The sequence below is a fragment of the Balaenoptera physalus genome, assembly GCF_965194825.1.
Source record: "Balaenoptera physalus genome assembly, chromosome: X".
Lineage (NCBI taxonomy): Eukaryota > Metazoa > Chordata > Mammalia > Artiodactyla > Balaenopteridae > Balaenoptera > Balaenoptera physalus.
The window spans coordinates 71,904,384-72,048,562 of record NC_138903.1 but is presented as its reverse complement, the minus strand read 5'-3'; the positions used below and the strand labels follow the sequence as shown (position 1 = coordinate 72,048,562).

The window sequence follows — 144,179 nt, the reverse complement described above, 5'->3', positions numbered from 1 at the left end:
CCCTTGAGTAAATAAAAGGGACATCCTCACCAGCACGTGGTGTTGGATTTGGCCTTTCTAATATGTGTGCAGGGGTATCTTGTTGTTTTGATTTGCATTTCTCTGATAACATATGATGTGGAACATTTTTTCATATGCTTACTTGGCATCTGTGTACCTTTTTTGGTGAGGTCTTTGGTCCACTTTTTAATCAAGTTGTTTGTTTTCTTATTGTTGAGTGTTAAGAGCTCTTTGTATATTTTTGATAACAATCCTTTTTCCAGATATATATATTTTGCAAATACTTTCTCCTTGTCTGTGCTTTGTCTTGTCATTTTCTTCACAATGTCTTTCACAGAACAAATATTCTTAATTTTTTAAAATTAATTAATTTATTTGTTTATTTTTGGCTGTGTTGGGTCTTCATTTCTGTGCAAGAGCTTTCTCTAGTTGCGGCGAGCGGGGGCCACTCTTCATCACGGTGCGCGAGCCTCTCATTGTCACGGCCTCTCTTGTTGCGGAGCACAGGCTCCAGACGCGCAGGCTCAGTAGTTATGGCTCACGGGCCCAGTTGCTCCATGGCATCTGGGATCTTCCCAGACCAGGGCTCGAACCCGTGTCCCCTGCATTGGCAGGCAGATTCTCAACCACTGCACCACCAGGGAAGCCCCAAATGTTCTTAATTTAATGAAGTCCAGCTTATCACTTCTTTCTTTTATGGATCATATCTTTGGTCTTTGTATGATATTGCAAATCCAAGGTCATCTAGATTTTCTCTTATGTTATCTTCTAGGAGCTTTATTAGTTTTGAGTTTTACATTTAGGTCTATAATCCATTTTGAGTTAATTTTCATGAAGAGTGTAAAGTCTGTGTCTAGATTAATTCTTTTTTGCAAGTGGATGTCCAGCTGTTCTAGTACCATTGGTTGAAAAGTCTATTTTTGCTCCACTGTATGGCTTTTGCTACTTTGTCAAAGATAAGTTGACTATATCCGTGTGTATCTATAGGCTTTCTATTCTGTTCCATTGATCTATTTGTCTATTTTTTCACCAAGTATTGTTGAATTATAATAAGTGTTTAAGTCCAGAAGTATCAGTCTCCAGATTTTTGTTGTTTTTCTTCAATATTATGTTGACTATTTTGAGCCTTTTGTCTCTCCATATAAACTTTAGAATTAGTTTGTCAGTATTCACAAAATAACTTGCTGGGATTTTGATTGGGGTTGTATTAATCTATAGATCAAGTTTTGAAGAAAAGGCATCTTGACAATATTAAGTCTTCCTCATGGCTCATGAACATAGAATATCTCTCCATTTATTTAGCTCTTCTTTGATTTTTTTCGTCAGTTGTTTAGCTTTCTTTATGTAGATCTTCTTACATATTTTGTTTGATTTGTAACTAAGTATTTGATTTTGGGGGGTGCTAATGTGGGTGGCATCATGTTTTTAATTTCAAATTCCTCTTGTTCATTGCTAATATATAGGAGAATGATTGACTTCTGTATATTAACATTACATCTTGTAATGTTACTATTCAATATAATCACTTATTAGTTCCAAGACTTATTTTGTTGATTAAGATTTTCTACATAGGTGATTATGTCATCTGAGAACAAAGGCAGTTTTAGTTCTTCCTTCCCAGTCTGTTTATCTTTTCCCCCTTGTCTTATTGCATTAGCTAGTATTTCCAGTATGATGTTGAAAAGAAGTGGTGGCATCCTTGCCTTATTACTGATTTCAGTGGGAAAGCTTCAAGTTTCTCACCATTTAATATGATTATAACTGTAGTTTTTCTTGTAGATATTCCTTATCAAGTTACAGAAGTTACCCTTTATTTCTAGTTAGTGACAGTTTTATCATGGATGGTTGTTGGATTTGTCAAATGTTTTTTCTGCATCTATAGATATGATCAGGTGAGTTTTCTTTTTTAGCTTGCTAATGTGATGAATTACATTATTTGCTTTCAAATTTTCAAAATTTTAAATTAGCTTTTCATACCTTTGGTAAATCTCATATGGTTGTGGTATATAATTCTTTTTTTTAAATTATTGGATTTGATTTGCTAATATATTGTTGAGGATTTTGCATCTATGTTCATAGAAATATTGGTCTGTAGTTTTATCCTTGTAATGTCTTTGTCTGATTTTACTATTAAGGTAATTCTGGCTTCATAGAATGTGTTAGGAAGTTTTCCCTCTGCTTCTATCTTCTGAAAAAGATTATAGAGAATTGGTATAATTTATTCATTAAATATTTCATAGAATTCACCTGTAAACCCAACTGGGCCTGGTACTTTCTGTTTTGGAATTTTCTTAATTATTGACTCATTTTCTTTAATAGATATAGATCTATTCCAAATGTCTATTTCTTCTTTGGTGAGTTTTGGCAAATTGTGTCTTTCAGAAAATTGATTCATTTCATCTAAGGTATCAGATTTGTAGCATAGAGTTGCTCATAACATTTCTCTATTATTATTTTAATATCCATGGCATATGTCATAATGTTGCTCATCTACTTTTGATACTAATAATTTGTGTCCTCACTCTTCTTTTTCTTGGTTAGCCTGGCTAGAAATTTATTGATTTTATTAATCTTTTCAAAGAAAGAACTTTGGTTTTAATTTTCTCTATTGATTTCTTATTTTTAATTTCATTGATATTGCTTTAATTTTATTATTTATTTTCTTCTGCTTGTGTTGGATTTAACTTGCTCTTCTTTTGCTAGTTTCCTAATGTGTAAGTTTAGATTATTTGATTTCAGATCTTTCTTCTTTTTTAATACATGCATTCAATGTTATAAAATTCCCTCTAAGCTTTTACTACATTCCATAAATTTTGATATGTTGTGTTTTTGTTTTCACTTAGTTCAAAATATTTCAAAATTTCTCTTGAGAATTCTTCACTGACCCATGTGTTATTTGTAAATGTGTTTTTTAATCTCCAAGTATTTAGGAATTTTCCAGCTATCTTTCTGTTATTGATTTCTAGTTTAATTTCACTGTGGTCTGAGAGCAGGTATTGTATGATTTATATTATTTTAAATTTGTTAAGGTGTGTTTTATGGATCAGAATGTGGTCTATATTGGTGAATATTCCACGTGAGCCTGAGAAGACTGTGCATTCTGTTTTTGAATGAAGTAGTCTTTAGATGTGCAATATACCATGTTGATCAAAGCTGTTGTTGAGTTCAACTATGTCCTTACTGATTTTCTGACTTTTGCATCTGTCCATTTCTGATAGAGGAATACTGAAGTCTCCAACTATAACAGTAGATTAATCTATTTATCCTTTCAGTTCTATCAATTTTTACCTCGCGTATTTTGATGCTTGTTTCTTAGGCACATACACATTAAGAAGTGTATTTTTTTCTTGGAGAATTGAGCCCTTTATCATTATGTAGTGAGCCTCTTTTTTCCTGACAACTTTCCTTATTCTCAAGTCTGCTCTGTCTGAAATTAATATAGCTACTCCTGCTTTATTTTTTTAGTGTTATCATGATAACACTCCATCCATTTACTTTTAATGTTCATCTGTTTTTACATTTAAAGCGTGTTATATGTTGACACCATGTAGTTGGGTCTTGGTTTTCAATCCACTCTGACAGTCTCCATCTTTAAATTGGTGCATTTAGATCATTGGTGTAAAAAGTGATTATTGATAGAGTTGAATTAATGTCTACCATATTTGTTACTGTTTTCTTTTTGTTACTTCTGTTCTTTGTTCTTATTTTGGTCTTCCCCTTCTTTTATACCTTTTTGTGATTTTTAATTGAGTGTTTTACATGATTAATTTTTCTCTTCTTTCTTAGCATATCAGTTAAGCTTCTTTTTTAAAACTCTTATTTATTGAGTGCCCTAGTGTGCAATATACATTTACAACTAATCCAAGTTCACTTTAAAATATACTATACCATTTCATGAATAGCCTTAGTACCTTAAAGTAACAAAATAGTCATAATTACTCTCTTGTCCCTTGTATAATTGCTGTCATTCAGTTTACATGTTCATAAGCATACAAAATATAATATATTGTTGCTATCATTATTTTGAACAAATTTCTATCTGTTAGATCAATTAAAAATTTAAAAAAATAAAAGATTTTATTTCACCTTCTTATTCCTTATCTGGTGGTTTTCCTTTCTTTATGTAGTTCTGTATTTCTGACCAATATGAATTTCCTTCTCTCTAAAGAACTTTCTAAACATTTTTTGAAAGGAAGTTCTACTGGTAACAAATTCTCTCACACAAATTTTTTTTGTCTGAGAAAATCTTTATTTCTCCTTCAGTTCTGAAGAGTAATTTCACAGGGTACACAATTCTAGATCAGTGTGTTTTTTTTTCTCTCAACACTTTAATATTAAATATTAAATATTCCACTATTTAATATTTAAATATTCCAATATTTAAAATATTTAAATATTTTATTCCACTCTCTTACTACTTGCATGATTTCTGAAAAATCAGATGTAATTCTTTTTTTTTTTTAATTTTTATTTATCATTTATTTATTATGTTTATTTTTGGCTGTGTCGGGTCTTCGTTTCTGTGTGAGGGCTTTCTCCAGTTGCGGCGAGTGGGGGCCATTCTTCATCGCGGTGCGTGGGCCTCTCACTATCGCGGTCTCTCTTGTTGTGGAGCAGAGGCTCCAGACTCTCAGGCTCAGTAGTTGTGGCTCACGGGCCCAGTTGCTCCGCGGCATGTGGGATCTTCCCAGACCAGGGCTCGAACCCGTGTCCCCTGCATTGGCAGGCAGATTCTCAACCACTGCACCACCAGGGAAGCCCCAGATGTAATTATTATCCTTGCCCTTCTATAGGTATTTTTTCATCTGGCTTCCCTCAGGATTTTCTCTTTATCTTTGATTTTCTGTAGTTTGAAAATTATTTGCCTAGGTGTTTTGTTTTATTTTGTGTTTGGCATTTATCCTACTTTATATTCTTTGACCTTCTGGATCTGTGGTTTAATGTCTGACATTAAGTTGGGGAAGTTCTTAGTCCTTATTGACTCAAATATTTCTTCTAGTTCCTCCTTTTTTTCTTCATTGGTTTTTCCTTATGCATATGTTGCTCATTTTTTTGTTGTTCCACAGTTCTTGAATATAGTTTTTTTTCCAGCCTTTTTTCTGTGGGCTTTTCAGTTTTAAAGATTTTAATTTAGATACACTCAAGTTCAAGGGTTTTTTTTCCCCTTAGCTCTATCCAGTCTACTAATGAGACCATCAAAGGCATTCTTCATATTTCTGTTACAGTATTTTTGATCTCTCACATTTCTTTTTGGTTCTTTCTGGAATCCTTTCCCCTAGGCTTACATTGCCTATCTGTTTTTTCATGCTGCCTACTTTATCCATTAGATTCCTTAGCATATTAATCATATGCTAAATTCCCTGTCTGATATATCCAGCATCACAGACATATCTGAGTTTGGTTCTGATGCTTGGTCTGTCTCTTCAAACTGTGTCTTTTTACCTTTCAGTATGTCTTGGAATTTTTTTCTTGATAGCCAGTCATGATGTTCTAGGTAAAAGGATCTACTGTAAATATGTCTTTAGTAATGTGGTGGTAAGATGTTGGGGAAGGAAGCATTCTATTGTCCTATGATTATGTCTTAGCCATTCAGTGAGCCTATGCTCTGAACTGTGAGTTTCAGATATGCCTTTTAGGGTTTTCCCCTGTTAAAATGCGACAGGATGGATAGAGTGGGCATGCATTGGGTGTTTTCCTCTCCCATATGGAAGCTTAAGGGAGGTGGACATATGTATGTCCCTCCTCCCCAGATCAGTTAGGTTCTTCTAAAACCACTGAACATTAGGCTCTGGTTAAATTCAGCATGATGACTATAGTTAATAATACTATATTGTATATTTGAAATCTGCTAAAAGAGTAGATCTTAAGTTTTTTCACACACACAAAAAGATAACGCAATCAGAAATTGCTTTTGTTCTTATGTTGTTCTTCAAGAAACAGAACAATTCATCCCTTTTCTACATGGAACTCAAATAATAGGAATACAAAAAAAAAAAAAAAGCTGGAAAGGAATTGTTGTCTAACCTCCCCTATCCCCACAATATTTAAGACAAGATTTAACCTTAACTCTGGGAGGGTAATTTCTGACAGGGTAATTTGAGTAGTTTTAGTCAATTGATCAAAAGCTGATGTTTTGGATTTTCCCTAAATGAGCAACATTACTTTCTCTTCTACTTTTCTGTGTTTCTCTAACTCGTACTCTGAAGCCATTTTTTTTTGTTTATTTATTTATTTATTTTTTTTAGTTGTGTTTGGTCTTCGTTTCTGTGCGAGGGCTTTCTCTAGTTGTGGCGAGCGGGGGCCACTCTTCATTGCAGCGCACGGGCCTCTCACCATCAGGGCCTCTCTTGCTGCGGAGCACAGGCTCCAAACGCGCAGGCTCAGTAGTTGTGGCTCACGGGCCCAGCTGCTCCACGGCATGTGGGATCTTCCCAGACCAGGGCTCGAACCCGTGTCCTCTGCATTGGCAGGCAGACTCTCAACCACTGCACCACCAGGGAAGCCCCCTGAAGCCATTTTTGATACTGAAAAAAATACTGTGTTCTAAATAAAAGTAATAAAATATTTTAGTCTTTATTAATTGAGCACTTGTAATACTTTGTCCAGACACTGTCCTAAATGTTTTATGTGCATTATCTCATATAACTCCTGCTATACTCTATACTAGATAACATTACTATTTAAATATTAAAGAAGAGAAAGCTGAGAATTCAAGATTAAGTAATTTGCGTTAAGTCAGAGAGCACAAAAATGGAAATGTGCGACTTGAACATAGGTCTTTGTAACTCCATATTCCAAGCTATTGAATATGATGCAATTCTGCATCTCGCCACTGTGGATCCATCACTTGGGTAAATGATATCAATCTCTGGACAATCTTAGTTTTTGCCCAATCAATTGTATAATGCTTGAGCTTTGTCTTAATCTCTGCTGGTATGTTGTCTTTATAACAATGTGCTCTGGATTGAAGGTCTCTGACATGACTAGTTGTTTACTTCCTTTTCTGGGCTATGTGTTCCCTGTTGTTATAACCCTTTGTTTTCTGAGAGGTTTTGCTTTTATTTGTCTACATACCTGTTGCTTGTTTTGTCATAAATATTCCCGCCAATATTTGCTACTTATTTTTCTCAGATATAGTTGGACTCTGTCTTCCCAATCTAGACCTCAGCAAGAAAATCTTGCTCTAGTGCATTCAGTAGAATCTGATATCTATCTTTAAACACTTCCCATGGGGAAAGATGAGGCCAGTAAGAAGATGTTCAGGTTTTAGCTTTTGTCCTTCTGCACAGATGAGGATTTAGTCTTGCTAATGTCCAACCATATGCTACAAGGTCAGCATAACTTTCCTAGATGAAGACAAGATAGAGACATTTGCTCTTCCTGAGTTTTAATTTACTTGATGTGAGAAATTAGTTGATATTAGGAAGACTTAGAACATGTTAGGCTAGAGTATTTTTAATACCTCTTTTTCACCTCTATAAATAAATACTACAACAGGCAAGAAACTTCCTTTTCCTGTCTCTAGAAATCAGCCTTCTTCTGTGGTCCCAGACTCCTGAGGTACTATGCTAATTAGCTCATTCTCTGAGAGTTACCTTCCAAGCAGTCCAAATGGCGTTCTGCAAAAGAGTTTTTTTCACCTAAAGTGTAGTGTGCTTGACACTAGTGACTTGCTTGCTAGATGATATTTTTTTGTAGTACAAAGAAAATTTTCAAAAATATTATTGATGCATTTTAATGTTATTAGAAAAATATAATTCGTATATTAAACCCATGATTGAATGGAATTTATTGCTTAGAGCATTGATAAAGTGAATAGTAATTTAAAAATATATTTGAGAAAATACAGAATATTAGGTGAAAATACTAGAAAGTAGTCTATACGAATGTAGGAAAAAGTGTGAAGTTTACATATGAATGATTGGAGTTTGGATATTAATGCCTTAAGTCTTGAGTCTTGAAAGTTCCAAGTTTAAAAAATGTTTAATATTTTAGAAGAAAATATATTTATGCGGTTCAAACATTCAACAAGATAATAGAACATCTTACTTTTTAAAGTATTTTAAAATTTCCCACAAATATAACAGATTGCCACTATTACTAATTTCCTGTGTAATATATCCTTCCAGAGATTTTTATATTCATGCAAAAGCTCATAAAATATTTATTACTTAATTATCTACTTTTTACACAAATGGAAGATTACTATACAAATTCTTTTGCCTCTTGCTTCTTCAAGTTAACAAACGTGTGGTGATTTTTCATATCAATATACAGAAAGCTTTATAATTTTTGTTTGTTTGTTTTGTTTATAAATTAATAGACTTTATTTCTTAAAACAGTTTTAGTTTTACACAGAAATTGAGCAGCAAGTAAAGCGAGTTTCCTTTTACCTCTCACCCTCCCCAGTTTCCTTATTATAAACATCTTACATTTGTGTAGTACATTTGTTACAATTGGTGAGCCAAGTTGATATATTTATTATTATTATTATTATTAATATTATTATTACTAAAGTCTATAATTTATATTAGGGTTTATTTTTGTGTTGTGCAGTTCTATAGGTTTTGATAAATGCATACTGTCATGTATACATCATTTCAGTGTTGTTCAGGATAATTTCACTGCCCTAAAAATGCCCTGTGTTCCATCTATTCATCTCTCCTTCCCTCCACTCCCTAATAGCTCCACTGATCATTTTGTTATCTATATAGTTTTACCTTTTACAGACTGTCATGTGGTTGGAATCATACAGTATGTTGCTTTTTAAGTTTGGCTTCTTTCACTCGGCCATATGGTTTCAAGGTTCCTTCATGTCTTTTAGTGGCTTGATAGCTCGTTTCTTTTTATTGCTAAATAATATTTTTTTGTATTGATGTTGTATAGTTTGTTCATCCACTCACCTATTGAGAGACATTTTGATTGCTTCCAAGTTTGGGTAATTGTGAATAAAGCTGCTATAAACTTTCATGTTTAGATTTTTGTATGGATATACATTCCCAGCTCATTTGGCTAAATAACTAAGAGCTCAATTGCTGGATGATATGGTAGGACTATGTTTAGTTTTGAAAGAAACTGCCAGAGTTTCTTCCAAAGTGGCTGTACCATTTTGCATTCTCATTAGCAATGAAAGTTTCTATCAGTCCATATCCTCAGTATATTTGGGCTTGTTTTGGATTTTAACCATTGTAATAGATGTGTAGTGGGATTTCATTGCTGTTATGAGTTGAAATTTCCTAATGATATAAGATACAAGCATGTTTTCCTATGCTTCTTTGTCATCTGTATGTCTGGTGAATTGGCAGTTAAGATCTGTTGCTCACTTTTAAAAATATTACTAATGTTGCAGTATTATTTAAGAATAAATTATCCTTTATCCATTGGTTTATAATATTTTCTTTATATTTATGTGCTAAAATATTAAATAGATACAGAGGTAGAAATCTTCTACTCTCTTAATTTTTATATATACACCTCTGAACCAGTGTAGTCATATTTTCAATATTATGATCTCTGTGACAATTTTTTTTACCTTCTTAACTATTTTAAGTGAATAGTTTAGTAGTTTAAAGTTACATCCATATTGTTTTGAAACTTTTCTCCAGAATGTTTTCTTCTTCCGAAACTGAAAGTCCATGTCTGTTGAGGAAAAACTCCCATTTCTCCCTCCCGCCAGGCCCTGAAGCCACAATTTTACTATTTGTTTTTATGAGTTTGACTCCTTAAGATATCTCATACAAGTGGAATCATAGAGTATTTGTCTTTTGTGACTAGGTTATTCTATTTACTATAACGTCCTCAAGGCTTTTCATATTGTAGCATGTGACAGGACCTTTTTTTCTGAATAAAATATCTTTTTATTTAATTAATTAATTTTCTACAAACATTTATTTATTTATATTGGCATATAGTTGCTTTACAATGTTGTGTTAGTTTCTTGCTGTACAGGAAAGTGACAGGACTTCTTTTTTTTTCCTTTAATGAGCAATATTTTATTTTTCAACCAGATGAATTCAAACATTCCAGAAGAATCCAGCATCAAAAAAACAATATGCAGATTTAAGATTGGATATAGAACGCTGATGTTAGTAGGAAAAAAGCCTCAGAATACTGTTGAATGTCCATGGTTATGTGACTGGCTCCTTTTTTTGTGTTTTTTTTTTTTTGTTTTTCAGCTGTAAAATGCTTTCTGATTTTATTTGATTTTATTTATTAATTTTTCTTTTTTTATTGGGGTATATTTGCTTTATAATGTTGTGTTAGTTTCTGCTGTACAGCGAAGTTAGTCAACCATATGTACACATATATCCCCTTTTTCTTTGTATTTCCTTCTCATTTAGGTCACCAAAGAGCATTAAGTAAAGTTCCCTGTGCTATACAGCAGGTTCCCATTAGTTATCTATTTTATACATATTAGTGTATATATGTAAATTCTAATCTCCCAATTCTTCTCACCCCCCTTTCCCTCCTTGGTGACCATACATTTGTTCTCTACATCTCTGTCTCTATTTCTGCCTTGCAAACAGGTTCTTCTGTACCATTTTTCTAGATTCCACATATACGTGTTAATATACAATGTTTGTTTTTCTCTTTCTGATTTACTTCACTCTGTATGACAGTCTCTAGGTCTGTCAACATCTTTACAAAGGACCCAATTTCATTCCTTTTTATGGCTGAGTAAAATTCCATTGTATATATGTGCCACATCGTCTTTATCCATCCATTTGTTGATGGACATTTAGGTTGCTTCAATAACCTGGCCATTGTAAATAGTGCTGCAATGAATATTGTGGTACATGTCTCTTTTTGAATTATGGTTTTCTCAGGGTATATGCCCAGTAGTGGGATTGCTGGGTCATATGGTAGTTCTATTTTTAGTTTTTTAAGGAACCTCCATACTGTTCTCCATAGTGGCTGTATCAATTTACATTCCCACCAACAGTGCAAGAGGGTTCCTTTTTCTCCACACCCTCTCCAGCATTTATTGTTTGTAGATTTTTTGATGATGGCCATCCTGACCGGTATGAGATGATACCTCATTGTGGTTTTGATTTGCATTTATTTAATAATTAGTGATGTTGAGCATCTTTCCATGTTCCTCTTGGCCATCTGTATGTCTTCTTTGGAGAAATATCTATTTAGGTTTTCCACCCATTTTTTTTAACATCTTTATTGGACTATAATTTCTTTACAATGTTGTGTTAGTTTCTGATGTATAATAAAGTGAATCAGCTACACGTATACATATATCCCCATATTCACTCCCTCTTGTGTCTCCCTCCCACCCTCCCTATCACACCCCTCTATGTGGTCACAAAGCACTGAACTAATTTCCCTGTGCTATGCGACTGTTTCCCACTAGTTATCTATTTTACGTTTGGTAGTGTATATATGTCAATGCCACTCTCTCACTTCGTCCCAGCTTACCCTTCCCCCTCCCCGTGTCCTCAAGTCCATTCTGTATTTATTGAGCTGCATGAACTGTTTGTATATTTTGGAGATTAATCACTTGTCCATTGCTTCATTTGCAAATATTCTCTCCCATTCTGTCTGTTGTCTTTTCGTCTTGTTTATGGTTTCCTTTGCTGCTCAAAACTTTTAAGTTTCATTATATCCCATTTGTTTATTTTTGTTTTTATTTTCACTACTCTATGAAGTGAGTCAAAAAAGATCTTGCTGTGATTTATGTCAAAGGGTGTTCTTCCTATGTTTTCCTCTCAGAGTTTTATAGTGTCTCTCCTTACATTTAGGCCTTTAATCGATTTTGAATTTGTTTTTGTGTATGGTATAGAGAACCATACGGTATGGAGAACTTCTTACTTCCTAAATTTTTAAAGCTGAACTATACTAGGTTTTTAAAAATATTATTATATATTGAGTGGTCCAAAAAGTGCCTTCAGTTTCTTAAGTACAAATAAAAGACACATTTTTCATTTTCACCAAGAACTTTATTGAACAACGTATTCACCCTTTTGTTCCACTGCCTTCTGCCATTTTCCAGGCAACTTGGTAATTCCATCTTCCCAAAACTTTTTATCTTTTTGAGCAAAGAACGGTTTCAGGTGCCTTTTACAGTCTTCCAGGGAGTTGTAATATTTTCCATTAAGAGAATTTTGTAAAGACCAAAATGTATGTAAATCTGAAGGTGCAACGTCTGGTGAATACAGTGGATGAATCAGAACTTCCCAGCCATGCTGTAACAGTTTTTGCCTGGTCGTGAAATAAACATGCAGTCTTGCATTATCCTGATGGAGGTTTATGCATTTTCTGTTGACTAATTCTGGACGCTTTTGGTTGAGTGCTGCTTTCAGTTGGTTTAATTGGGACCAGTACTTGTTGGAATTAATTGTTTTGTTTTCTAGAAGGATCTCATAATAGAGGACTCCCTTCCAATCCCACCATATACACAACACCTTCTTTGGATGAAGACCGGCCTTTGGTATAATTGGTGGTGGTTCATTTTACCTCTTCATTCCCCATTGTTGTACAGTACCCACTTTTCTTTGCCTGTCACAATTTGTTTTAAAAACGGAATGTTTTCATTATGTTTCAGTAAAGAAACCCATGCGGAAATACGGTCGAGGTTTTTTTCACTTAACTTATGTGGAACCCAAACATCAAAGCGATTCACATAACCAACCTGGTGCAAATGATTTTCAATGCTTGATTTGGGTATTTTGAGTATGTCGGCTATCTCCCATGTGGTATAAGGTTGATTGTTCTCAATTATTATTTCAATTTGATCACTATCAATTTCAACTGGTCTACCCGATTATGGAGCATCATACAGCAAGAAATCTCCAGCAAGAAACTTCGCAAACCACTTTTGACTCGTTCAATCACTCACAGCACTTTCTCCATACACTGCACAAATATTTTTGTGTGTTTCAGTTGTGTTTTTACCTTTCTTGAAATAATAAAGCATAATATGACAAAAATGTTGCTTTTTTCTCCATCTTCAATATTAAAATGGCTACACAAAAAGTCACCAATTTTGATGTCTTTTTTAAATGCATGCTGATATGATGATAGCTGTCACATACAATCTGACAAAATTGTTTCGAATGAAGTTAAAGACAAATAGGTGCTGCAAGACCCATCTTACAGAAAAAAAAAAAATAATGAAACTTTTGGCCCTCCAATATATGTGCATATATATATATATATATTATTTTTCTTTATCCGTTTATCCAGCAATGTGCATTTGGGTTATTTCCATATCTTGGATATTGTGGCTAATGCTGCAATAAACATGGTTATGCAATATTTTCTTGATATTGCTTTCAATTATATTAGATATATATTCACAAATGTGATTGATGGGTCATATGGTAATTCTATTTTTATTTTCTGAGTAGCCTCCAAACTGTTTCCCATAGTGGCTGCACCACTTAAGATTACCACCAACAGTGTACAAGAGTTCCAATTTCTTTACAGCCATGCCATGACTTTTTCTTTTTCTTTCTTTCTTTCTTTCTTTCTTTCTTTCTTTCTTTCTTTCTTTCTTTCTTTCTTTCTTTCTTTCTTTTTCTATCTTTCTTTCTTTCTTTCTTTCTTTCTTTCTTTCTTTCTTTCTTTCTTTTTATAGTGGAAATGCTAATGGGTATGAAGTGATATCTCATTATGGTCTTGATTTGCTTTTCTCTAATGATTAATGATGTAGAGCATCTTTTCATGTGCTTATTGACTATTTATTTATCTTCTTTGAGAAATGTCTATTCAAGTCCTTTGCCCAATTTTGTTTCTTTTTGTTGTTGTTGACTTGAAGTTCTTTATGTATCTTGGATATTAACTCATTAACAGATATATGATTTACAAACATTTTTTTCCCATTCTGTGGGTTGTCTTTTCACTCTTTGGATTATTTCCTTTAATGTACACAGGTTTTTACTTTTGATGTATTTCAATTTATCTACTTATAATTTTGTTCCCTGTGCTTTGGTGTCATATCCATGAATCACTGTCATAATCCAGTGTCATGGAGATTTTTCCCTAAAAGCTTTCTAATTTTAACTCTTACATATGGGGTCTTTAATCCATTCTGAGTTAATGTTTGTATGTGGTTTAACTTAAGGGTTTAACTTAAGGGTCCAAATTCTTTCTTTTGCATGGAAATATCTTTTTTTCCCAACATCCTTTACTGTAAAGACTGTCTTTCCCCAGTGAATGGTCTTGGGACCCTTGTCAAAAATTATTTGTCCATATATATGAGGGTTTCTTTCTTGTCTCTTTATTCTATTACTTTGATCTACATGTCTGTCTTTATGTCAGTAATAAACTGTTTTGTTCTTACTGTAGTTTATAGTAAGTTTTAAAATCAGAAGTGCAAGATCTCTAACTTTGTTCTTCTTTTAAAAGAATGTTCTGGTTATTTGGAATCACTTGAGATTACATGTGAAATTTAGTACACATTTTTCTATTTCTACAAAAAGCACCATCAGGATTTTGATAAGACTTTCAGTGAATCTGTAGACTACTTTGATTAGTATTGACATCATAACAGTATTAAGTGTTCCAGTCCATGAACACTGAATATCATTCCATTTATTTGTGTCTTCTTTAATTTCTTTCAGCGATGTTTTGTAGTTTTCATTATACAAGGATTTCTCCTCCTTAGTTAAGTTTATTTCTAAGTATTTTATTCTTTTTGATGCTATTGCTATTGGATTTTTTTCTTAATTCCTTTTCTGGATTTTTTATTGTTAGTATATAGAAAAGCAACTGATTTGTCTATTGATTTTGTATCTTGCAATTTTTTTGAATTTGATTATTAGTGATAACAGGTTTTTATGATTTTTAAAGTGTTTTCTAGATATAAGATCATGTCCTCTGTGAACAGAGGTAATTTTACTCCTTCCTTTCCAATTTGGATGCCTTTCATATATTTTTCTTGTGTAATGGATCTGGCTAGAACTTCCAGAAAATGTTGAATAGAGATAGCCAAAGAGGCATCCTTGTCTTTTCCCTGATCTTAGAGGAAAATATTTCAGTTCTTCACTATTGAGTATGATGTTAGCTGTTAAGCCTTTTATTTATACATTTTATTATGTTGAATAATTTTTCCAGTTCTTAAGTTGTTGAGTAATTTTACAATTAAATTTTGTCTCATGATTTTTCTCAATCAAGTAAGACGATCATGTGTTTCTTTTCTTTTCATTCTGTTAACGTGATATATTACATTGATTTATTTTCATATTTTGGACAATTCTTTCATTCCAAAAATAACCTCCATTTCATCATGGTATAAAACCTTTTTTATATGTTGTTGAGTTCTGTTTGCTAGTATTTTGTTGAAAATTTTTTCATCAATATCCATTACACATATTAGTTTATAGTTTTATTTTCTATAGCGTTTTTGTCTGCCTTTGGTGTAATGCTTGCCTTAGAGAATGAGTTTCTAAGTGTTTGTTCCTCTTCACATTTTTTCAAGAATTTGAGGAGGATTGGTCTAAATATTTCTTTAAATGTTTGGTAAAATTCTCTAACAAAGCCATTTGATCCTGGGTTTTGCTTTGTTGTGCTAATTCTACACGATATTCCCATGTACATATTATTCCCTATTAAAAATTTTTAAAAGGAATGCTTCCAAGACTCATGGAAAGAATCTTTGTGTATGATACAGAGATCTTGCTTCTAGTCTAGTTCTCTCTCACAGACTGTGTGATGTCAGTAAACTATATCACTTTTGAGGTCTGGGTTTTCTAATCTGTGAAATGAAAAGTTAGACTATGTTATCTCAAAGTTTTTTTCAGTTCTAATGGTTTATGACTCTATGTAGAAATATTAATATATAATGATCTGACTTCAATTATTTATCTAATCTATCATTTGTAAAATATTTGAAATATTTGAAATGGTTGATGCACATTGTAAAGGATCATATATCTCATGTAACATTCATGTCATTACTCAGTCTTAAATTGTTTATGTTAAATGGATATATTTTAACATTAGGTCTACATTGTGTTATAATAGAAATGAATAAGTTAGTCAACCAATTGCTTCCTTACTTTTGACTAATTCCTAATTTTCCAAATATTTAGTGAATTGACTTGTTTTGGTCTGGTGATACTGTCTTACCTTGAGGTGCTATAACAAGTTATTGTAGACTGGATGGCTTAAACAACAAACATTATTTCTCACAGTTCTGGAGGCTGAGAAGTCAAAGATCAAGGTGCTGGCAGATTTGGTGTCTGGTGAGGACCCCTTCCTGATTTGCAGATGGATGCCTTCTTGCTGTATTTTCACATGCTAGAAAGACAGAGCTCTGGTCTCTTCATCTTCTTATAAGGTCACCAGTCCCATAGTGGGGGCTTCACCTCCATGACCTCATCCAAATCTAATTACCTCCCAAAGCCCCATCACACTGGGGATCACGATTTCAGCGTATGAATTCTGTGGATACACATTCAGCCTATAGCAGGTAAATACTATCTTAACCTGTCATAAAATGTAATATATTAATTATATTCAATAAACACTTATTGAACACTCATTTATCAGACACTGTTTTAGTCACTATAGGAAATATATATATGTGTGTGTCTTGAGAGTCTGTCTCTGCCCTCAAGCAACTTATAGTCTGTTAGTGGAGAAAAGGCAAGTATACTTTTAAGTAAACTTATGAAATTGTGTCAATTTTCAGACCTGTGTTCTCACAAATTTAACTTTGGGCACACCAAAACTTTTCTTTTTGAAAATAATCTACCTATTTTAATAATATACCAAACTAATTTAATTAAAATAGAGACTAGTTTTAGTATTTATTTTAGGTTTCATGTTTGTGGAAAAGTTGTGAGTCAAGAGATAGAGGTTGTAATCTCAGCATGCCAGTATGATAATGAGTGAGTCTTATAACTATGTTTATCCTTAATTTTTTAAATTGCTTGTGGAAGCACTTTTATGATGGTTGGTTTATAATTTTTATAAGTAATTCCAACATTTCTGTCATTTTATAGTTGGCATCTATTGATTGCTTTTTCTCATTCAAGTTGAGATTTTTCTTTTTCTTAATATAATTAAAGATTTTAAATTATAATATGTACATTTTGGTTATTCTGAAATTACATATCCTATTTAAATTATATAATTCAGCAGAAATCCACTCATACTGCATACATGGGAGAAGTGGAGAGTGTTGTCTCATTATTGCCAGGGATGGGTAGAAGTCAAGGTTTTCCACTCAGCCTCCACTTACACTTGACAAGTTATGGGAGAGAAGAACTTTGATGATGGCTGGGCAGGGGTAGAAGGCCATACTCCCCACTCTTCTTCAACTTACAGAGGAGCAAGAATGCTTCCTCACCACCAAGTGGGAGTGGAAGTTCAGTTTCCTCATTTGGCCTCTGCTGTCCCACAGAGAAGGGGAAGGGTGTCTTCTTACTGCTAAGTAGGGATGGAGGTCCAGACTCAAACTTGGCTTCCATTGACTGTGGGGAGGGGGGAGATGTCATTGTTTTAGTTAGGTGGGGATAGAAGTTCAGGTTCCCTCTTCTGACTTTGTTGGTTGTAGGGGATGTGGAGAGCAATTGTTTTCTATGGTGTTGGCTGGAGTAGGATTGATATTGTCAAAATATTACTTGTCTTGGTATGTTATCCTTTCCTGGTCTTTTGGCTAGAGAGAGCAGGTTTATCATGGGACAATTTTTATCTGCCCTTGTTGGTGTTTCTTGGTTGTTACTACTCCAGCACCAAGTATGGAATACGGGAGAAAGAAAAGACAACACAGGGAACTTACCACTGTGTTGTTCCTCATATCTCAAAGTCCTTGGCCTGTGTGTCTTCTCTCTGCTTTTTAGAGTTTTCAGATGTTTATTTTATATATTGATATTATACTCAGGGGTTTTAGCTGTTTTTAATTGGAAGAATTTGCTCCATTTTTTTCCTCAAACTGGAAGTCCTTATACTTATTTCCTAAATCTGTAAAGTGAGGATAAAGTAACTGTTGTGCAGGGCTATTTAATATGCTTTAAAAATCAGTTCTATTTGACAGACTCTAACTCAAATAGAACTGAGTCTGTCATACAGAGTGAAGTAAGTCAGAAAGAGAAAAACAAATACAGTAAGCTAACACATATATATGGAATCTAAGGAAAAAAAAAAAAGGTCATGAAGAACCTAGTGGCAAGATAGGAATAAAAACACAGACCTACTAAAGAATGGACTTGAGGATATGGGGAGGGGGAGGGGTGAGATGTGACAGGGTGAGAGAGTGTCATGGACATATATACACTACCAAATGTAAAATAGATAGCTAGTGGGAAGCAGCCGCATAGCACAGGGAGATCAGCTCGGTGCTTTGTGACCACCTAGAGGGGTGGGAGGAAGGGAGATGCAAGAGGGAAGAGATATGGGAACATATGTATATGTATAACTGATTCACTTTGTTATAAAGCAGAAACTAACACACCATTGTAAAGCAATTATACTTCAATAAAGATGTTAAAAAAATCAGTTCTATTGAGATAAAAATTTACATAGAATAAAATTCAACTTTTTTACTGTGTAATTTGATGAGTTTTAAAAATATATACTCAGTTATGTAACCATCACCACAATCATGATATGCAACATTATCCAAAATATCCCCTGTCTGCTTTGCAGTAAACACTCCACCCCTATCTTTAGCTTCATGCAAACCTTGATATGCTTTTTACCATGGAAGATTATTTTTTTCTGTCCTAAATTTTTTAAAAAATGGAATCATGCAGTAGGTAGTCTTTTGTGTCTGGTTTATTTAGCTTAACATAAAATTTTGAAATTTATCCACATTGTATGTCAGGAGATAATTCCTTTTATTGCCAAGTAGTATTCCTCTGTATGGATATACCACAGTTGTTTTATCTATTCACTGGTTGATGGACGTTTGAACATTTTTGACAATTATAAACAAAGCTGCTAAGAACATTTCCATACTAGTCTTAGTATGAACTTAAGTTGCTGTATCCTTTGGATAAACACCTAGCAGTGGGATTGCTGTGTCATATGGTTATTATACATTTAACTTTATAAGACACTGTTCAACCATTTCCCTAATATGGATTTGAAAGTTAACACTTACTATAAGAACATACTTTATAAACTCTAGTGTTATACTACTGTAATGTATTAATAAACATTGCATTTTAAAATCTTTCAAACTACAATTTCTCAATAAACTTTTATCTACTAACAAGAATATCTCATTTTTCTAAGCCTCTGCCAAGGCTTCTGGGCTACAGTGTACCAATTGAACTAAAACTTAAATTTGACTGGTTCTGCTACCTTGTTCATTGACACATTCTATGCCTACCTTGAAAAACTGGTAGGACAAAATTTCCTTTGTACTGCTTATTTTAAAATATATTATTTAGGAAATATTCACTATAAAATTGCCTACTGGGGGAATCAATATTGACAAATATAAAAGCTTTCTTACAGTTATTTCAGTTCTGGCTTGTTTGTATTATGCTTTAAATAGCTTTTTCTTTCTTTTCTATATCTTACCTACTTTCAAAAGGATTTGAAGTGCTTACAGAGTTAACTAGTGTAATACAGAAAAAATATTATAAAAATAGAACAATATGATTTGAGAGGAATTAGGAAATACTATTCTTTAAGAAGTTGCAAAGTATATCTTATCAGCTCTTTCATTTCAACAATAGCTGTGAATTTAAGTAACTTCTGTGTGTTAATTTGCTAGGGCTGCATAACAAAGTACCACAGACTGTCTAACTTAAACAATAGAAATATGTTTTGAGAAATTCTCACTTGATTGTGGGGACTGGTAATCTGAGATCTAGGGATCAGCAGTGTTGTTTTCTTCTGAGATCTCTCTCCTTGGCTTATGGATGGTCATTTTCTCCCTGTGTGTTCACATGGTCTTCCCTCTCTACCTGTCTGTATCCTAATTTCGTCTACGATAAGACATGAGTCATATGAGATTACGGTCCACCCTAATGACCTCATTTTGACATAATTACCCATTTAAAGACTCTATCTTCAAATACAGTCACTTTCTGAGGTTTTCGGGGTTAGAACTTGAACATATGGATTTTAGTAAGGCATAATTCAGCCCATTAACATCCTAATTTAAATTTTGGATAAATCATAATGCATTTTTCAGTCTTCTGAGATGTTGTTGGCTACCCCCTCAACTACTCTTTCTAACTGTATCATTCCCATCTGGAGGGAGTAGAGAGGTAGCTTAGCAAAAAAGCATGAACATTGATTTTGGAATTAGGTGAAACATGTTTTTCATGACAATGTTCGTCTTGAAGAATACCTGTGAGGATTAAATGAAATAATGCATGCAAATCATCCAATACAGTGTATGGCTCTTGGAAGGTGTCATACAAATATTTTGTCTCTTCTTATTGTGGACATAGTTTCTTTTTCTTAGTTAGGTGTCACCAGTAGACCCTGGGTCTGGTGGTACTGTTGACTCAATTCCTAAGAGTAATTTTCAAGATCTGGTCTTTACTAGCCAGTCTCTGTCTCACTGCTTATCCTTACCAAGGGCTAGTTCTTGACTTGCCTATTCTTAGAATTTTAGATCTTTGCTCTCTAGCTTGTTTGATTCTCTCTCAACCTCCTGCAACCATTATAGACTCCATTCAAAACCAAGCCTGCTTTCCTGTCTTAATTTTTGCCATGCCCTTCTTCTTACCTCTGTTATTCAGAGAGTTACTTCAGCATATTTTGTGGCCATGCATCCGATGCTCCCAAGTGAATTAAGTGTGCAATATTATTTTCAGCTGCTTCTCTAAAGTTGTCTAATCTCCAACCCATAATGTTACTTTCTTCTCTATGAACCTTCAGTTGGTATACTTATCATTCTTATATAACGTTATATTTCTGCAGCATTTCCCCAGCCTCCTTAATCTTGGAAATATGTGTGAGTACACACACACACACACATACAAAGCAACAACAATATAAACATAGAATCAAAAGACAGACGTTTATAGATAAATGGCAGATAATTTTTTTCTGGCTTTTTCTGGGACTCACTTGATGACAACTGGTGATGTGACTGAGATATACTGCTTGAGATTTGAACAGACTGTAAGGTGCACTATCAATAATAATTGGTGAAAACTCGTATGACTACAGTTTGTCTTGCAGACCAGTTGGTGCCTAAAACACACAGGTATTGATATTTTTGGTCATCTCTATTTTTATTGCTAAATTAGTTTCTTTATGCCTCCTAGTAGAGTAAGCTGCTCCAAAGTATATGATTTCTCATATTCTGGTGTCCTCTGACTACATCACTATTTCTAAGACCTCTAATTACGGCAGGGGTCCCCAACTGCCGGGCCGTGGACGGGTACTGGTCCGTGGCCTGTTAGGAACCGGGCTGCACAGCAGGAGGTAAGCAGCGGGCGAGCGAGTGAAGCTTCATCTGACGATCCCCATCGCTCACATTACCATCAGAACCATCGCTCACATTAATGCCTGAACCATCTCTCCTCTCCCCCGCCCTCCGTGGAAAAATTGTCTTTCACGAAACCAGTCCCTGGTGCCAAAAATGTTGGGGACCATTGAATTATGGAATCTTCTCTCACCATTTTATTTTTAATATTGATAAAGGGTTGCATGTCCATATAACAATGCAAAAAACAGTGGCTTTTTATATTTTTGGAAAATTCTGTAATCCGTGTGACCAACATAAGGCCCATGTTCTTGAATGATAATTTGTAATGATCCAGTAGATATCTAATATAGTTTCTTAAGTAGCAGATAATTTAAATTATAGGTATCGTTTTTTGTTGAAAGGTTTTTGGTTAATAGTAGTAAAAGGCTTTCCTGTCCCCATGCCCTGAGTAAATAAGAGGAATTACTTTTATTGAAATGTACTTTTGGTTAGGACAAGAATTATTAAAATAACGACAACAAAGAAAGGGCTTCTGATTATGAGAATGCAATGATTTCTACTTCTCTCTGATTTATCTGTGTATGTATGTATGTATCTATCATCTATCTAACTTAGTTTTATTGAGATATAATTGGCATACGACACTGTATAAGTTTAAGGTGTGCAGTATAATGACTTGACTTACATGTATTGCAAAATCATTATTATGACTTTTTTTTCCTTGTGAAGAGAACTTTCAGGTTTACTCTTTTAGTAACTTTCAAATATACCATACAGCATTGTAAACTTTAGTCATCATGTTGTATATTACATCTCCCAACACCCCACACCCACCTCTCATAACTGAAAATCTAATCCTGTTTTCTATTATTGTTTTTTTTTCTTATATTTCACATGTAAGATCACCTGACATTTGTCTTTCTCTCTATGACTTATTTCACTTAACATAATGCCTTCAAGGTCCATTCACGTTGTTGCAGATATTTTTTTCATGGCTGAAGAGTATTCCATTATATATATAAATATATATGTATTTATTTGTTTATTTATATTTCATTTTCTTTATTCATTTCTCTATCAATGGACATGTATGTTGTTTCCACATCTTGGTTAATGGAAATAATGATGCAATGCACATGGGGGTGAACAAATCTCTTCAGCATAGTGATTTGGTTTTCTTTTTGATATATACCTGTAAGTGGAATTACTGAATTATACGTTAGTTTTATTTTTAGTTTTTGAGATACCACCATTCTTTTTTTCTCTAGTGGCTGTACCAATTTATACTCACATTCATAGTCACAAGGGTTCCCTTTTCTCTGCATCCTTGCCAGTATTTGTTATCTCATCTTCTTGATGATAGTCATTATAATAGGCATGAGGTGATATGTCATTATGGTTTTGATTTGCATTTCCCCAATTATTAGTGACGTCAAACACCTTTCCGTGTGCCTGTTGGAAATTGGAGTATCTTCTTTATAAAAATATCTGTTCAGGCTCTTTGCCCAATTTTTAATTAGAAGATAATGATGATGATGATTGCTACTGAGTTATATGTGTCCTTTATATATTTTCGATTTTAATCTCTTATCAAATATATGATTTGCAATTATTTTATCCCATTTGTAGGTTGGCTTTCATTTTGTTGATTGTTTATTTTGCTGAACAGAAGCTTTTTAGTTTTATCTAGTTCCCCTTGTTGAATTTTTTACTTTGTTGCTTGTGCTTTATGTGTCATATCCAAAAAATCATTGCCAAAACCCATGACAAGAAGTTTTTTCATATGTTTTCTTCTAAGAGTTTTATGGTTTTCAGTCTTACATTTAAGTCCTTAATCCATTTTGAGTTAATTTTTGTGAGTGGTGTAAGGTAGGGTCTAGTTTCATTCTTTTATATTTGAATATCCAATTATCTTAACACTATTTATTAAATAAACCATTTTTTCTCCATTGAGTATTCTTGGCACCCTTGTCAAGTCTTAGGTGACTGTATATGCATGGGTTTATTACTGCGCTCCTGATTCTGTTCCATTGGTCTATTTGTCTGTTTTTATGCCAGCGCAACACTGTTTTGATAACAATAGCTTCATAATATGGCTTGAAATCAGAAAGTGTGGTGCCTCCTGCTTTGTTCTTTCTTAAAATTGCTTCATATATTTGGTATCCAAATACTCTGTGGTTTCATTCAAGTTTTAAGATTGTTTTATCTACTTCTGTAAAAAATGCCATTTGAATCATGGTAGGGGTGACATTAAATCTACAGATAGCTTGGGGTAATATGGATATTTTTGCGATATTAATTTTCTCCAATCCATGAACATGTTTTATTTTTCCATTTATTTGTGTCTTTTTCAATTTCTTTAATCAATGTCTTTAGTTTTCAGTGTAGAGACCCTTCACCTCCTTGGTTAAATATATTCCTAAGTATTTAATTGTTTTTGATGCTATTGAAATGGGAATGATTTTTAATTTCTTCTTAAAAAAATTCATTGTTTTTGTATTGAAATGCTACTGATTTTTGTATGTTAATTTTGTACCCTGTAACTTTGCTGAATTTGTTGATCACATCTAACAGTTTTCTGGTGGAGTCTTTAGAATTTTCTGCATAAAAATTAATGTCATTGCAGATAGAGACAATTTCACTTCTCCCTTTCTAATTCTGATATATTTTATTTCTTTTTCTTGCCCAGTTGGTCTGTCTAGGATTTCCACTACTATGTTGTGTAGGAGTGGAGAGAGTGGGCATCCTTGGCTTTTTCCTGATCTAAAGGAAAAGATTTTATTTTCACCATTGAGTATGATGTTAGCTGAGGGCTGGTCATATATGGTCTTTTCTTCTTCATTGGGAGATTTTTTAAATTGAAGTACAGTTGATTTACAATATTGTATTAGTTTCATGTGTACAGCAAAATAATTAGGTTTTTCTTTTCCATTATAGTTTATTACAAGATACTGAATATATTTCCCTGTGCTATAGAGTAAATCTTTGTTGTTTACCTATTATATATATAGTAGTGTGCATCAGTTAATCCCACATGCCCAAGTTATCCCTCCCCCTATTTTCTCTGGTAACCATAAGTTTGTTTTCTATGTCTGTAAGTCTGTTTTGTAAATAAGTTCATTTGTATTAATTTTTAGGTTCCATATATGAGTGATATCATATAACACTTGTCTTCCTCTGTCAGACTTACCTCACTTAGTATGATAAACTCTAGCTCCAAACATATTGCTGTGAATAGCATTATTTCATATTTCAGTCTTTTTTATGGCTGGGTAATATTCCATTGTGTGTGTGTGTGTGTGTGTGTGTGTGTGTGTGTGTGTGTGTATATATATATATATATATATATATATATATATATACACACACACCGCCATCTTCCTTATCCACTCATCTGTTGATAGACACTTAGGTTGCTTCCGTGTCTTGCCTATTGTAAATAGTGCTGCTATGAACATTGGGGTGCATGTATTTTTTGGGATTAGAGCTTTTATCTTTTACAGACATATGCCCAGGAGTGGGATTGCTGGATCATATGGTAACTCTATTTTTAGTATTTTGAGGCACTTCTTTACTGTTTTCCATGTTGGATGCACCAATTTACATTCCCACCAACAGTGTAGGAGGGTTCCCTTTTCTCCACACCCTATCCAGCATTCATTATTTGTAGACTTTTTGAAGATGGCCATTCTGACTGGTGTGATGTGATACCACAGTATAGTTTTGATTTGCATTTCTCTAATAATTAGGAATCATGGGCATCTTTTCATATGCCTGCTGGCCATCTGTATGTCTTCTTTGGAGACATGTCTATTTAGATCTTCTGCCCATTTTTTTTTTATTGGTTTGCTTGTTTTTTTGTTATTGAGCTGTGTGAGCTGTTTGGGTATTTTGGAAATTAAGCCCTTCTTTGTTGGGTTCATTGTTTGCAAGTATTTAATCCCAGTCTGTAGGTTGTCTTTTCATTTTGTTTATTGTTTCATTTGTTGTGCAAAAACATAAGTTTGATTAGGTCCCATTTGTTTATTTTTGCTTTTATTTCTATTGCCTTGGAAGACTGACCTAAGAAAACATTGGTATGATTTCTGTTTTGCCTATATTCTCTTCTAGGAATTATATGGTGTCATGTCTTATATTTAAGTCTCTAAGCCATTTTAAGCTTATTATGTGTATGGTGTGCAGGAGTGTTCTTACTTCATTGATTTATATGTGGCTGTCCAGCTTTCCCACCACCACTTGCTAAAGAGACTGTCTTTTCCCCATTGTATATTCTTGCCTCCTTTGTTGAAGATCATTTGACTATAGGTGTGTGGGCTTATTTCTGGGCTCTCTATTCTGTTCCATTGATTTATCTGTCTGTTTTTGTTCCAATACCATGCTGTTTTTATTTTTTAATTTTTAAATTTATTTTATTTATTTATTTTTGGCTGCATTGGGTCTTTGTTGCAGCAAGCAGGGGCTACTCTTCATTGTGTTGGCTTCTCTTGTTGCAGAGCATGGGCTCTAAGCACACAGGCATCAGTAGTTGTGGCTCGAGAGCTCTAGAGCACAGGCTCAGTAGTTGTGGCTTGCGGGCTTAGTTGCTCTGTGGCATGTGGGATCTTCCTGGACCAGGTATTGAACTCATGTCCCCTGCATTGGCAGGTGGATTCTTAACCACTGCACCACCAGGGAAGCCCACCATGCTGTTTTGACTACTGTAGTTTTGTAGTGTTTTCTGATGTCTGGAAGGGTTATGTCTCCAGCTTTGTTCTTTTTCCTCAGGATTGCTTTGGTAATTCTGGGTCTTTTCTGGTTTCATATACATTTTAGGATTATTTGCTCTAGTTCTGTGAAAAATGTTATGGGTAATTTGACAGGGATCACATTAAATCTGTAGATTGCTTTGGGTAGTATGGCCATTTTAACAATATTAATTCTTCCAATCCAAGAGCATGGAATATCTTTACATTTCTTTGAATAACCTTCTATTTCCTTTATAAAAGTTTTATAGTACTCAGCCTATGTCTTTCACCTCATTGGTTAGGTTCACTCCTAGGCATTTTATTTAATTTATGTATTTTTTTTTACTTTCTCTTTCTGATATTTCACTGTTAGTGTAAAGAAATGTTATATATTTCTGTGTATTAATCTTGTTTCCTGCTACTTTGCTAATTCATTTATCAGTTTTTATAGATTTTGTGTGGAGTCTTTAGACTTTTCTATATATAATATCATGTCATCTGAATATAAGGACAATTTTACTTCTTCCTTTCCAATATGGATACTTTTTATTTATTTTACTTGTCTGATTGCTATGTCTAGGACTTCCAATATTATGTTGAATAGAAGTGGTGAGAGTGGGCATTCTTGTCCTGTTCCTGATTTTAGAGTAAAATCTTTCAGCTTTTCACCATTGAGTATTATGTTGGCTGTGGGTTTGTCATAAATGACTTTTGTTATGTTGAGATGTGTTCCCTCTATACCCAATTTGGCAAGAGTTTTTATTATGAATGGATATTGAATTTTGTCAAATGCTTTTTCTGCATCTATTGAGATGATCATGTGGTTTTTGTCTTTTCTTTTGTTGATGTGGTGTATCACATGGTTTGATTTGCATATGTTGAACCATCTTTGTGACCCTGGAATGAATCCAAATTGATCATGGTGTATGATCCTTTTTATGTATTGTTGGATTCAGTATGATAATATTTTGTTGAGAATTTGTACATCTGTCTTCATCAAAGATATTGGCCTGTAATTTTCTTTTTTGGTAGTGTCTTTGGTTTTCATGTCAGAGTGATGGTTGCTTCACAGAATGACTTTGGGAGTGTTCAGTACTCTTCAATCTTTTTGAAGAGTTTGAGAAGGATAGGTATAAATTCTTCTTTGTATGTTTGATAGACTTGCTGGAATATTTTTGATTACTGATTCAATCCAAGCTAGTATTTGGTTTCTTCAGTTTTTCTATTTCTTTCTGACTTAGTCTTGGTGGGTTGAATGATTCTACGATTTTATCCATTTCTCACAGGTTGTCCAGTTTGGTGGTGTATAACTGTTCATAGTAGTCTTTTATGATCCTTCAATTTTCTGTGATATGTTATGTTATTTCCTCTTTCTAATTTTCTTGATTTGAATCCTGTTTTTTCTGGTTAGTCTAGCTAAAATAATTTCAATTTTATTTATCATTTCAAATAACCAACTCTGTTTTGTTAATTTTTTTCTATTGTTTTCCTCTTCTCTATTTCATTTATTACTGCTGCTATCTTTATTATTTCATTCTTTCTGCTGCTTTGGGTTTGGTTCATTTTTCTCTTTCTGTTTCCTTGAAGTGTAAAGTTATGTTGTGCATTTTAAATCTCCCTGTTTTCTTGATATGTAGCTAAAAACTTCCTTCTTAGAACTGTTTTTGCTGCATCACATACCTTTTGATGTGTTGTGCTTCCCTTATTATTTGTATCAAGATACTTTTTTCTTTTCCCTTTAGTTCTTCTTTGACTCCATGGTTTTTCATGTATTCATTTTCTCCTTTAATTGATTTCTGGTTTCATACCATTGTGGTTGGAAAAGGTACTTGTTATTACTTAAATGTTAAATTTGCTAAGACTTATTTTGTGGTCTAACATATGCTCTATCCTAGAAAACGTTTGATATGTGTTCACGAACAATGTGTATTCTGCTGTTGTCAGATCAAATGTTCTGTGTATGTCTGTTGGAGCCATTTGGCCTATAGTGTTGTTCAAAACCACCCCTTTCTTATTAATTCTCTGTCTGGATGATCTATCCATTGTTAAGAGTGGGGTATTAACATCACCAACAGTTTTTTGTTGATGTTTATTTCTCCTCTTAGTTCTGTTACTGTATGTTTTATGTATTTAGGTGCTCTGATATTGAGTGTTTTAATATTTACAATTGTTATATCTTCTTGATGGATTGACCTCTTTATCATTATATAATAACCTTTTTCCTTTATACCATTTTTAGTTTAATGTCGTTTGGTCTGATACAAATATAACTAGCTCTGCCGTTTTTTTGGGAGGGGGTTACCATTTGCTTGAAATATATTTTTTCATCCCTTTACACTCAGTCTATGTGTGTCTTTAAGGTTCAAGGGACTCTCATAGGCAGCATATCATTGGATCTTTTTTAAAATTCCACTTAGCTATTCTATGTCTTTTGATTGGAAAATTTAATCCATTTATGATTAATCTAATTATTGATAGTAAGGACTTGCTATTGACATTTTGTTAATTGTTTTCTGACAGTTTTGTAGATCATTGTTTTTCTCTTCTTATCTGCTGTCTTCTTTTTTGATTTGATGACTTTTGACATCAATAATCTTTGACTTTTTTTATTATGTTCTTTTGTGTAACTACTGCAGGTTTTTTTCTTGTGTTTACCATGAGGCTTACATATCTTAAAAATGTCTTAAAATTGTAACACCCTATTTTAAAATGATAACTTTGACAGCATTTCTAAACTTTATACTTTTGTTTCTCCTTTCCCTCAAATGTTAGGTTACTGAAGTTATAGTTTACATATTTATCTTATTTTGTAACCAATAGCAGATTATTGTAGTTATGGTTATTTTTAGTACATTTGTTTTTAAGTTTTTAATATAAAATTAAATGAATCATGCACTACCATTACCATAGGAGATAATCTGACTTTGACTATATATTTACCATTTCCAGTAAGTTTTATACTACCTTCATATGTTTTTATCATGTTAATTAACATCCTTTTACTTCCACTCAAAGAACTCTCTTTAACATGTCTTATAAGGTAGGTAGGTCTACTGTTGATGACCTCCCTCTTCTATTTTTTGTTTGGGAATGTCTATTTCTCCTTTAGTTTTGAACTACAGTTTTGCCAGGTATAGTATTCTGGGTTGACAGTTTTGTTTTTTCTTTTCAATATTTTGAATATATCATCCCATTCTCTCTGACCTGAAACATTTGTTTTGAGAAATCCACTGATGGTCTTATGGGGTTTCCCTTGTATTCATTTTTTTCTCTTTTTTCATGCCACTTTCAAAATTGTTTTTTGTCTTTGACTTCTGAAAATTTTATTATAGTGTGCCTCTATATAGCCTTATTTTGTTTTAACTTATTTGGGGTGTTTGGGCCTCATAGATATGGATGTCCATTTTTCTCTCCTGGTTTGGGAAGTTTTCCACCATTATTGCTTTAAATATACTTTCTGTTCCTTTCTCTTTATCTTCTCCTTTGGAATTCCCATAAGGTGGATATTGTTTCTTTTGATCATGTCTCATAAGTCCTGAAGGCTTTCTTCACTCTTTTTAATTCTTTTTCTTTTTGAGCCTCCAACTGCATATTTTCAAATGCCCTGTCTTCTAGGACACTGATTCTTTCTTATGCATGGTCTAGTCTGCTTTTGAAGCTCTCTATTGAATTATTCAGTTCACTTGTATTTTTCAGCTCTAGGATTTTTTTTTTGACAGTTTCTATTTCTTTGTTGAACTTATCATTTTATTCATGTATTATATTCCTAATTTTGTTTAGTCGTATATTTGTAGTTCACAAAACTCCTTTAAGAGGATTATTTTATATTCTTTGTCTGATAGTTTATAGATCTTCATTTCTTTTGGGTCAGTTATTGGAGTTTTATTAGTTTCCTTTGGTGGCATGATACTTACCTGATTTTTTGTGATCCTTGATTCCTTATGTTTGTATTTGTGCATTTCTGTAAGCAGTCTCATCTTCCAGACTTTACAGGTTTGCTTTTGCACTGACAGTTCTTCACCAGTTCACTTAGTGTGGAGTTCTGTACAGGTCAGCTGGTAGTGTCGTTGAGTGGACGAAGCTTACTATTAAGGCATATTTTTGGGCAAGGCTGCATAATGAGCTCTGAGGTTGGGCAGATTTGTGCTGCTGGCTGAGAACTGTTGGCTAGGACTGCTGGCTTTATTCCCTGCACAAATAAGTTTAGAAGATGGGCTCCACAGTTGCCTGTGTTCTCTGGTCAAGCTTCCTAGATGGTTTGGACTGAGTACTATATTCATAAGTAGACAAGACTATGACTTAGATTTCCTGCCCTGGCAGGGAAGCAGAATGGGCTCCAAGGCCTGCATGGCTCATTGTTTGGTGATCCAAATTGGTCAAGAATGTGCATTGCATTCCCTGGCCAGACAGGTCCACCAGTTTTGTTCTGAAGATGGGGAAATCCATGTGATCTGCTCTCTGTTCATATGGGACTGTAAGCAGGGCTGTGTGGTGGGCTCCACAGCTTCCACAGTGATCTGGTTAGTTTCCCTGGTCAAGCAGACTGATAACTGGATTCAACAGTGAGCAGGGCTACAAATTAGTTTCCCTGCCCAGGAAGGTGCCCATGTATGCCCCAAGTCTGGAATGACTCTTGTTTGGTGATAAAATGTGGCAGAACTATACACCTAGATCCCTAGTCTGACAGGCCACTGTCCTAGCTCTACAGATGGGTAGGCTCACTAGCTAGGCTCTCTGCTTAAGTACTGTTGTAAGTGAAGTTGCAGGATGAGCTATACAAATTTCCAGAAATTCTGGTTAGATTTCCTGGTCAGGGCTGGCTGGACCTTGTATTCAGCTTTGGGTAGGGCTATAAATTAGCTTTCCTGCTTGGGTGGGGCTGCAGAAAAAGCCATAGGGCTTGCATGGCTCTTTGGAAATCAAATTCAACAGAACTGTGTGCTAAGCTCCTTGGACATACAGGACCTCTGTCTTGGCTCTGTATATACAGATCTGTTTGCTGGGCTCTTTGGTCAAGTGCTGCTGAATCTGGGCAGCAAGATGGGATACTGAGATTCCAGGGAGCTCCATTTAGGTTTCCTGGTTGGCAGGGTCAGAGGCTGTATTCAGCAGCAGACAAGACTACAGATTAGCCTCCCTGCCTAGGGAGGACCACAAAATAGGCCCCAAGGATAGCAAGACTCTTGTTTCAAGAGCTAATCAGGCAAAACTGCACCAAACTCTCTGGCCATATAGGATTGCTGGCTTGGCTCTGCAGATAGGCAAAGCTGCTGGCCAGGCTCTAAAGCAGTTCCCATGTTCTCAGTACAGGCTTCTTGAACATGTGGGCCAGGAGGTTCCCTCAGCAATGGGCAGGCCTGTGAATTAGCTCCTCTAGCAAGGCACAGTGTTAGAACTAGTTTTAGGCCAGCAAGACTCTTTGTTTGTGGTCTTGACTTAAGCAGTACTGCAATCCAAGTTCTCTAGTCAAATGGGACCACTGGCTTTGCTCTTTAGACAGTCAGCACTGCCTGCTGAATTCTCCACTCAACTGTGCTGGGCTAATCAACCTCACAAGATTTCCAACCAGGCTTCTTTCTTGAACAGGGCTGGAAGCTACACTTAACAGTGATTGGGGTTATGACTTAGCTCTCCTGCTTTGGCAGAGGGGCAGACCAGGTTCCAGGCCCAAAAACCCTCTTTGTTTGTGGTCCCATATCAAGCAGGCCTGCATCCTGCTGAGTTCTTTGGTCAGACTGGGCTACCATTTTTGTTTTGCAGATGAGCAAATCCACTTGGTTTGGACTTCTACTTGTGTGCTGAAGCTAGAAATTCAGTCTGCCAAGGTCTGAGAGCTGGTTGCTACAAGCCACCTGCCTGCTTCTCCATCACAGTCCAGTTCTCAATGGTCAAGCTCCATAGATTCCCCCACAATCCCCATTAGGCAAGTCCAGAATGACTCTCTTCAGAAACAACCCACAATGCTTGGGGATGTCTACCCTGGGCTCTCTTTTTCCCACTGGAGGAAAAGTAGTTCTGCCCTGGATTAGGCGAGGAGCAGTGTGGTCAAAGTGTAGCCATTCCTCTTACCCTTCTAACACAGCCCACCTGTGTTTTATATATATATATATATATATATATATATTCAGAACTAAGCAGACTCATTTTTCCCGTCTAGACACAGTTTAAGAGAAAGATGTAAGTGGGCTAATAAAGTGGGATTTTGTAAATTTTTTATTTATTTTTAATTAATTTTTTACTGAAGTATAGTTGATTTATAATGTTATATTAGTTTCTGCTGTACAGCAAAGTGAATCAGTTATACGTATACATATATACACTCTTTTTTACATTCTATTCCCATATAGGTCACTACAGAGTATTGAGTAGAGTTACTTGAGCTATACAGTAGATTCTTATTAGTTATCTATTTTACAATGTCACTACAAATGACATCATTTTGTCCTTTTTTACGGCTGAGTAATATTCCATTATATATAATACCACATTTCTTTTTAAAAAATTTATTTTATATTATAGTTGATTTACAATCCACAATATATTTTTTAAAAACTCTTATGCAACTTAATAGAAAAGCAAACAAACAACCCAGTTAAAAAATGGGGAGAGGCTCTGAATAGACATTTTTCCAAAGAAGACTTACAAATGACCAACAGGCACAAAAAAATGTGCTCAACATCACTAATTATCAGGGAAATGCAAATCAAATCTACAATAAAATATCACCTCACACCTGTAAGAATGGCTATTACCAAAAAGCAAGAAATAACAAGTGTTGGCAAGGATGTGGAGAAAAGGGCACCCTTATGTACTGCTAGAGGGAATGTAAATTAGTGTAGCCACTATGGAAAATAGTATGGAGGTTCCTCAAAAAATTAAAACTAGAACTACCATATAACCCAGCAGTTCCACTTCTTGGTATTTATCCAAAGGAAACAAAATCACTATCTTGAAAATATACCTGCACTCCCGTGTTCAATGCCACATTATTTACAATAGCCAAGACATGAAAACAACAAGGGTTCATCAAGAGATTAATGGATTTTTAAAAAATGTGGCATATATACAATAAAATATTATTCAGTCATAAAAGAAGGAAATCCTGCCATTTGTGACAACATGGATGTATCTTGAGGACATTATACTAAGTGAAGTCAGACAGAGAAAGACAAATACCAACACTGTATGATCTCATTTGTATGTGAAATCTAAAAAAAAAAAAAAAAAGTCAAAAACAAAAATATAAAACTGAAGCCATAGATACAAGAGAACAGATTGATGGTTGCCAGAAACAAGTGGGTGAAATGGGTAAAGGTGGTCAAAAGCTGCAATTTTCCAATAATAAAATAAATAAGTCATGGAGATATAATGTACAACATGGTGAGTATAGTTAGTAATACTGTATTACATACTTGAAAGTTGCTAAGAGAGTTTTTTTTTAACCAGTCATCTTTTATTGGGTGTTAATTTTCCGTTAGGATATGAAAGGATTCAGGGGTGCCCGGCAAAGGTCATGGTCAAGAATGCAGAGTGCACCCTCTTCAGTGGTACTCACGTGGCTGCTCATGTTCAAGTTCCTTGTAAGAACAGCAGTAGTTGAAAATCACATAAGCTGCCAGCACCATAGAAAGCCCAGCGATGCTCCCTTTCTTCACATTGAAATACTTGTTGTAATACCAGTAATAACCTCTTTGAAACGTTCCAGCAATGCCTTTAGGGATGAAACCCCACATTATTATCCAGCTAGGCAGCTCCTTTAATTTGACATCCAGGAGCTTCTTCTCCTTCAGTGGTACAACTGATGTCATCTTAGAATCCTGTCTGTCTGCTCCAACATGAACTCTTCCATGTTGAGCAAGGTTTGAGGCATAACTAAAGGCCTTCCCACATTCTTCATCTTCATAGGGTTTCTCACCACTATGAATTCTCTGATGCAAAAAAAGAGATGAATTTTTCCAGATATAAATGTCTTTCTATCACTGATTATTTTATAACTTGAATCCAAATCTGTAATCCAGCTTCTTGTCTCTTCTTTCACAACCATTCAGTGTTCTTCTCCTTGCTCCAGTAACACAATTATGTCTGGCTCATAAATGGAATGGCCCACTAAGACCAAATTACTATTGTTCTCCATCATGACATCATAGTAAAACTTCTTCTGAACAGGATCAAGAAATTCCCACGCATGCTGAAAGAACTCTATGGCCACATCTCTGAAAGTTATTGCTTCATAGGCCATGGTTTTAGACGTGCAAGAGCTGATCAGTCCTCAGGGTTTATTTACCAGAAAAAAAAACAGAGTCCAGAAAACCCAGACCTGAGATTGGGCAGCTTGGTCTGTTGTGAGCACATCTTCCTTCTCCCATGTCTAACTTCAAGACTGAAAAGAGGTGATATCATACCAAGGAGAAACTCTTTTGTGACTGTCCCTCATGGGCTGTGCACAGTCATTTCTGCAGCGACTTACACGGGTTTCTCACTTGGATGGTTGCTACTCACAAGCAGTTTGCAACAAGGAGCCTGGAAAAAGGCCCAAGGTGGAAGTTACCTCGTCAGTTGTGGTCTATACCACATTTCTTTATCCATTCCTCCATCGATGGACATTTAGGTTGCTTCCATGTCCTGGCTTTCATAAATAGTACTGCAGTGAATATTGGAGAACATGTATCTTTTCGAATTATGGTTTTCTCCAGTTATATGCCCAGGAATATGATTGCTGGATCATATGGTAGCTCTATTTTTAGTTTTTTAAGGAACCCCCATACTGTTCTTCATAGTGGCTGTAACAATTGACATTCCCACCAACCTTTTAGGAGGGTTCCCTTTTCTCCACACCCTCTCCAGCATTTATTGTTTGTAGATTTTTTGATGATGGCCATTCTGACTGGTGTGAGGTGATGCCTCATTGTAGTTTTGATTTGCATTTCTCTAATAATTAGTGATGTTGAGAATCTTTTCATGTGTTTGTTGGCCATCTGTATGTCTTCTTTGGAGAAATGTCTATTTAGGTCTTCTACCCAGTTTTTGATTGGGTTGTTTGTTTTTTTGATGTTGAGCTGAATGAGCTGTTTGTATATTTGGGAGATTAATCACTTGTCAGTTGTTATGTTTGTAAATATTTTCTCCCAATCTGTGGGTTGTCTTTTCATTCTGTTTATGGTTTCCTTTGTTGTGCAAAAGCTTTTAAGTTTAATTAGGCCCCGTTTGTTTATTGTTTTTATTTTCATTACTCTAGGAGGGGGATCAAAAAAGATCTTTCTGCAATTTAGGTCAGAGAGTGTTCTGCCTATGTTTTCCTTGAAGAGTTTTATAGTATCCAGTCTTACATTTAGATCTTTAATCCATTTTGAGTTTATTTTTGTTTATGGTGTTAGAGAATATTCTAATTTTATTTTATTACATGCAGCTGTCAGGTTTTCCCAGTAACACGTATTGAAGAGAGTGTCTTTTCTCCACTGTATACTCTTGCTTCCTTTCCATAGATTAGGTGACCATAGGTGCATGGGTTTATTTCTGGACTTTCTATCCTGTTCCACTTATCTATATTTCTATTTTTGTGCCAGTACCATGCTGTTTTGATGATTAAAGCTTTGTAGAATAGTCTGAAGTCAGGGAGACTGGTTCCTCCACCTCTGTTTTTCTTTCTCAAAATTGCTTTGGCTCTTCGGTGTCTTTTGTGCTTCTCTACAAATTGTAAAAATTTTTGATCTATTTCTGTAGAAGAATGCTATTGGTAATTTGACAGGGATTGCATTGAATCTGTAGACTACTTTGGGTTGTATAGTCACTGTCACATTATTGATTCTTCCAATCCAAGAACATGGTATATCTCTCCATCTGTTTGTGTCATCTTTGATTTCTTTCATCAGTATCTTGTAGTTTTCTGAGTACAGGTCTTTTGCTTCCTTAGGTAGGTTTATTCCTAGGTATTTTATTCTTTTTAATGTGATGGTAAATGGGATTGTTTCCTTAATTTCTTTTTCTGATTTTTCGTTGTTAGTGTATAGAAATGCAACCAATTTCTGTATATTAATTTTGTGTCCTGCAACTTTACCAAATTTATTGATGAGCTCTAGTAGTTTTCTGTTAGCATCTTTAGGATTTTCTATGTATAGTATCATGTCATCTGCAAACAGTGACAGTTTTACTTCTTTTTTCCAATTTGGATTTCTTTTATTTCTTTTTCTTCTCTGATTGCTAAGGCTAGGACTTCCAAAACTATGTTGCATAAAAATGGTAAGAGCAGACATCCTTTTCTTGTTCCTGATCTTAGAGGAGATTCTTTCTGTTTTTCACCATTGAGAATGAAGTTTGCTGTGGATTTGTCATATATGGCCTTTATTATGTTGAGGTATGTCCCGTCTATGCCCACTTTCTGGAGAGTTTTTATCATAAGTGCTGTTGAATTTTGTCAAAAGCTTTTTCTGCATCTATTGAGATGATCATATAATTTTTATTATTCAGTTTGTTAATGTGATATATCACATTGATTGATTTACATATATTGAAGAATCCTTGCATCCCTGGGATAAATCCCACTTGATCATGCTGTATGATCCTTTGAATGTGTTTTTGGGTTCAGTTTCCTAGTATTTTTTTGAGGATTTTTGTGTCTATGCTCATCAGTGATATTGGTCTAGAATTTTCTTTTTTTTGACATCTTTGTCTGCTTTTGGTATCAGGGTGATGGTGGCTTTGTAGAATGAGCTGTGGAGTGTTTCTTCCTCTGCATTATTTTGGAATAGTTTCAGAAGGATAGGTGTTAACTCTTCTCTAAATCTTTGATATAATTTGTCTGTGAAGTCATCTGGTCCTGGACTTTTGTTTGTTGGAAGTTTTTAAATCACAGTTTCAATTTCAGTACTGGTGACTGGTCTGTTCATGTTTTCTATTTCTTCCTGGTTCAGTCTTGGAAGGTTGTACCTCTCTAAGAACTTGTCCATTTATTGTAGGTTGTCCATTTTATTGGTGTATAGTTGCTTGTAGTAGTCTCTTAGATTCCTTTGTATTTCTGTGGTGTCCATTGTAACTTCTACTTTTTCATTTCTAATTTTATTGATTTGAGCCCTCTTTTTTTCTTGAAAAAGCTAGAGGCAACTCAAATATCCATTGAGAGATGAATAGATAAACAAACTTTAATATACACATCATAAAATTTGTAATCAAATGGTTTTTAAATGTACAGTTTAGTAGTGTTTATTTTTGGGTTGGCCAAAAAGTTCGTTCGGGTTTTCCATACTGTCTTATGAAAACCTGAACGAACAGTGACAATCTTCCATAAGATTGGGTTTTGGCTGAACCAATATATTCCCATTTTTGTGTAACCAATCTCCAGAAATCTTTTCATCTTGTAAAACTGAAGCTTAATACCTACTAAACTACAACTCTCCATTCTTTTCTGCCATCATTCCCTGGCACCCACATTACTACCTTTTCTAGCTCTCTGAATTTGACTGCTCTAGGTACCTCATACAAGTGGTCATACAAGAATCATACAGTAATTTTTTATTTATGACTGACTTATTCCACTAAGCATAATGTCCTCATGGTTCATCTGTGTTGTAGCCTGTGTCAAAATTTTATTCCCTTTTCAGGCTGAATAATATTCTCTTATACATATATACTACATTTTGTTCATCCATTCATCTGTTGATATACACTTGTGTTGCTTACACCTTTTGATGACTGTAAATCATGTTTCTATGGACATGGGTGTACAAATATCTCTTCAAGACTCTGCTTTCAATTCTTTTAGGTATATATGAACAAGTGGAATTGCTCAATCATATGGTAATTCTATTTTTAATATTTTGTGGTTCCATCTGTTATGATTAATTTTATATATCAATTTGACTGCACTGAGGGATGCTCAGATAGCTGGTAAAATATTATTTCTGGATGTGTTTATGAGGGGGTATCTAGAAGAAATTATCATTAAATCAGTAGACTGAGTAAAAAATATTGCCCTCACCAATGAGACTGGGCATCATCCAGTCAGTTGAGCACCTGAATAGAACAAAATTATGGAGGAAGTTTGAATTTCTTCTCTCTGTAAAGCTGAGGCATCTATTTTCTTCCTCCTTTGTACATTGGTCTTCCTGGTTCTTGGAACTTCAGACTCAGACTGGGACTTGTACCATTGGCTTGCCTTGCTCTCAGGTCTTTTGGTTTGGACTGGTTCTATACCACTGGCTTTCCTGGGTCTCTAGCTTGCAGACAGTAGATCATGGAACTTCCCTGTCTTCATAATCATGATTTGGAGTGCTTCTTGAGGAAAAGAGAGTTGATGCTGAAACAAGACTGGGCCATCGGGATAGAATAAATGTATTTTGCATTTGAAAAGGACATGAATTTTTAGGTGCAAGGAGCAGAATGTTATAAACCGAATGTTTGTGTTCCCCTCCCCCAATTTATATGTTGATATCTAATCTCCAGTGTGATGGTATTAGGGGATGGGGTCTTGGGAGATGATTAGGTCATGAGGGCAAAGCTCTAATGAATGGGAATAGTACTCTTATAAAAGGGTTGGTTTTCTGTGAGAATTGTTCCACATGTAGATGTATTTTTGACATGTTTATTGGGGGAGGTGAGTTCCACTTCCTTTTACTCTGCCATCTTGACCTCCCTCTCTCCCGTTTTCCATTTTCTTTGCAATTTTTGTGTGAAGATTTATCTTTTCCTACTGCCTTTTTTTGCTTTGTTTCCATTTTTGCAGGAGTAGGTTTATCTGACAACTTTGCTGATCTCCTCTTGGGCTTCTCCTGTGCTGTGCTCTTGGCAGAGCTGACCTTCCTCTTAGTCATATTTTTAAATTTTTATTTACTTATTTTTTTAATTGGTATATAGTTGATTTACAATGTTGTGCTACTTTCTGCTTTACAGCACAGTGAATCAGTTATATATATATATATATATATATATATATATATATATATATATATATATATATATATATATATATACATTCATTTTTAGACTCTTTTCCCATATAGGTCATTACATAGTAATGAGTAGAGTTCCCTGTGTTACACAGTAGGTCTTATTAATTATCTATTTTCTATATAGTAGTGTGTATACGTCAATCCCAATCTCCCAATTTATCCCTCCCACCTTTCCACCCTGGTAACCATAAGATTGTTTTCTGTCTTATGCACAAATATCGTATGATATCGCTTATGTGTGGAATCTAAAAAAAGGTTCAAATAAACTTACTTACAAAACAGAAATAGAATTACAGTTGTAGAAAACACTCTCAGTAATCTTGGCGGCAGGGCTGGCATGTGCCAGGTGCTTGCTGGCCACAGCACGTAGATAACCTTTGCATAGCTGCATGGTTGCTACTGCTTCTCCCACTTTATACTTTTTGGTATTTGTCATTTTGATAGTAGAAAATTTTAACATTTTTGATTTACATTTCTTTAATTATCAATGATGCTAAACAATTTTTCATATGTCCATAAGCCATTTCTTTCTTTTTAAATAATTTTATTGTTCATGTTCTAAACTAATTTTTTGGTCAGGATTTGTTATTTCTCTTACATACTTATGAGAATTCTTTATATGTTGAGAATGTTTGCCCTTTTGTCACATGTAGCACAAATTTTTAAACTAGTGTTTCATTGATCTTCTAACTTTAATTATGGTGTGATTTTCCTCATATAAGTTTTTAATTAGTAAAGATTTAGAATTTTATTGTGCATGTTATTCTACAATATGATTTATCTACTTAATAGTATCTATGTCAGGGTACATATATCTAGCTTACTTATTAATATTCATATAGCTTTCCATTATTTGGATATGCTATATTTTATTTAACTAGTCCTTTGTTGATAAACTTTAAGTTGTTTCTAGCTTTTTGCTATAGCAATCATTGAAGCAATGAACTTTCTTGTACATTTATCTTTATGTAAATGATTATGATTAAGTATATTCAGAGGATAAATTTATAGTAGTGGAATTGCTGTATATTAAGAGTAGTTGAATTAAATATTTTAGGAAACATAGCCAAGTTATAGGAGACAGTAGACCTTCATTATTGGAGGTTGATTGAGACTTGAGGAGTGAGTCATCAGGCCATTCCAGGAAGAAGAGCAAAAATATATTAAAACATGGAGACTGCCCTCTCCAGAAAAAAAGTGGATGGTTATAAATTTAACTTATACAAAATGTATGGAGGCTATTTGTGGAAGATAAGTTGAAGGGATAGGGATGTTGCATAAAGCAATTAAGCTCAGTCAATACTTTTATTTTCTGAAACCCTAGAGCAACGACTTTCAAAATGTGTTTCATAAAACCCTAGGAAGCCCAAAAGACTAGAAAAGGGGCAATTCTCACTACCAGCTTCAACCAGAGCAGTTCATATTAAATATTTTTTTATATAATGGGAATCAACATGAGATTTTTATTTGATGGATTCTATTGCTGGTTAGTAAAGAAAAAAAAATATAATTCTATAGGAAGTGTAGCACCCTTGAAAGTTATAGGACTGGTTTTTAAATGTTTTTGTTCAAGAACACTTATTCTCTTAAAATATTATTGGGTATACTGAGTACTATAAAGAATTTTCATATTGTGAGTCCTATCTATTGATATTTACCTTATTAAAAGTTAAAAATCAGAAGAAAATATATTTGTATAACACTCTTTTCCTGGATTATTGCAGAGCAATGTTAGGCTGTTTGAGATATTTATTTTTTTCTTTACTTTTTCCTTTCTTCAGCTTTATTGAGGTATAAATGACATAAAATTTTAAGATATTTAAAGTGTACAATATGTTGATTTGATGTACATAGGCATTGAGAAAGATTCTCCCCAATTGAGTTAATTAACACATCATCACCTCTCATATTTACCTTTTTTTTTTTTAGTGAGAACACAAATTCTACTCACTTAGCAAATTTCAATTATACACTATATAGTTATTGAATCTTGTCACCATATTATACATCAGATGCTCAGAACTTATTCATAGTACAATTGAATGTTTGTACCAAACTCTCCCTGTTTCCCCTAAACCCCAGTATTTGGCAGCCAATTTTCTATCCATGTTTCTATGAATTCAAATTTATTTTTTTGATTCCACATATAAGTAGAATACATACAGTATTTGTCTGGCTCATTTTACTTAGCATCATGCTCTCCAGTATTGTTCATGTTGTCACAAATGGCAGGATTTCCTTTTTTTTAAATGATGAACAATATTTTATTATAGTCATATATAATATATTCACATATATATCACATTTTCTTTATCATTAATCCATTGGCAAACACTTAGGTTGTTTCCATAATTTGGATATAGTGAATAACATTGCCATGAATATGAGAGTACAGATATCTCTTGAAAATAGTGGTTACTTTTCTTTTGGATATATATACCAAGAAGAGGGATTGCAGGAGCATCTGGTAGTTCTATCTTTAAATTCTTGATAAACTTCCATATTGTTTTCCATAGTGGCTCAATCAGTTTACATTCCTACCAATAGGTTACAAGTACTCCTTTTTCTCCAAGTCCTCACAAGCATTTGTTATCTTTTGTCCTTTTGATAATAGACATTCTAAGGGTTGTGAGGCTATATATCATTTTGGATTTGATCCACATTTCCCTGATGATTATTGATGCTGAACACCTTTTTATGTACCTGTTGGCGAACTGTATATCTTCTTTGGTTATCCAGGTCCTTTGTCTATTTTTAAATTGGAATATTTGCTTTTTTGCTATTGAGTTGTATATGTTATTAATACATTTTAGTTATTAGCATCTTATTAGATATGCTATTTGCAAATAGTTTATTCTCATTCGTTAGATAGTCTTTTCATTTTGTTGCTGGTTTTCTTTATTGTGCAGAAACTTTTCAGATTGGTGTAGTCTCCCCTGTTTATTTTTGGTTTTGTTGTATTTGCTTTTGTTGTCAAATACAAAAAAAAAAATATTGCCAAGACCAATGTCAAGGAACCTGACCCCTATATTTTCTTTTAGGAGTTTTATGGTTTCAGGTCTTAATTAAATATTTAATTATTTAATCCATTTGGAGTTGATTAAGATAGAGGTCCAGTTTCATTTTTTTGGATGTAGCTGTCCAGTTTATTCAACACCATATAGTGAAAACACGGTCATTTCTACATTGTATATTCTTGGCTTCATTTGTAAACAATTAATTGACTACTTATGCATGGGTTTATTTCTGGGCCTTCTAGTTTGTTCTATTGATCTATATATCTTTTTTTATACCAATACCATACTCTTTTGATTACCATAGCTTTGTAATATAGCTTGAAATCAGGACGAGTGATGCTTCCAGCTCTGTTCTTCTTTATCAGGGTTGCTCAGGGTATTTGGGGCCTTTTGTGGTTCCATATGAATTTTAGGATTGTTTTTCTATTTCTGTGGAAAATGATATTGGAATTTTGATAGGGTTTGCATTTACTGTGTAGATTGCTTTGGGCAGTATGGATATTTTAATAATATTAATTCTTCAAATCCATGAGCACTGAATATTCTTCTATTTATTTTTGTCATCTTCGTTTTTCTTCAACAATGTTTTATTTTTCAGTGTACTAAGCTTTCACCTCTTTGGTTAAATTATTCCTATGTATTTGATTCTTTTTGATACTATTATAAATGGGATTGTTTTCTTTATTTCTCCTTCTGATACTACATTTTTAATATATAGAAACACAACTCATTTTTGTGTATTGATTTTTTATCTTGCAATGTAACTGAATTCATTTATTACTTCTAAGAGTTATTCGGTGGAGACTTTAGGATTTTCTAGATATAAGATTATGTCTTATGCAACAGATACAGTTTTACTTTTTCCTTTCCATTTTGGATGACATTTTCGTTTCCTTGCTTGGTTGCTCCGGATAGGGATTCCAGTACAATGCTGAATAAGAATGGTGAGAATGGGCACATTTTTATTGCTCCTCTTCTTAGAGGAAAAGCTTTTAACCTTTCACCATAGCCGGTAATGTTTGCTGTGGGTTTGTCATTTATGGCTGTTAGTATGTTGAAGTATGTTCCCTCTATTCTCAATTTGTTAAGGATTTTATAATAAAAGGAAGTTGTATTTTGTCAAATGCTTTTCCTGCATCTACTGAGATGATAATATGACTTTAATCTGTTATTCTATTAATGCAGTGTATCACATTTACTGATTTGTGTATGTTGAGCCACCCTTTCATCCCAGGGATAAATCCCACTTAGTTATGTTGTACAGTCCATTTAATGTATTGGTGAATTAGGTTTACTAATATTTTGTTAAGAATTTTTGCATCTATATTCATCAGGGATATTGGCATATAGTTTATTCTTATAGTGTCTTTTTCTGGCTTTGGTACCAGTGTAATGTTGGCTTCATAAAAATTCGTTTGGGAGTGTTCATTCCTTATCAACTTTTTTGAACAGTTTCAGAAGGACTGGTGTTAATTCTTTTTTAAACTTTTGTAGAATTCACCAGTGAAGTCATATGGTCTTGGGCTTTTCTGTGTTGGGAGGCTTTTGATTACTGATTCAGTCTCCTTACACATTATTGGTCTATTTGGACTTTCTATTTCTTTATGATTCAGTCTTAGTAGGTTGTATGTTTCCAAGAATTTATGGAATCCTTTTAGTTTATCCATCTTTTGGTGAATAATTGTTCATAGTTATCTCAACTGATCTTTTATATTTCTGTGGTTATAGTAGTCATATTTCCTACTTCATTTCTGATGAAATAGAAATTCTTATTTATTTGAGTTCTTTCATTTTTTTCTTGGTACATTTGTTTGTCTATTTTGCGTGTCTTTTCAACACCCCGGCTCCTTGTTTCTTTGGTCTTTTCTATTATCTTTTTAGTCTCTATTTCTTTTATTTCCACCAAGTTTGTTGTTATTCCCTTCTTTCTACTAACTTTAGGCTTAGTTTTTTTCTTTTTTTTTTTCTTTTTCTTTTTAGTTCCTTGTGGTCAAAAGAGATTACTTATTTGAGATATTTCTCTTTTCTTAATGTAGGCATTTATTGCTAAAACTTCCCTCTTAGAACTGCTTTGTTGCAACCTATAAGTTTTGATATATTTTCTTTCAAATTTTATTTGTCTCAATATCTTTTTGATTTTTTTAAATGTTTTTCTTGGATCCTTTGCTTGTTCAGAAGCATGTTATTTAATCTTTATACATTTGTGAATTTTCTAGTTTTTGTCTTGTAGGTAATGTCTAGCTTCATAATATTTTGGTCAGAAAAGGTGCTTGATATGCTTTCAATATTCTTTAATTCCCTAAGACTTGTTTTATTGCCTAAGATTTTTTTATCTTTATTGGAGTATAATTGCTTTACAATGTTGTGTTAGTTTCTGCTGTACAACAAAGTGAATCAGCTATATGTATACATATATCCCCATATCCCCTCCCTCTTGAGCCTCCCTCCCACCCTCCCTATGCTAAATAATGTTTCAAATGCCTTTGAGTCGAATGTGTATTCTGATGCTGTTGGATGGAATGTTTATTTCTATCTAGTCTAAAATGTTCTTTAAGTCCAATGCTTTCCTTAATGATTTCATGTCTGGAAGATCAATCCATTTTTAAAAGTGGGGTATTGAAGTGTTGTAGTATTATTGTACTACTGTCTGTTTCTCACATCAGACCTGGTAGTATTCAGTATATACAGTTATGTGCTCCAATGTTGAATGTATAAATAATTTTTAAATTTTTATTTATTTATTTAATATTTTAATTTTATTAGTGTATATTTGATTTAAACTGTTGTGTTAGTTTCAGGTATACAGCAAAGTGATTAGCTATTCATATACATATATTTATTCTTTTTTAGAGTATTTTCTCATATAGGTTATCACAGAATATTAGGTAGAGTTCCCTGTGCTATACAGTAGGTCCTTGTTGTTTATCTACCTTATATATAGTATTGTCCATGTGTTCATCCCAAGCTCCTGATTCATCCTTCCCCACCATGCTTCCCCTTTGGTAACCATGTTTTTGACATATAAAAGTCTGCTTCTCTTTTGTAAATAAGTTCATTTGTATCTTTATTTTTTGATTAGTTTCCACATATGAGTGATATTATATGACATTTCTTTCTCTGTCTGACTTATATCACTTAGTATGATAATCTCTAGGTCCATCCATGTTGTTGCAAATGGTATTATTTCATTCTTTTTTATGGCTGAGTAATATTCCATTGTATATATGTACCACATCTTATTTATTCATTCCTCGTTCAACAGACATTTAGGTTGCTTCCATGTCTTTGTAAATAGTGCTGAAATGAGTGTTGGGGTGCATGTATCCTTTCAGATTATGGTTTTCTCTGGATATACACCCAAGAGTGGGTTTTCTGGATCATACGATAGTTTTATTTGAAGTTTTTATGGAACCTCCATACTGTTCTCCATAGTGGTTGTATCAATTTACATTCCCACCAACAGTGCAAAAGGGTTCCCTTTTATCCACACCCTCTCCAGCAATTATTGTTTGTTGACTGTTTGATGATGGCTATTCTGAACCATGTGAGGTGATACCTCATTGTAGTTTTGATTTGCATTTCTCTGATAATTAGTTCTGTTGAGTATCTTTTCATGTGCTTTCTGGCCATCTGTATGTCTTCTTTGGAGAAGTGTCTATTTAGAATTTCTGCCCATTTTTTGAATGGGTTGTTTGTTTTTTTGATATTGAGCCGCATTCACTGTTTGTAAATTTTAGAGACTAATCCCTTGTCATTTGCATCATTTGCTAATATTTTCTCCCATTCTGTGAGTTGTCTTTTCGTTTTGTTTATGATTTCCTTTGCCATGCAGATTTTTAGTTTAATTAGGTCCCATTTTTTAAATTTTTCTTTTCATTTTCATTACTCTAGGAGGTGGATCCAAAAAGATATTACTGCAATTTACGTCAAAGTGTGTTCTGCCTATGTTTACCTGTAAGAATTTTATAGTGTCTCACCTTACATTTCAGTCTTTTTATGGTGGATTGTGTTAGAGAATGTTTTAATTTCATTCTTTTACATGTAGCTGTTTAGTTTTCTGAGCACCACTTATTGAGGAGAATGTCTTTTCTCCATTCTATACTCTTGCCTACCTTGTCGTAGATTAATTGATCATAGATGCATGTGTTTATTTCTGAGCTTTCTATCTTATTCCATTGATATATGTTTCTGTTTCTGTGCCAGTACCATACTGTTTTGATGACTGTAGATTTGTATAGTCTTCAGACTATAGTGTGAAGTCAGGGAGTCTGATTTCTCAAACTCCTTTTTTCTTTTTCAAGATTGCATTTTCTATTCGGGGTCTTTTGTGTTTCCATATAAATTTAAAAAATGTTAGCTCTAGTTCTGTGAAAAATGCCATTGGTAATTTGAGAGGGTTTGCATTGAATCTATAGATTGCCTTGGGTAGTACAGTCATTTTGACAACATTGATTCTTCCAATCCAAAAACATGGTATATCCTTCCATCTATTTGTGTTATCTTTGATTTCTTTCATCAGCATCTTATAGTTTTTAGAGTAGAGTTCTTTTGTCTCCTTAGATAGGTTTATTCTTAGGTATTTCATTCTTTTTGATGCAATAGTAAATGTTTTATTAATTTATCTTTCTGATTTTTCATTGTTAATGTATAAGCATGCAACTGATTTCTATGTATTAATTTTGTATCTTGCAAATTTACTAAATTCATTGATGAGCTATAGTAGTTTTCTGGTAGCATCTTTAGGATTTTCTGTGTATAGTATCATGCCATCTGCAAACAGTGACAGTTTACTTCTTTTCAAATTTGGATTCCTTTTATTTCTCTTTCTTCTTTCAGTGCTGTGGCTAGAACTTCAAAAACTATGTTGAGTAAAAGTGGTGACAATGAGCATCCTTCCCTTATTCTTGACCTTAGAGGGAATGTTTTCAGCTTTTCACCAACAGAGGAGTGTCTCCGTTTGGAGAGCAGAGGGAAGCATTGCCAACCCTCTGTGCAGGTTGATCTCCATTTTGCCTTCCACAAACTGGTTGCTGCTCTCTCCTCTTAAGCTCTGAAGCTCCCCCTCCATGCAGGCTGATTTTCCCACCGGTGAGGAGAATTCCTGAGGTTCAGGAACATTTCCTCCTTCACAGCTCCCTCACTCGGGTGTAGGCCCCATTCTGATTCCTTTTTCCTTTTTTCTTACCTGGTTATGTGGAAGTTTTCTTTTATTTTCAGACGTCTGAGGTCTTCTGTTTGCATTCAGTAGCTGTTCTGTGTGAATCGTTCCACTTGTAAATGTATTTTCAATGTTTTTGTGGGAGAAGGTGAACTCCATGTCCTACTCCTCCACCATCTTGATCCCCCTCCGAGTCCATAAATACTTACAATTGTTATATTCTCTCGATAAATTGACATCTTTTTTATAATATAATGACCTCTTTGTCTCTTTTAAATATACTTACTTTAAAAGCATTTAAGACTATGTTAAAAAAATAACACATAGATTACCTAGCTCCACTTAGTTGTTCTTCTGGAGTTTTATTTTGTTCTTTCATCTGGGACGACGAAAAGAGCAAGATATTCCTCTGCTGTCTCATTTTGTCTAATTTACTGTGATTGAAAATTCTCTTCTGCAGGCTGCAGGGTTGTAGTGCTTCTCACTTCTGCTGTCTGCCCCCTGGTGGATGAGCCTGTCTACGAGGTTTGTGCAGGCTTCTTGGAGGGATGGACTGGTTCCTGCCTACTGGTGGGTGGATCTGGGTCTTGTCCCTCTAGTGGGCAAGGCCATGTCAGGGGGTGTTTATCAGGCAGCTGTGTGTTCAGGAAGACTTTAAGCAGCCTGTCTGCTTATGAGTGGGGCTGTGTTCCCACCCTGTTGGTTGTTTGGCCTGAGGCATCCCAGCATTGGAGCCTACAGGCTTTTGGGTGGGGCCAGGTCTTGGTGAGAAAATGATGGTCTCCTGGAAGGCTCATGCCTATGAGTACTCCCCAGAACTACCACCACCAGCGTCCTTGTCGCTGCAGTGAGCCACAGCTGTTCCCCGCTTCTGCAGCAGGCCCTCCAATACTAGCAGATAAGTCTGGCCCAGTCTCTGACGAGGTCACCATTTTTTATCCCTGGGTCCTGGTGCAAGCAACATCTGTGTGTGCCCTCCAAGAGTGGAGTTTCTGTTTCCCCCAGTCCTGTGGAGTTCCTGCAACCAAACCCCACTGACCTTCAAAGCCAGATTCTCTGGGGTCTTCTCTTCCCATTGCCAGAGCCCCTGGCTGAGGAGCCCGCCATGGGGTTCAGAACTTTCACTCCTGTTGGAGAACTTCTGTGGTATAATTATTTTCCAGTTTGTGGGTGACCCACCTGACATGTATGGGATTTGATTTTATAATGATTGTGCCCCTCTTGCTGTCTCATTGTGGCTTCTTCTTTATCTTTGGATATAGGGTATCTTTTTTGGTAAGTTCCAACATTTTTTTGTCAATGGTTGTTCAGCAGTTAGTTGTGATTTTGGTGTTTCCATAAGAAGAGGTGAGCTCATGTCCTTCTACTCTGCCATCTTGTCTCCAATAATAAACCTATTACACATTAGTGTAAATAAGATTTAAAAAAAATAAAATTACATTTTTATGAACAAAAAATTTTACTGAGCAAAGTAGCATTGCTTTACACTTTTAGCAAATGTTTTGTATGTTTTATCTAATTAAAATAGCTTTTAATAAAGTGTTTGATTCTATTTTTGAGGTTTGATTATTGACAACTTTCAAGTTCTTTTCCTCCCCCTTCCCTTCTTGTCCCTCATTTGTGCCAGCTGATAATAAAGCATGCACTCTACCCCTTTGGCTCCTGTGGGAAGTTTAAAGCACACAAGCCCTAGTTTGGCCCCATCCCCTAAACAAAATCAAATCCAAGACCACTCATCTTTTCTTGCTTTCTCAAGCCATTTGTGGACCTACTTGTGAGCCTTCTCTGCTCTCCTCAGAAAACCTCATAATGTGATTAATAAATATTTGCATTCTCTTTTGGTGTACATGTGGAAACATCCAAACCAAATTTTGAGTGTAGGGTCAATTTCATCCCTTTGGTCTGTCTATAACACAGCTGGGTTCTGATATCTACGCTGCATTTAGTCTTTTTTTTTTAAAAAGACTTATTGTTTAGACTAGTTTTAGGTTCACAACAAAATTGACAGGAAGATACACAGATTTCCTATAGGCTCCCTGTCCCCACACATGCACAGCTTCCCCCATTATCAGTATTCTCCACCAGAGAAAATATTGGTTATCACTGATGGACCTACATTGACACATTGTAATCACTCACTGTCCATGGTTTACATTACAGCTCAGTTTTAGTGTTGTACTTTCTATGGATTTGCACAAATGCAAAATGACATGTATCCATCATAATAGAATCATACAGAGTAGTTTCACTGCCCTAAAAAGTCCTCTGTGCTCCATCAATTCATCCCTCCCCCAAAACCCTGGCAACCATTGATTTTTTTTTACTGTCTCTATGTTTTTTCCCTTTCCAGGATATTACATGGTTAGGATCATACAGTATGTAGCCTATCCAGATTGGCTTCTTAGACTAAGTAATTTGTCTTTAAGGTTTCTCCATATCTTTTCATGGCTTGACAGTTCATTTCTTTTTAGCCCAGAATAACATTCTATTTTCTGTATGTGTTATAGTTTTTTTTTTAATCCATTCACCTATTAAAGGATACCTTGTTGCTTACAAATTTTTGCAATTATGAATAAAGCTGCTATAAACAGCCTTGTGCAGGTTTATGTGACAAAAGTTTTCAACTCCTTTGGGTAAGTACCAAGGAACATGGTTGCTGGAATGTATGGTGTGTTTAGTACATTTAGTTTTGTGAGAAACCGCCATGTCTTCCAAAGTGACTGTACCATTTGCATTCCCACCAGCATGAATGAGAGTTCCTGTAGCTTCACATCTTCACCAGTATTTGGTGTTGTCAGATTTCTAGATTCTGGCCATTCTAATTGGTATGTAGTGGTATCTCATTGTTGTTTTAGTTTTTGTTTCCCTGATGATAAATTATGTGGAGCATCTTTTCATATGCTTATATACTTCTACATTTAGTTTTTTGTGATATGTTGTTTTAGTTGAAATATGTAAAGAAACTGCAGCATTTCACAGATAGGTAGTTTGAAAAAGGAATACATTAATAACATTTTCAGATAACTGTGGATATTCCTCTTTGATACTATTCCAAAACTTAATAAACATTAGTTGCTATAGATAAAGTAGTTGCAATATGAAATATGAAACCATGTTAATAAATTTGACATTTGGAGAATATTTGTTCACTTAGTTACATAAATATCTAAATATTGATACATTTCATTATACAATATCTAAAAATCATAATCTTTAACTTCACCACCCATGTCATAAGAGCAATTTTAAGTATTGAGAGGCTGCCAAACTCATGGTGGCAGATGTAAGTTTTCAAAAATATAAATTTTGCTTAAAAGAAAATTGCAAATTTTAGCATTGGCGACAAATAATGTCATTTTTTTTTTTCATTGAAGTAACTCTCACTTCGTTTATTTTTGAGAAAATATATGCCAAATACCCAGGTCTAAATAACCAAACTTTGTCTGTCAGTCATTATTTCAAGTAAAAATGTTTTTATCTTGAAAAATGACTAGCAGATTGTACCTCAAAAAAACAGACAACTCTTTTTCCTGGAGACATCCATCATACTTCAGTATACAACAAAAATGTTTTATGTGTATTTGCCATGTTATCACAAAAATTATCAAAAAGTTGTGTATTCAAGGATTAAAATTTAATAAAACTAATAGTCTTTACTATTTCAACAAGGGTGTTTTTAAGTAAAACCAGCTTTTTTTACCTGCAACGGTGTGGCAATGAATAATACAAAAACTACTAGCAATTTGATGTCACTGCTTTGATTTTTGTTAAGGACCCAGCACTTTTTTTTTTTTTTAATTAATTTATTTATTTATTTTTGGCTGTGTTGGGTCTTCGCTTCTGTGCAAGGGCTTTCTCCAGTTGCGGCGAGTGGGGGCCACTCTTCATCGCGGTGCGCGGGCCTCTCACTGTCGCGGCCTCTCCCGTTGCGGAGCACAGGCTCCAGACGCGCAGGCTCAGTAGTTGTGGCTCAGGGGCCTAGCCACTCCGCGGCATGTGGGATCTTCCCGGACCGGGGCACGAACCCGTGTCGCCTGCATTGGTAGGCAGATTCCTAACCACTGCGCCACCAGGGAAGCCAGGACCCAGCACTTTTAACTCCCCATTACTTTTGCACCATCTGTGCAAATGTCCACACAGTAAAAAAGACAGTCTAAGCTTAATATTTTTATAGAATTAATTTTAATGTCACAGACTCCATGAAAGGGTCTTAGACATCCCAGGCTTCCTTGAAACAGTCTTTGAAAAACACATTTGGGGGTAGAGAAAATGGGACAATTTGTGTGAGTTAGTGTGGTTGGGGAGGACTTCATAGGGAAAGTATGATTTAAGCTGGAGCCATAAAGATTGAGATTTGGTATGGGCCAAGATGTTCAGGATGTTTAGGTATATGGGAGAAAAAAATAAAAGGTCTGGTGTAAGATTACAGAGTAGAAGAATCATAGAGATAAACTAACTGTATAAGATGGGATATGAGTATAGAGTCAGGCAGCCTGAAAATGACTCCTAAGAAGATAAACAAGTGAGAACCTTTGAAGGTAAAGTGAAATATTAACAACTAGTGGAAATAAAATGCTCAGTAAAATTAGGACCCTTTGTTGTTTATAAAAACTATTAATTAGCACTTTCCAAAATCTTATTACAAATTAGGTGGAAACACAAACATGGGTTTATTAAATGGGAAGCATATTTACAGATAGCAAAACAGCCATACATAGAAACATCATTTTAGCAGTTTCAGTTATTGAAGTTTTTCTTATTTAATTCAATCATTCATTCAATCTTCTAAGAATCATGTTTGAAAGAAAACAAGCAAGAGCTTTGATAACTTTCCTGGATCGAGTGTAGAAGCCCATATGTTTTTTCTTAACTGATTTTGTTTGCCTATAAAGTTTTAGAGGCAAGCAATATTTGCAAGCAAACTACATGGAAAATACAGTTGCGTCATTGTTTTATGGCTGTCAGTCAAATAACAATTTAGACTTATTCCTCCCCCCACCCCAACAAATGAATTGACAAGTTGATTGAATTGAATGAATTGGCTGGTTGTTTTCGTTCCTTGGTGATTATCATTGGTCCCCTTCCCTTTCCCTTTCCCATTCCACAATTAAACACAGCTAAAAATTTTATAGCAGAAAAAATAGCCCCCAAGAACTTAAGGTTTTATTTAATACTTTGATTTTTCTTTGTTGATTTGTTTTAAACTCCCAGTGGGTTTGAGTGTTTGAAAAGATTTCTATTTTTATTAAAAAGAAGAAAAAGGTCTTTGTAAATGTCCCTGTGAACGCACGTGTGTGTGTGTATGTGTGGTTATAATGTGTGCACATCTTCTCTTCTTTCAGGCATATAATATTTTAATAACATGATTGAATGGGTATCAGAAACAAATGTAAACGAGCCAAATTAATAACTTTTTTGAATAGGAATAATGTAATTAATCTGTTTGGGGGTCTCAGAAAGGGCTGAGATCCCTCAATGCTGAACATCACTACAAAAACAAACAATACAACAAAATCTTATCCAGAAATACTCAGTTAAATATTTCAAAGTGAAAATCCATTTATTTTAAAATTAAAAATGATTTTTTTCTTTTTACAAAAGCAGTGCCTATTCATTATGGAATTCTTGGGTCATTTCTACTGAGTATTTTGAAGCTATTTTTTGGAAGGATGGCACTCTTTTCAGGAATATTGCAGATTTGAGAGTGCCTTTCCATTGTAACAGGTTCAGTGTTCACGTACCCCTGTCAGTGTTTATTAAAACTTCAATTCACTATCATCCAACTAAGTAGAATATGTTGCTAACATAGGGCTGTCAGATTTAGCAAATTAAATGCAGGATGTCCAGCTAAATTAGCTAATTTTTTAGTATAAGTATGCCTCAAATATTTTCCTGTATTTTAACTTTCAGTTGTATAGCCTGAACTTTAATGTTATTCTCTGCTTTTCAGAGAAAGAAAAGTGACAATCAAAACAAATCCTTATTAGGAAATTAATAAAACACAAAACAAACACAAACAACCACATTCTAGACCTTAGAACACAGCTAGCTTGCTCTCCCATACTTACTAGTGTATCCTGGCCCAAATGGTGAGAGGTAGATCCTTATTAAAGTGGAGACAGTTAGAACCCAGTGGGTTTTGTAGTCAGACAGACCTGTCTGCCACCAATTCTCAATTTTCAATTCCTTGTCTGTAAATTTGGGTAATATCTACAAAAAATGATTGTTGTGAAAATTAAATGAGATAACATGTGTAAAGTGTCAGGCATGTATTTATCTGGCTGCTTCTTCAGACAAGTAAAAGATTAAATTATATTTACCAAAATGATGAGGCAAAATCCTGGAACTAGTACATTTCAGACTTTGCTTTTTCTTTTATTAGGAAAAATTTCAAATACATCAAAGGTAGAAGGAATAGTAATAACTATATCCCATGTACTTAATACCCAGTTTCAATAATTACCAGCATTTTGCCATTTTCATCATCTCTCATTTTTCTTCCTGGAGACTTCTAAAGTATATCTCAGACATAATATACTTTTACCCATACATACTTCAATATGTATTAGAAAGGTATTTGACAATAAAGACTACCTCCTTTTCCAAAAATTAGCTGGAAATTGAAATCACTTCCCCCACTATTTGACCCTTCCTGTTAATTGGTGTACCTTGTAAATTAAATGTCTAAAAGAAGTTGGTATATAGATACCTAGATTATAGCACTCCAGAATGGAATTGCAGATAATAAAAACACAAAGAGACAAGGCTTCACTACCAAACAATTAAAAACAGTTTCACAGAAATAAATAAAATTATTAGGAAACGGGAAATTTTTATTTGCTGTTGCAATCGTATTTTTGCATCAGTGGGATGAGATTATGTACTTGAAACTAACTGAAGGCTGTTATTGGATATAGTTTACATTTGAAAGCCTGCAGTTCTTAAGGTGATTTGAAACCTAGATAGTAATAAATGAACTAAGCTCCTCTGAAAAGAATTATGTAGGATTATTCTTCTAACAACCCAATTCTTTTATCTTCCCTATCTGTGTAAACATTAAAGTTAAATGCACCATTACTGACACATAATATTTAAAGCAAGAATTTTCATAATGGTAAAGTAAAAGTGGAAAAGCCCAAATGAAGAATAGAATATACATATGTTTAAGCCCTCTACTTCTACGTGTATTGACAACTGGGTAAATTTTAGCCAGTATTAACTCACTGAAAATTGTATAAATTCCAGTGGGGATAGAGTAGAAAATAGGAAGAGATGGAGAGTCGAAAGACCTGGAATACATCTTCAAGTTCTACCACTAACCAACTAGATAGCATGAATAAGGATGATGTGTGATGAATGCCCTCCACTGTAAAGGTGCCATATACAACACACTGATTTTACTGCTATATACATCTATTTTTTTCATATGAGAAAGAATCTCATAGCTTTATTGAAATAACAAATCTGTCAAGTGAATTGGAGGTTGCTGTGGTAACTGTTTCCCACCTAACAGTGGAATACGTATATGGAAATATGCATACAAGTTGAAGGTATTAATGCCTGAGGGCAGCATGAAAACGCACTGTCTATTTCAGCCTCTATTTTCAGGATTTTTGCAGTTTTACTCAAATAAGGTTGCAGTCAAATACTTCCTCTTTCCTCGCTTCTTTCATCTAACTCTGTGTGGGGTTGTGCACCCTTCTGACCTCCAGAGGTAAGGTGATAATGGAGAAGGGCAGGGGGAGAAAAAGATTGATGAATTTTCTGAATCGGCCTAATTGAAAAACAAAGCTAGCTACATTTTATCCTTCCTGGTAAACATTCCTTGAACAGAGTGGGGTTAGAGATATTTTTCCTTTTAAAATCAATGAGCGCTTTGTACTTTAACTAGAAATTTGTTAGCCTCTAAATTCAATAGGTTTGCATCACTAACATGAGCCAAACCATTCCAGTCTGTTCAAATACTTTTGATTTTGGCATCTGAGCAGAACTTTGCTGGGATATATGTTCTGTACATGCAGGTTTTATTGAACTGGAAACTGGTCCAAATGGCAACGGATGTCTTCTGTACAACTAGTTTCCAGTTTCAAATTCAATATCTCACATACTAACTACAATCAGTGTTTTATTTAAATATGTAAATTTCTTAAATTTACACCGGTTAATTTTAGGAATGGAGCCTTTATTGAACCTTTTTTCCTACTTGCCTCTCCGCTCTATTTTAAAATTCTCTTCTGAAGTTTCCCCCCACCACCACTACCATAGTGCTTGCATTTTACAAAGTAATTCATGTACGCAGTTAAAAAGAGAAGCCTTTAACAGCTAATCTGCATTTTTGTTTCAGCACAATATCGATCTGACAGTAATAGTTTGCATAAGGTGTACTTTTTGCTGGGTGGAACAAAGAGTAATAAATTAGTTTTGAACTTTTATGATCTTGTATTATAAAGAGTCTACAACAAGCCCTGTATTCAAATCAATTGTCAAAGTGAAGAAGGATTAATAACTGTTGCACCATATAACCTTTTATATAACTATAGCCCGAGGAAGGCACACTTTAAAATCTACTACGTGAGTTCATTATTGTAATTCTTAACAGAAGACCCTTGACGTTACAGAAAAAATAAGCAAAAGCAAAAATAAATAAATAAATAAGCAACTGCTTAGTTTATAGATTTGTTTATAGAATTATTTTTAATAGAAGATCTCTGTTTTTCCTTTACATGATTGGGAGATGAAGTTGAAAGCAGGCCCAGGGAAGAAAACTATCAAAAATAATTTTATATTAAAAGACAAATTAAGTAGCAGAGATGTTGCTTTTCAGGAGACATCACATTAGACTGTATTGTATTTGTGTTGGTTTATTATCGATGGGGTGTCTTTTGTCTGAAAATCTTGAAAATTTCTATACATGTAGTGAAGGTGAGCCAGAACCAATATTGTTATTTTCCAGAGAAAGAGACTGATTCACAAACTGGTTTAGTGACTCCCACAAGATAGTTACCCAGCCTTGTGATTCTTTTCTATATTTTAGTAGCTGAATGAAAAAGAAAACCCAGATCTTCAGACTCCTGTGTTAAACCACTTCCCTGTTGCTAAGAATGTTTGCACAATAAAGTCAGAAGAGATCTCTTTTAATGCCAGAGACCACTAGATTATGATTCAGCATAGAAAAAGTAAGGAGGCTCTTTATTTCAAACTGTTCAAAATTTTCAAATTTACAGCAGCTTAAACCGTGTGAGAATCGGAGAGCCCCCTTGAGACGCTTTGGCCTAAAGTAATACAGGGACAGGACAACAGTCTAAGATGGACTTCAGAACCGACTTCATGGTAAGGAGAGAGAACTTAAGTTAGGAAACAAACTCCACACCCTAACCAGCTGTGAGACTTTGGACAATTCCCTTCCTCTTTCTGCTCTTAGCTTTCCTATCTTGAATAGGGGGAAGTAAGACTAGAATTAACGATTCTTTGTGGAGGTGGGGCAGTGTAGTTACAAAAAGTTTTAAACTGTGATGAAAACTCAGGATCCCCCTCACCAGAAAATGGCAGTCATAGAGCCACCCTCACCGACACACACATTAATACATCATTTTACCTACAGTTTGAGGAGATCTGTGTACCCCTAAAGCTCTTACACAGACTCCAGTTTAAGAACTCTGCAGCAAATATTCTTTCAGCTCTAACAAAATTTGATTCTATGTTTTTCTAATTCAATTAAGTACAATTTATTTATGCATACTGCATACTAATGAAGATGACTACCCAGTCAAAATATTTAAAACCTGGGACAGGCAAGGCTATTCCTCAGGATTATTATTCCCTTTGATGGTCTCATGTTCTTATGTCCAGGCTAGGGACTTCAAGCTTTTCAAGAACCTATAAACATGCTCAGAACCTGAAAAAAAATCTATTAGTTTTAAAATATGGAAAGAAAATGGCAATATCAAAATTTAAACACTTGTTTAGATTTCTAGATAATATAACACATCAACTAGTTAATTGTCACTCAATTCTTAAATAATTATATATAAAATTAATGAAGCTTAAATCACAACATATTTTTCTTAATAAAACTCAAAATTATAATAGTAATAAAATTCTTTAGACTTTTATCAATAAGTATATTTAATATACAGTTCGATATATTTTAATATTTTTGATATGATGTGGAAGAGGGCTTCCAAATCTAAGAGTATATAAGGCCTAAAAAAGTCTCAAAACAATTCTTGTCTGAGACCTACTCTCCAGTTTTCTGCAAGGAAGTAGCGTTTTGTATCAGGGCCATAAGATTCACATATACCAGGACTCTAACCTGAAAACACTTTTTTTTTTTTTTTTAATGAGAAAGTAGAAAGCAGTTTCAGGCGTAGGAAAACAGTGAATCTTAGGCTCTGGATCCTGAAATTGGGGGTGGGGGAGAGGGGATTGAACACTACCTAAAGTGCAAGTGGAGAGGAGAGAAAACAGGAAACTAGTACTGTTTCAGAATTTTAATGTTGGCTGAAGTAGTTTCTGGTTTCTTTAAGTGTTTGAGTGTGTATTTTTTTTTATTTTTAAAACCTTTATTATAAAATCATTTCAACATACAAAAAAGCTGAAAGAATCATATAATGAACTCCATATCCTCACTACTTATTTATTAATATTTTGCCATATTTGTTTCATCTACTTTTGTGAATTATTTTAATTTTAGACATAATGATATTTTACCCATATGCATCTCTGAAAAATAAAGGCATTTTTCTAAATCACCAAACTATCATTATCACACTTATTAATGGACTATAATTCCTAGATATAATTTCATTTCTAGTCTGTATTCCAAGTCCCCTATTGTCAACAAAATGTCTTTTAAAGCTGACTAAAATCAGGATCCAATCAAACATCATACATAATTTTTCTAATCTAACAGAATCCCCTTTTCTTTTCTTTACAAGCTTGAACTGTTAAATAGATATAGATCTTGGTTATACAGAATATTTGATCTTCTGAATTTAGTTATTTCCTGTCTTGTGGTATTTAATTCATTCCTCACATCCCGGTATTTCCAGTAAACTGAAAGTTAGGTTTAAAGGCTGGATTTTTGGCAAGTATGTTGCATAGATGCTGCTGCATACTTTTTATTGCATTTTATCAAAAGGCATATACTGTCTGGCTGTTCCACTATTAGTGATGGTGAGTGATTGCTGGTTAGAGTGGAAACAACTTGGTCCCTCCATTGTAAAGTTTTATTTTCTCTCTTGCAACTAGCAAGTAGAATACATTTGACCATGCAAGCTTTAAAACATGAAAGTGAGAGTAAGGATAAGAAGTGTAATAGAACAACACCAGAATGTTTTATTACCCTCTTAATTCTTTTCAAAGACTCTTTTTCATTTTTGGTGCTTAAGGCTGTCCTTTCTCCTTTCCTATATCCTAGCTTTCTCTATAAAATATTGGCAAGTTGCTGGTGATATATTGTTCTAGAAATGAGTTTATAAAGAAAATTTAAATATTTTCTCTTAATTACGGTAATAAATAATAAGAAATTACCTAAAAATCCATTTTGTTAGGCAACTGTTTTAATAGAGAACAGTGATTTTCATGACCATGATGTAGGACAGAAAATATTTTGGAAAAAGTTTTAAAACAAGTTTTGTTGTTGTTTACAACTTTTCATTTCACAGTATACTATTAAATTCTATAAAAGCTTATACATTTTTTCCAGCTCAGTTGTAGCAAAGCCCTTTTATGATTACAATAATGTCCTTCCTCTCCTTATATTTATGTATCATTTGCACAGATTTCAGTGACCTAGGAAGAATTGCTAAAACTGCAGAACTATGTAGTTTAGGGCTGTTTTCAGTGAACTGAGTTGCCTTACCAATTGAATAATCACAACCAGTTGTTATATTTAATGGAACATAATTTCATTTTTATAACAAACATCTGTGAAAAATCAGAAAAAAAATTGCTTCCGAGGAATTCTTTTTGATGACTGATTTTTTATAAACGCACCTGCTTGACTGAAGAATTTAAGTGCAGAAACAAAAGAATCTGAGATTGCCTTAAGGAGTGAGGTCAGGTGAAGGTTAATCAAAGGAAGTGACAATGAAATGGCATTCATAGCTTTTGGTAAATTTTTAATCATTACATACACAAACACACATTCGAGCGTGTGCCTCTGGGCATGCATGCTCACACACACAGCATTGAAACTTAGGTTACATAGATAGAGTCTTATAAAATTAGATGACTCTTTTATTTTATTCTTATGATTTGGATTTCTGCCTGTATTTCTGCTTCAAACTAGAATTTTTTAATTTAAAAATTAGGTAGATTAGATTAGCTATGAGGTGTAGAGGTATTCAAATTGCTTTTTTGGCTTGGAATCGGGATGAATTTTAGGAGAACATTGAAACAGAATATTTTACATATTTAGAATTTGTAGGGAATATTAAAAGGAAAATATGCTGAATTTTTAGAATAAAATAATTAGGTCCAGAAAAAAATTTAGAAATAGACAATGAAGATTTTCTACACACACTTAGCTGGAAACTGAGGATTTGAGCAGAAATGTCTTTTATTATGTCAGCTTATTATACTTACAAATGGTTTATTCCCAAAAGAGCGAAATTCCTTATTAAGAAATCCTTCAAGTAGATTGTTAGGTACATTCTCAAATAATATTGCAGTGGTTAAGAATGTGCAATTAAATTTTAATTCACCACCATTTTACTGTTTTTCACTCTACTTTTTCTAGATAAAATATAAAATAAAAATGAAATGACTAAACAAACTAAAAAAGATGTTTTAAGATTGAAGAGCTTCCTCCTTTAAAAAAAAATCTGTTAACTACATTTAGTTTTTTCAACAATCACTTGGTACTACTTTGACTTAACAGGATGGAATCAACTATTAGTAACTATGTCACCGCCTAAGACAACTGCCTCAAAGTAAGACAGCATTTTTTCTTTTCATTTTACTATATGCAATTAATGTTGCAAGGCATACCTCGGAGATATTGTAGGTTGGGTTCCAGACCACCACAATAAAGAGGATATTGCAATAAAGTGAGTCACACGTTTTTTTTTTTCCCAGTGCATATAAAGGTTATGCTTGCACTAGAGTGTAGTCTAGTAAGTATGCAATAACTAAAAAAAAGTACACACCTTAATTTAAAAATATTTTATTGCTAAAAAATGTTAACCATCATCTGAGCTTTCAATGAGTCATAATGTTTTTGCAGTAGTAACATCAAAGATCACTGATCATAGATTACCATAACAAACATAATAATAATGTAAAAGCTTGAAATATTGTGAGAATTACCAAAATATGACACAGAAATGCGAAGTGAGCAAATGCTGCTGGAAAAAATGCGCCGATAGTCTTGCTTGACACAGGTTGCCACAAATCTTCAATTTGTAAAAAACACAGTACCTTCGAAGTACAATAAAGCAAAGTGTAATAAAACAAGGTGTGACTGTATTTAGAGATTTTGTGGTTGTGGGGCAAGGACTTTTTTCTATTCCTATTTTCACCAAATATATTACCTCAGAAGAGGAAGAAGAGGCTAAATTTCCACTTCATTGATAATTACCGACAAAAAATAAGTCTTTTCCCACTCTCTAAAAGTGTTAGATCACCAACAGTTATCACATTAGTTTTCTAATAAGATCTTCTGAAGATGTTTTTCTTGTATTAACGCGGATAACTGCAAGGCAATCTATCTGAAGACACATTGGTGGGTCTTTGCACACTTAATCTGAATGGATTACAAGGAACAGAAAGCCCTTCATGTGAAGCAAAACTGATGAATTTTATACCTCAGTGGACCTGCAAAAGTATAAAAATGAATAAAATGGGTGTTTCTACTGTAACTTTGCCAAGTTTCTTCCTCTGCAAAAGTCTGTTTTTCTCTTTTGAATTTTCCCCCTTGTGACAGAAAACAAAACTAGTGACATGTACAGCATAAAAGTAACTAGTGTATTTTAACATCTCTAGAATCTGTATTTTCCCCATATAAAATCCTTTGGTATGTCACCTGGAGGATACTGCCAAAAGTAGAGTGTTATGACAAAATGGGGATTTTTAAAGAATTTTAAGACACCAGAAGAACTGAGTATTTATTAACCTAATTAAACAGTCTATCAATTTAGTGATAACAAAAAAAATCAAACCAACCACCCAGGAAAAATGTCCAGCTGTTAGTCTTGCTTCTAACATGGCTCTATTACTCATTTTTCTTCTATTTTTTGGTGAGAAATTAAACACTCTCTTACACTTAGACAAAGAGAAAAGACATTGTTTAGAATATCTGGATATTTAGAACTACCGGGATTACAGAAGGGAACGTTAGTCAAAAAGGAGGCTAAGAAAATAATCTGAGAGTACCTTATGCTTATTTATGCTAAGTGCTTATAATTTAGGCTGGTTCTATGGAATTATGGATGACTCAAAGTGAAACTAAAAAATAGACAGGCAGGTCTTATTTGATGGCCAATAATTTAATGTAGTCTGAGGAGTGGTTTCATTATTTATGGATCTTTAATTGTTTAACCCCTAAATGAAAATGCATAATGTACCTAAAGAAAATGAACAAGTCTTATAATCTCTTAGTTTGTTTCATTACCTATATTGTAACGAATATATTATAGAGCAAATAATATATATTTACTTCATAAGGTTATTGTGTTAGAATGTAAAGAAAGAATTTTAAGTCTTATCTGATTGGGATCCTTTGTATATGTACACCATAACGTGGTAAATTGAAGTAACTGTCCAGAGAACCTAGGTAGAAAGCTCCCTTTAGTCTTAGATGATTTTAAAGGAAATGCTTGTTGTGACTTGAGCCAGCTTTACATTTACCTTTCTTTTTTATGCATATTCTATCAGAAATAAATTTTTACTCCCATATAAAAACTTTCAAAGCTGAAAAACACATTTTTATTTAAACTTTTTAATACTTAAAGCTGTGAAATTTCCTCTTTTTCCTGGTAGTGCTTAATAGGGCTCATCATAGTCTGAAAAAAAAAATATAGCAAATGTTTCCTTCTCTGTAAAGTGAAGGTAATAACCTCCCTCTCATAAAACTGTTGTGAGGATCAAGTACCATAATATATGAATATGCTTTACAGACAAAAATATGCTATACAAATGTTAATGGTTTTCACCTTCTATTCATGCTGGTTTTTGTACCCAGGGAGTTTGTCAGCAGAGCTTGCACTTTGAAAGAAGTTTCCTGGTCCTGGGCCTGAGTTTGCACCGAACCAGTCACACTAACTTGGTTTTTCTTGTGACAAATTTATGTGTTTGCCTTTGGTTCACTAAGATGGTAGTTGCAATTTATGTTACTGAAGAGAAGTGAGGCTAATTGGCCCTCGTAGAGATAAGAGTTGTCACCATAGTCTCATTAATGTCATGATTTAGTCAACAGAGCGAACTGGCCACAGACTAAATGACAGAATGACTAACTTCCCATTACATGATTTTCCCACACTCTCTGCCTCTTCACATTTACATTTTTACTACATTAACAAACAGAAATATATTTATGTTCCTAAATATTCTTCAGATTTTAAGAAGACTGAAAGTGAAATTTGTTGTACAGAAAGTGGTTGCAATCTTGTTTGAAACTTAACAAAAATGTTTAGATTTATAGACTTGGCAGTGTTTTAATATATGCACCTCCCAAGTTTTACCCAGCTGGAAGGAGGAATCCCTGATGAATTTTCATACCTTCTGGAGAGCTAATGACAATATTTGTTGGTGTGGAGATTCTTTTGGGAACTCTCCAAGAAGAAACTCTTCTCCTTGAGCTGGTGAAATTTGAGAAACTACTTCAAACAGCAAGACTGTTGTCAAAAGAAACAGATGGGGCAGTATCTGAGGTCATTTCTTACAGTATCTAAAATTAATTTACAGTAAAATATCTACCTAACTAGGGGCTAATTTCTTTTAAGAATTTCTGAACTGGAAAATGAGCTCACCAGCTTCCTGCTTCAAATTTCTCTTTGTAGAACTGATCAAGCGGAAGGATGGGTATTATCTGCAATGTAGATCTGGAAAAAGAACATTAACAATAATGGCATTTCTTCATGGTGCTCATTTAGAAATATGAGTGTAGCCAGAGTGTATAGATAGAAGATGCCTTCACTTACAACCCATCTGTCCTCAATGGGGTCATCAGAAGGTCAGATGTTGTGCCACTTTGGGCCATTTAGCAAAAACTAAAGCCTTTATTCCAACCTCTAGACCTTCTTTTGTTTTCTTGGAGATTGGTTTCCCCTTGGCAACAGTCCAAAGTGCTAATTCCTTGGGTCGAAGGCTTTTAAAATGGAAAATAAAAATCCCTGTTGACTCCCAGTGACTGATTAATTTGCTACTAGAGGTAGGTGAGGGACAAGAAAAGCTGCCATTTTTTTCCCAAAGAAGAAAGAAACAATGGGACACCTAGGTTGCAGAACTGATTGCAATTAATATATGTTTTAAGGAACTTGAGAGAGAAAGAGAGAACAAATATGTGTAGAATATGTAATAGGGGATATCTTCAAATTTACAATTTATTTTCCTAATATTAAATAATAGAATTTTTTATGTTTCTAATCATGCTGTTCTTTGACTCATATTACAAACACTGGAAGCATTTATGTTTTTTATTTTTGCTTTCTGAACTCCTGCAGAGATGTGTTGTGACTGGGAAAAAGTTACTCCCCACACACTAATGGTACATAATATCTCAGTAATGCAAAACAAGTATGGCAACTATGTGACTAGGAGTTTTTGGTAGCACCATTCACTATTAAAAATTCTTCCTTGACATGTAGGTTGAAATGAATGGGTTCAGCACTAATGAAGGATATAGTCTAGTCAAGTACTTGACTGATTTTGAATTTTTTAATAGTTTTTGTTGCCTATCAATGATGCATAGGTAACTGATGCTCCAAGACTGAATAGGGTGCTATAAGAGATGAAAGGGCCCTTAAAGGCCATATAGTCCAAACTGCTTTTAGGGATAGAAAACTGAGACCCAATAAAAGTAGATATCTCATTAAAGACAAAGAGGTAATTGATACGTAGTTTTCCCAGACCTGTGTTCCTTCCACTGTACTATGCAGGTTTATATAGGTCAACCCTCTGTGTTATCTTTAGCCACTTGACACCCTTAGCCCTTATTGGTCAGTTTGGTTGTGTGGATAAATCATATGGAAGTTAAAAAATTTGTAGTTCAAAGTAATATTTTCTTTTCTTCATATGAAAACAGTCTCTGTTCTACAGAGTCAGAGAATGTTAGAACTGGAAACGTCCTGGCCTTACCAGTAGAGGAATCTATTTTTCAGCATCTTTAACAAGAAGTTACTGAGCTTCTGCTTGGATACCTTCAAAATGAGGAACTCATTTATTTTTTTATAAGGCAGCCTAATTTATTATCTGATAACATTGTTTAAAATGTGCTTTAAGGGGCTTCCCTGGTGGTGCAGTGGTTGAGAATCTGCCTGCCAATGCAGGGGACACGGGTTCGAGCCCTGGTCTGAGAAGATTCCACATGCCGCGGAGCAACTGGGCCCGTGAGCCACAACTACTGAGCCTGCGCGTCTGGAGCCTGTGATCCGCAACAAGAGAGGCCGTAATAGTGAGAGGCCCGTGCACCGCAATGAAGAGTGGCCCCCACTCGCTGCAACTAGAGAAAGCCCTCGCACAGAAACGAAGACCCAACACAGCCAAAAATAAATAAATTAATAAATAAATAAATTAATTAATTTAAAAAAATGTGCCTTAATATTAAAGTATTTGCCTCTTTGTTATTCACAACTATAGTTCTTTATTTTTCTTCCATATGACACCATATAGAACAAATTTAACTCCTATTTTACAAGATGGCATTTCAACACTTAAGAAAATACAATCATGCTCCCCCTGCCTTCCAATATCTCTTAATTCTTTATCTGAGAGCGTTAACGGATCCTTTAGAATCCATTAAATGGGCTCTTCCTACATGGTCTCCAGTGAGTCAACATTCCTCAAAATATGAATCAAAAAGAGGAATAATGTTAGAGGTTTTTTTGTTTTGTTTTGTTTTGTTTTTTTCTGAGCAGTGCAGAATGAGGAAGGATAAATTTTGTCCAGACATACTTTTTTTTCTGCCTTGGACTATCATTATTTTGAGTGATTACTATGTGTCAAAAACTCCTATGCCCTTTATATGGATTACCTAAAATTTAATACACAACACAATACTATGAGGTAGGTACTTTTATTATTCCCATTTCATAGATTAAGACACTGAGAACCTGAGATATTGAATAAGATGTTCACGTATTCATAACTAATAGATGGCAGATTTGAACTCTAGCTTGCTTAATTCAAAAATGGATATATAAACTTCTACTTTATGCTGACTCCCATACCACCTGAGTGATTTATTTGTCTTCTCTTCTATTGTTGGCTCCTTTTAATCTTGTGCATAACCTTGAGGTCTTCTATTTTACACAAATAACAATTAAATTTAGGCTGTACTTGCACAACTGACTTTTAATCAGTCTTTAGTAGAGAACTTACATCTTTCCTGTTCATTTTCCAACCTGTTAGTCTTGGTCTAAGCTTCTAGATTTTTGAACACTGCTTTATCTCTTAGATTTTTTTCATCCATTGAGTTGAACAACAAGCCATTAATATCTTTGTTTAAATTATCTATAAATATTGAACAGGACAGGGAATTTCTTCCAGGGTAATATGGATTCATTAACTCATATTCTTTGTAGGATTGTTCAACCAGGTGCAACCTCACCTAATAGTACTGTCATATAACTTATGTTTTCCATCTTGTTCACAAGAATATTGTGGAAAACTATCAAAGACCTTGCTAAAATAAAGCTACATTGTAGCTACAGCATCCTCCAACTGATTCAACAACCATTTTTTGAGCATTTACTAGACAACAATGGGATACAAAGATGACTACTGACCTTAAAGCCCCTACAGTCTAATAAAAAAACTATAATATGATTGACTTTAATGCACAGTAAACAGTGTTTAAAAAGAGGTTTAAGTAATAGAGTTGGATGGGTCAACGGAAGGAAGGGTTGGTTCCAGTTTGTGAAGAGAAAGGTGATGATTACTAATTTACAGACCCTTCAAAAAAGGAGATTTGCTTAATTTGGCAGGATTACCTATTAGTGAACCCATGCTAAATCTTGGTGATCACTTCAACCTGAGTTAGAAAGCTTAAACCTTAGATGTACTTTTCTGTTGGAACCACTTGTTGGATATTTGATAATGTAATCTAGAGTAAGTCGACTCGTCAGGCTTAATGCCTTGGAATTTAGAGAATTGATATTCTGTGCTCAAAAATATAAGTTCTCTCCATAAACTGGGGAGATTTGGCTACTTTAGGATTTCTCTTTTCCAGTAACCTCAGGGAGCATTTCCTTCTCCTTATGGGTTATTTACATCATAAGGGATCACTTTAACCAAACTCTACATTTTCCAATCTCACTTCCTCTCAGAACTCTATCGCTCCTCACAGGGGGGTCTGCCCTTTTGCTGTTCTGAATATTTTAAACACTTTAAAACAGACAGAACAGAACAATTTTAAAACCCAGCTACACAGTGCTTTCCTGAAACATGCATAAAATCTCTACAAATTAAGCCTGGGTCTGCATGATGCTAAAACATCTGCTGAATTCAGTCCTACTTGTTTTTTTGTTATACAGATATAGTGACCATATGCCCTAAATTTTCCAGAACAGTTCTAATTTCAAATATTGTGTCCCAATGTCCCTAAAATTACACTCATATCTATAGGATCATGTGTCCTGGTTCAAAGGTGAGAAATTATACTGGTAGACTTTATAAAATATTTTGAATATTTTGTATATTGAATAACTTCAATAACCAGATGTTTTGGTGTACTATAGAAGAAGTCCAGATATCTTTAGAATCTGATAGTTGCTTTTCCTATTCATGTCCCTCTCCTTAACATAATGTGTTCTTTGATAACTCATGAGCAAATCAAAAGCTAAAAAAATAATCTTGGCAACATTAAATATTATTTAGTTCATTATATACAACAGGATGTAGATAAGGGTATAAACATATTTTTTGAGAAAAGATAATGGCAAAGGTACAGTAACATTTTAAGCATTTCTTAAGGTTCCACAAGGACAGTTCACTATATTGGGGCACATAAAATTTATTAATTTTTAAAGATGGTCTCAACACTAAAGGTGCAATCACTTATCATCTCTGAGCCTCAATTTCTTCTTCTATAAAATGAGTATGATGATAACAGTACTTATCCCATAGAGGCATTATAAAGACTAAATAAAATAATTATAAATTGCTAGCAATGATCCTGCTACACAGAAAGTGCTCTATGAATATTAGTGATTAATAGTATAACCAGAAAAATATCTTTGTTTAATTCAATAAAATGATACACTGAGGTAGAAAGGAGGGTGTAGAACTGAGCTGATAGAGAATAGGTAAATCTAGTGAGAGGAAAAGATCCAAATGAGATATGTCTTGAACAATGAATTAAAGGAAGGAAAATATAAATTTGGTGGATAGGTAGGAGGAAAGGGGAAGACCCGTACAAAAAGACAAAATTAACTGTGATGTGAAAACTGAAGCTTTATTTGTTACAATAGACAAAGCATTCTATTTAGTAATGTGGCATTTTGACAATCAAATGTTATAATTTAGGCTTCTCGTTGTTGTTGTTGTTCCAATTAGTCTTTTTTAGTCATTTATAGTAATAAGATTTAAAGGTTGAAATGATCAGCCATCTGAATCCACCCTTCCTACGGTCTCTCTTATATGGGAGACTCATATTCCCCTCTTATTTTTTTTCCAGTTCTCTCCTGTATCAAAATTTTATTTAAGACTGTGAACTTTGTTATCTTTGGGCTGTACAGTAGTTCCAATCTTTACATGTTTTATTGGTGATTCATCTGGATAAAGAATAATTATGCTAACAAATACCTTCTAGCATTTATTACATAACAATTCTTGGGCTGAGTGCTTTACACCAATTACCTAATTTAATCCTTAAAACACCCTATGAATAGGTAATATTATTGTCCTCATTTTACAGATGAGAAAACAGAAGCACAAAGAAGATAAGCAAATAAGGCAAAGCCACACAGCTCTATTAAATGGTAGAAGTGGATTTTGAACTCAGACAGTTTGGCACTAGAGTCCATGATACTATAGTGCACTACTTAGTATTACAAAGTTTAGTAGCTGATGAGTAAAGTGACACACACAATAAATGCTTGATAAACATTTATTTAATCAATGAGAGAAAATGAATGAATTAATGTGGATGTGGGCTAAATTTGTAGGACAATCTGACCATGTTAGTATAGTAGTGAAGAAAAAAGCTGGGTAATTATCCTTTACACATAATCAGTGTAAAGGACCAGGCAAGAAAAATTGCTCACTTTTGACTCAGCAACACCTTCTTTTCCTGAGTTATTCTTATAATTCCCTAAACCACACAATAAGGATTTCCTAAAACAAAGTGAAAGGAAAAAGGGATAATTTCAGATTCATCTGATACCGAACTCAAGACCAATATTTCACATTTCAAATTATTCCATAGGCCAGGGTAATCTAAATTTATTATTAAAGATGTCAGTATAACCACTGTCAAGGTAGACAAGGTGAAAAGAAAACTTGGAACTTAACATTTAACTTTCTGGGCTAATTCATGAGGTTGTTGTTTGGAAGCACTGCTGTATACTGCATAATTCAAGCTTTACCTCATAATATGTGTGTGTATTTCTTTTTGTTTATCTATCTATACTGGATTGTCTAATTTGACAGTAGGCATTATTCCAGTTAGTTGGCTAATTTCCAAGTCTCTTTTTTCTTTTATAATGGATAGAATTAACCTTAATTTCTATTTCACATTGCCTGTGCGTAGACACAGAAATCATTCTGTTAGAGAAGAAAAAAGAAGTACCATATAGGAAAGGGATTTCCAGAAGGGTTCTCCTAGTTTCTGAGAAGATGGCATGGCTAACCGCAGTGTAATTAGAGTATCCATCGTAAGGCAGCCAAGTTTCGTCATGGAAATTAGTAAGTTACTGCCACCTGGATACTTCGAGTTCAATATGGGATTGCTTCAGACAAGGGACTCTATATCTATCTGTCTATCTATCTATCTATCTATCTATCTATCTATCTATCTATCTATCTATCTATCTGTCATCTTCATCATCATCATCATCACCTATTTATATATAGTAATAGATTATCATCTTTAAAATAAGAGAAGAGAGAAATCTAAAATTTGGGTATTGTATTCCTCTTGTTTTATTTTAAAAAAGACAGCTAGGCATTATTTTATCAAATCAGTAAAAGATACATAGTTACATTTTGCTTTCCCTTTTCTCTGGCTTTTTTTGAGGATAAATCAGACAATACTCTCTTGAGTTACTGTTCATTTGGAAGAAATAATAGATTTTCAGTTTCACTGCAGAAGAAAATTGAATATTCTCTTACTTTGCTGATTATGGTCTCAAAAACAAACTAGTAGCAAAATGTTCCTTTTTACTGAATTGGTTTTTGCATTAATAAATATTCCTTGAATGTTTGATGATGTACATAACACATCTAAGTACATTTAGAAATAATGACATTTTGAGAGATTTTCATGCTGTAATATGTCTTTCTATTCTTTTCTGTATTTGCAAATCTATATGTACACACTCTAAAGTGTATGTAAGTTCAGTGGCTTCAGATCTGAAACGATTTTTCTCAGTATAGCTGCATTAGCATTCAGCTGTGAGTATGTAAGATAATAGTATTAAAAGCAACCTTCCATTCTGTTGTCATGGATGCAGCACAACCCAATACTGGTAGCACGATACCACTAGTCTTTGTACAATCTCATTTTTATCAACCAAATTTATTTTCATTATATGCAAAATTCAATCTCTATACTTAAAGAAACAAAAACCTTGCTATTTATTTGATATTTGAAGTATTAAAATATTAGAAACAATTGATGATCTTTGAATGTGATAATATTTTAATGCCCTTTTTAAGCAAAGTATTTCTGTTATTATTGATTATAAAAATCAGAAAAAAATCATGAAAAATATTGCTTTTTAATTATCAAGAGATTATTTTTTTCTTGATTGAACAGTGAGTCAGTATGTACTCATTCGTGGGTATGTATAAGTAATTTGTGAAAACAGCATGTCAATTCTCCAAATTTGTAGGTCTTTTTACAAAATGTATGCATCAATTCTAAAGAACTTATTTAATCAGAATAAGTACACATCTCCTTGCTGTAACTCATCTTGGTCGTTAAAATAATTGGTCACAAGAAAGTTTGCCCCAGTCTTGATGGCCATACCTGGGCCTTTAAAAACAATACTCAACTCTAGAGAATGTGGGAATATTAGAATTTATAAATTTAGTTTTTGTTATCCAATAACAAAAAGTATCCCTAAGGACAGGATAAACTAATCTGCAAATAGCCAAATCCATAGTTGGTTGCCTAGAAAGTGTAATGTCCAATAGGTGTTCTCCTTATTTATCAGTATAGATTTAGTTGTTCTTGTTTTGAGTAAAAAACTATTTTGTGAGTTTGTTTCATAAAAGAGGTCTATATTTTTTTTCTTTTTCCAAAACAAGACAATTTGTGTTTCAACTTTAACAAAGAAATCCTTATGTACTAAAGATAATATTTTCCTTCTTTGTTAATTTAATTAGGATAATCTGAATTTATATTCTATGAGAGCAAATTTTGATAAGATACTCTAAGAGTTCTTCATAATAATTTTTCAATGATCTTTTTTATTTGACAGCCATTTTTCTGCATAATTTGAAAATACAGAATAAAAATTAATAATTTAGAATTTTAAAATAAATTCTGACATTTACTTTTGATATATTAATAATAAAATAATTTGATTATATATAATTGAATTTGTTTTTCAATAATTTGAACTATACAGGCTGACTTTTTTTGTTATGATTACCTTATTTACAAAGAGACACCTCAGATTATATATTGTTTATGCTGAGGGTGACTGGAAAGAGGAGAGTTTATGGGGTGGGGAAAATCTGTGCCCACTCATAATTAAACAACCATGAATACACATGCATCAGTCAGCAAAAGCAGGCATCAACATTATGGAGTGAAAATTAGAGTCAAAACACCCGAGTGTCTACTGTATCTGCCTGCTGTTAGACACTGAAGCATGGAGAACAGGATACACCTCTATGGATGGATAGCTTTCCTTATTAAAAAAACACAGTGGGAAGCACAGTAGGGGAACGTACTAAAACAAGGCTTTGTAGTAATTTCCTTGAAAGAAATTTCCCAAGATAGCAACTTGAAAGGCTTTTAATCTTATGACTAGCTATAGAGTGCTCTTTGCATTAGGTGGTATTTAAAAATTCCATTAGTTTGCAACAGATCTGATAGAGTTTCCCAAACTCTTCTCTCTTCTTTTATTTTTTCCTTATAAAATATTTGTTTTCCAGACTCATTAAAATGCACACATATTTGAGAGTCTGAATCCCTTTGAAAATTTTTCTCAATGATATATTAGCTATTTTCATTTTGAATAAAATCTTTGACTTAGAAACTGACATAATAACATCACTGGATGAAATGATGAACTTTTATGGCTGCATTTTCTGCTTCATTCATTTAATGTATCACACGTTTCATCAGGTGAATACTGAAGGAAGTGTGACATCCTTTTACTTCTTATAAACTGCATAGAAAGAAGACTTAAGTGCTATAAACTTATGTCACTCCAGAACTTTCATTCCTAATGGTTGAAAAGAAATATTTCAAGTGCCAATTCTGAATGTCTGCTCACGCTTTGAAATATTAGATTCTATTCTACTGTGGATTTTTTCCCTTTTACCTTAAATGTTACTTGTATTTTTGGAAAATTTTTTTTCTTTTGAATTTGAGTGTCTATTGTTTACATTGCCCATTAAATATATCTAAACAGTAGAGACTTAGAAAAATTACCATCTAAAATTATCAAAAGAAGATTTTGTGACTTGTGACCCATTGATGGAACATTGAGTACCCTGTGAATATTTAATATTCCTTAAGTGGATATCTCGTAATATGACCAAATATTTCTAATATAATGAATCTATTTGCATACACTGTACTTTTAGATGAATGTTAAAATTTTGATTACTGTACACAGATTGAAAACTGATATAATTTGGAGTAAGTTAACCACAAGCAGGCTCAGGCACTTTGGATGCAAAAATAAAATATACAATTTCATATGAAAATACTCATTCTATTCTTATTTATTAATTTTGGATTTACATAAAGCTAACATCAGGGATATGCTCTGAATTTCACATGATTCTTTCAGAAACACAAATATAGAACAATAAATCTAACTTGCCTAGGTAGCGAACAACATATAGTGAAGCAGCAGATAGCAGCATACTTTCTTACCAACTTTGACTTCTAGACATCTTATTTTTATGTAGCCATTAGTAGAAACACTGTGAAATTGAATGTCCCCCTTTGAGTACAGATATTTTTAAAATACACACACAGAGAAATCTATGTTGCTGAAGGTAGAGATTTTTGGGTTTTTTTAACCTTCATTTAGTAATGTAATTATGATCTGGAGGTATTTGCATTTTCCTTATAAAAACGAGCCACAAGAATATTTCCTAAATATAAAATTAGAGAGGAAAACAAGTGAAAAAAACATTACTTGCATATTTTCATTTTAACACAAAGACATTTTTAATATGTTGATACTAATTCTGTAATTGGTACATACCAGAAAATTTTAATTCATTTTCGTTCATTTAGAGTAACATTTGTAAAATTTAGTTGTATCGTTTTGACTTTTTTCATTATATTTACTCATTTTTGCAGCAAATTTAATCTGCAACCTAATTTACCTACTATAAGAAAGAGTGTCTAAAGTGACAGGGTAATTATTTAAACTCTGTCTGCATTTTATCTATTTAATTATTTTGGTGGTCTGGAATTGTATTACAAAAGCTTTCCTTTTTTACTATGGGTATGTTCCTCAGTGTCAGAAAAGCTATTTCTAGTTTAAAGTAGAAGGGCTCAGATTTCAAAAAAAAAGAATGTTTAATGACACTTAAAATTGAATTGTCAATTTTATTGGGCACTTTATAATATGACACATTTAAAGATGTATATATTTAAATTATTACAAGTTGTTTTTTTATAGGTTTGAATAATTCTGAATTCTAAAAGAAGAATTAGGGGAAAGAGCTCATGAGATGATTACTTAGTAATAGGATTATTTCTTACCATACAACTCATACAACCTACCATTTTTAGTACTTTTATTTATGTAAACTTACAATATATATACACTTTGGTAGTTAAAAGATTCAGACTGAAATATATCCATTGTTTCTTGAGAAATAAAAACACATTTTTTGGTTTGAGTTTTAAGTTAAAAATCTGATGCTCATAAAGTAATGTAAAACAGCTTTCACATCACTATTGTACAGTTGCTACTATAACAAATGTATTCTGTCGCTCTTACGCAAAACCAAATTCTTAGACATGTGGGTTATTTTCATGGGTAGGGAGCGCACATACATTTCTACATTTCCAAAGCATCAATGTGACTGTGAAGGGAAAGTATATTTCAACTTACATTATATGCATATGCTCCCCAAAACGATTAGATCTAATATTATTTGTTTTATATATTTTGGGAGGATTAAAGGATTCCTGCAGGGAAACAGTTAATCTATTTTTAACTAAAGCTTAACTTTTGTAATCTATCCAGTGCTTCAAGTTCTGTCATTGATCTATGATTTATGTGATTTAAACCACCTCTTGGCTGTAACACTGGTTTCTGTCCAAGATGCTGAGTTGAATACTAATTACAAGATCAAATTTATGCTGTTGGGCTAAGCAGCTGAATGAGTTCTCCAGGAAGGACTCCCTCCTCCATCGCCACCACAGTTGAATCTCAGGGAAGTATTTGTCAGATAAAAAGATAAGGGGAGAAACAAATCAATATTTTTAAATGTCTTATTTAATATGTTTTAGTATATTAGTTGTTTTTGAATCACACAAATGCAGTCACGAATGGAGATGTGGCCATGGACATAGAAGACATAAACTGTATATTTATTGATTCTGTGTGTGTGTGTGTGTGTGTGTGTGTGTGTGTCTCCATGTCTGGGAACATAGAATAAACACTCAAATTAATATTTATGGCTTTATTTAAAATTCAAGTTGAATAAATAGTAAGATCCACTCCACAGAGTGGCAAAGCTTTCATTCTTTAACTGTACTCCAAAATTTCCAAACAGCAACCAGTATTGGGCCATAGTTAACCTATTATTCCATTGGAAGGGAGAGAGAATTTGTTGAAGGAGTAATTTAAGAAATGTAGGTGACTGATAATTTTCTGTGCAGAGCAGTGGTACTCAACTGGGATTTATATTGTCTTCCAGGGGATATTTGGCAATGTCTAGAGACATTTTTGAATATCACAGCTGTGAGGCAAGACGTTGTTTGGCTTCTAATGGGTAGAGGCCACTGATCATGCTAAACATTTACAATGTAGAGGACAACTCCCCACAACAAAGAACTGTCTGGCCCCATATGTCAACAGTGACACTGTTGTGAAACCTTGGTCTAGAAGTACCATAAACCTGTCAGCTACTATGCATATTCATCGATATTGCTGAAAAATTACAATAATTGCTATTGTTCACTTCACAAAGAAAAGTCACACAAAATAACTAGCTCGAACAAATAGCAGAATTGGAGTGGTTGGATGTAGCTGTGACTCAGCAGCACAATTGCAGAAGAATGCAAAACTAGAAACGCCACTATCTGAAATGTTTTTTTCAAATTCAGTGAGGACTCTGAATTTGGTTTGGATTTTAGAAGATGCTAGCTCCTTTTCTCCATATATACACACATACCAACTTTAATTCTTTTCTTTGAGCCCACCCAAATACACACTTATATATTGTTGATATATGCACCCACTTTTATTTTGGAGACCTATATTCTTATTTGAATCTGGGTCCGAACTTTTTAGGCAGTTTTGTAATTCATAGCAATTATACAGTTGGATTATTCTTGGGGTCATGGGCATTTATTCTTAAGATAGCTTTATTATTTAGCCAAGTCTTATATATTTTTCTCTAGGAAATGACTAAATCTTAGACTGAATTTAATGAAATATCAAGACAGAAAAGCAATGAGGTCCCAATTTCCAAATTGGAATAAAGGCTGTTTGAGTGTTCTAATTGGTCCACTAAACTAAAGAACTCAGAAAAGTGTGTGTGTGTATGTGTGAGTGAGTGTGTGTGTGTGTGTGTGTGTGTGTGTGTATTTCAGTTTAGGGATGCCAGATGATACTAAACTTAAGATTTAATACTTACCCATCACATCTTGTGACAAGATGGGAATGCCACAATTACCAAAATGGAATGGGGCTGATTAGAAGGAAATGGAAGCTGAAGTTAGACTAATTCTTAGTTCTGTAACTTATACTAACTATCTAAACTCTATAAGTATTCGTTTTCTCATCTATAAACTCAGAATAAAAGTATCTACACAATTTGGTTGTTTATGAGTTAAACAGGCCAATGTATCTGTCTGTAGTAAGGAAATAAGTAAATCAGCTTTTACTATTATTATAGTATTAGCTGCTCAAACATGCAATACTCATTTTTTTTAAACATCTTTATTGGACTATAATTGCTTTACAATGGTGGGTTAGTTTCTGCTTTATAGTAAAGTGAATCAGCTATACATATACATATATCCACATATCTCCTCCCTCTTCTGTCTCCCTCCCACCCTCCCTATCCCACCCCTCTAGGTGGTCACAAACCACCTAGCTGATCTCCCTGTGCTATGGGGCTGCTTCCCACTAGCTATCTATTTTACGTTTGGTAGTGTATATGTGTCCACGCCACTCTTTCACTTTGTCACAGCTTACCCTTCCCCCTCCCCATATCCTCAAGTACATGCTCTAGTAGGTCTGTGTCTTTATTCCCGTCTTACCCCTAGGTTCGTCATGACCTTTATTATTTTTTTTCTTAGATTCCATATATATGTGTTAGCATACGGTATTTGTTTTTCTCTTTCTGACTTACTTCATTCTGTATGACAGACTCTAGGTCCATCCACCTCACTACAAATAACTCTATTTCATTTCTTTTTATGGCTGAGTAATATTCCATTGCATATATGTGCCACATCTTCTTTATCCATTCATCTGTCGATGGACACTTAGGTTGCTTCCATGTCCTGGCTATTGTAAATAGAGCTGCAATGAACATTGTGGTACACGACACTTTTGGAATTATGGTTTTCTCAGGGTATATGCCCAGTAGTGGGATTGCTGGGTTGTGTGGTAGTTCTATTTTTAGTTTTTTAAGGAACCTCCATGCTGTTCTCCATAGTGGCTGTATCAATTTACATTCCCACCAACAGTGCAAGAGGGTTCCCTTTTCTCCACACCCTCTACAGCATTTATTGTTTGTAGACTTTTTGATGATGGCCATTCTGACTGGTGTGAGGTGATACCTCATTGTAGTTTTGATTTGCATTTCTCTAATGATTAGTGATGTTGAGCATCCTTTCATGTGTTTGTTGGCAATCTGTGTATCTTCTTTGGAGAAATGTCTATTTAGGTCTTCTGCCCATTTTTGGATTGTTTTTTTTGTTTCTTTGACATTGAGCTGCATGAGCTGATTGTATATTTTGGAGATTAATCCTTTGTCAGTTGCTTCATGTGCAAATATTTTCTCCCATTCTGAGGGTTGTCTTTTCGTCTTGTTTATGGTTTCCTTTGCTGTGCAAAAGCTTTTAAGTTTCACTAGGTCCCATTTGTTTATTTTTGTTTTTATTTCCCTTTTTCTAGGAGGTGGGTCAAAAAGGATCTTGCTGTGATTTATGTCATAGAGTGTTCTGCTTATGTTTTCCTCTAAAAGTTTTATAGTGTCTGTCCTTACATTTAGGTCTTTAATCCATTCTGAGTTTATTTTTGTGTATGGTGTTAGGAAGTGTTCTAATTTCATTCTTTTACACGTAGCTGTGCAGTTTTCCCAGCACCACTTTCCAATACTCATTTAAAAGGAACAATTCTTCAGAGAAAATCCAGTCTCCTGGCAAAAGTTGTTTAAAGAAGGGGAAGAGTCTAATAAGGCAGTTGGCAACAGAGAAATACAACATGGAATAACAGCGTACCTTGGTATGTCATCTGACCACAGCAGTGGGGAAGTTGGGAACAGTTGACATTTGGAGATCCAAATAAGCAGTTAGAAATCTGGCCTCAGGGAAGGTAATCTATAGGTATTAGGGCCTTGGCAAAGATCTAGTGTTCAAAGAAGAGATTTCATGTCCTGGAGGAGAATTGGCAAAATTCATCACTGTCACAATTGGATTTTAGGAAAGCCATTCTTTCAGAGAAATGGGACTGGAAGCAAATAAAGGACACTCTTTACCAGATTTTAGGTAGTGCCACTTGAAATCTAGTAGTACTGTTTTGTTGTGGGCAGCAGCCCTTCTCTACTGCCTCTTTTTCCATAATGTATGTAAAATACAATATATTAAAAGATAATTTACACAGAGAATAGAACAGATTTACACAGCTGTAATAATCCATGAGTTTCCTCTAAGGAAGTCTGTTGATCTTAACTCTAAGGAAGTTTTAGCCAGTCCAGTAGTAGTAATTTAGTTTTAAAAATTGTCCTTAAAGTGAATAGAGCTATGCTGTCACCTGCAAAACATTTAAAGGTAGATACGAACTATAGTCTATTCAAAATCAAGATTGATATTAAGAGTGGAGATTATGGAAAATTTACTTGTGTCCTGTTCTCTTTTACTTGTTATGCATATACCCAGTCTTGTCATTAATGTAGATTATAGGAGGGTGGGATTTAAGATCTTCTGCCTCAAATACTTTGAATTGAATCTGTTACTGTATTTTATGTGCAATTGTTGTACTTAGAATGATGTGTGGCTCAAAGAGACACTTAGTTGAACAATCCTTCCCTATTCTGCTGTATGAAGATACTACTACATATATTCAGATATGATTTAATCCATGATTTTATTTCTATGAAAAGTTGAACCATGGTCAAATTGCACTACAAAATCATTTTGATTACACCTCTGAAATGTTCAGGCCTTCATAATCTCTCACTTACATCATTGAAATAGCCCCTTAACTGGTCTCCATGATCCCAATTTCTCCCCTTTCCAATTTTTTCTTCACATCAAAGTCAAAATCTGGTTGGAAATATTCTACTTACCCTCCTCCAATTGCCAAGAAGAGGTAGTCAACTTCTACTATGTATCAGTACCACCTAAGTAGCTTTCTAAAATGTCGATGACTCAACTCCACCCCTAGGGTTATGATTTATAACATGGGACAGAGCTCACTTATCTGAATTTTAACTAGCTTTCAGGTAACCCTAAGGTATGAATTTCCTTTACCACACTTTGAAAAACAGTAACATAGTGAGTAAAGTTCAAAATCTTTATCAGGGCTTTCAGCATTCTCTAAAGAGCAAAATGAATTCAAGGTGCTCAGTTCTAATATTATCAAACCCAATATATTGGAAGCTACTGTAAGTACTACATAAAAATGAATGCAGATCTTCATAAATCTACAAGGTCCCAGAAAGTTAATAGCTTACTTGGTTGGTTGTCTTACTCCATTTGGGCTGCTATAACAAAATGTCATAGACAGAGTGCCTTACAAATAACAGAAATTTATTTCTCATAGTTCTGGATGCTGGGAAGTCCAAGATCATGGCGCCAAAATGGTCACATTTTGGTGAAGTTCTTTTTCCTGGTTTGTAATTGGTGCCTACCTGCTGTGTCCTCACATGGTGGAAAGGGAGAGGGATCTCTGTGGGATCTCTTCCATAAGGATACTAATCTCATTTATGAGGGCTCCACCCTAAGAATTTCAACATGTGAATTTGGGGTGGACACAAACATTCAGACCATGGCAGTGGTCTCTGGGTGTGTGTGGGAGTCAGGAGATATTAATGACCAAAATAGTTTTGTAAACTCTATGTGGAAGTCTTGCATTTGTCTCTTCCCTAGAAGGAAGGTTAGTTAACTTTGTTGCCATTCACTGCCAACACTACTCCTACTCTCTTGCTCTAGGCCTCACTCCACTCTGATGGCCGAATATCACTCCTTTACCAATATTATGCCTCTTTTTTTTTTTTTTTTGGCTGCGTTGGGTCTTCATTGCAGCATGCAGGCTTTCTCTAGTTGCAGCGAGTGGGGGATACTCTTCGTTGTGGTGTGCGGGTTTCTCATTGCAGTGGCTTCTCGTTGAGGAGCATGGGTCCTAGGTGTGTGGGCTTCAGTAGTTGTGGCGTGTGGGTTCAGTAGTGTAGCTCGCGGGCTCTAGAGTGCAGGCTCAGTACTTGTGCTACACAGGCTTAGTTGCTCCACGGCATGTGGGATTTTCCCGGACCAGGGCTCGAACCCGTGTCCCCTGCATTGGCAGGCAGATTCTTAACCACTGTGACACCAGGGAAGTCCCATGCCTATTCATTTTGGGGGCTCCAATTGGTCTGATGAGAGAGTGGGTTGGGGGATATTGGGCAAATGAGGCAACATTGTTTGTGTATTAGAACACATGATATGGGTTCAGCTAAGAATATAAAATAGCCAATACTTAGAGCCACCTAGAAGGAGGGGGCAAAAAAATCCAGGTAGATAGATAGATCACTGTGACGCTTTAGACGAACTAATCAACTCTTCAAAGTCCCATTGTGGAAGGAACCAAAATGAATTCTACCTCAGTTAAACATGCATATTTCATCTAATACTCACAATTCAGTTGCTAAAACACTGGCCCCATTTACTGCAAACTGTTTATATAATAGGTTTTCATATGTGTTTGTTGAAATACATTTTCTCCCTCAAAATGTCTTTCCTTTGTCAATGTTTCTACACAGTGTTGTATGTTAAGTAAACATCAAATGAAAGATACTTTGCTAGGTTTTCTTTCGTTTTAATTGGTCCTAATTAAACATTGGTCTTCCTTTACATTTGTTTTTTCATATTCATGGCTCAGCTGATACATTTCACATTCTCTATTGATAGCTTTGGAAATGATAACTAAATGAAACCATATTGAATTTGATTAACTTTAGAGTAATAAATGGAGGAAGGAGACACCCTAACACTGTATAAAAATCAGAATAGACATTAAAATTTTTCTCACAATGCCTGACCATTAGGGTTTGGCAACTAGAAATGCAATAACCATCTGCAGGCCAGACCTTTTGGAGGGTGTCCATCTTTCTGACAAATGCAAATATGAATGTGTACAAATACACACCCATGTGTATTCTGTTTTGACACCTGTGAATGAAGGAATATGCATATATGTGAATGAAGATCACCCTCAGATCCTTCCTTACAGTCATAATTAGACCTATTGCTATGGGAAAGCTTTGAGATATGCTCTCTTAACTCGAATATTTCATTAAATAGCTCTAACCAGGCAGTCTGGAGGCAATGATAACTGGCATTTATAGTGATGTTTCTGGGGCACAGTAAGATCTTAAAGTATATTCTAAATCTTCAAAATAAAATGTAGGTATATAGTATAGTTTTAGTGTTGCATGTTTTGTTTTTACTTATCTTATTCTAGGTCTTCAAAACTTGGGAATTCATGTATGTTAAATGTGTAAACTCATCGTTTACCAAGGGTATATTAAACCAGATGTTCCACTTTTTAATTTTTTTTTTTTTGAGTAAAAGGACGTCTACTGTATTTGATATGACGTTCTCATTTATCTACATTTTCAACACTTCTGGACATTGTATTCTCTGAATTTCCTGTTTCTTAAAATTTAAAACTCCAAATTTCAGTTTCTGGTTGCAAAGCAAATGTGGAAATCCTGACCTTTTTGTTGTCGTTGTTCAAACTAAGGTCCAACATCAAGCCATGGGTTCAAATGAATTGATAAGGCCCTTACTATGTTTGCAGCATTGTACTTGATAATACTGATCACTATGAAAATAAATATTAAACACTTGATTCATTCATTAATTCAACAAATATTTATTGACCACTTACTATATGCAAGGCACTGTACTAACAAAAACAGTTACTATATTTCCCTTCTAGAACTTAAATGTCTTTTGTTGTTGGCTAGAAAGCATACATTAATCAAAGAATCACACAAATAACTGTAAAATTCCAACTGGCAGAGAGGTCCATAGTGTTATGAAAACATATAAGAGAGGGATTTTACCTGCTCTGAGGAGTAAGGGATGTCTTCCTTGAGATGAGATCTTTGGGATAAGTAGGTGCTAAAGATTTGAGGAGGAAAGGTTAATAATGTCCTAAGTAGAGAAAAAGTTTGTAGTAGGAGGAAACATGGTACTTTTGAATAATTGAATATCTAGTATGGAGGGAGTACAGAAATTGCAAGGAAGACATGGGAGATAAGGCAAGAAAGTTAAATATGGGTCAGTTCACACAGGTACAAAAAAGAGGACTTTAAGGGGTTTTAAGCAAGCATTGGTGAAGTGATATAATAGATTTGTATTTTTAGAATATTACTTTGGCTGAGGTGTAGAGGACTGATGGGTGGATGCCAGAATGAAGCAGAAAGTCAAATTAGGATATTACTGTGCTAGCCCATGTGGGAGATAATGGCATTAACAATGTTTCTGGCAGTGGAAGAAAGAAGCTCACACATTAGAGAGATATTTAGGAGGTAAAGTTTCAAGTTTTAAAAGCAGAAAGGAGGTTCCTGAAACAGGGAATGCTGGAAGAGATGAAGACTTTCTCTTATGGAGGGGACAGAGTAGGGAGTAAGTTAGATTTTGAACATATTTGTCTTTTAATTACTTATAAGACCCTTGGGGAAGGTAAGACATGTAGTATAACCATTAGAGTGCAAACCAAACAATACATCATATGACATGGTACTAAGTAGTTCAGCCTTTAAGTACTATAGGAGTTTTGGTAGAGGAGTGATAAGTTCTATTACCCCTTCTGTGAATACATGAATTTGAGCTTCATAGTGATGTTAGTGGAGTAAATCTATTTTAAATGTTACCAGTTCCCACAGATAGAATCCAAAAAGGGATAAAAATCCACCTATCCCTGAAGTTAACTCAGTCCCCCCATGCTATCTATTAATATCTGTAATAGTGAATGAAAGAGGGGGAATGGTAGACTTGGATGGTTTAAGGCCGGCTACATTGACTGAACTCAACATTAATCACTCATCTTATAAATTTTCATTTATTTTCTACTAGCAAGTTGCAAGAGGACTGGAGACATTGTCAGAATGAGCTAAAAAAACAAATAATATCCAAGGTAGCAAGGTCTCAGCAAACACTCACACACAAATCAATCTTAATTGGCCTCTCTGGGAACCATGGTCAGATGAAAGCGTTCCAAATCTAACAATAAACATTCCCAGGCAGCTCTATCTCAATTTCTCCCATTAGGGATTGTCTTTCAAAAAATGCAATATCATTGATGAAAATGAGCCCAGAAAAGGATGATGGTAAGAATAAAAGAAGAATGAATCATTGTTTGCCTTACTATTCTTTGGAATGAAATAATTATTTGATTATATATTCTGGAGCTTTCCAAAGCATCTTATAAAAGTCAAATCTTCTAAATTATATAAGTAGAGGGTTTAGAAATTAAATGGCTGCATTGATCATTACATACTTCACTGAGATGAATCATATACTTAAAATAGTTGGATAGAAAACTAATTCACTATTTGAAATTGTTTTGAATTTCATTAGACTTAAATTGTCTTTGATATAAATAAAATTTATGCCACTCCCCTGTTACTCCCATATCCCCATTAAAAAGCAGCACAATGACAACAACAATGAAATTTTCGGAATCCTTTGTTAGTAAAAGACATATTAGGTGTAGAAATTGTCACATGGGTAGTTCTATGGTTCATCAAGGCCAGATTTCCATTTCTGACAAGGACATTTGTCTCAGTGTCATTTTATAGGAAAGTCTGGGTGCTTTTACTGCTTTCAACTTAAATTTGAACTGATCTATCACTTAAATAGACCACATATTTAGTTTACTAAAACACAGTTTGGTCTGAAGTATGCACAGCTTCTTCCCATTCTTGTTTATCCTACAACTTTGGGGTACCCAGACAAAGTTGGACACACCACAGAAATTCTATAGCTCTGAAGAGTAGGTCTGTAAATTATTTTTCATTGTCGCACTAGGTTATGATTCTTTACTTTTGAATAAAATTCCCAAGGGCAATAAAATATCAAAATAGACATGGCTGGATATTACTTTGAGATAACAATTTGTTCTCTGCCATCATCCCTTTACCTCCCTCATATTCAATTTCATTGTCTCTGGAGAAGTATGTGGCATGGAATTGTCTGAGAATTTCTCGCTTTGTTTTTAGAGTTCTAAATCCATAGGAGAAAGTAAGGTTTGCAGAAACACTTTAGAGTTATCCTTGACACATCCATTTCTCTCATACCCCACATTCAATCCATCAGCTAAGCCTATTGGCTATATCTTCAAAATACAAGAATCCAACCTCCAGTCCTTATATCAAAGACAATTTAAGTCTAATGAATTCAAAACAATTCATCTCTTACTACGCTATAATCCTGATCTGAGCCACCGTAATCTCCTACCTGGATCACTGCAATAAACTCCTAATTAATTTATCTCACCCATCAGTAGTTTATTCTCAACACAGTAGCCAGAGTGATACTTTACAAGTGTAAATTACATTATTACTCTGCCCTAATCTCTGTAGCCCAAGGGTTATTAACATTTTTTGTATTAGGATCCCCTTTGGTAGTCTGGTGAAACCTGTGCATTCCTTCTCAGAATATTTTTAAATGGATAAAATTTAAAAAGGAGTAGAGAGTAAACCAATCATTCTGAAGTGCATAGCCAAAATATTTTAAAAACCAAATTTATGATATAGTAATGTATGCATTTCTTAATGAATGCATTAAATAACAAGCTCTAGGGTCAGGTTTAATAACTACCATAATTCCAAGTAGTAATAAGTGTGAATAATATTTTGATATATCTGAAACAACTATTATATGATATAAAACTGTTTTTGATTTCTACTGCTGACAAAATTACAGATAATGTTAATACTACTGTGGTTTGTTGCTACGTTCATGATGGAAGGAAATGAAAATTTTCAGTTAAAGGTTAATGAAAATAAAGATGCAACTGTTTTTCTTGTCTAGTTTCATAGACCTCCTAAATTCTATCCAAAGGACTTCAAGGTCAAGAACCCCTGCTCTACTGTCTTCCCATCTCACTCAGGGTAAAAGACAAGTTCTTATTAGAACATAGAGTCCTAATGATTAATGCTCCTACTTCTATCTTCCCTTCTACTATTCTCTCCTTCAGTCACTCTGCTCTTGTAACAGTAGCCTCCTTCAACATGCTAAGCATGTCTCCATCTTAGAGTGTTTGCACTGGTTATTTTCAGGTTGTTTTTCTTATTATTTCATAATAGCTTTTTATATATTATGGATACAAGCCCTTTATATTATATATACTGACATATATTTTAATACAATTTTACCCCTAAGGCTTGCCTTTTAATTTTCTTAGCAGCCTCTTTTAAAAATCAAACATACTTAGTATTATGGTTTTATTGGCACACACAGCTTATATAGGGAAATGATGAAAGAGGAGGTTGAAAAGGTAGTACTCATCTCTGCTTCCTGAAACGCATCATACCTCTCTTAATGCCCTATTCCAAGTGTTGGGATCAACCAATCAATCTGCACATGAGATAAATGTGACCAATACTGTGAATGTCAGATCGTTCATTCTATAATATCTGTTCTTTATTAATGTCCAAGATATCATTAGCTGATGGAAGCAAATCTCTTCCCCCAAACATCTATGGCTGATTTTGGGAGAGGCATGTGGTGATTAATTAAATTGATTTTGTCATTAAGATGTATCTTCTCAGCTTCACTTGAACTCTTCTCTGAGAATTTTAAGAGAAGGACTTTCAGTTTAAGATGATACCTTGTATCAGTCTAACAGCTGATTTCCCTGTTTCTAATTTGGGCAGCTTTACATTTAAAAAGGGGGAATTTCAGAATGAAGGGGTTTGAAAAATTCTCAGGTTTCCTGGAGATAGGCCCTCCTGTAAGGCATGATTATTTGATTAAAATAAATTCCCATAATTAGAAACATATTCATGTGAAAATGTAAATCAAAATCCAGGTAGAAATTACTTTTAAGCTTTTTGAAACAGAGAAGCCATTCTCTTCAATTGTGCTTTACTTAAGTCTTTCTCAAAGTATGACCTCAGGACCACCTGCATTTTAGAATCACTTGGAGCACCTGCTAAAACAGTAAATTCTGAATCAAAATCTTAGATTGCAATACTGAAGAGTCTGCATTGCCTGTTAGCATTTTTCTGATATATTTATTTCCATCCCTTTACTCTTAAGTATCCAAAGTAGTGAAGTTTTGCTTTAATTTGACTTCTTACAAATAGTATGCAGATGGATTAAAAACAACAACAACCTAAGCATTAATATGCACACTCAACCCATTCATGATTCTTATGATTAATGATATATTGGAATTATTTATGCCATCTTCTTATATCTTCCATTTAGTTTTTTCTTTTCTTTAAAATTCTCCTCTTTTTATATCTTTCGTTGGTTTGGTTAAGTTTCCTCATTCCCCCACCTTTACTCTTTGGAAACTTGCATATTTTGTTTATATTCACCTATTCACAAACAAGAACATTTCTGGAAACATCACTGCCAAGTATAGTTGCTTAAGATTCAACAACATTGTCCTAAATTAACTAAATAAATAAGAAAATGTAAAATGCAACAGCTGATTCAAATTATCTTCCATACCACCACCCCCCCACTCCAAGTATGTGATTTATTTTAGAATATTTATTTTCAAAACTTGTTTAAAGGACTACTGACATTAGAATCACCTGAAGTGATAATTAAAATTGCAAATACTTGAGCCCATCCCGGGTCTACTGAATCAGAATGTCTGAGTGGAAAAGGGCTAGGAATCTGCATTTTAAAACACGTTCCCAGGATATTTCCTATGAATATTAGACAATGACCACATTAATGCCTAGCTCAGCACTTGGTACCTAATTTCTTAACAAATATTTGCTGGGTTTTTTTTTTTTCAGTTGGAGTTCATATTTTAGATTAGATAACTTGTGATTTCCTTTCATCAGTGCAGGCAATAATAAAATGAATATGTATAATTTGTCTTAGAACTTTCTGTGTTTATACCCAGAAGGATCTACCTATGTGTATAAATGAGCAAATGTATGTGTACTATTTTTCATTAAGGAATGGGTATATTATTTAATTCCTACCTGCTGCCTTTGTTAATGGTCACTGCTTTCTTTAGTGAAGTAGAAGGAGAGGGGTATAAGAGATAATATGCAGAACTGCACAGAAAGACTTGGTGAGAACTGTCTTTGTCAGTACTAAGGATGCTGCTCCTTAAATGGAAGAAGGAAAGTTTGATTTGCAGGTCACCTTGCCATTATGAAAGCCAGAATACCCTTTCACCTGCTCCTACCCTCGGCCCTTATAGAAATAGGAAGGGTATAGGCCTTGGAGGGTTCAAATCTAGGCTCTATCATATATTAATTATGTGGTCTTGGAACAGTTACTTAACCTATATGGGCCAAGAGTTTATTCATATCTAAAACTGAGGGAATTGATAATACCTATGCCATTGGGTTGTTTTAAGTATAAATGAGATTGTATATATGAGAGCACACAGCAACGTATTTGGCATATAGTGTGTTCTCAACCTATGCTAATTTCTTTCCCTTTTCTTCCACCAAGTCACAAGCATGCTTTGCTCAGTAACAAAATTGTATATAATAATGTTACTGTTCAGCTACTTGCCACTTTGTGCCCTTTGGCATTTGCAGTTTCTCAGCCTAAGTCTTGTCCTCTGACTAGATCATATAGAGCTCTGCTGCTTCTTATGAATTTTGGTGGTCTCACAGGAAACAGTGCTCTGGTTTGCTTCTCCAGATGTGCAGCCCTTTTTCTGGGGCCAGAGGATGCAAGACTAAAAGTACACTTGGGGCCTGGCTTATCTTTGTTAGCAGGGTAAGGGAAATGATTGGACTAAGGATTTAATGAAAGCCTTTATTTAGGAAACTTTTAGCTGCTGGCCTTTTTTTTTTTTTTTTTTTTTTGGTGAACAGCAGGACTTGAACTAGACCAAGATCTTGTAGCAAAAATGAACTGTGCTGATTGGCATACTTTCTAATGAGTTATGAACTGAATGTTTTACACACACACACACACACACACACACACACACACACACACACCTTAGTTTGAACCAGAGCAAAACCATATATTTTTTGAAAGCTATTAAACTGCAACAAAACAAAAACATCAACTACTTCTAAGCCTATATATTCCAAACTTCTGTATCACTTGATTTGTATTATTGGTGTAGACAAAACAAAATATTTGAAATGAAAATTCAAACCCAAACTCAACATTTGGACTAAGAGGCCTCCCCTCAAATCATTGTTTTGTCCTTGGGAATGGCCAATGAGCAAAATAAGGTACCTCAACTAGGCTGTCCTGCCGTGAACTGTAGTTGATTAATAGGAGATATTTCACTTGGCATAAAATATTTTTAGATATTTTGGATTTATAAGAATGTTTGAAATGTGTCTATCATTTCTAGGCATGTGTTTATCCATGCATAACATAGTTCCTTTTCTCTATCTTGAAATTTGAAAATCCACTCAATGAAACAAATGAAAACTATGCCTAAGAGCCAGTTCACATTTGTTGTCCTGTTACTGATGTTTCTTTAATGATTTACTCTCCTCAAGGTCTAGGATTTCAGCTCACTGTTGGCTGAGATAGCTATGTTTCTATGTCAATTTATTTCTTTGCCACTTGTATAGTAAATATGGTAGGTGGAGAGTAGTTTCCTAGCCAAGTAACAGTGAAAATGATACATAGTATAGATATGAACTCTCTACATCTATGTGTGTCAGGGCCCAGGAACTTTAAAGGGTCCATTTATAAACTGGCAGACAAGGCCTCGCCAAACACTGAGAAAGCTTGTTTCATGATTGCCAAAGGAAAATAATAATAGTAATAATAAGAATAAGAATAAAATATTTTAACTATATAAAAATAATTTAAAAGAAGTTAACAAAATCTAATTTTAACTGGTTTTAATTAATTTCATTTTAATTAGGTCAATACAGTAGTATTTTTCAATTAACACATTTATTTTCAAGCTCATTTATGGGACTCAAGACACTTTCTCTTTTACTGCTTAAAACAGAGCATATAGTTCTTCTGAATTTAGAGAGTTCTTTTTGCTAATTGACAAATACACTTATTTTTACATATAAACCTTATTAAATGCAATAGATTCTACCTTCTTCCTCAAATCTACTCTCTTCTCTTTTTTATAATGTTATGGAACTGGTAAAAGTTATCTTATTCATGTAAAATTATTAGTGTATAATTTTAGAAATTATTGTTTTTTAAACAATAACAGTAATAGGGAAGTCTGTGGTAAGTCCTGAGGAAAGTACTTATTATAGCACTTTCTTTTCACAGGGGCAAATCTTTTATGCTTAAATAGGAGTTTGAAAAGTTTGAAAATAGGAGGTTGAAAAGTTATTTTGAAAACTCCCCCAACTATAGATTTTCTGTAAGGAGGCTGTGCATTAACTACTGCTAAAATATCTTAGAAGATATAGTATTATTTGAGGGTAACTTTATAGAAAGGTCTGAAAATTGAAGGAACTAAAAATACTAACAAAACCAGAAATTACACATATCCTTGAAAAAGTAGAAATAAAGAGGAAATGTAAATAAGAAATTTCAACTTAATTTTACTTGCATTTTCATGAAAATTACTCTATGCATATATGATGCTTAGTGAAAAAAAGGAAAATCAATTAGAAATCTGTTGCTTATTTAGTGGTAACAGTGACCACATGGTTTTCTGTTCCTCTTTGGGACCACTCTTAATAAATAGCTAAAAAAGAAACCCAGTAGAGAGTTACTATTTAACTAGACATTTTATTGACTACTGTTTCGTTATTGTTGAGAAAATCTCATTCATTCATTCATTTATTATGCTTTTACAAGCAGATTTTCTCCAGTAATAGTACTGGAAATGCAGATATGTGGGGAAAAAAGTTAAGTGTTCCAACTATCTATAGTTATAAGAGTTATTTAAAATCATGATAAAGAGTTGATTTTTTATACATGGAATTTCCAGCATATTACAGATTCTCCTATTCTGTCTGCAAAATAGATATTTTAATTCTGATAAAACATCAATAAAGACTGAAATTTAATGAGAAGCTGAAGTTCAAGGAATGGCTCTGAAAACAAGGGCTAAGCCAATTTGACTGACTATGCTTTTGTATATTTGTATCCATGGTTTCTTAGGATAACCTAGAAATGTTTTATTCAGGAGATCAGCTGTTTGAAGGACAAGAGAGGCCTTCTTGATCCTGGCTGGTGATCTGGCAAAAGGAGACCTTATTTACAAGACTAGATGAAGCCATGAAGATGTTTTCCTGCAAATCCTTTGCTACTACTGGAGGAAAACAATTCAAAGCACATGTTGTACTTTGGGTGGGCTAGTGTGTCAGCTTTGTGTGCAATGTCAGCATGTCATGATTCTAAACTATAAAATATGCCTGGTAAGATAATTGCTGGTGAAAATCATAACATATGGGCTATGTGTATTTCTCATTTATAATAAGTAATAGCTAACCTTTCCAGAACACTTTCTATGTGCTTGGTCCTATGCTAGGCATTTTACATATATAATTATAATTTAAAAATCTAAATCAACCATATAAAGCAGATACTCACATGTCACCATTTTATACATGAGGAAACTGAGGCTCAGAGAGATTAAGTAAGTTGTCTAAGATTCTAGCTTTTATAAATGGTGAGGCTAGGATTTGAATCAAGTAATCTGACTTTAGAACTCAGGTGTTTAACCATTATACCAGATATTCCAACTGTAATATATCTATGAAACTATAATTTATTATTATTATAAATGTGACCTTAACACAGGTTTTCCTCATCGAATTTTCCATGCTTTCCAATCCAAATTGCTAAACTAAGTAACATTTCTGTACCTCAGTTTCCTCATCTAAAACTGGGGAAATGAATAACTACCTAATGAGGTTGTTTTAATGATTAAATGAAATAATGAGATTTGTGTCAGGTTATATGATATGAGCCAGATAATAAGATGTCAGATAAAAAAGTCATTGCATTTAATCTTTTTAAGTAATAATTATGATTATAATAATAACAGTTCTTGGCATTTACTCATGGATTACTATGAATCAGGCATTGAGTTAAGCACTTTTCATTGCTTATGTCTTATACTCCTCACAAAAATTATGATGAGACAAACACTATTATTATTTCCATTTTACTTATGAGGTCACTAAGGCAAAGTGAAATTAAATGAAAATTCTGAACATCGCACAGCTAGTAAATTTTACAGCTGCAATAGAAACCCAGGCAGTCTGGTGCATTTTTATTTTGTGGCAACCATTTCTATCCAATGATGGGGTAAATAAAGCTGACCAGTAAATGTGTCCTTACTGGCCTCTGTCAAAATACTCTGCTATTTGCAGCATCATATTTTATCTATTCGTTCCTGGAGGGATGGTTAAATAACCTTCCCTCCAGGCCTGTTGAAGGAACTGCAAGGAGACCAACATGGGTAGAGCACAGTGAGCAACGGAGGGAGTGGTAGGAGTAAAGCAGGAGAATGGATTATAGGGGAACAGGATGGTGACAAGGAGAGTCATTAGGCAGCTACTACACTAATTACTTCCCTTATATTTTACTTATGTGAAAATGATTATATGGTTTTTATTCCTCTTAAAATTTCTCTATATCTAATTCAAAAGAATTGATAAAGTTCCAAACTATCCAGTAAAACCAGTGGATTTCATGTGGTATGGGAGATGTTCTTATTCAAATGCGTAGTGGAGCTAGTTGACTTTTTTCAGAATCACATGTTTTATCTTTAGCATTATTAATTTTCTAGGATACCATCACTTGAACCAGGAAAATGGTTGTTAGATTAAACTCCTTTTCAGCCTCCACAACATAACTTCAAAGGGTATCCAAGACCCCAGAAAGGGTTATTGATGAATAATTGACCTGGGGTTCAATTAGCAAAGAAACTTACCACAGAATTTTACCATCAGTAAATGAACCACTGATGTACTTACTGTTACTGCCTGTGATTTACTCCTTTATCCAACAATTACTGTGGGGATTTGGGGCAAGATATTTAACCTCTCTGTTTCAGTGCTTGCAAACATTAAGCATCTATCTCCTAGTTGTTTGTTTGTTTTATAAAAAGATGAAATAAGTTACTGCATGTAAAGTGCTTACAACAGTGCCTGATACTTAGTAAGCACTCAATAAGTTCTTCTCCTTTATTCAGTATTCTGGTGTTTAGCCATTGCTTAGCATTTTTATTCATGAATGACAATTTTGTTTACTTTTAAGAACTATTTATTGAGCACCTCTTATGTGGTAGACAGTTTGATATGCGCTGGAGGTAAAGAAAAAGCATGGCACTTGCTCACTTTTTAAAAAGGACTCATGGATAATGATGGTTATAAACATGTAAACTACAAATTCTAAAAGTGGTGAATACTAGGGATGCATATTTTACTGAATGTAAAATAAACCTGAACTATGAATCCCATCCTAGGGCTGGTGTGCTCTAGCTAAGTAAATCTTATCAGAGCCTGATTCCTCAACTTTTCAAAGAAAGGCCATGCTTTGTCAAAAATTTGTTGAGGTACCCAGAGGTAAAGAAACATTTTCACTTTCTCATGCCAACAAACTGTGCAGTCCCATCATCATCTTCATTAAATAGTACATTGTCATAGAGTTTTGCACATTTTAAAAGGGTATTTTGGTTTGTTTCATGACTCACGGCTGTGTAACATCAGCACTACCACTAATGGGTAATTCCCCAAGTGGATGAACAAAGTCCATCATTTACATAGAAAAATAGCTCAGCATGTATGTCACGACTCCATCTTCCAACATCTTTTGTTCTTTTGAAAGTTTCAATATGCACTTGAAAGTTTTGTTTTCTTTCAGAAAAACGTGAATCAAAAAGAATATTCTCCACTGAAAATTTAAAAGAGAATAAAATAGTAAATGACAAGATACATATTTTGTTAGGTATATTTTGAACCAAGGGTATAAGACATTCAGGCTTAATGTCAATAAGGCTAAACCAAAAAACAGTATGTAAACATACAATACAGAAACCTGTGGGTGAGTACATTTTCTTCCTTTGCATATATGTAGCTCTCACTTTCAAAAGGAAGACACCTTACTGATTGAGAATTAGGTAGATTCACTGTTGTATTCTAGTCAACTTAGTCATGAAATGGCACAGTATAATTTTGTAGAATACAATGTTATTGGATCATGTGATTGCAAGTGCTATGATTCAGAATGAATTTTCTCCCAGGTTCAAAGTTGAATGTGTATATTTTTATGCCCAATAGATACTGATGAGTAATAAAATACAGGTTTCATTTAGAAAATAGGCATAGTATTTTATATACTTAACCTCGGCAAAAAGAAATTCTTATGTGGTAAAATTAAATTACATAGAGAATAGAACTTCTAACATGACAGAGTGAGGACTTTGTAAATACACTCATCCATGAAAGTAACCAAAAGCCTTGACAAATTTTGTCAAAATCAACTTTTACAGAACTTTTGTAAATAAGCAAAGGCTTGCAAAATTCTGAGAGGTATATGTTCAAGAAAAACACTGCTGAACCTTGGTAAGAAAATAGAATTTGTAATGGTTCAACTTGGCTTACATTTATCCTCCTCTTCTCAGTTCCACAGTAGAACTGAAAACCAACAAGCTTGCAACTATGGTAGATGTTAAAATCATCAGTCTGTGGTCACTGTAAGAAGCAGAACAGGTTTGGAGCTCCTGAAAATGCCCCATACTCAGAATTTTATCAGTGTTTGAACAGTCTCCCAGCTGCTTGGAAAAGTCCTATATTCAGAGGGTTTTTGTTTTCACTTAACTCATAGTTAATTCTGCAGAAAAAGCTGTATTCCCACAGTGTTTGTCAAAAGCAATCAGCAGCAGTTGTTTAACATTGCATATGCCTGAGGCTATGATACCCGTTGGAGTTAACAAGTGCCTGACTGAAAAATTAAAATGAAGGTCTAGGAAACAAAATGCCCATAGAAGGCTTTGTAAAGCTCTAGAGGACTAGAAGGCCACACACAGTTGCAGGGCTATGCATAGTCCCAGGTAAGAAATATCTCTTCAATTATTATCTGACCAATAAGTTAATCAAGCAGAGACTTCATTGGACACACACAATAAAGAATACAGACTTTACAGAAGTTTTCCAGGAAAGTCACTAAACAAATAAACAGCAACAATAACAACTATAGAATAAAACCTAACAATGATAAGAAATTTGCAGGGATTTATGATTTCCATAATTGCCACATTATATTGCCACATAATATTTAAAATATACAGCTTTCATAAAAAAAAAAAATGACATATATGCAAAGAAACAGGGGATTAAAGCCCATATTCAGGGAAAAAATAGAAACTGCCCTTTAGGTAGTCCAGATTTTGAACTTACTAGACAAAGACTTTAATATCATCTAAATGTAATATGGTCAAAATAAACCATATTCATTAAAATAAAGGAAAGTATAAAGATGACATCACACCAAATAGAAAAGAATTGGTAAAAATACCAGAATTTTTTTAAAAAAAGAACCAAAATTTTTCTGCTGTTGAAAAGTACAATTAACTAAAATGAAAAATTTACTATATAGCCTCAACAGCAAATTTGAACCAGCAATATAAAAGAATCACCAGATTTGAAGATAGGTCAATCAAGTTTATCCAATTTGAGAAACAAAAGAAAAAAGGAATGAATAAAAGTTAACCAAACCTTACAATCTATGGAATGGAGAAAATATTTGCAAACCATGCATCAGATAGGCAGTTAATATCCAAAACATATAAATAACCTATACAGCTCAATAACCTAAAAACCAGCAATGCAATTAAAAAATGGGCAGAGAAACTAAATAGACACTTTTCCAGATAAGATATCCAAACGATCAACAGGTACATGAAAAGGTGCTCAATAAAAGTAATCATCAGGGAAATGAAACTGAAAATCACAATGCTATATAACCTCACCCTTGTTAGAATGACAAGAAGGCAAGAGGTAAATGTTGGTGAGGATGTGGAGAAAAGGGAACATTTGTATACTATTATTGGGATTGTAAGTTTGTTCAGAGACTAGGGAAAAGAGTATTAAAGTTCTGGCAAAAAGTAAAAATAGAAACTACCTTATGATCTAGTAAATGCACTGTGAGTATATATCCTAAGGAAATTTAAAAAAGAATATCAAAGAGATATTTGCACTGCCGTATTCATTGCAGCATTATTCACACTAGCCAAAACATGCAAACAACCTAAATGCCAACAAATGAATGAATAAAGAGGATATATATAAGATGTAGATATAGATATCTCTATCTCTTACTCTCTGTCTCTATCCATAAACACACACACACACACACACACACACACACACACACACAGAATGGAATACTCTTCAACCATGAGAAAGAAGGAAATCCTCCCATTTGCAACAGCATGGATGGAACTTAAAGGCATTATCCTGAGATAAGTCAGACAGAGAAAGACAAACTTTGTATGTAATCATTTATATGTGGAGTCTAGGAAAGCTGAGCTCATAAAAACAGAGAGTAGATTGGTGGTTACCAAGGGCTTAAGGGTGGGAGAGTTTAGAAGATGTTGTTTAAGGGCACAAACTTGCAACTAGTAGTAAATAAGTCCTGGAGACATAATGGACAGTAGAGAAATTATAGTCAACAATACTATATCATAAACTTCAAAGTTGCTAAGAGACTAGATCTGAATTGTTCTAATTATAAACAAGAAGTGATAATATGTGATGTGATAGAGGTGTTATTTAACACTACAGTGATAATCATATTGCAATATGTAAAGTTATTAAATCAATATGTTGTACACCTTAAAATTACACAGTATGATAGGTCAATTATATTTCAAAAAAAAATAAATGAACAGATCTTCAGATACCTATGGGACATCATGAAGTTTACCAACACATGCATAAAGGTTGTCTCAGAGGGAGAAGGAGACATTTTATAATGATAAAAGAGTTATTTCATTAGGAATATATTTATTAATTATAAATTAGAATAAATATAGAAATTAGGGTAAGTATAGAGAAGAGAATTTTGATCTGAATGAAAATGAAAACACATGTCAAAGTTTATGGGATGCAAATGAAGTGATACTTAGAAGAATATTTATAGGTGTAAATGCCTACATCAAAAAAGAGATAATTGTCAGATTAATAGACGACACCTTAAAATATAAAAAAGAGCAAATAACTGAAAGTAAGCAAGGTGACAAAAATAATGATTAGAGCAGAAATTAATAAAATGGAAAACAGGGACTTCCCTGGTGGCACAGTTTTTAAGATTCCGCCTGCCAATGCAGGGGACACGGGTTCAAACTCTGGTCCGGGAAGATCCCACATGTCGTGGAACAACTAAGCCTGTGCACCACGGCTACTGAACCTGCACTCTAGAGCCCGTGAGCCACAACTACTGAAGCCCACATGCCTAGAGCCCGTGCTCTGTAACAAGAGAAGCCACCACAATGAGAAGCCCATGCACTGCAATGAAGAGTAGCCCCTGCTCACCGCAACTAGAGAAAGCCTGTGCACAGCAACAAAGACCCAATGCAGCCAAAAATAAAATAAATAAATAAATAAATAAATTTATTTTTAAAATGGAAAACAGAAAAACTATAGAGAAAATAAAATCAAAATTTGGTTCTTTGAAAATATCAACAACATTGAGAAAATTTTACAAAGACTAGTCAAGAGAAAATGAGAATATTCAGACAGTGGTAAATTAGTTCTGACTCCTCAAAAAATTAAAATGATTATAAAGAAATACTATGAAACACTTTATGCCAACAAATTTAACAACTTAGATGAAATGGACAAGTTTCTATAAGACACAAATTAACAATACTCATTGAACAAGAAATAGAAAATCGAAATAAAAGTATAATAAATGAAATTAAATTAGTAATTTAAAAACCTTCCTTAAAAATTAGCTGAAACCCAAATTTCATTTTTATCAAATATTCAAATAGGAAATAATCACAACACTTATCTAACTTTTCCCCAAAATTTAGGAGAATGGAATACTTCCCAACTCATTTTATGAAACCAATATCACCCTCATACCAAAGTCAGACAAAGATATCACAAGAGAAGAAAACTACAGACCAATATTTCCCACAAATATACATGTAAAAATCCTGACAAAGTAGTAGATATCCAAATCCAGCAAGATGTCAAAAAGATATATACGAAGATCAAGTGAGATTTATCCTAGGAATTCGAGGTTGGTTTAACACCCAAAAATCCAAAAAAATAACACCACATTAATAGAATAAAGTACAAAGTCTACACAATCATTTCAATAGACTTAGAAGAAACAGTTGACAAAATCTAATACCAATTTCTGATAAAAAGTATGAACTGGAACAGAAGGGAACTTCCTCAACCTGATAAAGGTTGTGATCTATTATCTTCTGAAATCTATTCAACTTTTCCTGACCAAAGAGCAGCAAGCATTCTTATTAATCATGTTTTATTGCTAGTTGGAGCCCAGTTATACAATTAAATTAAATTAAAATAGCAGTTTTTAAAAAATAAAGATAAAAGCAGGTTAAAGAGCTCTAAGTGATAAAGATACTAAAACCCATTTTCATTAGAGTCATAGAAGAATTTATTTTTAATGATGAGGAAGCTACCAAGTTCAGTCAGTATTTAGCACTTTTCACCTCCTAAAACTGGGGGTTCCTTACAAGGGATCCTCAGGGGGAAAATGCCAAAGTGTGAGAACAAGATAAATGATCCCTAAACTGTCACCTTTACCTTACATTATAGGCTTGCACCTTCAGAACCAATGTATTTCTCAGATGCTGTAAGCATGAGGCAAGAATACGACCCTGTCAGAGCATAGCCAGGGAAGAATGTCTGCTTGTTCCTGGTTTATTTACTCCACTTTCATTGTCCCTAATAAATATAATTAGGCTCTACTTAATTGATGTTTGATTGCCTTTTTTTGTCACAAATTGCATTCTCTTCATATTGCTGACTTGTGGCAAGGATATATTACAGAAAAAAATCTATCTTCTTGAAATTCACTCTATTATGTTAGCCTGTGACAGCTTAAGAATCCTGATTTCTCATGAGTCCATCATCATGTGATTTAAGCCTCATAAGGTGAAAGGTATCACTTCTGAGTTTACTGACACTGTTGGGGTCCTTTAATGTATGCAAACAAATGAGCCAAACATTTCATCTAATCATAAGAAGCTAAGAAGATGATGAATAACTTGGATCTTAGAAAATTAATTTTATACTATTTGGAATCTCATATATGGACAACCTTTCTACTTTGGAAAAAAATCAGGTATTAATAGTTACATAGTGGAATATTACCCAACCATAAATAGAATGAAATTCTGCCATTTGTAGCAATATGGATGAACTTAGAGAATATTACGCTTAGTGAGATAAGACAGACAGAGAAAGATGAATACTGCATGATATCACTTATATGTGGGATCTAAAAAATAATGCAGATGAATGTATATGCAAAACAAAAATAGATTCACAGATATAGAAAGCATACTAGTGGTTATCAAAGGGGAGAGGGAAGGGGGAGGGGCAAATTAGGGGTATGGGATTAAGAGATACAAACTACTATGTATAAAATAGTTAAGCAACAAGAATATATTGTATATCACAGGAAATTATAGCCATTATCTTGTAATAAATTTTAATGAAGTATAATCTGTAAAAATACGAATTCACTGTGCTGTACACCTGAAACTAATATTGTAATTCAACTACACTTCAATAAAAAAAATAATTTCTTGGTGTAGTTTATGCATCTACATAGTGCCCTTGCCCTTCCATCTGGGACTAAATGTATTCATGCTAGTGACTACAAAAATGTCTGAAATTCCCAACATTAGTTACTTTTTGGATGAAAGGTTTGAAAGGCTTTTGTACATTTAGGAGAAGATTAACATATTTTTTTCTTTATTTGCTATAATATCTTCTTTTGGTTATTTTATCACATTAATTCCACATTCCCAGGAAGGGGGAAGAGGCAAGAGGATGGAGAAAAAATATTAGTAAGGGAGAGAATCACTCAATTGAGTCAGATAGAGGATTCAGACTGAAGCTCTCAGCAAATGGAAGCATTAAGTAAATAAGAAAGGCATTAACATGGGATCACAAAATCAATGGGAGAGAGAGTAGGAGAGAGATTCTGAGAACCAAAGTGCTTGAGCCTATTGGACGGTGGTCAGGGTGAGAAATTGGTCTCAGAGGTTTTAAGTCTTCCTGAGGTCCCCATCTCTAGAGGCTCCTCTTCTTCTCCCTTGCATTTAAGGACAGTCATCCTCATTTTATTTCAACACTATCTAGATCTCTGCTCTGTACAAGCTCCAGGTTATGAAGAAATTGGGATTCAGAGTTAAAGCAAGCTTTTTCCTTGCCTTTCTGAACCTCACTGCCTAGTGAGGAAAACACTTTACTTCCAGCCTTGGCCATTTTACTAGGTACTTAAAATTTAGAGAGTCATTTAACTTCTTTGAGCTTCAGTTTTCTCATCTGGAAAAAGATAATAATAATAACAATAATGCCTACTTCATAGGATTGTTGAGAGAATTCAGTGGGATAAAGCTGATAGAGGATAAAGTGAGTCCTGTAAATGGTGCCTGTTATTAGTTGGGATGACAATGATAAAGCACTTAGCAAAATGCCTGGCACATGGTAAGTACTCAATAATTATTATCTATTATAAGCAATTATTACTGACATAATTGTAGCTTTTGTGAGTCCTAAGAGGACTACCTTGCCGTAATGGATACTAGCTTTAGCTATCCCAGAGGTTTTCCCAATACTCTTTCTTCTTTGTTACACTGTGAGCCATTCTGTGTCTGGTGACATAGAATTACCATGATTCTCATAATTTAGTATGTGTCAGAATCATCTGAGGAACTTCTAAAAAATATACCTCCTGGGACCATCTCCAAAGATTATGACTCAATAGTTCTAGAAGTTTCTTCCAATAATCTGAATTTTAAACAAGTGTCTTAGGTGGTACAAATAATGTAGTTCTTGGACCACATTCTGAGACAGTCTAGCCAGGTGCCTTCTGGAGATACAGTGGTTTTCTGAATTGCTTTACCATGTTTATCCTGGCTCCTTCCAATCCAGCTGTCATGCCCACGAGAAGAAAAGTCTAGGAGAGATTCCCATAAAGTCAGCCAGGGTGGGAAGGAAGGATTAATAGATACCAAGGGAAGAAAGTACTTGAGAAGGACGTGAGCAGACCTTTTCCAGTTAGGTCCATGTGGCTGCCCGAGCACGGTAGGCACTCAGGGAGCAACAGTGCTTCTCAGACTCACTGAGTTGGAGAAGAGTCCTGGGCACAGCTGTAGATGGGTGTTCTATGGCAAGAGCCTTGGCAGATCTTAATGAACAAAAATGTGGTAATGCAAAACCTTGATAATCCAGTCTAATTGGGGACCTGAATAATTTTAATTAAAAATGTTTAATTAAAAATGATAGAATATTTGAAAGGTAATTTTATTACAGTCAAGGAGCTACAGCAACCCAAACCAAGCTAAAAAAGTGTTGCCAATATAGGGCCTCTGGGAACTAGTATAATGAATTGAGAATTATTTGTCATCAGAAATGTGTATGTAAATGGATTTGTATGTAAATAGATGCTTCAAAAGTGCCTGAAAACAGTTTGTTCTTTTAAGGGGGATAAATCTGTCCCTGGTAATACTGTTTGCATGATTTTACTCATCCCTCCTCCATTCCTCCCTCAGCCAGACAGCCTAACTTTTATTTCTGATAGAATTATTTCAAGTTCATTTACAAAGCTCTTGAAATCACAATTTCCACTTGGAGAATGAACATGAATGAATTTTTGTGAGTAAAATCAAACAAAGTCTGAACTTGAGGACAGCTTAGAGATCACTAAGCCCGAAGCCCTCATTTTACTGATAGAGAAACTGAAGCTCACAGCAAGAATGTGACTTGCCAGAGGACATACAGGTTTAGGGTAGAATCAGGACTAGATCCCAGATCTCCCACATTCCAGAGCAGCCTGCCTCCTGCTGCATGGACTATGCTGCTTCCTAATGAATGCCATTTACTAAAATGCATCCTGGTCAGTAATGCATTTTTTTCATTATTATCCTTGTGTTAAACAATATATTTTTTTTTCTTTACTACCCAGTTGTGAATTAAAATGATTCTATCTGAAGATAATAAGATCCACAAGGGCTCAAGAAGCAGAATTCCAATTTGGTGTTTAAATTTATAACAGGATTTCCTAATAAGAGAAAACACTACTGTACTTGAAAGTGCAGGCAAAACATAAAGAGGAGCAGAAGCTGATGAGGTAGGTTAACAGCAAGAGATCCAACTGGGGCTCTAGCCTTCAGCAAACTTGTGTCAGCAAGGTGAATCTTTATTAACCTCTCCCTCCCTCTTTCCGTGCCTTACTCCTTCTTCTGAGATACTTAAGGAACATTTTGTTAAAGGAAAGGATAAAGGAGAGAAATTGATGCCAAAATATTCGGGCAATTCTATTCTTACCTAAGTAGGAGAAAGCCCAAATGGGGAAATTATTTTAATTTCCAATAACAACTTGTGTTGCTATAGGCCAAATCTAAGTGGCCAGGTAATTTATATCCAAACCTGAACACTTGTGAGATTGAAAGAGTTTCCTATGGAATACTTTTACTGGGACAAGAGGCAAAAACTGGGACTGTCCCAGGCAAACATGGTAATCCTTGAAAACAGATGGAACACAAGTGTTAAAGAAGGTAGAGTACAGCCATCCGACTCAGATATCCACATGTGGGTGGGGACAAAAATCAAAGTGATTCTGTAGAGGTTATCATCATTTGACTTTGGCTAACTTCATAGAACCCCATCTTTTCTAATCTTAAAAATGCTCTCCTCTTAGATACAATAATTATTAAGATCATGGATTTCCATTTCAAATCTGATTTTTGGTGCCAGTTATGTCACTTATTAACTGTGACCTTGTATTCAAGTCACTTAATATTTCTAACTTTCAATCTGCCATTTACAAAATACAGGTAATACGTTTACTATTCTATATAAGGTACATACCTTAGTAAGTGCTTAGTAAAGGTAATAGCTATTCATAGTATCATTGTTATTATTTTACACTGATATTAAAAAGAAAAGTAGTTCATTATAAGGGAAAGGTTACTGCATGAGAATTAAAAGGTCAGCTGAACAATATGATCAGATTTTCTTTTTAGTAGATGTTGTGGAAATACGTTATATGACAGAGGGAGTCAACATTCATATTCAGTAACAATAGTGTTTTTATCCAAAAAGGTACAAAGAAATAGTTGCACTAAGAATACTACCAAAAATAAAACTAACATCATCTATTAGTTTGCCTTTATGTATAAAGACTCACCGGAAAACATTTTCTTAAAGTTTAGTACTAAGAGGTAAAATGTAGTCCTACTGATAAATAGTATTCTGCCTGATAAATTAGCCATGACTAACAGAAGTTTGAAACAAAAAATGTGTGCTCAATTGAAACAAACAATTTTTCTCATGTTCTTGATTTAATTTATTTTTATTGCAGTATAGTTGACTTACAACAGTCTGTTAGTTTCAGGTATACAGCATAGTAATTTAGTTATTTTTTTCTGCTTATAATGCATTGTAGTTTATTACAAGATATTGAATATAATTCCATGTGCTATACAGTAAATCCTTGTTGCTTATCTATTTTATGTATAGTAGTTTGTATCTATTAATCCTATACTCCTAATTTGTCCCTACCTCACTTCCTTGCCCCTTTGATAAACATAAGTTTATTTTCTATGTCTGTAAGTCTGTTTCTGTTTTGTATATAGATTCATCTGTATTATTTTTTAGATTCCACATATAAGTGATATTATCTAGTGTTTGTCTTTCCCTGTCTGACTTACTTCAGTAAGTATAATATTCTCTAGGTCCATCCATGTTGTTGCAAATGACAATACTTCATTCTCTTTTATGGCTGAGTAATATTCCATTGTATATATGTGTGTGTGTGTCTGCGTGCCTGTGTATTATATCTTCTTTTTTTTTTAACATCTTTATTGAAGTATAATTGCTTCACAATGGTGTGTTAGTTTCTGCTTTATTACAAAGTGAATCAGCTACAGATATACACATGTTCCCATATCTCCTCCCTCCCGCATCTCCCTCCCTCACATCTTCCCCATCCCACCCCCTCAGGCGGTCACAAAGCACCGTGCTGATCTCCCTGTGCTATGCGGCTGCTTCCCACTAGCTATCTATTTTACATTTGATAGTGTATATATGTCCATGACACTCTCTCATCCTGTCACATCTCACCCCTCCCCCTCCCCATATCCTCAAGTCCATTCTTTAGTAGGTCTGTGTCTTTATTCCCATCTTGCCACTAGGTTCTTCATGCCCTTTTTTTTTTTTCCTTAGATTCCATATATATGTGTTAGCATACTGTATTTGTTTTTCTCTTTCTGACTTACTTCACTCTGTATGACAGACTCTAACTCAATCCACCTCACTACAAATAACTCAATTTCGTTACTTTTTATGGCTGAGTAATATTCCATTGTACATATGTGCCACATCTTCTTTATCCATTCATCCGATGATGGACACTTAGGTTGCTTCCATGTCCTGGCTATTGTAAATACAGCTGCAATGAACATTTTGGTACATGACTCTTTTTGAATTATGGTTTTCTCAGGGTATATGTCCAGTAGTGGGATTGCTGGGTCGTATGGTAGTTCTATTTTTCGTTTTTTAAGGAACCTCCAGAATGTTCTCCATAGTGGCTGTATCAATTTACATTCCCACCAACAGTGCAAGAGTGTTCCCTTTTCTCCACACCCTCTCCAGCATTTACTGTTTGTAGATTTTTTGATGATGGCCATTCTGACCGGTGTGAGATGATACCTCATTGTAGTTTTGATTTGCATTTCTCTAATGATTAATGATGTTAAGCATTCTTTCATGTGTCTGTTGGCCATCTGTATATCTTCTTTGGAGAAATGTCTATTTAGGTCTTCTGCCCATTTTTGGATTGGGTTGTTTGTTTTATTGATATTGAGCTGCATGAGCTGCTTGTAAATTTTGGAGATTAATCCTTTGTCAGTTGCTTCATTTGCAAATATTTTCTCCCATTCTGAGGGTTGTCTTTTTGTCTTGTTTATGGTTTCCATTGCTGTGCAAAAGCTTTTAAGTTTCATTAGGTCCCATTTGTTTATTTGTGTTCTTATTTGCATTTCTCTAGGAGCTGGGTCAAAAAGGATCTTGCTGTGATTTATGTCATAGAGTGTTCTGCCTATGTTTTCCTCTAAGAGTTTGATAGTGTCTGGCCTTACACTTAGGTCTTTAATCCATTTTGAGTTTATTTTTGTGTATGGTGTCAGGGAGTGTTCTAATTTCATACTTTTACATGTACCTGTCCAATTTTCGCAGCACCACTTATTGAAGAGGCTGTCTTTTCTCCACTGTATATGCTTGCCTCCTTTATCAAAGATAAGGTGACCATATGTGCGTGGGTTTATCTCTGGGCTTTCTATCCTGTTCCATTGATCTATATTTCTGTTTTTGTGCCAGTACCAAACTGTCTTCATTACTGTAGCTTTGTAATATAGTCTGAAGTCAGGGAGCCTGATTCCTCCAGCTCCATTTTTTGTTCTCAAGATTGCTTTGGCTATTCAGGATCTTTTGTGTCTCCATACAAATTGTGAAATTTTTTGTTCTAGTTCTGTGAAAAATGCAAGTGGTAGTTTGATAGGGATTGCATTGAATCTGTAGATTGCTTTGGGTAGTAGAGTCATTTTCACAACGTTGATTCTTCCAATCCAAGAACATGGTATATCTCTCCATCTGTTGGTATCATCTTTAATTTCTTTCATCAGTGTCCTATAATTTTCTGCATACAGGTCTTTTGTCTCCTTAGGTAGGTTTATTCCTAGATATTTTATTCTTTTTGTTGCAATGGTAAACGGGAGTGTTCTCTTAATTTCACTTTCAGATTTTTCATCATTAGTATATAGGAATGCAAGAGATTTCTGTGCATTAATTTTGTATCCTGCTACTTTACCATATTCATTGATTAGCTCTAGTAGTTTTCTGGTGGCAGTTTTAGGATTCTCTATGTATAGTATCATGTCATGTGCAAAGAGTGACAGCTTTACTTCTTCTTTTCCGATTTGGATTCCTTTTATTTCTTTTTCTTCTCTGATTGCTGTGGCTAACACTTCCAAAACTATGTTGAATAATAGTGGTGAGAGTGGGCAACCTTGTCTTGTTCCTGATCTTAGTGGAAATGGTTTCAGTTTTTCACCATTGAGGACAATGTTGGCTGTGGGTTTGTCATATATGGCCTTTATTATGTTGAGGAAAGTTCCCTCTATGCCTACTTTCTGTAGGGCTTTTATCATAAATGGGTGTTGAATTTTGTCAAAAGCTTTCTCTGCATCTATTGAGATGATCATATGGTTTTTTTCCTTCAATTTGTTAATATGGTGTATCACATTGATTGATTTGCATATATTGAAGAATCCTTGCATTCCTGGGATAAACCCCACTTGATCATGGTGTATGATCCTTTTAATGTGGTGTTGGATTCTGTTTTCTAGTATTTTGTTGAGGATTTTTGCATCTATGTTCATCAGTGATATTGGCCTGTAGTTTTCTTTCTTTTTGACATCTTTGTCTGGTTTTGGTTTCAGGGTGATGGTGGCCTCGTAGTATGAGTTTGGGAGTGTTCCTCCCTCTGCTATATTTTGGAAGAGTTTGAGAAGGATAGGTATTAGCTCTTCTCTAAATGTTTGATAGAATTCGCCTATGAAGCCATCTGGTCCTGGGTTTTTGTTTGTTGGAAGATTTTCAATCACAGTTTCAATTTCAGTGCCTGTGATTGGTCTGTTCATATTTTCTATTTCTTCCTGGTTCAGTCTCGGAAGGTTGTGCTTTCTAAGAATTTTTCCATTTCTTCCAGGTTGTCCATTTTATTGGCATACAGTTGTTTGCAGTAATCTCTCATGATCTTTTGTATTTCTGCTTTGTCAGTTGTTACTTCTCCTTTTTCATTTCTAATTCTATTGGTTTGAGTCTTCTCCCTTCTTTTCTTGATGAGTCTGGCAAATGGTTTATCAATTTGTTTATCTTCTCAAAGAACCAGCTTTTAGTTTTATTGATTTTGCTATCGTTTCCTTCATTTCTTTTTCATTTGTTTCTGATCTGATCTTTAAGATTTCTTTCCTTCTGCTAACTTTGGGGTTTCTTTGTTCTTCTTTCCCTAATTGCTTTAGGTGTAAGGTTAGGTTGTTGATTTGAGATGTTTCTTGTTTCTTAAGGTAGGATTGTATTGCTATAAACTTCCTTCTTAGAACTGCTTTTGCTGCATCCCATAGGTTTTGGGTCATCGTGTTTTCATTGTCATTTGTTTCTATGTATTTTTTGATTTCCTCTTGATTTCTTCAGTGATCTCTTGGTTATTAAGTAGTGTATTGTTTAGCGTCCATGTGTTTGTATTTTTTACAGATTTTTTCCTGTAATTGATATCTAGTCTCATAGCGTTGTTGTTGGAAAAGATACCTGATACGATTTCAATTTTCTTAAATTTACCAAGGCTTGATTTGTAAACCAGTATATGATCTATCCTGGAGAATGTTCCATGAGCACTTGAGAAGAACGTGTATTCTGTTCTTCTTGGAAGGAATGTCCTATGAATATCAATTAAGTTCATCTTGTTTAATGTATCATTTAAAGCTTGTGTGTCCTTATTTATTTTTATTTTGTGTGATCTGTCTATTGGTGAAAGTGGGGTGATAAGTCCCTTACTATAATTGTGTTACTGTCAATTTTCCCTTTTATGGCTGTTAGCAGTTGCCTTATATATTGAGGTGCTCCTATATTGCATGCATAAATATTTACAACTGTTATGTCTTCTTCTTGGATTGATCCCTTGATCTTTATGTAGTGTCCTTCTTTGTCTTTTGTAATAGTCTTTGTTTTAAAGTTTATTTTGTCTGATATGAGAATTGCTCCTCCAGCTTTCTTTTGATTTCCATTTGCATAGAATATCTTTTTCCATCCCCTCACTTTCAGTCTGTATGTGTCCCAAGGTCTGAAGTGGGTCTCTTGTAGACAGCATATATATGGCTCTTGATTTTGTATCCATTCAGCCGTCTATGTCTTTTGGTTACAGCATTTAATCCATTTACATTTAAGGTAATTATCGATATGTATGTTCCTATTACCATTTTCTTAATTGTTTGGGGTTTGTTATTGTAGGTCTTTACCTTCTCTTGTGTTTCCTGCCTAGAGAAGTTCCTTTACCATTTGCTGTAAAGCTGGTTTGGTGGTGTTGAATTCTCTTAGCTTTTGCCTGTCTGTAAGGTTTTTAATTTCTCCATCAAATCTGAATGAGATACTCGCTGGGTAGAGTCATCTTGTTTGTAGCTTTTTCCCCTTCATCGCTTAAAATAGGTCCTGCCCCTCTCTTCTGCCTTGTGATTTTCTGCTGAAAGATCAGCTGTTAACCTTATGGGGATTCCCTTGTGTGTTATTTGTTGTTTTTTACCCTTGCTCTGTTTAATATTTTTTTGTTTGTATTTAATTTTTGATAGTTTGATTAATATGTGTCTTGGCATGTTTCTCCTTGGATTTATCCTGTATGGGATTCTCTGTGCTTCCTTGACTTGATTAACTATTTCCTTTCCCATATTAGGGAAGTTTTCAACTGTAATCGCTTCGAGTATTTTTGTCTGCCCCCTTTTTTTTTCTCTTCTTCTGGGAACCCTAAAATTCGAATACTGGTGTGTTTAATGTTGTCCCAGAGGTCTCTGAGACTGTCCTCAATTCTTTTCATTCTTTTTTCTTTATTCTGCTCTGCAGTAGTTATTTCCACTATTTTATCTTCCTGGTTACTCACTTATCCATTCTTCTGCCTCAGATATTTTGCTATTGATACCATCTAGAGAATTTTAAATTTCGTTTATTGTGTTGTTCATCACTGTTTGTTTGCTCTTTAGTTCTTCTAGGTCCTTGTTAAACGTGTCTTGTATTTTCTCCATTCTATTTCCTAGATTTTGTATCATTTTTATTATCATTTTCCTGAATTCTTTTTCAGGTAGACTGCCTATTTCCTCTTCATTTGTTATGTCTGGTGGCTTTTTACCTTGATCCTTCATCTGCTCTGTGTTTCTCTGTCTTCTCATATTTCTTAACTTAATGTGTTTGGAGTCTCGTTTTTATAGCCTGCAGGTTCGTAGTTCCTGTTGTTTTTTGTGTCTGCCCCAGTTGGTTGTGTAGGCTTCCTGGTGGAGGGGACTAGTGTCTGTGTTTTGGTGGATGAAGTTGGATCTTGTCTTTCTGGTGGGCAGCTCCATGTCTGGTGGTGTGTTTTGTGGTGACTGTGGCCTTATTATGATTTTAGGCAGCGTCTTTGCTAATGGGTGCCCTTGTGTTCCTGTCTTGCTAGTTGTTTGGCATAGGGTGTCCAGCACTGGAGCTTGCTGGTCTTTGAGTGGAGCTGGGTCTTGGTGTTGAGATGGAGATCTCTGGGAGATTATCACCGTTTGATATTACGTGGAGCTGGGTGGTCTGTGTTGAACCAATGTCCTCAACTTGGCTCTCCCATCTCAGAGGCACAGCCCTGATGCCTGAGTGCAGCACCAAGAGCCTGTCATACACACTGCTCAGAATAAAAGCGAGAAAAAAATAAAAAGAAAGACAGAAGATAAAATAAAATAAAATAGTTATTAAAATTAAAAAATTAAAAAAATTATTAAATAAAATTTTTAAACTAAAAAAAAAGGAAAGAAAGACGAGAGCAACCAAACCAAAAAACAAATCCACCAATGATAACAAGCGCTAAAAGGTATAGTAAAAAACAAACAAACAAAAATAAACGGACAGACAGAACCCTAGGACAAATGGTAAAAGCAAAGCTATACAGACAACATCACACACAGAAGCATACACATACACACTCACAAAGAGAGAAAAAGGGAAAAACATATATATATCATTGCTCCCAAAGTCCACCTCCTCAATTTGGGATGATTCGTTGTCTCTTCAGGTATCCACAGATGCAGTGTACATCAAGTTGATTGTGGGGATTTAATCCACTGCTCCTGAGGCTGCTGGGAGAAATTTCCCTTTCTTGTCTTTGTTCGCACAGCTCCTGGGTTTCAGCTTTGGATTTAGCCCCACCTCTGCGTGTCAGTCGCCTGAGGGTGTCTGTTCCTCCTCTTATAGGATGAGGTTAAAAGAGTAGCTGATTAGGAGGCTCTTGCTCACTCAGGCTGGGGGGAGGGAGGAGTATGGAATGGGGGGCGAGCCTGCAGTGGCAGAGCCCAGCGTGATGTTGCAATAGCCTGAAGCACACTGTGTGTTCTCCCAGGGAAGTTGTCCCTGGATCACGGGACCCTGGCAGTGGCGGGCTGCACAGGTTCCCAGGAGGGGAGGTGAGGATAGTGACCTGTGCTTGCACAAAGGCTTCTTGGTGGCTGCAGCAGCAGCCTTAGCATCTCATGCCTGTCTCTGGAGTCTGCACTGATAGCTGCGGCTCGTCCGTCTCTGGAGCTCCTTTAAGCAGCGCTCTTAATTCCCTCTCCTCGTGCACCAGGAAACAAAGAGGCAAGTAAATGTCTCTTGCCTCTTTGGCAGCTCCAGACTTTTTCCCGGACTCCCTCCTGGCTAGCTGTGGTGCACTAGCCCCCTTCAGGCTGTGTTCACACAGCCAACCCCAGTCCTCTCCCTGGGATCTGATCCAGAAGCCGGAGCCTCAGCTCCCATCCCCCACCTGTCCCGGCGGGTGAGCAGACAAGCCTCTCAGGCTGGTGAGTGCTGTTCGGCACTGATCCTCCGTGCGGGAATCTCTCTGCTTTGCCCTCTGCATCCCTGTTGCTGCGCTCTCCTCCGTGGCTCCGGAGCTTCCACCTCTGCCACCCGCAGTCTCCACCTGCAAAGCACCTTCCTAGTGTGTGGAAGCCTTTCCTCCCTCACAGCTCCCTCCCACTGGTGCAGGTCCCATCCCTAGTCTTTTGTCTCTGTTTTTTCTATTTTCTTTTCTACCCAGGTGCGTGGGGAGTTTCTTGCCTTTTGGGAGGTCTGAGTTCTTCTGCCAGCGTTCAGTAGGTGTTCTGTAGGAGTTGGTCCACATGTAGATGTACTTCTGATGTATTTGTGGGGAGGAAGGTGATCTCCACGTCTTACTCCTCCACCATCTTGAAGCTCCTCTTATTCATCAAGTATATTGGCCTATAATTGCCTTTTTTTGCAGTGTCTTTTTCTGGTTTTGGTATCAAGGTAATGGTGGCTTCACAGAAAGAGTTTGGGAGTGTTTCCTCCTCTTCCATATTTTGCAATAATTTGAGAAGAATAGGTGTAAATTCTTCTTTGTATATTTGGTAGAATTCCACAGTGAAGCCATCCAGTCCTGGAATTTTATTTGTAGATACTTTTATTATTATTATTATTACAGATTCTACTTCACTTCTGGTGATTGGTCTGTTCAAATTATGTTTCTTCTCGACTCAGTTTTGACAGGCTGTCTGTTTCTAGAAATTTGTCCATTTTTTCTAGGTTGTCAAATTTGTCGGCATATAACTGTTCATATTATTCTCTTATTTTATTTTTTTATTTTTTGCATTTCTGTGATATCCTTTCTTATTTACTGTCTTTCATTTCTTATGTTGTTGGAGTCCTCTCTCTTTTCATCTTGGTGAGCCTGGCTAGAAATTTGTCACTTCTGTTTATCTTTCAAAAAACCAGGTCTTCATTTTATTGGTCTTTTCTAAAGGTTTTGATCTGTATTCCATTTATTTCTTCTCTGTTCTTTATTATTTCCTTCCTTCTGCTGTCTTTCCGTTTTGTTTGTTCTTATTTTCTAATTCTTTTAGGTGGTAGGTTAGAGTGTTTATTTGAGATTTTTCTTGTTTCATGAGGAAGGCTTGTATCACTATGAACTTCTCTCTTAGAACTGCTTTTGCTGCATCCCATAAATTTTGTAATGCTGTGTTTTCATATTCATTTGTCTCCAGGTATTTTCTGATTTCTTCTTTGATTTCATCATTGACCCATATGTTTCTAAGGAGCATATTGTTTAGTCTCCATGTGTTCATTCGTTTCCTGTTTTTCCTTCTGTGGTTGATTTCTAGTTTCATACCATTGTGATGAGAAAAGGTGCTTTAAATAATTTCTATCCTCCTAAATTTGTTGAGGCTTGTTTTGTGACTTTGTATGTGGTCTACCCAGAGAATGTTCCATGCTTGCTTGAATAGAATGTTTATTCTGTGTTTTGGGGATGTAGTGTCTTGTAGATATCAATTAGATCCAACTGGTCTACTGTAACATTTAGAACCTCTTATGCCTTACTGATTTTCTGTCTGGATGATCTGTCCATTGATGTTGGCAGGGTGTTAAATTCTTCTCCTATTATTGTATTATTGTTAATTTCTCCCTTTATGTCTGGTATTATTTGTTTATAAATTCAGGAGTTCCCATACTAGGTGCATATATGTTAACGATTGCAATATCCTCTTCTTGTATTGATCCCGTTATCATTTTATAGTGCCCTCCTTTGTCTTTATGGACTTTGTTTTAAAGTTTATTTTGTCTCATATGAGTATTGCTACCCCTGCTCTTTTGTCATTTCCATTTGCATGATATATTTTTCCATACCTTCACTTTCAGTCTGTATGTGTAAGAGAGCTACATTTTTAAACTCTCTTCCCCCACATTTTGTGATTTTGATATCGTATTTTATATCTTTATGCTTATCATTTTACTGTTTATTGTAGTTATAATCACTTTTACAAATTTTTGTGATTTTTTTACATCTATTGACTGGCTTAAGTGACCTTCAATCCTTTAATATATTTGCCTTTCATATTGTGATTTTTCCCTTTCCTATCGATTCTTGTTTCTTTTATATTTAGAGAAGACCTTTTAATATTTATTTTAGGGTGGTTTAGTACTGCTGAATTCTTTTAGTTTGTCCTGTCTGAGAAATTCTTTATCTCTCCTTCTATTCTAAATGATATTCTTGCTTGGTATAGCATCCTATGTTGCAGGTTTTTCCTTTTCAGGGCTTTGTATATATCATGTCACTCCTTTCTGGCCTGCAAAGATTCTGCAGTGAAATTAGCTGATAGCCTTATGGGGAAGCCTTTGTAACTGACTGTTTTTGTCTTGCCACCTTTAGAATCCTCTCTTTATCTTTAACTTTTGCCATTTTAACTATGATATGTCTTGACGTGGGTCTGTTTGGTTTCATCTTGTTTGGGACCCTCTGTGCTTCCTGTACCTGGATATGGCTTTTCATCTTTAAGTTTGGGATTTTTTAGCCATAATTTCTTCAAATACATTTTCGATTCCCTTCTCTCTCTTTTCTCTTTCTGGAACCCCTATTATGCATAGGTTGGGATGCTTTATATTATCCCATAGATCTCATATGTTGCTTTCATTTTTTTTCCATTTGTCTTTCTGTCTGTTGCTCTGTTTGGGTGATTTCCATTATTCTATCTTTCAGATCACTTATTTGTTCTCTTGCATTATTTACTCTGCTATTCATTGCTTCTAGACTGGTTTTTATATCATCAATTGAGTTGACTACTTTTGATTGGTTCATCTTTATAGTTTCCAGTTCCTTGTTACAATGATCTGCATTTCTATCAATAATCTTTCTTAATTCCTTTAGCATTCTTATTACCTCATTTTTGAACTCAGGGTCTAGTAGACTGGTGAGCTCTGCTTCATTATTCTTTCAGGGAATTTCTCTTGTTCTTTTAAATGGGAGTAGTTCCTCTGCTTTTTTATTTTATTTAACTTTCTTTGTCTCTATGAATTTAGGATAAATTGTCTACTGTGGTCTTAAAGGGCTATTTTTATGTGGAGTCATCCCTGGGTAGACTGAGTCCAATATTTTTGATACAAGGACTGGTTTTAGTTTGGATGCCAGCCACATCTTTCCTCAAAGTATGCTGACTGTTATCCTCTTGATAGGTGGTGTGATTGGTGTTGTGGTGTCCAGAGTCTGCTTTGAATGTTGGATGGGCCTCTTCTTTGGCTCTCATGGCCCTATTGTGGGCAAGGTATTCTCTCCATTTGTTGAATTAGAAGCCCTGAGGGTTAGGTTTGATCAGGCTCCATTATCCTTGAGTGCCTGCCGTGTCCCAAGGGAGGTGATTGCTGAAGGATGTGAGGTCAGTGTGGTCACAGAGAACCTATTTGCCACCTGTATAGGTGTCCACAGTTCCACTCAGATGCAGCCCAAAGTCATGCCCCTTTTTCTGTTGTGTTTGTACCAGACCTACTGCAAAGTTGTGGTGTAGAATAGCCTGGGGCTGGGGGTTGGCGTGTTGAGGCTGCATAAATTGAGATAATTGCGCTGCCACCTGGGATCCGGGCTGCCTCTGTGGCAGTCTTCTCCCAGGACCTGTCTTCCCCAGATTTAGAACTAAACTGCAATGTGGAGTGGGCAGAGCCAGGGCACTCTCCCTGAGAGATGAACCATAACTCCTCAGGGTACTGACAATGGCCATTGCCGCCCCACCCAGACCACACCCCAGGCCCTCCCAGCTATTTCTGAATAGTTAAATGTGTCCTTTCCCAGGGGTGTCTGTCTAAGATTCAGTGCTTAGCTGCTATATGTTCTTTTGGCACCACCCTGTGTGTGCACTGACAATGGTCTCTGCGGCTCCTCCCAGATCACACCCCAGGCACCCTGGTCTGTCTCTGCATAGCTGGACTGAGTCCTTGCCCAGAGCTTTCACCAGGCTGTGGTGTATAGTGAGCTGGGCCAAGATGTTTGCTTCTTAGGATTGGGAAGTGTAGCGAGGCAGCCACTGTCAGTGTACAGCTCTATCTGCAAGCCAGCATACACATACTCCCCATGTGTAGAGTCTAGGCTTCTTCAGCCCTTTTGTCTGTCTCAGTGGATTTCCCAGCAGACAAGGGGACTGGTCTCCTCCATGCAGGCCCTCAGAACTGGGATGCTTATTGTGGCTTCACCTGCTAGCTCCCCAGGTCAAAGGTTTACCTCATAGACCTTCTATTCCTTCTGGATCCCTCCCAGGGGCACAGGTCTCAACATGATGCCTTTTTGTCCATCCTACCAGGTTATATGGAGATCTTTACTGTAGCATTGGTTGTACAGGAGTTCTTCTGCCAGTTTCCAGTTAGTTTTCCATGAAAATTGTTCCACATGTAGGTGTATTTTTGATGTGTTTGTGGGTGGAGGTGAGCTGCAAGTCCTCTTACTCCACCATATTGATCCCCTTCCCTCAGCAAACAATTTTTAATCCAGTTTTTATTTTGCCTGTATGTTTTGGATCCTGTCCTGTTGCCAATAGAGTAGTAAAATTGTATCTTTAATTTTTAATTGTAAAGCATCTTAAGTCATACCTTTTTAGAATAAGTAGGATATAAATAATAATTTTACTTAAATAGATTGCATTTAATAAATATTAAGATGTAATTTGGATTGGGCTTTTTACTTAATAAATGCATCCTATTGTTTTGCCATTGTACAGATTTGCATAATTTTGGTTTGTGTTAGTCTGCTCTAATTTCAAAACTTATCATCATCTGTACGACTACCTCCATCCTTTCCAGGATGGCAGTAATAGCTTCTGAACAGGTATTCCTGCTTCTATCCTATTCCCCTAGTCTTTTTTTTTTTATAATTTTAATTGTATTGATGTACAGTTGATTTACAATTTTGTGTTAGTTACAGGTGTACAGGAAAGTGATTCAGTTATACATATACATATATTCATTCTTTTTTAGATTCTTTTCCCTTGTAGGCCATAACAGAATATTGAGTAGAGTTCCCTGTGCTATACAGTATGTCCTTGTTGGTTATCTATCTTGTATACAGTGGTGTGTGTATGTTCATCCCAAGCGCCTGATTTATCTCTCCCGCCCACATTTCCCCTGTAGTAATCATAAGTTGTTTTCAATATCTGTAAAAAAGTGTCTGTTTTGTAAGTTCATTTGTATCATTTTTAAAATTAGATTCCATATATGAGTGATATCATATGATATTTGTCTTTCTCTGTCTGACTTACTTCACTTAGTATGGTCATCTCAAGGTCTATCCATGTTGCTGCAAATGGCATTATTTCATGCTTTTTTATGGCTGAGTAATATTCCATTGCATATATGTACCATATCTTCTTTTTCCATTCCTCTGTTGATGGACATTTAGGTTGCTTCCATGTCTTGGCTATTCTTTTCGGATTATGTTTTTCTCTGGATATATGCCCAGGAGTTGGATTGCTGGATCATATGGTAGTTCTATTTTTAGTTTTTTAAGGGACTTCCATACTCTTCTCCATAGTGGCTGTACCAATTTACATTCCCACAAACAGGGTAAGAGGGTTCACTTTTCTCCACACCTTTTCCAGGATTAATTGTTTGTGGATTTTTTGATGATAGCCATTTTGACTGGTGATACCTCATTGTAGTTTTGATTTGCATTTCTCTGATAATAAGTGATGTTGAGCATCTTTTCATGTGCTTTTTGGCCATCTGTATGTCTTCTTTGGAGAAATATCTATTATGATATTCTGTCCATTTTTTGATTTGGCTGTTTGTTTTTTTTGACATAGAACTGCAGGAGCTGTTTGTATATTTTGAAGTTTAATCCCTTGTTGGTTGCTTCATTTGCAAATATTTTCTCCCATTCTGTGGGTTGTCTTTTCATTTTGTTTATGGTTTCCTTTGCTGTGCAGAAGATTCTAAGTTTCATTAGGTCCCATTTGTTTATTTTTGTTTTTATTTTCATTACTCTAGGAGATGGAATGAAAAATTATCACTGCAATTTATGTCAAAGACTATTCTGCCTAAGTCTTTCTCTAAGAGTTTTATAGTATCTGATCTTATATTGAGGTCTTTAATCCATTTTGAGTTTATTTTTGTGTTATGTTAGAGAATGTTGTAATTCATTCTTTTACATGTAGCTGTCCAGTTTTCCCAGCACCACTTATTGAAGAGACTGTCCTTTCTCCATTGTATATTCTTGCCTCCTTTGTCATAGATTCATTGAGCACTGGTGCATGGTTTATTTCTGGGCTTTCTATCCTGTTCCATTTACCTATATTTTTGTTTTTCTTTGTGCCAGTACCATTCTGTTTTGATGACTGCGGCTTTGTAATATAGTCTGAAGTCAGGGAGCCTGATTCCTCCAGCTCCATTTTTCTTTCTCAAAATTGCTTTGGTTATTCAGTTCTTTTTGTGTCTCCTTACAAATTTTTAAATATTCTGTTCTAATTCTGTGAAAATTGTTATAGGTAATTTGATAGGGATTTCACTGAATCTGTAGATTGCCTTGGATAGTATAGTCATTGTGAAAATATTGATTCTTCCAATCCATGAACATGGTATATCTTTCCATCTGTTTGTGTCATCTTCGATTTCTTTTATAGTTTTCAGAATACAAGTTTTTTGTCTCCTTAAGTAGGTTTATTCCTAGGTATTTTATTCTTTCTGATGTGATGGTAAATGTGATTGTTTCCTTAATCTCCTTTTCTGATCTTTCATTGTTAGTGCATAAAAATAGTCTTTTTTTCCACAAAGGAATCAATCGATCTTTTAAAATTGTAAATAAGACCTTTCACTTCTTTTCTTAAAACTCTGAACTTTATGTCCTTGGCTTTTATAATGAAATGTAAACAGTATATCATGTCCCTAAGTGATCTAACCTTTACCTACCTCTCCTCTCTCATTTCATCCTACCTTCTCCCTCACTTACTGTACTCCAACCATACAGGCTTCTTGTTTTTCCTCAAACACACCAAACTTGTTCTTGCCTTAGGGCCTTTGCACTTTATCTTCCCTTTGTCTGGACTGCTCTTAATCAAGATCTTTACTTGGAAGGCTCTTTTGTTGTTCAGATATCACTTCTTTGCAGTAGCCTCCTCTGACAATCTAAAGTAGCTTTCAACTTTCTGTCTCTGTACCTTTTTATTGCCATTTATCATGACCTAGAAGTTTATCTAAATATTTTATTTGTGCATTGTCTGTCTTGCCTTTTTAAAATAAAAGTTTCTTGAGAGCAGTTACCTTGTCTGTCTCATTTTCTGTTGTGTCTAATTATCTGCTGTAGAACAGTGCCTAGCACACTGTAGGCACTCAATAAAGGATGTTAAATAAATGATTACAGATAAGCCACAGGCTTTTGAATAATTCAAGAAAAGACAAATTTATTGCTTTATATTAGGTAGGGTGGAACTTATCATTTAATATCCAAACCAAAAGAGAGATCTCTATTTATGCTAAAATGTAGTATTTGTAACACTGACAATGACTTAATAAAAGCCTTAAGCCAAAGCTATGGCATACAAAGACTTTAATTTGAAAACAAACCTCTTAATCTAAAAACACTCATTCTATTTCACTTTTGGATCTCTGTTTGATGTCCTGATGTTTATATTTTGTGAAAATCATCTCTCTAGGAAAATATATTAAATCTATTAAGTAATTAGAGTGAATTAAAATGGAGAATTACCTAATATTTTCTGAGCTAAAAACAACACTAAATCCTAAACTAGATATCCCTGTTCTTGTCTAATCATGAAAAACCAAAAGTTTGTGATAGAGAAGACTAGTCTAAAGTGGTAGTTTTTGCTGTTGACAATAATACTGTCTCTTGTCTGGCACTCTACAAGATTTTCCTCAGCCTATTGTGTTCTTTGGAAGAGATAAAAGTTTAAGTTGGATCAATTTCTCCTATCACATATTGTCAAGGATGTGTTCAAATGGCAACTTAGACTGGGCATTTGTTTGACATGGCCAAAAAAGTTAGTTATTTTTGATGGCAAATGAAAATCTATGTACATCTGTACACACAGGACCTCCTAGCAGCTGTCAGAATGAAAATATATGGCTGCTAGTTCTAGCCATTTCTGTTTTTGGTAGCCTAAGAAACTCCTGGAGTGACTTTTTGTACCTTATTCTAAAACATGTGATGACTAAGTCTTGCTGACATAATTGACTATGCCAAGAATTTGTGCTTGGAGTTGCTTAGAACCTCCCAAGGACTGATTCAATCCCAGAGGTCTTCAGAGGAGCTAGGCCACTTATTTTTCATTATTGACTCTATAGGGCTAAAAAGCCTCACGCTTTTCTTTCCTTTTCACCTACTTCTTTTTTTTTTAAGCTGATATCTTCCACTCCTTTTCATTTGTTTATCTTTTTTACCTTAACCTTTTTAAGAAAAAGGTTTTCTTCTATGCTCTTTATTTAAACTTCTCCATAGGGCAGTGATCATCTAAATATAGTCAGTATTTTTTGAGCTCCTACAATGTGCCACGTATGTGGAGCAGTATGGTATTATTTTTGAATTGTGCTTCTCAGTGTCCGAGGAGATTCCAAGGTATCATTTCAGAACCAACTTGAGAGTGGGTTGTAAGAGTTGAGTGGAAGGGGAAACGTGTGGCTAAGTGAATGGAGTCTGAGTCACCAACTCTGATGAATCAGAATAGGCCTATTTTTCTCTGTTTTATGCATTGACCTTTTGTGTTAGATATTTTCTTAAAGAAAGGGATCCACTACTAAGGAAAACTGGTGAAAATTACTGTTATTCTGCAAAGAGCAGGTTTAGGAATTGGAGCCAGACAAATCTTAGATGAAATTTTAGTTTAAACTCTCTGTGGCCTAGAATCTCTCTGTATATCCTTAGGTGAACTTATTTAAACTCTAAGCCACAGAATCTTCATTTTTTAAGTTGGAGACAATAATATTTATCTCACATAACTTCTCATGGATTAAATAAAATAAAATAACATAAATAAAAGCATCTATAACAGCATCTGGCACACACTAGGAAGTCAATGCATGTAAGTTATCTAAGTCCTATGGTGGAGAGAGAAAAAAAAGTAAGCCAATATTCTTATTCACAGAAAGCTTATATTCTAGCTAGGATGAACACATCAATATACCTAAGACAATTAAAATATAGTTCATTATTGTATGGGGACAACTATAAGAAAACCATTATTTCTAAAGAGATTGAGACACATGAATTAAAATAATTAAAGAAAACTTCATGAATAAGGCATGCCTTAAATAAATTAGGTCCTTGGTTCTCAGCCATCAGTATGCAGCTGAATCAGCTAAGGAGTTTTGAAAATAATTAGGCCTCAACTCAGATCAATTGAACCAGAATTTATAAAGTTCCTAGCACATAGTAAACTTTTAATAAATGGTAGCTGTTATTATTTGATTAATCTAATTTTGAATATGTTCAAAAGTAAAACCAGAGCACATTTGATTTGGACAGAACCAAAGCTACCTGGAAAAAAATATCATTTTAGGTTTAGTTGGGCATTTGCAATTACAAACTTGTTCAATGACAAAATAACTATATTACTGAGAATTAAATATACGTGTGGATAATAATAATGTAAATGGTGTAAGTAGTAAGAAAACATGCTATTTAAATGTATATAAATTATCTCCAATGTGCCAAAGGACGTTTCTATAAAACCTTGTTCATTGGACAATTGTTTGAGTTCTGGAGTACATTATTTTATTGAATGTAAATTTAGGTCACATTTAGGATTCCCAGTGAATTCCCAGAAGTCAGTATAACTCATTATTTTTTGAATTATAGTACAAATACTAATGAGCACTCAGATGAGGAAATGCATTGTGAGAAAAGCATTTTTATCTTTAACTTGGACAAGAAAAATAGCACGATCAGGAGCTTCTTGCCGAGTCCTCTTTTTCCTTTTGTTCTGTCACTTGTGAAGAATATCTTTGGCAGTGAGGAGAGAAGGAAAGAAGTAGTCCTGGACATTAAACTTGGTAACTATCTAACACTGGTTCAGAGAAATTACCTTTCTATGTCAGTCATTCTTCACATGCTTTGCTTGAGGAACTGAGTTCACTTCAAGATGGAAAAGTACAAGGTTGGGGCTCTGAAAATATTTTCTCATATTCTGTTCCAGTGTAATAAGCTTGTCATCCAAATACCTGAACATTAGTTCCAGTTCAATTTCATACAATGTGGCTTTAAGCAATTCACCTTACCTCCCTAATCTTTTGCTTCATTATCTGTAAAACCTAGATAATAATACCAGATTTTTGTGAAGATCAATCATTCAAATATATGCTTTGGGACATTTATAAATTCTTTATTTTTATATAGGCTTTAAATATACTTTTATAAACTATAAAATCTTTGCCATATATATTACCATAGTAAATGCATACATGTATATATGCATGTATATATATGTTTATATATATATATGTTATATATATATATCACAGACAACATTAACCTAAATAAAATTCCATGACTTTTATGTCAATAAATAATCATCCAGTGATGGTGGGAAGTTCAGGCAATAGATCCAGGTGGAGGAGAATTTTTGTGCAAAAGGAATCTTAATATTGAACTTCATGTACCCAAAACATATAGCCAGTGCCCACTGCTTACAAATCTTCAGCTTCAGTGTGATTGAAGGGCAGTAACCAAATTGATAAATCAATAAGAATTTGGACTGTTTGCTTTCAGACAGTACTTCACAGATGTTAGAGAATTGCTCAGGCCCAAATAGTGTTTCTTTGGTGTGTTTCTTTTGTGTGGACCTCCTCCATTGTTCATGGCAATGAATTCTTCATGGTTAACTTAACGACATATAACATCTGCCTTCAATGGTAGAAGCTAGCAGCAAAAATGACACAGCATACAATGTGCCACAAATCAGCCTATGCTTATTTTGTCATTTGGCATATAGTGGTGCTGGTAGACATATTTCCATTTCTCATTAGAGAGAAGGTACGTAAAAGAATACTAATTCCTTCCATTTGTACAGAGTTTAGAGTTTTTGAAAGCCTTGAACGGGTTTTCTTCTTAATTTTACAAAAAAAAAATTTTTTTTGCAATACTTGTAAAACAATGTGATAAAAGAGGAAAACTTATTTTGACTTTCAAAAAATGTACTTTGTGATTTTTTTAAAGAAAATTATCTTTAGGAATGTAATGCAACAAAGTCTTCAATACTTGAGAAAATTCTATTGATATGAGAAAATATTTTTTTTAATGAAATGTAGTTCACATTTCAAAAAATAATTTAAATAATGTTAGACTTATAGAGATTTGCTGCATATATTTCACTCGGCTTCTCCTGATGATGACATCTTACATAACCTTGCTACAACCATCAAATCTAAGAAATTAACATTAGTAATTTAACTAAATTACTAAATTAACTAAATTACAGACTTTATTAGGATTTTCCAGTTTTTCCACTTATATAATTTATCTGTTCCAGGATCCTTTCCATAATGTACTTAGTTTTCATGCCTCCTTCGTCTCCTCTGGTCTGTGATAATTTGTCATTCTTTCCTTATTTTTCATAACCTTGATGATCACTAGAAGTACTAATCACATATTTTGTAGAATATTCCTCAATCTGGGATTGTGTTATTTTTTCTTATAACTAGATTGAGGTTATGTATTTTGGACAGGAATGCCACAGAAATGATATTGTGCCCTTCTCAGTGCATGATATCAGTAGGTATATGAAGTCACCATGTCTTATTAGTGGTGGTGTTAAATTTAATCACATGACTAAGTTGAAGTCAGCCAGGTTTCTCCACTGTAAAGTGACTATTTCCCCTTTTGTAATTAGTAAATATGTTTGGAGAAATATTTTGAGGTTATGCTAATATCTTGTTTCTTTTAAATGTTTGCTCACTAACTTTAATATTTATTTGCAATATTTCCTACTCAGACGTTCTGATGGTGATTTTATGTTTCTCATTTTGGAGGGAGGGAGATGCAAGAGGGAAGAGATACGGGGATATATGTATATGTATAACTGATTCACTTTGTTATAAAGCAGAAACTAACACACCATTGTAAAGCAATTATACTCCAATAAAAAAAAAATTGAAGTACTTCTTTAAAAAAGGTTGTATCTTTCCCTCATTCCTTTATTTATCTAATCATTTGTTTATATCACTATGAATTTAATAGATATTTATTCTTTGGGTTCTAATCTAAAGTTATCACTATTTATTTTGTTGTTCAAACTCTTCCAGCTTGGTCATTGGGAGCTCTTTCAGATCAACTTCTCTGTCTTTTTAACATGTCCCTTCATTTTTGTTGTTATTATTATACTTGATGAGCATTTCCTTACTATATGAGACCACAAGATGCTCCAGGCTCATCTTGTATTTTCCTTGCCCTCAGTCCTGAAATCAACCACATCATCAAGGAGCCTTGGTTCCTTTTATTAGGGAATGATATTTGGAAACCAAGATCTGGGTGCTCGATGTGCTTATTACTACTTTGAGTGCCATTGCTTCTAGACCCTCTCAGTGGACAGAGCTAGGAAATATAGGTGTGCTTACTAACATGTATGTAAATACACACATCTCTGTTTATCTCTGTATACATCTCTCTATATAGACATTAAAAAGCATAAGTTACTGATACATCTTACACCAAGGCATCACCAAATATTTTTTCATCTTATTTTGAAATAACAGAACTTATACCTTTTGGAAGTTTTCGCTCATTAGGCACCTCCAATATAATGGAGACCTTGAAATTCCTTTTGACATTCTTAAAGTACAAGTATTACTCATTAGTCTCTTATTTTCTAAATCTAGAATGGAATGATAGCTGTTGTTTCATTTGTTATATGACTCTGAAAGAAATTATTTAGGTTTTCCCCAGAAACTCCCTAGTCAATAATCTATTAATTTGGAGACAAAGACAGAAAATTTTGTAAAGTTGGATCTTATATTTCTAAAATGTAAATGAAGGGAAAATTATTCCATCTAATGTTCAGGAAAAGATCATCACTCCACTAAAATTAGATATCAGTTTTATTGTAAATTTCTGTCTCAAATTGTTGATGGCTAAATATTCAGCAGGAATTAAAAATTTTACCTTAAAACGTAAAAGACAATGAGTCGCTCAGAAAGTAGTTTAAAAATTTTCCCTGGGCCCTTTGAAAGCAGCTAAGCATTCTTGAAAAGTAAGCATAAAGCCACTGAAGGATAAAAGACACTCAATTTTTTAAAACTTTCAACTCAAATAAATAGTTTGTGGAAAGAGAAACAAAGACAAGTCAGTTCTGTTTAGAATCACAATCACTGAATAAAAATTAATTAGACCAGTTTCCAATAACATTTTTTAAAATGTAGTATAGTTGATTTACAATACTCTGTTAGTTTCAGGTGTACAGCAAGTGATATATATATATATATATTCAGATTATATATGTATATATATTTCAGGTTATTTTCCATTATAGGTTATTACAAGATGTTGAATATAGTTCCCTGTGGTATACAGTAAATCCTTGTTGCTTATCTATTTTATGTATAGTGGTGTGTATCCATTAATCCCATACTCCTAATTTATCCTTCTCCCCTCCTTTTCTCCTTTGGTAACCATAAGTTTATTTTCTATGTCTGTGAGTCTGTTTCTGTTTTGTATATAGATTAATTTGTATTATTTCTTAGATTCCACATATAAGTGATGTCACATAATATTTGTATTTCTCTGTCTGACTTACTTCATTCACTTAGTATAATATTCTCTAGGTCCATCCATGTTGTTGCAAATGGCAATATTTCATTCTTTTATATCGCTGAGTAATATTCCATTGTATATATACCACATCTTCTTAAGCCAGTTGTCTGTTAATGGGCACTTGAGTTGTTTCCATGTCTTGGCTATTGTAACTAGTGCTGCTATGAACATTGGGGTGCATGTATCTTTTCGAATTAGAGTTTTCATCTATTCCACATATATGCCCAGGGGTGGGATTGCTGGATCATATGGGAGCTCTATTTTTAGTTTTTTTAAAGAAACTCCATACTGTTTTCCATAGTGGCTGCACCAATTTACAGTCACACCAACAGTGTAAGAGGGTTCCCTCTTCTCCACACCCTCTCTAGCATTTATTATTTGTAGACTTTTTGATGATAGCCATTCTGACCTGTGTGAGGTGATACCTCATTGTGGTTTTGATTTGCATTTCTCTAATCATTAGCGAGGTTGAGCATCTTTTCATGTGCCTGTTGTCCATCTGTATGTCTTCTTTGGAGAAATATCTGTTTAGGTCTTCTGCCCATTTTCTGATCCCATAAATTCAGGCTCCTCCTATTGGTTATATTATACTTCTTATGTTTAATCTGTTGGTATCAGTGTAATATATTTTGATAAAAAGCACAAAAGCTTTATTTCCTTACTTCAAAATCCTTGGATATAAGACTTAAACATGGGATTTAGGCTTCTTAGTTGAAAATAAGAGTGTGTAATACAGAAAACTTAATAGAGTGCCCAGAGAAAATATGTGCTATCCAGAGCTACATACAGACATCAAGGACCAAATTAATCCTGGTAATATCTGGTGAACTCGATCATATCCATCATGTATATTTATGGGTTCACAGTACTTACGAACACATATGTCACTTCTGTCAATAAAGACAGAATACTTAATAAAGACAATATGGTCAAGGAATGAACTAAATTCACTCATAGTATTGCTTTTAAAGGAGTGCAGTCAAATTTCTGTTGATCATTTTCATAGCTAACTACGTTTCTTATACTTGTAACTCAAACTTCCAAAACACTACCAGTTGGGAGGCAAAAAATAGGGCCATAATAAAGATAATAAAGTTGTAATTCTCTGAATATGGCTCCACCTGCAATTTCAGGAGCACAAACTCAACTTTTAAGGTTGTTTCCCAGCTACTTATGGACAACGTGAAGAATGACATGCAGGTATCCATGAACTTAGTTCACTTGATTCCCATGTAGAATTCAAATTTTATTATCTCTTGATTTACTTCATGTTCATTATGTCTACTGCCTAAGGCACCAATGTCTTCATCCAAGGTATTAATTTCCCAGGTTTTATTAAGTCTGCTGATATCTGGAAGTCAAAGTTGCTGAATGTTGTTATCAGGTTATGTTGCCAATTCAGTAGTATTACCCCTACTACTGAATACACTGCCATTACCTTACATTTTCTAATGACCTGCAGGGGTTTTAATGAAATTACTTCTTTAAAATTTACCTTCTAAAATTTATTGGCATATTTATTAATTAAATGAATGTTGAGAAGTACCAGGCACTACATTAGACACTGGAGATACAGTATCTAACATAGTTTCTGCCCTCATGGAGCAACATACTAGTGGGGGAGACAGACATTACTAAAAGAAATACACAAATACATTCCATATTACAAGTATGACAAAGACTGTGGAGAAGACTGGTGCTATGAGAGTGATACCAGTGGAAAGGAGTTCAGAAAAATCTTCCCTGAGGAAGCGATATGAAGTCAAAGGAAGTGGAGATGGTGGGTGAGGAAGAACATTTCAGAGATACTCCTCATCTTAGACTAACTGGAGGAAAATCTGAACAAGTCACCTGTTACATATAAAATAGTCTCTCTCATCCTATGCTGGTCCATTGTCCTTAGTCAAAATTTTATGCCTTCTCTATCTCTTTCCTTGAGATAAGCATTTTTTCCCAGTAGAACCTTCAGTACTTTATGAAAGTAGACAGAGTGTCAGTCTTAGCCATAAACCTCCCATTGATGTATATCTGAATCCCAAATTGAACACAATGAGTTTCTCAAGGTGAAAACCATTACCATATACTGAAAAGAAATGAAAGACATCTACATTATTTGTTTATCTGAATTCAAAATGTTTCACTCCACTTTATAATAGTGCTTTGGGATTTCCAAAGGACATGGTGTTACTCATTCAAAGCATCAATACAAATTATAATAAAATCCAGTTTTTATTGTCTGTCTTTCTTTAAGGGCTGCATATGAGTCTCTAGAGAGCTACATGTCATTCTAGAATCAAAGATTTGTAGTTGAGAGTTACTGAGTTGAACTCTCCCTATTGAGCCTAAGACAAAACTGTTATGCATATCCAATTATGGAAGGAAGATCATAGCTCATCTTCATTTTCTCCCTAATAATTTTTGAAATGCACCTCAGTCATACTGATACCTTGCAGTTGAAAGGATTTTTAAAGATGGAATTGGATGCTCTTTGAATGGTTGGCTATTTCCCCATGACTTATTTCTTCCAGAATATCCATAACCTCAGTTCATCTTTTGCCACTGGAGAAATGATCCTTCTTTTTTTCTGTGAGAATTGAACTTTTGTGTTTAAATTTGTATCATAAATAATTGTAAAATAGAAGAGATATAATAACCCCTTCCTCATGTACTCATCTCAAAGCTTGAAACATTATCAACATTCTGATATTTTATTTCATTTACGGTTAGACTTTTTAAAAAATCAGATACTTATATTAGATTCTTTCATTTTAAATAATAGCCTTCAATAGAAGTGAGTGTTTAGGTTTTATTATTCTTATTCCATAGCGGGGAAGCAGAGGTTAAGACTTGCGTAAGGTCATAGCATTATAGCAAAAATTAAATTATTAGAACTACAGAATCTTGATTCCATATCTCTTTCTCTTCATTTTTTTTTTTAAATCAGATAGCTTCTCTCCTCAAAGAAAAGAAGGCTTATTGCATCTTTATAAATTTATGAAAACTCTCATTGCTCCTTGGAGAAAAATCATTTAATCTTTCAGATACAAGATCTTTATTTTTATAATAGCACCTTCTATGTCCAACACTTCAAGGGGTAAAATTGACTTTCTGAATTTAGTTTTTGTTTGGTCAGTAAAATTTATTACCAGTCTGTGACTAAGTTTTCTGCTTGCTTGGCTAACTTGAGCTCCATTTGACGAAATCTGACTCTAGAAATTTCATGCCCGCACGATTACCTCCAGGTATGGGTTCAAATCTTCCAGTCCCTGTTTGAACTGGTCTCCTAAGACTCTCCAAGCTTGGCTTACATTTTTAGCTCCTAGTTGGACTGGCTTCCTTGGTCTGCTTCAGCCTGACCTCCCAACACATTATACTTGGCTAGTTTTCTGGTCTACTGCTTGGACTGCCCTCTCAGGCTCTTCACCAAACTTCCCTGTAATTACCAGTGTTCACTTTGTAGTCTTGAATAATAACTGTAGTTCTGTCAACGCAGCCTCTGACATGTGGCAGGTTTATCTTTTCAGTTTAAACTATGGTAGATCATAGGGACTAGTTATACCAAAAATGCCGACTGGAGAAAAAAATTCCATAAGTAAGTTATCACTGTTAGTCTGATTCCTAGCCCTTGCATCTCCTTGCTCTTAATAGCAGGAATCCCTTGGCCCATGGACTCATACCTGTCCCAATCCCTAATTGCAATCATGGGCAGAGACAGGAGGGAACTATAAAGCTTCATCATGTATCATTTGCTATTTATCTGATCCCAATTTTTGGGCCCCAGTTTTGTTAACTGAACTATTGCCTGGGGTCTTGTTTTCATTTCCTATGTGTGAACACTTGCTTTAATGCCCCTGTTCTTTTAGAATTGGAATCCTGATTCACTTCTTCTAGACTTCTTTCAAGTCTAGAGTTCTTGTCCCTGGATCACAGATGAATACTAGTTGAGACCTTGCTAGCTACTCACAGAATTTTCTTGATTTTATTACCTGGATTTTAGAGCTCACAACCAATTGGATTCCCTTTTCTGCTCTGCTAGCTGTATTGGTTGGATTTAAATAATAATACTAATAAAAATGGATAATATTTATTGAGTAATAACTATTTTCTAATGTCTAGCCTATGTACTTTCAAAGTATTACATTATATATACCTCAGAGCAAGCCTGAGATAAGTAATGTTATTTTGCCTGAACTTCCTGTTGTCTATGACCATATCCTGTGGGTACACATTCTGTTTCTACACTAGATTTTCTTAACACTTATAAGTGAGTCTGTCTCCTCTGTCCCAATCCCTCAACCACCATGTGTCCCATTAGTGGTTGGTCTAGCTTCATGTCTTTGCTGCTCTGAGCTTGTCCAAAATCATTCATTCAATCAGGCCATGGATAGCCATGTTCTGACATATGAACATGATCTCTGTTTTGTCTTTTTAGAATGATAACATAGCTAAGGGTTTGGTATCTCTGGTTAGACAGACTGAAATTCAAATCTTAGCTCTAGAATTTTCTAGCTGTATAATCTTGCACAGTTTTTAATTTATAAAATAAGATTAATAACAGTAATTATCTTCACAGTGATATTATGAGAATGAAAATAATTTTACATATAAAATATTTAACATACACAAACTTGGTATATAGCAAGAGTTTAAAAGTGCTGGATAATATTAAAATTGAGTTCAGTGTTCTTATTGAACATTGAACTCCATTGGATTGTGTTCTGTCTTTAATATTCCTGGTCTAACAAATGAAGCTGTCTGTGGAAAAGAGAAATTTATTTAAAAACAAAAAAATACATTTTGCTTTTGACCAGAGAATTTTCTCTACCTAAAGAATTAAGGATTCTCCAAATAATAACCGCAGTCTCCACACACAGGTAATAATGCATTTAGGAAATAAAACAGTTCATTTAAATTGCAAAGAGTAAATATTTAAGACATTGATATGATTTGGGGAAAAGAAAAGCATTAGGATGATTAAAATAGAGTTTATAATCAATTAATGGAATGTTCAACTAGCCTCAAGGATATTTCTAAAGGAAACTAACTTTTAAATAAAAATTGTGTGTGATACTATTACTAAATAGAAATGAGAATATATTTAAGAAAGTAATCGAGACCCAAAAGGCCATACCTCTATGTTTTGTGCTTTCAGTTTCCTGGTCTGGTTCAATTTCTTTAGAATTCCCAGTGAAATTTTTCTCCTCGGTGGTTTCCATTTTTCTTAATTCCTGATTATCCCCAATTATTTAACACACTTATACTAAGAGCTTCTGTATATGAAAGGCATTTGGGAAGTATCAGGAGAGATGCTAAGAAGCATAAGAAAGTTTATAGACTCAAGGAGCTTATCATCTAGAGCTATAAAATATGTAAACATGTGAAAAGCTAAAATAATACAAAAGAACAGAAATCTAGGAAAAGGTGGATTGCTATAAGGCAATGTGATTAATCACTTGTATCACAATGAGTAATAAAGGAAATAGGGTCCAGAGAAGTTCAGAAGAGGGCATATGCATTTGGGCTAAAGTGCCCTGGAAAAGTCTTTCTTGGGGGAGAAGGAATTGGAACTGGTTTTGAATGGTAAGTAGGATTTGGACTGTCTCAAATATTTTTATTCTAAAAATAATCTACCTTGGTCTTCATATTAAGGTCCTAAAATGCTTTCAAAATTTCAAAGGAGCAGAGCAGGATCAAAGGGCTAAAGATTAGTAAATGTAGATCTGAAAACTCCAGTTTCTTACTACTCTTACTGAACAGCTGGTAGAAATTTTGTAATTTCAGTCTCCACATCTCTTTTCACCACCCTCTCGGAATTTTCCTGGGAATTTCCATCTATGAAGCACAATTCTATTTCTCAATCCCATGAAAAATGTTTGGGCAAATGGTTGAAATTTAACAATGCCTCAGTCATCCTGATTGAAAAACGGGCAGCCGCTCTAATCCACAGAAATGTTGGTTCACAAGGGAAGTGGGTAGTGTAAAATGTGTATAATGGTGACTATACATGCTCATTTGTTATTGCCATCATTGCTGACCACACATAGCTTCCCATTGCTCTCTCTTTTTCTATCCACTTATTTTAAGTTGCCTGAGTCAGATGCAAATCCCTCCCCTTTCTTCTTTTCCTTTGGCTCCAGATGCTGTTTACTAGGCTGGAAATGTGTGGTGGGCTTGGTATAATATGAGAGGTCCTACTTTTGGATATTTACATCATGAATATTGAAGCTTTCATGTACTGCTGATCAGTTGGTTACTATGCTGTGGACCCTCAGAGGTGAAAATCCTTCCATTTGGGCGAAGTTGCCATGAATTTATTCATTATCATTTTCAACTGAGAACAAATTAAAATCCAGGCTTCTATTGGCTTGAGCCCTGGCAAATGTACACTTTCTGCTCCCGTAACTCTCTTCACTGGCACCTGAAAATGAAACCAGTTAGTGGAAATAGTGCTTGTTAAGTTAAATTAAACTTCTTGAGAACTTTGAGAATTGAGACCTTTAGGTTCCATTTTAAATTCAGGGTGGATTACATAGCCTTCTAAATAACTCAAAGTTAAATTAGGTCAGTCCACTTTGTGAGAGATCAATCATAGGCATAAGTATGATTTCAGATTTCCCATATACTGTTAATGAGGATCTGATTGCACATGAAAGACACATCTGCCTCAATAGAAAAATTAATTTTATGTCCTGTAAGAAGTTGATTAATGATTCTGTTACCCCATACTCTAGCAAAAACCAGCACTGCATTAAAAAAAAACTAATATTCAATTAAACATCTTAGCTTTCATGAAATGAACTGATGTGAGACACTAATGGGTGACTGTCTTATAGGTTACATCCATTGTAATATAAGGAGAACATTGTACAGTACCTTTTTATTTAAACAATTAATGTTGATGTCTATATTGTCATTAAAATGGATAAAAAAGGAAAATCTACAAATACTGTGTGTGTTTAATATAAACCAATGAAGAATTATTTGTTTGGGTATAAAGAATTTTAATAATAATTAAACATCAATTTGTTGTGCTTGGCCATAATTTTAAAAGGTGTTGCTCTGAATGCAATAGTGAAGAAAATATATTTTAAAAGACTGTTTTTGTTATAAGTAAAGTTGAGAAATCATAAATTAAAACAATACTATCTTGGTTGGAATTAAAACATAATTCTTCAAGTAATATGATGCTGTTTTTCTCCCACAAGATACCAAATGTTTCATGTATATTCTTCTTTGTATGTTTAACATGTTCAACTTTTTCTGAAAATGTACTTTGTGTGTAAGTTAGAAATATATGCATTGAGAGTGAGAAATACTGAAGTGCATATAACAAGGATTTGTAAGTAAAATTATTCCACCAGAAAAAATCAGGCAAAGCATTACTTAAAGGAGATTTTTATGTCTGTCAACCTTAAATCCTATTCACTTTATATCTGCCAGCCTTAAATCTTACTTGCCTGTAGTGTTCAGTTTTTTCTCACTTTTGTAATTCATCAATACTTTTTTCCTGAATCCAAGAGTTGCTTTTCCTTTGATTCTGCATGTGAAACAATAGTTGTATATTTGTAGTATTATAGCCATTTCTTAAGTTGAACAGTAGAATTTCATCAATGCTGTCTTTTTGAGGTGATGTAACATTTACAGAAATGTACATGCCATAGAAGACCAAGAACTCCATCACTTCTTTAGAGATATACAACAAATCTTCTTTTGGAAGTCCTCTTGCTTTGCTTGTGCACTTCTGGGTCAACTTTGTTTCCCTTAGGAATCTCCAAGAATACCTTTCCTCACTCTTTTTAAGTGCCTCCCATCCCCATCAAGTTACTGGAAAAAAATCTGTCAACTGACTACCAGCACCTCTTTCTGTCAGATAAGAGTCAAAGATTTGTAGAATCAGAATATCCCTTACTGTTAAAACTACCCAATGCTCTTGCTACTGATAAAACGTCACTGAGATGAAGGAATGAGAAATAACTTACTGACAACTGGTTCTTGGCTAAACTGAGACAAGAAATCGAATTGCTTTGTTCAAAGTTAAGATTATCACATCTCCTCATTTGTGGCACCTAAAAATAGCCCAAATAAAACTAGGTTCCAGCATGTATATATTGTTTAATGAAACAACTTTTTGTTTTCTAAAAATATGATGACTAAAATTAAGACCTGCTTATAGGATCCAATTTGAAGCAGCTCCCAACCACCAAAAGGAAAACTTTAGCAAACATATATAATGATAGTAATGGACTACAATCTACAGAGTAAAATAAGAATAAATGAATCCATACTAACACAAACAAACAATTGAATAAATACATTAATAACAGAAAATGTAATTCAAACAAATGTAGACATATTATGGAAATAGAAAAGTACCATTGCTAAACACCACAGTAATTGTTTCAGTCGCTAACTAACAATGGGTGATAAAATTAGTGAGTAAATGTACTATGAGAAACAGGTTATTTGTATAGCCTCAAAGTATCTCTTTAAAAAATACTTATTAATTACAAAGGGGAAAATATTAACTTTACACTTTAGAAACTTGGCAGATATCACCTGAACTCAATGATGAAAGCTAACCATCAATAATGAGACATACTAACATCATGGACCTCCTAATATGATGCAATAAGAAAATAATAAACATTATTTTGTGATATCTTTGTCAAAAATGGATAACATAACTTTTATTATTAGGAAACATTAGGCAAATGCAAAATGAGGGGGATTCCATAGCCTTTACTCTTCAAACATGTCAAGATCATGAAAGATGAAGACATACTGAGAAGCTATTCTAGATTAAAGAATACTGAAGAGACATGATAATTAGTGCATCATGTGATCTAACATCAGATCCTGAAGTAGAAAAAGGAAATTAGTGGGACACTTAGAAACATTTCAATAAAGTCTGTAGACGAGAATGCTGTATCAATGTTAATTTCCTGATTTTGATAATTGTAATGTGGTTATGTAATATGCTAACTTTTGGGGAATCTGGGTCAAGGATATACAGGAATTCTTTGTAGTACTACTTTTGCATTTTTTGTGTAAGTCTGAAATGTTTTCAAAATCAGCAGCTAAAAAATAAAAATAAAGGGAACCTTCCTCACAGACACTTTAGAGTCAGTACAAGTGAATGAATACAAGTTGCTAATTTTCATGGTTAGGCTCTCCAAAGGCTTGGAATCCCAAGCCTCCTTGAGGACTTCATTATTCTGTTATCTCACTTCTATTTTCCAGATTTTGGCTGATGTTTAAACTAACCTCTCACCTCTGCCTTCTTTCCATGTTAAGCCTTTTCCTCAAAGGAAAATATAAAGCACCTATTTCCCAAGATTAGCTGGAAAGAATACTGTCCTACACTTAACATTTCAGGAAACAAGACCAAAAATCACCTCACCTCTCATAGACCGGATTTATATGGGACATCACTGTCCAAATCATATTGCCTCTTTTCACCTCAAATACATCTTCTCACAGTTTTCAGTTCAAAGGAGCTAAGGAACAGTTTTAAGATAAAGAATGGTAGGAGAAGCGATTAATTCCATCAGATTAAAGTAGTGAGTCCTCTAGTAATCTCCCTTTTATTTGAATGAAAGTTAGGTTTTCAGGTTGGTTCATATTGGGTTGTCTATAATCAAGCAGGTAGAACTATATGTGAAGAGAAGATTCGGGGAGGCATGGCTTGGTGAATGATTACTACAAACTCTAGTTTGTTCCTTTCTGGCTGAGAAGAATGGCAAATATTCTTAGACCCTCCTCCACTTTTTTTTTTTTTGTAACTCAATAAGAGAATAAAGGAACAAACAAACAGAAACACTTGTGTAGATAAAAACAAATTTCTTTGGGGGAGTTCCTTTACTGTTTTTGTAGTTTGGCAGCTCTCAACATCTCAAAATATCATCTCACCCAAACTGTTGAAAGACAGAAACCTTTTGATTTCCCCCTGGAGACTCTGAGACTGAAAATGAAAACTTTGTAGTCCTAGTTCCATTTCAGACAATACAACTTGTATATTCTAGTTGGCAGAAACATGTAATTACTGAGTAGTTAATTCAATAAGTTTTATTATTCTAACTTACTTTCAAAGGAGAAAAAAAATAATTTCTCTTTGTTACCAATCTTAAGAGAATAAACATCATATTTTGTGCATCATTAATAATGCAAATTAATTTTTGTATCACATAAGACTACAATTAGAAGTGAATATTTAATGCCCAGGTCAGAAAATCAAATCTTACACCCCAACAACAATGCTTGCTAGCTACAGGACACTACTCTGAGAAAGACTGCAGGTACTGCCATTTTTATTTAACCTTTCTTGGTTTTCCCTCACTATCAATGGATTACTTTGTAATTATTCATTAAAGAATAATATATTCTTATATTCTTTGTCCGTCAATCTTTAGAGTTGTCGATAGCATTAAATATTACACATTTAACACTATCAAATATAAGTGAATATATATGTAAGTACAACATCTGAACTTTTAATTTTATATAATTTCAACAATCTAAAAGATTCAGAATGAAGTTGAGGAATTTATTTATTGACATCAGTTTTTGATACTTTAGTTTAAAATATTTGTTAATCTACTGAAAATGTAAGTGTTTTCTTGAGCACTGGCAGCATTCTGTAGATGTGGTATTTGTATTTTACTAATAGAGTAAAACTATCTACAGGAAGAAGGTAAATCCCTTCTTGATGTGGTCATTAAAACAAAATCATTCTTTGTGGACCGAACTTCCCAGATTTTTTCTCCAACTTCACTTTTCACTAGGAATGGCATAGGAACATAGAAAGTAACTCATAAATGAAATCATCACTATGAGACATATAAAATATATAATCTCTATTAAAGATACGAAAATAAAATCTGCTAACCAAACATAATCACTGATTAAAAATTACTTTTTGACAGTGTTGAACTAAATTTTTTAAAATACAAATGAGACCTAATTAAAGTAAAAGCTTTTGCACAGCTAAGGAAACCATCAACAAGATAAAAAGACAACCTACTGAATATTTGCAAATGATATAACTATTAAGGGGTTAATATCCAAGATATATAAACAGTTCTTACAACTCAACACCAAAAAAAATAAATAAATAAGCTCTATTAACCATGGGCAGAAAACCTCAATAGACATTTTTCCAAAGAGGAAGTGCAGATGACCAACAGGCACATATAAAGATGCTCAAAAGTGCTAAATCATTAGGGAAAGACAAATCAAATTATGAGATATTATTTCACAACTGTCAGAATGACTATCATCAAAAAAACCCCACATGCTGGCAAGGATGTGGAGAAAAGGGAAACCTCACACACTGTTGTTGGGACTGTAAATTGGTATATCCACTGTGGAAAACATTATGGAGGTTTCTTGAAAACTAAAAATAGAACTACCATATGACCCAGCAATCCCGCTCCTGGGTATATATCTGAAAAAAACCCAAAAACTCTAATTCAAAAAGATACATACACCCCAATGTTCATAGCAGCATTATTTACAATTTGCAAGTTATGGAAGCAACCTAAGTGCCCATCAACAAATGAATTGATAAAGAAGAGGTGGTATATACATAAAAATGGAATACTACTCAGCCATAAAAAAGGATGAAATTTTGCCATTTGCAACAACATGGATGGACTTAAAGGGTATTATGTTAAGTGAAATAGACAGAGAGAGAAAAATGCTGTATGATATCACTTATATGTGGAATCTAAAAAACACAACAAAATAGCAAATATAACAAAAAAGAAGCTGACTCACAGATATAGAGAACAAACTAGTGGTTCCAAGTAGGGAGAGAGAAGGGGGAGGGGCAATACAGGAGTAGGGATTAAGAGGAAAAAACTATTAGGTATAAAATATATTACACAGCATGGAGAATATAGTCAATATTCTATAACATTAAATGGAGAATAAACTTAAAAATTGTGAATCAATATATTGTACACCTATAACTTATAAAATATTGTCCATCAACTATACTTCAATAAAAAAGGGAAAAAAAGAAGAAAAGACATTTTGCTATGTAGTAGTTTCAATCTGCTGTTAAAAGTAATAACAATAAAAACTAAGCTCAAGAATGTCTCTTACAAGGGTCAACATTTAAATATATCCTCTGATCGGTTTTCAAGATGGTGGAGGAATAGGGGGACATGGAGTTCATCTCTCTCCATAAATGCATCAAGATTACAGCTACATATGCAATAATTCTCACAGAACACTGGCTGAACACTAGCAGAGGACTTTGGGCACTGGAAAGAATTATAAAGATCCACACATAACTGGGTAGGATGAAAGAAAGAAGAGAGAAAGAAGAAGAGAGGAAGCGGGATGGGACATGCACCCCAGGGGGGGAGCTGAAGCAGAGGAGAGGTTCCCACATCTGGGGAAGTCCCTTCACCAATGGGGAAATTGGTTGGGACAGAAGGGAAGCATGTGAGGCTGTCAGAAGAGGGTGAAACTGCCAGTCTGTGGCAGACAAGACAGAGTGAGAACTACACAGAAGGTCCATGCCATGGCCCTTTGTGCTCCCGACTGGGACATGTTTCTACCAGGGTGCATGGGGACTGGGAGTTGGAGTGTGGGGATTGGAGAGCAAGCCCAGGGGGAGGACTGCTGTTGGCTACAAGGAGACAGCCTGAGGGGATGGGAGGGAGGAAATCCACAAACGAGAATGCCTGTGGAGGAAACCTGGACTGCCATGGAAACAAGGCACCACTGTTGAGCGACATGCAGAGGGTGGAGCCTCCATTCCAAGCTCTCTCTCCTCACGTGCCAGTCCCTCTTCCCCCAGGTGCTAAGAAAGGGCCCCGCCAGGGCTGGCACTCATGAGCCTGCGGCTGGGCTCTAGAAAAAGGCCCTGCCACGGCTGACCATCACAAGCCTGCTGTTAGGCACTAGAAAATGCTCCCACTAGGGCCAGATCTCTTGCATCTGTGGCTGCTGGCTTCCCCACACACCTGTCGCTGCTGGGGCTCCCACGACCCAGGCAACTGAGCCATCCCTGTGCCCTGTCCTCACTGGTGCAGATCCAAATGCTCCAGGGCAGCCTTAGGAGCAGAATTCTGCAGGTGGGCCACACGCAGAAGTGTGGCTAAAACCAGAGCTCAGCCCCAGGGGTGGGGCAACAAAGGAAGAGGAAGGAAAACCTTTCCATCTGCTGCAAAAATGACAGATTAAATACCCTTGATTGGCTTGGTAGACCCTGCATTTATGGAATATCTGAATGGACACTGAGTGTTCCCAAAAATTAAACTGGTCTAGCTCTGGCAACCAAGGACTTTAGAGGCAAGCACATGCAGGAATTCAGCCATATCAGAGGCTGAGCTGCCCCCACAGGGCCCACAGAGGGTCCAGAGACCAACCCAGAGGCACTGGAGGGCCTCCTGGGGAGGTGGAGGTGAGCTGAGGCTCACAGAGTGGGCAAGGATAATGACAGCTGAGATCCCAGGAAAATATTATTATTACTATGATTTTTATTATGTTTTGATTCATTCTGTTGCTGGTTATCTTTACTATTATTATTATTATTATTTTATTTTTATTTAGTTTTTTGGTTTTCTTTAGGTTTGTTTGTTTTGCTTCTTTTTTTAAATTGTTTTAAATATATATTTTTAATTTTTTTTATATTTCTGTTTTTACTTTGCTTTTTTGTTGTTCTGTGTTTTTTCCTTTTCATCCTCTTCTTTGTTCTATTTTGTTTTTATCCTTTTTTCCCTTTGTTCTGTTTTGTTTTCATCTATTTTTTTAATTGTTTCTTTTTTAACATCTTTATTGGAGTATAATTGCTTTACAATGGTGTGTTAGTTTCTGCTTAATAACAAAGTGAATCAGTTATACATATACATATGTTCCCATATCTCTTCCCTCTTGCGTCTCCCTCCCTCCCACCCTCCCTATCCCACCCCTCTAGGTGGTCACAGAGCACCGAGCTGATCTCCCTGTGCTATGCGGCTGCTTCCCACTAGCTATCTATTTTATGTTTGGTAGTGTATATATGTGCATGCCACACTCTTGCTTTGTCACAGCTTACCATTCCCCCTCCCCATATCCTCAAGTCCATTCTCTTGTAGGTCTTTGTCTTTATTCCATCTTGCCCCTAGGTTCTTCATGACCTTTTTTTTTTCTTTTTTTTCCCTTAGATTCCATATATATGTGTTTGCACACAGTATTTGTTTTTCCCTTTCTGATTTACTTTACTCTGTATGACCGATTCTAGGTCCATCCACCTCACGACAAATAACTTAATTTCGTTTCTTTTTATGGCTGAAAAATATTCCATTGTATATATGTGCCACATCTTCTTTATCCATTCATCTGTTGCTGGACACTTAGGTTGCTTCCATGGCTATTGTAAATAGAGCTGCAATGAACATTTTGGTACATGACTCTTTTTGAATTATGGTTTTCTCAGGGTATATGCCCAGTAGTGGGAGTGCTTAGTTGTATGGTAGTTCTATTTTTAGTTTTTTAAGGAACCTCCATACTGTTCTCTATAGTGGCTGTATCAATTTACATTCCCACCAACAGTGCAAGAGGGTTCCCTTTTCTCCACACCCTCTCCAGCATTTATTGTTTCTAGGTTTTTTGATGATGGCCATTCTGACCGGTGTGAGATGATATCTCATTGTAGTTTTGATTTGCATTTCTCTAATGATTAATGATGTTGAGCTTTCTTTCACGTGTTTGTTGGCAATTTGTATATCTTCTTTGAAGAAATGTCTATTTGGGTCTTCTGCCCATTTTTGGATTGGGTTGTTTGTTTTATTGATATTGAGCTGCATGAGCTGCTTGTAAATTTTGGAGATTAATCCTTTGTCAGTTGCTTCATTTGCAAATATTTTCTCCCATTCTGAGGGTTGTCTTTTCGTCTTGTTTATGGTTTCTTTTGCTATGCAAAAGCTTTTAAGTTTCATTAGGTCCCATTTGTTTATTTTTATTTTTATTTCCATTTCTCTAGGAGCTGGGTCAAAAAGGATCTTTCTGTGATATGTGTCATAGAGTGTTCTGCCTATGTTTTCCTCTAAGAGTTTGATAGTGTCAGGCCTTACATTTAGGTTTTTATTCCATTTTGAGTTTAATTTCGTGTATGGTGTTAGGAAGTGTTCTAATTTAATACTTTTACATGTACCTGTCCAGTTTTCCCAGCACCACTTATTGAAGAGGCTGTCTTTTCTCCACGGTATATTCTTGCCTCCTTTATCAAAGATAAGGTGACCACATGTGTTTGGGTTTATCTCTGGGCTTTCTATCCTGTTCCATTGATCTATATTTCTGTCTTTGTTCCACTACCATACTGTCTTGATTACTGTAGCTTTGCAGTATAGTCTGAAGTCAGGAAGCCTGATTCCTCCAGCTCCGTTTTTCGTTCTCAAGATTGCTTGTCTATTCGGGGTCTTTTGCGTTTCCATAAAAATTGTGAAATTTTTTTTTTCTAGTTCTGTGAAAAATGCAAGTGGTAGTTTGATACGGATTGCATTGAATTTGTAGATTGCTTTGGGTAATAGAGTCATTTACACAATGTTGATTCTTCCAATCCAAGAACATGGTATATCTATCCATCTATTTGTATCATCTTTAATTTCTTTCATCAGTGTCTTATAATTTTCTGCATACAGGACTTTTGTCTCCTTAGGTAGATTTATTCCTAGATATTTTATTCTTTTTGTTGCAATGGTAAATGGGAGTGATTTGTTAATTTCACTTTCAGATTTTTCATCATTAGTGTATAGGAATGCAAGAGATTTCTGTGCATTAATTTTGTATGCTGCTACTTTACCAAATTCATTGATTAGCTCTAGTAGTTTTCTGGTAGCATCTTTAGGATTCTCTATGTATAGTATCATATCATCTGCAAACAGTAACAGCTTTACTTCTTCTTTGCTGATTTGGATTCCTTTTATTTTTTTCTTCTCTGATTGCTCTGACTAAGATTTCCAAAACTATGTTGAATAATAGTGGTGAGAGTGGGCAGCCTTGTCTTGTTCCTGATCTAAGTGGAAATGGTTTCAGTTTTTCACCATTGAGGAAGATGTTTGCTGTGGATTTGTCATATATGGCCTTTATTATGTTGAGGAAAGTTCCCTCTATGCCTACTTTTTGCAGGTTTTTTATGATAAATGGGTGTTGCATTTTCTCAAAAGCTTTCTCTTCATCAATTGAGATGATCATATGGTTTTTCTCCTTCAATTTGTTAATATGTGTATCACATTGTTTGATTTGCATATACTGAAGAATCCTTGCATTCCTAGGATAAACACCCCTTGATCATGGTGTATGATCCTTTTAGTGTGCTGTTGGATTCTGTTTGCTAGTATTTTGTTGAGGATTTTTGCATCTATGTTCATCAGTGATATTGGCCTGTAGTTTTCTTTCCTTTTGACATCTTTCTCTGGTTTTCGTTTCAGGGTGATGGTGCCTCGTAGAATGAGTTTGGGAGTGTTTCTCCCTCTGCTATATTTTGGATGAGTTTTAGAAGGGTAGGTGTTAGCTCTTCTCTAAATGTTTGATAGAATTCGCCTGTGAAGCCATCTGGTCCTGGGCTTTTGTTTGTTGGAAGATTTTTAATCAGAGTTTCAATTTCAGTGCTTGTGATTGGTCTGTTCTTATTTTCTATTTCTTCCTGGTTCAGTCTCGGCAGGTTGTGCATTTCTAAGAATGTGTCCATTTCTTCCAGGTTGCCCATTTTATTGGCATAGAGTTGCTTGTAGTACTTCTCCTTTTTCATTTCTAATTCTGTTGATTTGAATCTTCTCCCTTTTATTCTTCATGAGTCTGGCTAATGGTTTATCAATTTTCTTTACCTTCTCAAAGAACGAGCTTTTAGTTTTATTGATCTTTGCTATCATTTCCTTCATTTCTTTTTCATTTATTTCTGATCTGATCTTTATGATTTCTTTTCTTCTGCTAACTTTGGGTTTTTTTGTTCTTCTTTCTGTAATTGCTTTAAGTGTAAGGTTAGGTTATTTATTTGAGATGTTTCTTGTTTCTTAAGGTAGGATTGTATTGCTAAACTTCCCTCTTAGAACTGCTTTTGCTGCATCCCATAGGTTGTGGGTCATTGTGTTTTCATTGTCATTTGTTTCTAGGTATTTTTTGATTTCCTCTTTGATTTCTTCAGTGATCTCTTCGTTACTAAGTATTGTATTGTTTAGCCTCCATGTATTTGTATTTTTTACAGATTTTTTCCTGTAATTGATATCTAGTCTCACAGTGTTGTGGTCAGAAAAGATACTTGATACGATTTCAATTTTCTTAAATTTACCATGGCTTGATTTGTGACCCGAGATATGATCTATCCTGCAGAATATTCCATGAGCACTTGAGAAAAATATGTATTCTGTTGTTCTTGGATGGAATGTCCTATAATGATCAATTAAGTCCATCTTGCTTATTGTATCATTTAAAGCTTGTGTTTCCTTATTTATTTTCATTTTGGATGATCTGTCCATTGGTGAAAGTGGGGTGTTAAAGTCCCCTACTCTGATTGTGTTACTGTCGATTTCCCCCTTTATGGCTGTTAGTATTTGCCTTATGTATTGAGGTGCTCCTATATTGGGTGCATAAGTACTTACAATTGTTATATCTTCTTCTTGGATTGATCCTTTGACCATTATGTAGTGTCCTTCTTTGTCTCTTGTAATAGTCTTTGTTTCAAAGTCTATTTTGTCTGATATGAGAATTGCTACTCCAGCTTGCTTTTGATTTCCATTTGCATGGGATATATTTTTCTACCCCCTCACTTTCATTCTGTATGTGTCCCTAGGTCTGAAGTGGGTCTCTTGTAGACAGCATATATACGGGTCTTGTTTTCGTATCCATTCAGCCAGTCTATGAGTTTTGGTTGGAGCATTTTATCCATTTACATTTAAGGTAATTATCGATATGTATGTTCCTATTCCCATTTTCTTAATTCTTTTGGGTTTGTTATTGTAGGTCTTTTCCTTCTCTTGTGTTTCCTGCCTGGAGAAGTTCCTTTAGCATTTGTTGTAAAGTTGGTTTGCTGGTGCTGAATTGTCTTAGCTTTTGCTTGTCTGTAAAGGTTTTAATTTCTCCGTCAAATCTGAATGAGATCTTTGCTGGGTAGAGTTATCTTGGTTGTAGGTTTTTCCCTTTCATCACTTTAAATATGTCCTGCCACTCCTTTCTGACTTGCAGAGTTTTTTCTGAAAGATCAGCTTTTAGCCTTATGGGGATTCCCTTGTTTGTTATTTGTTGTTTTTCCCTCGCTGCTTTTAATATTTTTTCTTTGTATTTTATTTTTGATAGTTTGATTACTTTGTGTCTTGGCCTGTTTCTCCTTGGATTTATCCTGTATGGGACTCTCTGCTTCCTGGACTTGATTAACTATTTCCTTTCCCATATTATAGAAGTTTTCAACTATAATCTCTTCAAATATTTTCTCAGCCCCTTTCTTTTTCTCTGCTTCTTCTGGGACCCCTATAATTCGAATGTTGGTGCATTTAATGTTGTCCCAGAGGTCTCTGAGACTGCCCTCAGTTCTTTTCATTCTTTTCTTCTTTATTCTGCTCTGCAGTAGTTATTTCCACTCTTTTGTCTTCGAGGTCACTTATCCATTCTTCTGCCTCAGTTATTCTGCTGTTGATCCCTTCTAGAGAATTTTTAATTTCATTTATTGTGTTGTTCATCATTGATTGTTTGCTCTTTAGTTCTGCTAGGTCCTTGTTAAATGTTGCTTGTATTTTCTCTATTCTATTTCCAAGACTTTGGATCATCTTTACTATCATTATTCTTAATTCTTTTTCAGGTAGACTGCATATTTCCTCTTAATTTGTTAGGTCTGGTGGGTTTTTACCTTGCTCCTTCACCTGCTGTGTGTTTTTCTGTCTTCTCATTTTGTTCATCTTACTGTGTTTGGGGTCTCCTTTTCGCAGGCTGCAGGTTTGTAGTTCCCATTGTTTTTTGTGTCTGTCCCCAGTAGGTAAGGTTGGTTCAGTGGGTTGTGTAGGCTTCCTGGTAGAGGGGACTACTGCCTGTGTTCTGATGGATGAGGCTGGATCTTGTCTTTGTGGTGGGCAGGTCCACATCTGGTGGAGTGTTTTGGGGTGTCTGTGGCCTTATTATGATTTTAGGCAGCCTCTCTGCTAAGGGATGGGGTTGTGTTCCTGTGTTGCTAGTTGTTTGGCATGGGGTGTGCAACACTGGAGCTAGCTGGCCATTGGGTGGAGCTGGGTCTTGGCGTTGAGATGGTGATCTCTGGGAGCTTTTCTCCATTTAATATTATGTGGAGCTGGGAGATCTCTTGTTCATCAGTTTCTTGAAGTTGGCTCTCCCACCTCAGAGGCACAGCAGTGACTCCTGGCTGGAGCACCAAGAGCCTTTCATCCACACGGCTCAGAATAAAAGGGAGAAAAAATAGAAAGAAAGAAAGAAAGAAAGAAAGAAGATAAAATAAAATAAAGTAAAATAAAATAAAATAATTAAAATAGAAAATAAAAATAATTATCAAGAAAAAAATTTAAAAAGTAAAAAACAAACAAATAAAAACAGACAGACAGAGTCCTAGGACAAATGGTAAAAGCAAAGCTATACAGACAATATCACACACAGAAGCATACACATACACACTCACAAAAAGAGAAAAGGAAAAAAATATATATATCGTTGCTCCCAAAGTCCACCTCCTCAGTTTGGGATGATTCATTGTCTGTTCAGGTATTCCACAGATGCAGGGTCCATCAAGTTGATTGTGGAGATTTAATCCGCTGCTCCTGAGGCTGCTGGGAGAAATTTCCCTTTCTCTTCTTTGTTCACACAGCTCCCAGGGTTCTACTATGGATTTGGACCCGCCTCTGCGTGTAGATCACCTGAAGGCGGCTGTTCTTTGCTCAGACACGACGAGGTTAAAGGAGCAGCTGTTTTTAATCGTTTTTGTGTGTTTGTTTCATTTTCTTTGCTATATTCTTTGGTTTGCTTTGTTTTGTTTTCTGTTTTGTGTTTTTCTTAGTTTTATGTCTAATTCTTTGATTTTATTTTTGTGTTCATTTGCTTGTGTGGTTGTTCTCTTGTTTTTTGTGTTCTTTGGTTTTGAGTTTGTTTCTTTTTTGTGTGTGTTTCTTTGTTTGTTTTTGTTGGTTTGGTTTTGCTTCTACCACTTGTCTGGGGTTTTGTTTGTCTTTTTTTATCACTGTTGTTGCTGCTTGTTTGTTTCTGTGCTTGCCATCTGTCTCAGGTTTTGTTTCTTGGTTTGTTTTCTCTCTCCTTTTTTTTCCCTCTATTGCCATGACCTGTGACTTGCAGGGTCTAATTATCCGGCCGGAAGTTGGGCCTGAGCCTCTAGGGTGGTAGCACAGAGTCCAAGACATTGGCTCTCCAGAGAATTCCCAGCCCCAGGGAATATTTATCAGCGAGGGTTCTCCCGGAGGTCTCCATCTCAAATGCAAGAACTAACTCCACCCAAACGCCTACAAGCTCCAGTGCTGGATGCCTCATTGCCAAACAACAAACAAGACAGGAAAACAAACCCACTCATTAGCATACAAGCTGCCTAAACTCATACTAAGCTCAGTGACACACCAAAAAACACCATCTGACATGGCAGTGCCCTTCAGGGACAAGATCAAGCGCTAACCACCAGAATGCAGGCACCAGTCCCACCCAACAGGAAGCCTACACAAGCCACTGGTCCAAACTCACCCACCAGGGGCAGCTACCAGAAGCAAGAAGAACTATGAACCTGCAGCCTGTGGAAATGAGACATCAGACACAGTAAGTTAGACAAAATGAAAAGACAAATAAACATGTTGTAGATGAAGGAACAAGGTAAAAACCCATAATAAAATAAATAAATAAACAAATGAAGAGGAAATAGGCAATCTACCTGAAAAAGAATTCAGAGTAATGATAGTAAAGATGATCCAAAATCTCAGAAATTCAGTGGACACACAGATTGAGAAAAGGCAAGAAAAATTTTCACCAGGACCTAGAAGAACTAAAGAACAACAAAAAAAAAAAAACAGTGATGAAAAACACAATAACTGAAGTCAAAAATACACTAGAAGGAATCAAAAACAGAATAACTGAGGCAGAAGAACTGATAAGTGACCTGGAAGATAGAATGGTGGAAATAACTGCTGCAGAGCAGAATAAAGATA

The 144,179-nt window shown here is 34.8% G+C and overlaps 1 pseudogene across 1 annotated transcript; it reads right to left on the bottom strand.

Annotated features, from left to right (window-relative positions):
* Positions 1-24,724: 24,724 nt before the first annotated feature.
* On the bottom strand, positions 24,725-137,183 carry LOC309653111 (ATP synthase subunit f, mitochondrial pseudogene; annotated as a pseudogene). The gene is made up of 3 exons (XR_014268769.1): positions 123,438-137,183; positions 75,871-76,697; positions 24,725-35,005 (listed from the first exon to the last, which is right to left on the bottom strand). The product of XR_014268769.1 is annotated as an ATP synthase subunit f, mitochondrial pseudogene (transcript).
* Positions 137,184-144,179: the final 6,996 nt, after the last annotated feature.